Source organism: Schistocerca cancellata, chromosome 9, assembly GCF_023864275.1.
Source record: "Schistocerca cancellata isolate TAMUIC-IGC-003103 chromosome 9, iqSchCanc2.1, whole genome shotgun sequence".
NCBI lineage: Eukaryota > Metazoa > Arthropoda > Insecta > Orthoptera > Acrididae > Schistocerca > Schistocerca cancellata.
Window position 1 is genome coordinate 274,383,129 of NC_064634.1, and position 144,179 is coordinate 274,527,307.

Genomic DNA, 144,179 nt, shown 5'->3' on the forward strand with positions numbered 1-144,179 from the left:
CCAACAGAACTACTTCCCTGGTTTCAGCACTTCCTCCACGGACAATATTAAACACTGATAAGCAATACTGGCAGAAAAACCAAAAAGAGATTCAGTTCGTATGTAAAGTATGCTAGTGGCAAGACACAGTCAATGCCTTTTGTGTGCGATAGCAATGGAAATACTATCGACGAAAGTGCTGCCAAAGCAGAGTTATTAAAAACAGCCTTTCGAAATTTCTGCACCAAAGAAGAGGAAGTAAATATTCTAGAATTTGATTCAAGAACAGCTGCCAACTTGAATAACTTAGAAGTAGATATCCTCGGAGAAATGAAGAAACTTAAATTACTTAATTAAGGCAAGTCTTCTGGTATAGCCTATATACCGATTGGGTTCCTTTCAGAGTATGCCGATGCAATAGCTCCATATTTAACTATGATATACAACCGCTCGCTCAACGGAAGATACGTACCCAAAGACTGGAAAAGTTGGACAGGACGCACCAATATTCAAGAAAGGTAGTAGGAGTAATTCACTAAATTACAGGCCCCTATCATTAACGACGATATGCATCAGGGCTTTGGAACATATACTGTGTTCGAACATTACGAATTACTTCGAAGAAAACTGTCTGTTGACACACTGTCAACACGGTTTTAGAAAACATTTTTCTTGTGAAACAACTAGCTCTTTACACACACAAAGTGTTGAATGCTATTGACACTTGGTTTTAAACTGATTCCGTATTTCCAGATTTCCAAAAGGTTTTTCACACTGTACCACACAAGCGGCTTGTGGTGAAATTGCGTCCATATGCAATATCGTCTCAGTTATGTGACTGGATTCATGATTTTCTATCAGAGAGGTCCCAGTCCGTAGGAACTGATAAAAAGCTCAAATGGTTCAAATGGCTCTGAGCACAATGGGACTTAACTTCTGAGGTCATCATTCCCCTAGAACTTAGAACTGCTTAAACCTAACTAACCTAAGGACATCACACACATCCATGCCCGAGGCAGGATTCGAACCTGAGACCGTAGCGGTCGCGCGGTTCCAGACTGTAACGCCTAGAACAGCTCGGCCACTCCGGCCGGCTGATAAAATCTCATCGAGTAAAACAAGTGATTTCTGGTGTTCCCCAAGGTAGTGCTATAGGGCCTCTGCTGTTCGTTACATATATTAGCGATTTCGGAGACATCCTGAGTAGCTGTCTTAGGTTGTTTGCAGATGATGCGGTCGTTTATCGTCTAGCAAACTCATCAGAAGATCAAAACAAATTGCAGAATGATTTAGGTAAGATATCTGAATGGTGCGAAAGTTGGCTATTGACACTAAATGATGAAAAGTGTGAGGTCAGCCATGTAAGTGCTAAAAGGAATGTGTTTAACTTCGGTTACACGATAAATCAGTCTAGTCTAAAGGCCGTAAATTCAACTAAATACCTAGGAATTGCAATTACGAACAATTTAACCGGAAAGAACATATAAGAAATGTTGTGGGAAAGACAAACCAAACACTGCGTTTTATTGGCAGAACACTTATACTATGTAAGAGATCTACTGCAAAGACTGCCTACACTACATTGTCCGTCCTCTTTTGGAGTACTGCTGCGCGGTCTGGGATCCTTAACAGATACAATTAACGGAGTGCATCAAGAAAGTTCAAAGAAGAGAAGCATGTTTTCTATTATCGTGGAATAGGAGAGAGAGCGTCACGGACATGATACAGGATTTGGAAAGGACACCATTAAGACAAAGGCGTTTTTCGTTGCGGAGGAATCTTCTCAAGAAATTTCAGTCACCAACTTTCTTCTCCGAATGAGAAAATATTTTGTAGACGCCAACCTACATAGGGAGAAACGATCATCATAATGAAATAAGGGGAAACGTTTTTCCCGCACACTGTTCAAGTGTGGAATAATAGAGAATTATTGTGAAAGTGGTTCGATGAATGCTCTACCAGGCACTTAAATGTGATTTGCAGAGTATCTATGTAGGTATTGATGTAAACGTGTTGTTTATGAACACTGGTCTCATCCATATGATTTGCAGAATGTCTAGGCATTATTGGAGGAGGACTAACGTGTGTAGTTCGCGCAGTGGTATTTACAACAATGCATACTCCAGCCATAATTCCCAAGCTTGGTGTTATTCGCGGATTAATGCATGTTTGCTAGAGATGACATATTAAACCTGCACAAGAAGCATGTTTGGGCGGACGAAAATCTGCGTCTCCATATTATTTGGCCATATTTACTGCCAACAGGACCAACCTACCTTATATTTATTAGAGAAGTTTTTCCTACGCTATTGCATGTAGTGGCACTAAATATACGATCATCAAACAAGCTTTGCATCACCCCGGTTCCCAAAACTCTTGAAGATGTTGACTGTGGATATTGTGTCACAGACACAGTCCCTTTCACTGTTCAGACATGTCACTAAAACCAACGAAAGATGTAAATAACCATGCATGAGCAGCGCTTATTAGACGGAGGGGGTCCGACAGCCGTCCGGGCGTGTCGGACTGAACCAAAGCGATGTTGTACGAGCATGGAGGAAATACAGAGACACAGGAACTGTTGATAACATGCCTCGCTCAAGCCGCCTAAGGGCTACTTCTGCAGTGGATGACCGCTACCTATGGATTATGGCTCGGAGGAACCCTGGCAGCAACGCCAAAATGTTGAATCATGCTTTTCGTGCAGCCACAGGACGTCGTGTTACGACTCAAACTGTGCGCAATAGGCTGCATGATGCGCAAATTCACGTCCATGGCGAAGTCCATTTTTGCAACCACAACACCATGCGGTGCGGTACAAATAGGCCCAACAACATGCCGAGTGGACCACTCAGGAATGGCATGACGTTCTCTTCACCGGTGAGAGTCCCATATACCTTCAACCAGACAATCGTCAGAGACGTTGTAACGCCACTTAGAAAAATTATCAAATGACTGTGCTGGCAAACCTCTTACGTTATTTGATTTTCAAACAGCTGAGCAAAACTGAACGTACTCAATCATTTCTCTCTTTTCTTATTCAGATCATCACTAAAATGACACACAATATTATCTTTTTAGCGCAACGCAATCTGACTTTCAATAATCCCTACAAAAGAATGGCCCTGACTAACAATAACCTATACCTTTCATGATCACTTGCCTCACAAAAATCTTCGTTACGCGGACTACTGCAATACAACGAGAACCAATACTGCCAGATAAATAAAATATTCTAACTACTGAAGGCACTATCTATTGATAGGTATAGTTAGCAAATGAAAGATTTTGATAGAGAACAAACAGTGTATTTACCTTAATAATGTTCAAAAGTCATAATATATTTCCTGACATCCAGTCCTAAAGTCCTACAAATTCCCTTATCTGACGGACACACGTCCAGGTCGTCCGCTCTCAAAACTCTGCTATCCCTCTCCCCACATCCGCCACCGCTGGCGGCTCACCTAACACTGCGCAACGCTACGCGCTGTTCACATCCAACTACACAAGCGAATATTCCAACAATGAGTCCAACCAGCCACAGACTGAACACAGCAAAGTTAGTGTTTTTCAAACAGAGCGCTACGTGGCGTTACCAATATAAAAACCTAAATAGCCTATTTACAACGTGTTTGGAGGAAACCCGGCCAGGCTGAACGCATTAGACACACTGTTTAGCGAGTGCAGCAAGGTGGAGGTTCCCTGCTGTTTTGGGGTGCCATTATGTGATGCCGTCGTACGCCGCTGGTGGAAGGCGCCGTAAGGGCTGTACGATTAGTGAATGCCATTCTCCTACCGATAGTGCAACCATTTCGGCAGCATACTGGCGAGGCATTCGTTATCAGGGACGACAATTCGCACCCTCATCGTGCACATCTTGTGAATAACTTCCTTCAGGATAACGACATCGCTCGACTGTAGTGGCCAACATGTTATCCAGTCATGAACCCAATCGAAGATGCCTGGGATAGATTGAAAAGGGCTGTTTATGGACGACGTGACCCACCAACCACCCTGAGGGATCTACGTCGAATTGCCGTTGAGAAGAGGGACGATCTGGACAAACAGAGCCTTGCTAAGCTTGTCGATAGTATGCCATGACGAATACAGGCATGCATCAATGCAAGAGGACGTGCTGCTGGGTATTAGAGGTACCGGTGTGTACAGCAACCTGGACCACCACCTCCGAAGGTCTCGCTATGTGGTGGTACAACATGCAACGTGTGGTTTTCATGAGGAATAAAAAGGGTGGAAATAATGATTATGTTGATCTCTGTTTCAGTTTGCCGGCCGGAGTGGCCGAGCGGTTCTAGGCGCTGCAGTCTGGAACCGCGCGACCGCTACGGTCGCAGGTTCGAATCCTCCCTCGGGCATGGATGTCCTTAGGTTAGTTAGGTTTAAGTAGTTCTAAGTTCTAGGGGACTGATGACCTCAGAAGTTAAGTCCCATAGTGCTCAGAGCCATTTGAACCGTTTTGTTCCAGTTTTCTGTAGAGGTTACGGAACTCTCGGAACCGAGGTGACGCAAAACATTTTTTGATGTGTTTAAATAGATTTGTGGATGCAGCGCAATGGAGCACCATCTTGCTTTGATATCTATGCGCGAAATCAGGTCACATCACATATCCCAATCGACGGATTGGTATGGTTGAACCAGTTCGATGGCCAGCACAGTCGCCACGTCTGATATCTCTCGACTGTCTTCTGTGGAGTAGTGTGAAGAGTATGGTGTATAGCACACCTGTAACGTCAGCGGAGCGTCTGAAGACTGCCGCGCTTATTGGCTCATGTACTAGAGGCTCAGCACCGCCGATGTAGGATCTACACTGACGTGACAGGTATGCAATTCGAAGCCCGTATGTAGTGTAGACAGCGCAATGTGCTACTCATGTTGGGTTTATGGACGTAATGTGGAAGGCATACCCGTCTCAAACTTCAACGCTCTCCATAGCTCAAGCCGTGCTCTTGTGGATATGGGCTCCTCCTAGATATCCGATCACTGTGTCTTCCCGCACAACATACTAAGTGTTGTCTGTGTTTTTTTTTCTTTTTTTGGGATACCCTGTATAGCATAACACACAGCAAAGAAAAGAATGACTGCTAGTTCAAAACAGCATGCGACATTTAGTAACCACCGATCTGTTTCAAAGTAGGGATATCAGGAATTTGCTATCGGTTATGAACAAGTAATAGAGAACAGTATCTGGGCACACAGAAAACATGAAATGAAATCGACTTGCAACATCTTACGTCCCGTTGTTTTCAGTCGTTTGTTATGGATCAAGCTAAGGAGTACTTCGCTAATTTCCCTTCGACAGTTTCTTTTGCGCATGCAATACATCCATCTTTCAACTACAAGCATAGTGTATCAGTGCGATATTCATCATGCAGAAACAGACATTAAGAAAGTGAAGCAAACATACATGGTGTATCACAAGATTCCAATTTCGGACTTCTACTTTTTCGTATATAGAGGGTGTTAGGGGCGTAAGTGCATATACTTGGATCATTGGTACCTTAATACGTATCCACTTCAGTTGCGTTTGCTGTTTTTTCACTGTGTCTAACAGTCTTCCCACAAACACCTCACATAAATTAATACCTGATGTTTTTTGCACTATCGGGCTGCACCATAAGCGACTACGTCTTTCAATATAGACTGAACGTTTTGCTTGCACGCGTTCACACTTCAACACCTGACCTGCTGCCCTGGGTAAGAAACCATAAATCTTCGTTGATCCATTATGCTCTTTCTGCATGTACTTCTATTAGCTGCAGTTATTAGTCTCAAATGAAGTACATACTGATGAAACGTTCTGAGTCAGCAATAAAAAGAACTACACTTCGATCCGTTACACCCTGTATGTCAGTGATTTTCGGCTTTTGTTGGAAGACAATTCGAATCCAGTTTTTTTTTTTTTTTTTTTTTTTTTGTAAATGACACAAGTATAGCGATATAAAGTAGTACCATCCCTCTTTATGGAAAGGCAGCTAATGAAATATTTGGTGATATCGACAAGTGGTTCAAGATTATCATTAATTTTGACAAGATACAATATGGAGAACTCTCACATAGCGCCTCGAAGTATAAAAATAGTCTACTGCGACAATTAAATACGAAAAATAGGAAGAGTTAAGTTCTTGGGACCACGCATAGCTCGCAACTGCAGTTAGAAAACCAATACCCTAGAATTAATGAAGCGACTGAGCTATTTACGCAGTCATATTATTTCTGCTATAGGTGACTTAAAATTAATAATCTAAATCTGTCTGCGATTTTTGTATTCGCTAATGAGTTATGAAATCATTTCTTTTGGGACGCCCAGCTTACTAATATAGCATTTTCCGAATACACAACCATTATTCTAGAATTATACCTCTTTAGGTTTTAGTACAACCTGCAGAGATTCTTCAAAAAGCTGACTATTTTGGAAACTGTTTCACGAAAGTTGTAGTCAGCAGTACTTTTTTAAAATTCCAATTTTTTGTTTTGCAAAAAATGTGCAAATCATTAACATTTCTAGGGAAAGGAGATAGATACATGTGTACACATGTAGGCAACGACCTGTCAGAGCTTATTAAATGTTTGGAGGTCATGTGGCGTTTAAGACCGATTTAATGAATTTTCTACAGTGCAATTCCTTCTAATCAATTGAAGAGTATCTACATAGAAAATCTTTGGATTATGTTTTTGATTATTTTGCTCTACAATGTTTCATAGTGTTAAGTCATTTCATTGTATTAAATTTAAGTAAAATAGACATCCGTGACTTGTCTCCACATCTCAGAGACACCTCCGTGCGAGATCCATGTAATATGTCGAAGGCTCTCACAGCCGGATGTCGTAGGTACTGGTGAATCTTCCGGGTTGTATTGTGGGTGTTGTCCACGATACTCTTCCGTTCCTAACGTTTCGTCCAGCGGTGCTCTGGACATCTTCAGAGGCTCTCATGGTCCCGCAGTCGGCAAGACTCAGTGGATCAAGGAGCAGCTTTGAAGATGTCCAACGCAGCTCCGACGAAACGTTAGGAACTGAAAAGGTATCGTGGACAACGGCCAAACAAGCCCGAAAATTCACCATCAGCAAACACCACGTTCCATGTAACATAATTCTGCAATATAATCCTTAACTTTCATAATCATCCATAATGACTCAAACATTACGCTGCAGAAGCACTCATGTTTATCACCTACACTAAGATATACACAAGAGACATATTTGGTTGACGTGTCTCACACGACATTCCAGTGCCTGTGTTGTTGACAAAAACAATGCAGTGTACCTACGGACATGCATGCATGTCCAAAGGAGCATTCACTGATGCGACTACAGCCGTTATGAAATATATGAAATGTTTTAGCAGTTGCGAATACGAGCTACCATCAGCTGTGTAAGAGAATGACGACAACACATGCACTATAGTATCGTATTTCTTCGCCGACTCCCCTGTCATAATGTGTGTACGAGTACAGGTTGTGACACTGAAGCGAGGACATATGTAAGTCTGGATCTGGCCGTGGGTAATGCTCAGATACCCAAAGATCTTCACATCACTGCTACCGTAAAGAAGGAAATCCAGGTTCGAGTCCCGGTGCGGCACAAATCTTCATTCTCTTATACAGCTGATAGTTGTTCATTTTCGCAACTGCGAATACATTTCATGTACTTAAGGCGTCCCACTTGAATGAATACCACAAACGACCACTACATCAGATCATAATGTCCATCTCGAACGAATGAGATGGTTGGTACCTCACCCTCAAATATCTGTTCCAGTTTTTGTTGAAAAATAAAGGTTTTAAACAGCAACTCCAGTTGCACAAAAACGTTGATTTTGGGCTACCATTTAGCGATATTGATAACATCAGTTCCCGGATGCCCTGTATCTAAAATAAATGGAGTGCGTTACGAATTTTTCAAAATCCTATTCCATCAAGACATACTGCAAACGAGCGACATGCACTACTTGCCGCTGAGCGGTTGCAGCTGTGGGCACTGTCTTGGCGGCGAGCGCGTTTCTGGGCCGGGAGAGTTTCGGGGTGGGTGTGGTGACCGCTGGCAGGGGGCGGTAAATCTCAGCTTTTATAGGTTCCCGGTCAGCGGCGGGCGCCCAGAGAGCATATTTAACACGGCCGACACGGCGATACCTCAGCTCGGGCACCGGCCGCCGGCTGCCGTCTCCACCTACAGGCGGGTGGGCGACCGTCTGGCCCAGACAACAGCCGTACGTCTCGCACCAGTAAGAAGTCCGGCACGGACGCCCTTGCCGCGAGGTGGATGACTGCTCATTCACTGTGTGTAACACGAAGTAAATACAAAAGATGACATTAAATAACCACTTAAGTGTCCAACTAAAATTAAAATATAGATGACTAGCGACATGCCCCGGCTTTACAAATGTAGAACGAAGTATTTGTAACCTAACGACCTGCCTGATATGGCAGCAAAAAACTATACACACAAACATTCCTCAGGAATCAGTCTACCTATCAGAGTCAACCATATCAAAATCCCTATAGTAGTTCCTGAGGTTAGCCTTTACGTAAGACAGAAAACGTGGGGGAGGACTTTAATTGATAATATATACGAGCCACAGTGTTGCAGTCTTCCTTTGGAAAACTTTTATTTATCAATATCACTACGATTGCTAATTACTACAAGTTACACGGCCTTCTTCAGACCTCAAAACATAAAGAACACTGCAGGCTAACATTTATAATAGACGAGATTAATAGTTCCATAACATTTGTAAGGGTACATATCACGTAACAGAAAGCAGTATCTGCATCGTTTATTAAAGCGAGACGCTTTGTCACAGACAGTAAAATAAAATAGAGTAAAATGTACGGAAATAAGCCACAGTCGTCGTTAAAAAGTTACGTACAAGCACATTTTTAGAATTTAAGTACTTAGAAAACTGTAGTTACAATGCATGTTGAAATGTTCAAACGGGTGTGAATTATTAAGGAACCAAACTGTTGAGGTCATCGGTCCCTAGGTCCGCAGCTCGTAGTCGTGCGGTAGCGTTCTCGCTTCCCACGTCCGAGTTCCCGGGTTCGATTCCCGGCGGGGTCAGGGATTTTCCCTGCCTCGTGATGACTGGGTGTTGTGTGCTGTCCTTAGGTTAGTTAGGTTTAAGTAGTTCTAAGTTCTAGAGGACTGATGACCATAGATGTTAAGTCCCATAGTGCTCAGAGCCATTTGAACCATCAGTCCCTAGACCTACACACTACTTAAACTAAATTATGCTAAGAATAACACATACATTCATGCAAGAGGGAGGTCTCGAACCTCCGGGGAAGGGACCGCGAAATACGTGACACGGCGTCTCTAACCGCGCGGCCACTCCGCATGGGTGCAATATACCGGGTGATCAAAAAGTCAGTATAAATTCGAAAACTTAATAAACCATGGAATAATGTAGATAGAGGGGTAAAAATTGACACACATGCTTGGAATGACATGAGGTTTTATTAGAACCAAAAAAAGTTAACAAAATGTCCGGCAGACGGCGCTGGACAGCAAAACGTCAGTGACTGCGCATGACAATCGTGTATAAAAGGAACTGTAACGACAGGGAGAATCAGATGCGCAGCAGTCGCAGCATATTGATGTTACCTGAAAAGGCGTGTTAGTGAAGCTGTATTATCAGAATGGGGAATGTGCTAGTTCAGCGTTACGATCGTATCGCCATAGGAAGAGGATTCGAACGGGTGAAGGTCCGTTGACAAATGCAGCTGTGGCGAGAATGATTTCGAAGCTCGAAGCCACGGGTTGTTTAGACGATAGACCCCGTAGTGGCCGACCGAGCACAAGGCGTAATGCTGCTGAGACAATTCAGGAAGAAATGGAGACTGTAGCGGGTTCGTCTATGCACGGGGAAGTCAGCGCTCGTGCAGTCGCACGTCGCACCGGCATTCCATACACTACTGTTTGGTTGGCACTGAGGCGTACCCTCCGATGCTATCCGTACAAAATCCATCGACATCATGAACTGTTACCTGTCGATTTAGTGAAGCCGAGGGCATTTACGGTGTGGACGTTTCAAAAAATGGCAGAAGATGACGATTGGTTGAGTAACGTGTTGTGGACCGACGAAGCTCATTTCACGCTCCGAGGGTCTGTCAACGGCCACAACTGCAGAATTTGGGCTACCGAAAATCCTAGAACTGTCGTCGAAACTCCATCGCACGACGAGAAAGTCACGGTATGGGTTGGATTTACCACATCTACCGTTATCGGGCCTTTTTTCTTCGAGAATGCGTGATTCTGGTTTTGTAACTGCTACCGTGACGGGTGAGAGGTACGCTGATATGTTACAGAATCGCATCACCCCCAGCCTGGCTGATAAACACCTGCTGGAACGTACGATGTTTATGCAGGATGGCGCTCCACCCCATATTGCAAGACGCGTGAAAGATCTCTTGCGCGTGTCGTTTGGTGATTATTGTGTGCTCAGCCGCCACTTTCGTCATGCTTGGCCTCCCAGGTCCCCAGACCCCAGTCCATGCGATTATTGGCTTTGGGGCTACCTGAAGTCGCAAGTGTATCGTGATCGACCGACATCTCTAGGGATGCTGAAAGACGACATCCGACCCCAATGCCTCACCATAACTTCGGACATGCTTTACAGTGCTGTTCACAATATTATTCCTAAACTACAGCTATTGTTGAGGAATGATGGTGGACATATTGAGCATTTCCTGTAAAGAACTTCATCTTTGCTTTGTCTTACTTTGTTATGCTAATTATTGCTATTCTGATCAGATGAAGCGCCACCACCTGTCGGACATTTTTTGAACTTTTGTATTTTTTTGGTTCTAATAAAACCCCATGTCATTCCAATTGTGTGTGTCAATTTATACCTCTCTATCTACATTATTCCGTGATTTATTCAGTTTCCAAGTTTATACTGACTTTTTGATCGCCCGGTATACACGCTGTGCCCCATTGCGTTTTCCGGTCAACAGATAAAAGAAAACTATACGAGGAAACGTAAGGAGCCATATTGTCACTCTACAATGTCGGAAGAAGCTTTCCAGCTGACAGCAAAGAGTACTCTGACCTGTACTGACTGTACTTATGATTCATTGAAGTTGCCCCAGGGGGCAGCTCAGTAAACAGACACACTCGATCAGAGTGAGACAATAAAAACTAAATAAAACATGCAGTAGTTTATGAACAGATGTAGAATACACTGCAATGTTTTGACGCAAAAACATGGAAGGTGCACAGATAGAGTCAGCGAATGGCGTAAGTGATAAATATTTGACATATCGGTAGAGCAATATACACTGAAGAGCCAATGAAATTGATATACCTACCTAATATAACGTACGGTCCCCGCGAGCACGCAGAAGCGCCGCAACACGAAGTGGCATGGAATCTACTAATGTCTGAAGTAGTGCTGGAGGGAACTGACGCCATGAATCCTGCCAGGCTGTCCAAAAATCCGTAAGAGTACGAGGGAATGGAGATCTCTTCTGAACAGCACGTTGTTCATGTCTGGGGAGTTTGGTGGCCAGTGGAAGTTTTCCTAGAGCAACTCTGGAGCAATTCTAGACGCGTGGAGTCTCGTGTCGTCCTGCTGGAATTGCCCAAGTCCGTCGGAATGTACAATGGACATGAATGGATGGAGGTGATCAGACAGGATGCTTACGTAGGATCACCTGTCAGGGTCGTATCTACATGTTTCAGGTGTCCCATATCACTCCAACTGCACACGCCGCACACCATCACAGGGCCTCCACCAACTTGAAGAGTCCTCTGCTGACACGCAGGGTCCATGGATTCATGAGGTTGTCTCCATACCCGTACACGTCCATCGACTCGATACAATTTGAAACGAGTCTCGTCCGAGCAGGTAACATGTTTCCATTCATCAACAGTCCAATGTCTGTGTTGGTGGGCCCAGGCGAAACTCAAAGCTTTGTTTCGCGCAGTCATCAAGGTCGGCTCCGAAAGCCCATATTGATGATGTTTCGTTGAATGGTTCGCACGCCGACACTTGTTGATGATACACCTTTGAAATCTGCAGCAATTTGCGGAAAGGTTGCACTTCCGCCAAGTTGAACGATTCTCTTCAGTCTTCGTTGGTCCCGTTCTTGCAGGATCTTTTCCCGGCCGCAGTGATGTCGGATATTTGATGTTGTACCGGATTCCTGATATTCATGGCACACCCGTGAAATGGTCGTATGCGTAAATTCATTTCTTCGCTACCTCGGAGATGCTGAACCCCATCGCTCGTGCACCGACAATAACACCACGTTAAAACTCCCTTAAATCTTGATAGCCTGCCATTGTGGCAGCAGGAACAGATCTAACAACTGCGCCAGGCACTTGTCTTACATAAGCGTTTCCGACCGCAGCACCGTATTTTGCCTGTTTACGTATCTCTGTATTTGAATACGCATGCCTATACTAGTTTCTTTGGTAGTTCAATGTATGTTACTATATACAAACAGTTTAATCCTTAACAGCTGAATTCTGATTTGTGAGTGTTACACTGCTTTTCGGTAATATGTTATAGGGTTTATGGCTTACTTTTGGTATTCAAGAGATATGATGTAATTCTATTTACATTCGATGTGTCGTACTTCATATTTGATCTTTGGAAATTTTACAAATAGTTTTTATCCAGTAGCCGTATGTTAGTCCACAGAACTTATGAATACAAGCAATGTCGTCTTTGGTTGCTGGTACGAGTGCGTTCAATTAGCAATGCAACACATTTTTCTCGTTTAATTTAGATTTAAAATAAACCTGAGGAATTTGGTGTGTGTATCGTGGAATCTTCCCTCTTAAGGTTCTATAATTTAATGAATTTCCGACAGATGGCAGCGTTACAAGTAGCCTCCACAATGGTGTCTGAAATGGAGGTACGTCCCAAGCAGAGAGCTGTCCTTGAGTTTCTTTGGCGGAAACCCACAGCATCACAGATATTTATAGGCGCTTGCAGAATGTCTACGGAGACCTGTCAGTGAACAACAGCATGTTGAGTCGTAAGGCGAGGCGTCTGTCGTCATTGCAACAAGGTTGCGCAAACGTGTCCGATCTCCCGGCCTGCTGTGACCGCTGTGACCGCTGCAATCCTGGAATGTGCGGACGCTGTCATTGTCCCACCTTCCAATTTCCAACTATTTGCCCCAATGAAGGATGCACTCCGCGACAAGCAGTACGTAGATGATTGGGAGGTTATTGATGCAGTAGACGTTGGCTCCGACCTCAACCAGTAGAATGGTACCGTGCAGACATATAGGTCCTTACAGTGAGGTGGCGGAAGGCCGTCGCTTTGAACGGAGATTATGTGGAAAAATAAGATTTTGTAGCCAACAGAGTGTGCAATAATATGGTGTATTGGAATCCTGAAGAAAACCAGCCTCCTTTCAGAAACAAAACGTGGAGCATTACTTACTGAACGCCCCTCGCAGAATACGAGCGTTTATAAGCGCATTCAGAATCCGCCGTCGTTGTAGATACCTTCGCTGTCAGAATGACTCAACGATGAGAAGTGATTTCAACACATGCGACGGGATGTGTAGAGGGCCGTAAGGTTCAGACATTTCATCAGTCTACGCACGGACTTCGGAAGCTAAGCTACACATGGCGTCTCCCACTAAGATCATTGCGGAGGGAGTTCAGCGCGTTGTCAGATGAGAGCGTACTTTCTGGATTTCTTGAAGGCACTATTTGCCGCGGTACGGATAACAAGTGCGTGACAGCGTGGAATTGAAATGCTCTACAAACTAGAAGTAAGTGGGCCATGCGATTTTTGTGGGCAAGACGTAAAGAACAACAGGGGTGGAAAATTAAGCAATGGCATTGATCCCCTGCATGACAATGCAACACCCCACACGGCTCACAGCGAAGTCTTGCTTCCACGGTTTCGAAGCGAGGTTTCGAAGAATCTGCCAAAGATTCAATACTGTTTTTTTTTTCTTTTTCTGCATTTTTGGAGAAAAATATTTTTTTTTTTTGGGGGGGGGGGGAATTTTGGGGAAATGGAAACATTGGGGAAGTTTTGGGGAAAACAGTTCCGGTACGGAGAAATTTTGGGATCTAATTCATCTGCCTAGCCTTACTACCAATGTCATCTATGATATTTTATTTCGAACAACACACACTTAGTTCTCTAGGTATTCACTAGATGTCCATCTCTCTTCAAATAAATTAGAGAGCCTATATACAAAGAGGCTCTCTAAAATCAATCGATGTACCTTTCATTCAGTGGTAGGCGTTTGGCTCATCACGGTGATACCCCTCCGTGACGTCACTATGACCTGCATAAGCTCAGTTTCGTCGCTTTAGGATGTCGATCGACCGTAGTTGTATCGAGTTCTGAGAAGACGCCAACTAGACTTAATCGTTTTACTTGAAACTTGTATTTGACGGCTTTTATTTTATAACGTATGTCCTAAGTGTACATGCTGTTTCAAATACTGAGTGTATCTCGAAAACGTGTCGGTATGATCTCCAAAACGCGTCGGTATTGGTATAATTGGTTATAATTAAATTTAAGGCGGTGACAAACGGCGGTTTAAAGCCTTCAGAAAGTGTATGTGAAAAACACAGGCACGTATTACATGTAGGTGAACTACCGTAGTTGACGGGTCTACCGAATTATGAAGTGACAGAAGTCACGGGAGAACTAATAACGAACCGGACTTCCTTTTTCCCAAAATAGTGCAGCAACTGGACGTGGCATGGACTCAACAAGTCGATCGAAGTCCCCTGCAGAAATACTGAGCCATGCTGCATCTATAGCCGTCAATAATTGCGTGGTCGTGCGGTAGCGTTCTCGCTTCCCGCGCCCGGGTTCGATTCCCAGCAGGGTCAGGGATTTTCCCTGCCTCGTGATGACTGGGTGTTGTGTGATGTCCTTAGGTTAGTTAGGTTTATGTAGTTCTAAGTTCTAGAGGACTGATGACCATAGATGTTAAGTCCCATAGTGCTCACAGCCATTTGAACCATCAGTCCCTAGACCTACACACTACTTAAACTAAATTATGCTAAGAATAACACATACACTCATGCAAGAGGGAGGTCTCGAACCTCCGGGGAAGGGACGGCGAAATACGTGACACGGCGTCTCTAACCGCGCGGCCACTCCGCACAGCTGCAATATACCGGGTGATCAAAAAGTCAGTATAAATTTGAAAACTTAATAAACCATGGATTAATGTAGATAGAGGGTTAAAAATTGACACACATGTTTGGAATGACATGAGGTTTTATTAGAACCAAAAAAAGTTTACAAAATGTCCGACAGACGGCGCTGGACAGCAAAACGTCAGTGACTGCGCATGACAATCGTGTATAAAAGGAGATGTAATGAGAGAGAGAATCAGATGCGCAGCAGTCGCAGCATATTGATGTTACCTGAAAAAGTTAGTTAGGTTTAAGTAGTTCTAAGTTATAGGGGACTGATGACCATAGATGTTAAGTCCCATAGTGCACAGAGCCATTTGAACCATTTTTTTTTGTTGCCGGCGAAGGATTCTGTGCACGAACTGACCTCTCCCATGAATGATCAATGGGATTCTTGTCGGGCGATAATGGTGGTCAAACCATTCGCCCTGTCTAGAATATTGTCCAAACCAGTTGCGAACAATTAGGGCTCGGTGACATGTCGCATTACCTTTCATAAATATTCCATCGTGGTTTGGGGACATAAATTTCATGAATTCCAGAAAACGTCTCCACGTAGCCAGACATAACAATTTGCAATCAATGATCCATGTAAACACTGTTCTCACCATTATAGAACCACCACCAGCTTGCACAGTGCTTTGTTGCCATCTTGGGTCCTTGGGTTCGTGGATTCTACGCCACACTCGAACCTCTTACAAACTGAAATCGGGACTCATCTGACCAGGTCACCGTTTTTCCAATCGTGTAGGGTCCAATCGATTCGGTCACGAGCCCTGGAAAGTCGCTGCAGGCGATGTCGTGCTGTTATCAAAGGCACTGGCGTCGGCCGTCTGTTGCCATAGACCATTAACCCCAAATTTCGCCGCACTCTACTAACGGATACATTCGCCGTACGTGCCACATAGATTTCTGTGGTTATTTCACGCCGTGTTGATTGTCTGCCAGCTGTGTCAACCTGACACAAACGCCGCTGTTCTCCAACGTTAAGTGAGGACCGTCGGCCACTGCGTGGTCCGTGGTGAGACTTAATTTCTGACATTTTGTACTCTCAGCACACTCTTGACACTGTGGATCCCACAATATTCGATTCCTTGAAGATTTGTGGAACGTGCCATGTATCTACAACTGACATTCCGCGGTCAAAATCTATTAATTCCCGTCGTGCAGCCAAAGTCACGTCGGAAACCTTTTGACATGACTCACTTGAGTACAAATGACGGCTCCACCAATGCACTGCCCTTTTATACCTTGCATACGCGATACTACCGCCATCTGTATACATGCATATCGCTATCCCTTGACTTTGGTCATCTGAGTGGACTGGTGGTGTGCTAATGCTAAACCAAAAGAACAGTGGAAAACGCACGAAGAAAGCAAGTGTAGCGCCCCTAGAACAGGATTTTTATTTTTCTGGACAGGCAGGCAGGCTCTGAGCACTATGGGACTCAACATCTTAGGTCATAAGTCCCCTAGAACTTAGAACTACTTAAACCTAACTAACCTAAGGACATCACACACACCCATGCCCGAGGCAGGATTCGAACCTGCGACCGTAGCAGTCCCGCGGTTCCGGACTGCAGCGCCAGAACCGCTAGACCACCGCGGCCGGCTTCTGGACAGGCTCTTCTTTGAGTTTACAAATTAAAAATATTGTTTTCCACCTCTTCAGGTTTCTAACAGTCGTTACCTAATAGTTTAAATGAATAGATAGGTTTCAGATATTTAAGTTGGCGAAATGATATCGTTTTAGGGATTTTTTGTATGCTACCGGGCGAATTTCGAGAAGTCAGACTGAAAATGCATCTGCCATGCAGTCCACATCCAGCACTACGTGATTTTCCTGTTTTCGGGAAGCTGATAAAATATCTGGAGGAAAGAGGTTTTCTGACGATGAGGAAAGCAGTTCTCGAATGAGTCCATGACGGAGTGGATTTCTGTCATCAAGAAACTGAACGACTGGTACGACGTTACGGCTACTGCTTACAGAGACTTGGTGATTATGTGGGAAAATAGTGTCGTATATTTTTGTCACACTGAAGTGCGGAATATCGTTCCACAAAAGTTAATTTACCGTTAATGTGTAACTAATTTTTTGTAGTCCGCACGTATATGTCCATGTCTACTATTAACCACGTTATTTTGATGCGGAATCGTCAGGTGAGAACTAAATTCATTTATGTATGATGTTAATAGCTTGTGCATAATCCTCAGGCTTACTGAGCATTACAATAGTCGATCGTCATTGTCCGATACTTCATAACTCGTTAGCTGAATGCGACCATCCGATCATTTCTATTGTCATGTCGTCAACGATAAAAGAAAGGCTGTTCGAATGTGATGACATTCCGTCTACTTAAACAGAGCGTAGGAATCGTCTACAATGTTGCGGGGGTATGCCTGATATTCGTAGGCGTAGTCTCCGGTGGTCTTTGTTTAGAGCAGGAGAGTATCTGCTGCTTGACCAGTACTCTCCAGACCATATTCTACGAAGCGTGCATTTCACTGGCTTGTTCACAGGTGTTACTCAAATATTCTTCCACAAGATTAGAAGTAGTGAGAAATACTCTGCGATCAATTCTTTGTCGATAAGGTGGTCCAGCTGTCTGTGACTTTAATGTCTCAGATTCTCCTCAGTTTCTATCTACTTGTCATTAGAATGACGCTTCTTGCGATACTTTTCTCTGATCCTTCTTCGTTATGTGTGAAATAAAAGTCTGTTGATCCTTTCTAACGATTGATCTTTTGTTTTTGACAACCATTCTCAATCTATAACAGTGGGAAATTCGACCGTGGACACATGACTAAAGATTGGGTTTCGTAATTCAAGGTAGCACAAAAATCAACGCGGCAAGTAGGTTTCCAACAAGGAATTTACAAGCATTGCTAATTCAAGAAAGAGAATCCCACAGATCATGAAACATTCGTTTCAGGACATTGGTTTCGTATCACTTAACATTCAAGTTAAGGCCCCATATCGTCTGAATAATTCTGATCCTAAACTTTTAGGAAACTTTGTGTCATCTATATATGCCTTGTATAAATGAAGACCATGTGGACTAACCAAAGCTGTGCCTGTATCAGTATAATGCCACCTTCATTCATCTGCGTTGTCCTAATATACACGATCAGATCAAAAGTAATCGAACACATTTTAGTGAATATTAGTACCAAATGTATCCATTCATTTTTACTACAGATTGAGGTCTCCTGGGGACACATTCAGCGAGGTGTCTGAATGTCTGTGGAGGAATCCCAGCTCATTATTTCTCAACGGCCGAAACCAGAGAACGTTGTTCGCAGGTCACATAAATTAGTATATTCTGTAGAAATGATTAGCATTGGAACCATGTCGGCCTGCGGATTCAACCTCAACACCGATATCGCGACGGAACACTGTCTACCGATGAAATGTGCCTGAGGCTCTGGTTGTCACTATAAACCGAAGGTAAGGATCAGTGTGACTTGCGCAGACGTGCCGGGTGCCTCGTAGATGTATACACGAACCGTACAGTCAAAACAATGAGTTTGAAAAATGGCGAATTATTGGAACGCAAGAACGTGATACATCCATCCGGGAAACTGCACTCATGTGGGGCGTAGTGTTTCGGCAATGCAACGAGTGTATGCGGAATGGTTCACGTAAGGCTGTAGAACACGGTGGGAAGGGTCATGACGCATCGCCCAGATCACTTCCCAAGAAGATCAACACCTAATCCGAGTGGAATTACACGACAGATCTGCGTCTTTCTCGGCTATGTAGCAACAATGGAAGAGTGTAACATATCGTACAGTATCGGGGGTGACAGACCGTCGCCATTTGTTACGGCATGGGTTACGTGCGCGTCGTCCACTTCTCCGCCTACCTTTGAAGAATGTGCAGAAACATGTCAGAAGGCAATGGTGTGTAAACGACATTAGTTGGCACAGGAATGGCGTTACATAGTGTTTTCGGAAGAATCCAGGTTCTGTTTGTTCGAAAGTGATGGCTACGTTTGGTTCGCCACAGACTGGGAGAGCAGTATCCCAGTGACTCCATTCGCACAAGACATGCAGCGCATTACTAAGCCTCAAGTTACCTTTGTGGATCTCCAGTGCACTGTGACCAATGTGACCTAAATGAATGATATTCTGTAACTCATAGCCATACCCTTTCTGCACAACACCCCAGATACCACTTTTCAGCAAGACAATGGAAGACCACATATTGCTGCAGCAACACGTGCCTTCTTGGTGTCATAGGATGTCAGCCTTTCGCCCTGGCGCTCTATATCACCAGACTTGTCGCCAATCGAAAGTGTGTGGGGTACTGTCAAATGACTGGTGCAGCGCTGTGACCCAATGCCAACCACCACAGACGAACTTTAGAACCAGATAAATGCAGCATGGATAACTATACCGTAGAATGCCTTTCGTGCCTCATACGCGTCGATGTCATCAAGCATGGAGCAAGTTATCAGGGCCCACGGAGGATCCTGTGGCTACTAGGCAACAGGACACATGCTGAACCGAGGTGACTGAAATGCTAATCACTTCTGCAGAACACACTGATGTGTATGTCCTGTGAATGTGAAAGTTCTGTCCCTATCCATTCAAGGTCATCTGTTTTTTTCTGAACATTAGCGCATATCTCAGGGGTTCAAAACTGGTTTTAATTGCTCTAATCACTATGGGACTCAATATCTGAGGTCATCAGTCCTAGACTTCGAACTACTTGAACCTAACTAACCTAAGGGTATCACACACATCCATGCCCGAGGCAGGATTCGAACCTGCTACCGTAGCAGCAGCACGGTTCCGGACTGAATCGCCCAGAGGTGATCCACTGGGTAAGTCCATTTCAGGAATGTTATTGCCCACAAACCATTGACCCACAGATGTTGTATTTTGATGGGGTGCATTGTCATGTTGATACAATCATTGTCTCCAGTGTTCCTCTACTGTACGAAGCACACAGTGCTGTAATATGTGCTCAAATCTTTCCGCAAACACCGTTTTCCTAAACGCAATAATGCGACCATATGCTAACCCTGAAAAAAAAACCATGCGATAACGCGACCTCCTCCACAATTTTATCTTGGCACTGTAGATGATGGCAGATAACGTTTTCCAGGCATTCGCCGAAGCCAAACCCTTCCATCAGATTGCCACAGAGTATAGAGCGATTCATCGCACCAAATCAGTCGTTTACAGTCATCCGCTCTCCAGAAACGTCCCTCACACCTCACCTCAATCGTCCCTTGGCTTTGGCTTCAGAAATGTGTGGCTCACGAAGAGGTGCACGACCGTTGCACCTCATTCTTTTTAGTTCTCTACACACACAGTCGCTGGACAAACTGGCCTGTAGATAGCAATTTGGAACCCGTGAGTGATCTCTTCAGCTGATTTAATGCGAATTTTTAGAAGCGTTCTCCGCAGTGTTCGGCGGTCCCTGTCTATCAGTACATGGAATCAGCCTGGTCTTAGGTTAACTGTGGTTGTTCCCTCGCCGTTCCACTTCACAGTCACACCACCAACAGTCGACTATGGCAACGTTGGAAGCATTGAAATATCCCTGATAAAACTGTTACTCGAGTTATATCCCATGACTAGTCCAATTTCGAAGTCACTGAGGTCTCCTGCCCGATCCACTGTTCTACTGTTAAAGCATCTCTACTGATACTACTAAATTCCCCGTTACATTCTGTATTGGAGGATCCACCTATCGTCACATGCGGATAGTTTTGATCATTACAAGATGTTTCAGAACTGTGATAATTAATACAGAGTGCACAGCCAGGAATTGTCACATCGTGCGATGACTGTCAGTCTTCGGTACAATACATAACGGTAAAAAATTCTCTTTACAAGTGTGGGGTATGATGAATCTTAAGACGACTTGATAAAAATCGTGTGACGCAAAGTAAGTGTCCGACAAACATTATATTCACTAAGCAGCTTACGGTGATGAAGTGATGCTAAAAAAAAGGTACCCATTCAGCAGCGAACGCAAGAGAGGAAAACAATTTTCCGCAGAATAGCATTTCTACAATTACTGCATAGAGGGGTTTGTACTACTGTTCAGGAATTATTTTCGTTAGGTCTCAGCCTTCTTTAATCTAAGCACTTTCTGCATGAATAGCTCGTCAAGTTCAGAACCACTATAGCTGAGGTTTTCCTCTCATGGTATTAGGTCACCACGAGAACTTGAAAATAAAAAGAAGGAAAAGAAGAAGAAAAACTTAAGTTAATACCTACGTTCTACGATAACAGACAAGCATCCACGCATGAAATCACAGGTTTTGCAGTTTCTATCCTAGCGGTGGAGTGAAACGTTAAGAGTGTTAGAAGCTATTTCTATGTACTGAATTAAAAGTCTGCGTGATAGGAAAAAAGCATGCATGTCCTGTACTTTACGTAGACACAGTGTCTGCTTGTTCCAGTGTTTACATGCGCACCTATCTGCTGGTTTCATGTTCATTAGGGCTGCAGAAAGAACAGGGAGAAGAAAAAGCCTTGCGTTTTCGTACTCATTTAAAATGTACACAAGCTCACTTATCACTTCAAACTCACAGTTTACTTTGCGATAACACCGCGCCAACGAAAAGTTTACGAGAATAACAGATACGCACGCAAACTTTCACAGATGAAATACGTCTTAATATTCGACGAAAGATTGGTTAACGTTGTTTCAGATGCATTTTTCTCTATGGCAACTCAAGTTTCTTACCGTGACTTCATCCAAGACCTGGAGTGAAAACACAACACTTTATAATTGTGAACATATTACGTTGTAAGGGATGTTTTGGTTTCTCTCTTAGTTTGCTTATAGACTACTTAATACGAGAGAAAAAGTATGCTTTAAACTTATGACTGAGAGTTAATTCTGCTATGTAGTGTTACTTCATTCTTTTCATTTATTCTTGCGAGTGTAACACCAAAGTCATTCATGTTCATCAGAAACATAGCTTTGCTGATACCCCTTGACAGTTTATTTTATCTTCTAGTCTCTATATGTTCCTACTATCAGCGATGTTGTTTCATAAGACTCATTAACCACTTTCACATATTTCCCCTTGTTGGTGCAAATGGCTCTGAGCACTATGGCACTTAACTTCTGTGGTCATCAGTCCCCTAGAACTTAGAACTATTTAAACTTAACTAACCTAGGGACATCACACACATCCATGCCCGAGGCAGGATTCGAACCTGCGACCACAGCGGTCGCGCGATTCCAGACTGCAGCGCCTAGAACCCCTCGGCCACTCTGGCCGGCTTTTCCATTGTTCTTTGTACGTAATTGCCGGCCACTGTGGCCGAGTGGTTCTAGGCGCTTCAGTCCGCGACCGCGCTGCTGCTACGGTCGCAGGTTCGAATCCTGCCTCGGGCATGGATGTGTGTGATGTCCTTAGGTTTGTTAGGCTTAAGGAGTTCTAAGTCTAGGGGACTGATGACCTCAGCTGTTTAGTCCCATAGTGCTCAGAGCCATTTGAACCATTTGTACATAATTCATGCCATATCTGGCAGATTAGAAGCTGCTTTTTCGTATCCTACACACGTTAAGAGAACATGTAAGTGTCTGAACTGCACTCGGTACTGAGGTATGTGTACATTATTAGGCTGGTGCATAGGTTCGTAGCGTTTATGTTTGCTTGTTGGAATACTGGTTGCTTTGTGTTTATTTATCGATTGTCACCTTTTTTGTTTGTACTTCACTATTGGTATTTGAGTTTGCTCATTGTCATTTGGAGATAGTAAGTGAAGCTGTGGACGCTAGAAAATGGAGTGCCAAGTGGAAAGATCAGAACATTTCCGATGTATTCCTCTGTTTCAGTTTACTAGAAAGGTGACAGCGGCGGAGGCAGCCAGAAACATTTGCGCCGTGTATGGGGATAATCCCACTGGACAGAGCTAGGGAAGAAAATGGTTTTCTCGTTTTAAGGAGGATCGTTTTGGCATTAGTGACTCTCGACGTTCAGTAAGAACCTAGGTGTTTAATGAATACCGTCTAGACGCATTGATCCACAACGATCCACGTCAGTGCACCTGACAACTGGTAAATGTCATGAACTGTGATCCTTCCACCATCATGTGATATTGGCAATGGGGAACGTACAAATTCTGGTGTGTGGGTACTGCATACACGAAGCCAAAATCGAAAAAATCAGCAAGTGGCCACATGTGCGTCCCTGCTTGCTCATCATCAATTGGCTCGTAAACAGCACTGACCATTCCTGTCCAGTATTAATGGCGACGAGAAACGATGCTTTTATGCTAATAGAAGGAAGCACAAGCAAAGCAGCATTCACAGTACAAAAACCTACTTGTACCCACGAAAGACAATGTTATGCGTTATGCATCTGGTGGAACAGCGAGGGTGTTGTGTACTACGAATTACTTACCCGCGGCGTATCATTGCTGATGTTTCTTGTTAACAAGTGAGACGTCTTGCAGACGACGTCCAAGAGAAACGACAAAGAAGGCAGCGTGAAATGATCCTATTCCATAATAAAGCCCGCCCGCATTCTGTTAGGCTGACAAAGAAACGCTATACAGGTGTAGGGTTGGGAAGTCATTCAGCACCCACCTGGTTCACCTGATATTGCGCCCACAGATTTTCACTTTTTCCGGTCACCGACGAACAACCTTCATGGAACATCCTTCCCGGGATAAAATGCGCTCCGAACGTTGCTAGACGAGTTCTTTGCCTCAAAACCATGTGATTTCTACAGTTGTGGAATCGGAAAGTTAACCCAGCGTTGGCAGACTGCTATAAATCGTGACGCAGAATATATTATCAATGACTAAAGTCTCTGTTATGTGCATCTTTTGTGTTTAATAAACTTAGGTGAAAACTATAAGAACTTAAGCACCAACTCAGTATATGTTTTCCTGTCTACTTCTCTTGCTGAGTGACACTGTCAGACCAGCTAAGTATGCCGCTGCTAGAGATCAGAAACGGAACGAGTATGAAACTAACGTTGCGGGCTGCAAACTTCACAAATCAAGGCGCCGCTGTTACATCATTGTTAACGTACTGCCTTCGTCCCACGGTAACTCCACGAGAATGACTAGTCTGACAACTGTGGCGCTGTGGTCGTTTCGTACTAGGAGACTCGGTCTCCGTTACTGAAGCATGCAGGAATCTAAGGCTAGTCGTGACTTATCGTTAGTACGGAAGAAGAGCGCACGTTCTTGCTGCTGTAAAGTATCACTGACAAGGCGAAATGACCGATTATCAGGATCAGATTCTCTTTAACGAAGCTGCGTTTCGTGATACTGTGGAGGACGTAGAACGTAAACTAACTGATGCAAAGGACACAATTGAAAATCCGCTCCGTTAGAGAAGGAGTGATATCTGGAATAATTGTCTCGCTATAGTCCACGCTTCAGACTAAAAACATGCAATTTCGTCGATACAAACAAAGTGGTTATATTCCTCTTTATTCCACCTCCACAAAGAGAAAACTTACGTGCTGCGTCAAACGAAAACTGCGACTAAAAAAGTGCTATTTCTGTCTTCGTCTGGTCACACCAACTTGTGTTTATGGTGTAACAGCAATTTGCACAGCTTGTAAACCGAAGTTTATATTAATAATTGATCAGACTCAGTAACACTTCAAAATTGTATATATGCCAACGTAACTGTTAGATATTCTCTGAATATATACTAAATATTAATAAAAATATTCACTGCTAGCCGATCGTCACGCCTACTGGTTGCTACTATAACCTAGGCAGGTTGGACTTTTTGTGACATTTTAACTTGAGAGTTTCTATACTGTCGAAATAATGAGTGTGCGAAATAAATGTATAGTAATTTATAGTTTAATGGCGGAAATTTCTTTTCAAACGAATCCGTATGCAGCAGGAATACCCAGAGTGCGCGACTATGCTTGCGAACTCGAGTACTCGCTCTCCTTTCTGAGCAAGTCGAGTCCACTTCTACCCGACAACAGACTCATACGACGCGTGTGATGCGGCGGAGACTAAAGAGTCGAGTCTACGGGTACACGGAGAGGGCGAGTTCGGAGATGACGTCACAGGAGTCGCTGCCCAGCTTAAAGAGATTGTATGGAGATCATATTTCATCTCCCATTGACGCAGTACTTGAATGTGAGGGGCACTCGGTCGATTACTTTTACCCGCCTAAGTCGCTGGATTTTCGTTTTTGTGTTATAGCAGTTCATGTGCCTGATACCATGAGACTGCGTGGAGAGCTAGAGGGTGCTGAAACCGTGCTCGTATCTATGCCAATGTATTCCAAGAGCACCCAGGTAATTGTGAATATTCAGGTGTGAAGAATGATTTCGATATATCTTGTCTCGTAGTGCTAACTACATACACTCAAGCACCAAAGAAAATGGTATAGGCATGCGTATTCAAATACAGAGATATGTAAACGGGTAGAATACGGCGCTGCGGTCGGCAACGCCTATGTAAGACAATAAGTGTCTGGCGCATTTGTTAGATCGGTTACTGCTGCTACAATGGGAGGTTATCAAGATTTAAGGGAGTTTGAGCGTGGTGTTATAATCGGCGCAGGAGCGATGGGACACAGCGTCTCCGAGGTAGTGATGAAATGGGGATTTTCCTGTACGACCATTTCACGAGTGTACCGTGAACATCAGAAATCCTGTAGAACATCAGATATGCGACATAATTGCGGCTGGAAAAAGATCCTGTAAGGACTGGACCAACGACGACTGAAGAGAATCGTTCAACGTGACAGGAGTGCAGCCCTTCCGCAAATTGCTGCAGATTTTAATGCTGGGCCATCAACAAGTGTCAGCGTGCGAATCATTCAACGAAAAATCATCGATATGCGCTTTCGGAGCCGAAAGGCCACTCGTGTTCCCTTGATGTCTGCACGACACAAAGCTTTACACCTCACCCGGGCCCGTCAACACCGATATTGAATTGTTGATGACTGCAAACATGTTGCTTGTTCGGACGAGTCTCGTTTCAAATTGTATCGCGCGGATGGACGTGTACGGATATGGAGACCACCTCAAGTATCCATGGACCCTGAATGTCAGCAGGGGACTATCCAAGCTGTGTGGTGGCTCTGTAATGGCGTGTGGCGTGTACAGTTGGAGTGATATGGGATCCCTGATACGTCTAAATCGACTCTGACAGGTGACACGTACGTGTCTGATCACACGCATCATCCATGTCCATTCTGAATTCCGGCGGACGTGGGCAAATCCAACAGGACAATACGACACCCTACACATCCAGAATTGCTACAGAGTGTCTTCAGGAACACCCATCCGAGTTTAAACACTTCCGCTGGCCACCAAACTCCCCAGACATGTGTATTATTGAGCATATCACCGATGACTTGCTACGTGCTGTTCAGATTAGATCTCCACCCCCTCATACTCTTACGGATTTATGGAGAGCCCTGCAAGATTCACGGCGTCAGTTCCCTCAATCACTGCTGCGGCGCTTCTGCGTGCTCGAAGGGATCCTAATCGATATTAGGCAGGTGTACCAGTTTCTTTGTCCCTTCATTGTATATTTACATCTCTTATTTGTATACGTTACCTGATGTTCAATGAACGTAACCGGCATTAAATTCTCCAAGCTGATGTGGTCATTATTTTATATTCCATTATTTTTACTATCGACGTTAATTTCGAATTTTTCATGTCTCGGAATGTAAAGGAACGGCGAAGTTAAACCACTACCAGGGAAGTATGTTTACAGCCAGTAATAAGTTTCGAGCGCCTAAAATCATTCTACGAACATGTTTCAGGGGTCTGGGGAATATCTAAACAAATCTGAAGTGTCCTGCTGTTAGACAAAGCTCTGCCCCAATCTTTACGGCCATTGGAGGGAAATGTTAGAAGAGTTATGCGCTGTCAATTAACATTATCGTAATCCAGATAACATTATTGTGATCCAGACAGACTGCGACAAGAAAAATGAAAAAGAAAAGTGTAAATGGCTTATTCACATGGTGATACAATATATAACTATGGATATCTGAACTGTGTAATCAGATGTTCTTGGTAGCGCTATTGAATGGCATGCAGTGGAAGTTTCACTCAGAAAACGTAGCGACCGAGACGATCTCGTTGGTGTTAGGTTACTGCACGGAAAATATAGTGTCTAGTGAGGTATTCTGAATCGTTATCTTCTCGGTTATAAGAAGCATTACTTTGCTGATACGCCCTTTTCTCTAGGAAAAATGTTCATATTGTTGGTTAAACTTGCGGCAGACCGGCACGTGATCTCGGGTTCCGGCACACAGATTTCTTTTAATAAACTCAGGATATTCTCTGCATGTCATAGAAAAAGATTCCTCCCACGGTCATGGAGCCTTCCCTGGTCCCCTGGTACAAAAATCTTATATTTCTAGATAGGTACTCAAATCGTAGATATTCTGTGCTATTTAATTATTCTGTGCAAGTTTTGAGCTTACAGGATCAACGTCAGACAGTCAGACGCATTAGCGAGTTGGTGAGCACTTGTGGAAAAGATATTTCATATGGAAGCTGTTTGATAGTTCAGAGAGCAAAGAATGTATTTGACGCTGAAGTATTTACGTAGCAAGCTGTATTAAAAAGAAGCATAAATAAGTGTTAAAGTGTAGAGTGAGGTATTATAGACGGTGAATCTAATTAATAAAAGGTTCAAGTCATGTTACAATTAAATCGTATTTCGTAACATACCAATCATCTATATATTACAAGTAATACCAAAACTGTAGATTCTTATGAATATAAAAAATTGCACGTAACTGTAGTTAATAAGTACATATGGTGAAAACAGCAGAATCCTATGCAATTCAGAATGCGTTTAAATTAACACGATGGATAAAAATGGAATGGACAAACAGGGTGGGTCAGGAAGTGTAGCACGTATAGAGAAATAAGAATTAGATGAAATGCAAGTGAGGGGAAGCTGTATTGGACCGATTTAAACTGTGTAATATATGACAATCGTCAGCTTACCTCAACGGCTTTCAGCACAGTCAGCATTCATTCATTGAATTCATTGCGTACCAAGTGGAGAACATGGAACAGTCAGGTACATGAGACATTCAAGCAGAACATATTCATTGAAGCTAGCCCGACTTATGAGAGGTCCAACTGCACTCTTATTCAACTAATCTAATCGCTGTAGTTGTGCCTGATTAATCACTAGTGAACTTATGATTGTTAAAAGAGGCAAGTTTGGAGCAGAAAATTGCATGCCCTGCTACTGCTAAAACTATCTGCGACACTAATAGTGAGTATAGGAGATGACACCACTTTCTAAATTATTTTCAAAGAAAATACCGAATGGGAATGGTCAACCAGAACAGACTAATGCTTCAGACTACGAATTCTTTTTGAAAATCTCGCACAGTAGATCCATTACGTACGTCTCAGTGTCGATACCACGAAGCGAATTCCTTTCTGTCGATATTCCGTTGTTAGTATGGGTAAAGGCAGTACATCTGCTTCCGATTCTAACACTTAAAATCATTTGTAGAACCACTGAGGTAGCCATGATTATGATTGCCCGTTCGTTCCGTGCAGCACGTCGGTTGGCTTTCACGTATTGGTGTATCCATTAGCCTTGTGGAATGGTTTCCTTAGTCCATTCACGATACTTCATCGTATTAGGGGAAGAGGTTAAAAAACTAAGATGTTACAGAAACACTGTGCCCTGATGACCATCTCCTGAGAAATCAATTTCATAACCAATGATGGTAGAGTTAATCCGTCAAATCACGTTACATATTTGTATCTACTCAGGTTTTGACAGTACACTTAATGTAATGTATGTCTTTAATTACACGATGTGGACGCCAAACAGCTCGTCGTAATAACTGTCGAAGTAGTAACTCTGGTACATTAAGAAGAAAAGTTTTTCCCATGAGAATTTTCTGTACCACTGCCATTTTTCAAAATTCATTCATTGATTCATTGCTTACCAAGTGGAGAATATGGAACTGTCAGTTACATGAGACATTCAAGCAGAACATGTTCATTGAAGCTAGCCCGACTTACACAGCCTTTTTTCTTGTTTGAGTTCAACAGCTTGTTTCATGTCAGAAGCTTGTGCTAAATCATATGAAGTCCTAAATAATAAAAACTGCAATCGTAATATATGGTCGAAGAAACTAGAGCAGGAATGATTTCTTCCAATTTTTTTTTTCATTCCAGTTGCAGTGCGTTATACATAAGGGAATGGAAGAGGTGGTAGAAACTGGCGTGATTGCTGACTGCTAGTCCCAGAGACATTGGCGCGGTCACACCGTGATCGACTAACGATGCTTTTTTGGGCTCTGATGTATCACCACTAAAGAGCTTGTAAAGATGTTTTTTACTACATAAATGTTTGTACGGTCGTTCCATGCTTTTTGCTTTTCATGAGAAAACTACAATGTGTAACGTTACATTTGTTTTCCCGATAGCATGGAGAGCTTCTAAAAGAGTTCTTGATGTCTAATTCCAACTTGTAGAAGAGTTCTTGATGTATAATTCCATTGGCATATCCATTAGCCAAGATCAGTTGTTTCCTTAGTCCACACACAATACGTTAACATTTTAGAGAACAGAGGTTAACAAAGAAGGATGTTTCAGAAATACTGTGCCCTGATGACCATTCATTTTTATAGACCACTCTGCATCTATTTTACAGGAAGTTCTCATGGGTAAAACTTTTCCTCTTAACATACCAGAGTTACTACGTCAACAATTATTACGACCAGCTGTTTGGCGTCCAAATGGCTCTGAGCACTATGGGACTTAACATCTGAGGTCATCAGTCTCCTAGAACTTAGAACTACTTAAACCTAACTAACCTAAGGGCATCACACACATCCATGCCCGAGGCAAGATTCGAACCTGCAACAGTATCAGTCGCGCGGTTTCGGACTGAATCACCTAGAACGGCTCGGCCACCGCAGCCGGCGTTTGGCGTCCTCATGGTGTAATTTAAGACATACATTACATTAGGTGCACGGTCAAAACCTGAGCAGCGTGTTGTAGGCTTTGAAATGTTGAGGATACTATGATGCTTATTTTGCTATACCGAGTTTAGTTAGTTGGCTGTGTAAGATGCAAACTAAGAGTATGCTGGATCGACAACTGCTGAGGTCACAAGGTAGGTTCTTTTGTAATTCAAAATTATTGTATGTAGTGAAAGTGAAAATATCTATTGGGAGTGATCATAACGTCATCCTGGTGGAAAAAGTTGTGTTTTTATGATATGGGCCTACAAGGCTCGAACATTTTGGTATGTACGAGAATCTATATATTTGTATGTTTCCCTGTTTCTGTAGTTTTTGATGGTGGCTATAAACAGGGCCCCATTTGTGTTAATATCCACTTGTCTGATGGTTCTTATGTATTTTTAGCAATGAAGATGGTCACATAGTCACCGAAATCGATCTGTGGAATAAGAGATAGCGATTCTTTCAAGTATGATAAAATTAGGTTTATTTATATCCATTTTCGTATTTGTTGATTTATCTATCCTGGCAAAAGTGGGAACGTAACCAGCTATTCTTTACAATTTAACAGTACATTCCTTATAGCACATGTGGTACAGTGTCATATTAAATATAAAACGGCCTTGCTGTGCTGGTACTGCGAACGGCTGAAAGCAAGGGGAAACTACGGCCGTAATTTTTTCCCGAGGACATGCAGCTCTACTGTATGATTAAATGATGATGGCGTCCTCTTGGGTAAAATATTCCGGAGGTAAAATAGTCCCCCATTCGGATCTCCGGGCGGGGACTGCTCAGGAGGACGTCGTTTTCAGGAGAAAGAAAACTGGCGTTCTACGGATCGGAGCGTGGAATGTCAGATCCCTTAATCGGGCAGGTAGGTTAGAAAATTTAAAAAGGGAAATGGATAGGTTAAAGTTAGATATAGTGGGAATTAGTGAAGTTCGGTGGCAGAAGGAACAAGACTTTTGGTCAGGTGATTACAGGGTTATAAATACAAAATCAAATAGGGGTAATGCAGGAGTAGGTTTAATAATGAATAAAAAAATAGGAGTGCGGGTTAGCTACTACAAACAGCATAGTGAACGCATTATTGTGGCCAAGATAGACACAAAGCCCATGCCTACTACAGTAGTACAAGTTTATATGCCAACTACCTCTGCAGATGATGAAGAAATAGATGAAATGTATGACGAGATAAAAGAAATTATTCAGGTAGTGAAGGGAGACGAAAATTTAATAGTCATGGGTGACTGGAATTCGTCAGTAGGAAAAGGGAGAGAAGGAAACATAGTAGGTGAATATGGATTGGGGGGAAGGAATGAAAGAGGAAGCCGCCTTGTAGAATTTTGCACAGAGCATAACTTAATCATAGCCAACACTTGGTTCAAGAATCATAAAAGAAGGTTGTATACCTGGAAGAATCCTGGAGATACTAAAAGGTATCAGATAGATTATATAATGGTAAGACAGAGATTTAGGAACCAGGTTTTAAATTGTAAGACATTTCCTGGGGCAGATGTGGATTCTGACCACAATCTATTGGTTATGAACTGCAGATTGAAACTGAAGAAACTGCAAAAAGGTGGGAATTTAAGGAGATGGGACCTGGATAAACTGAAAGAACCAGAGGTTGTAGAGAGTTTCAGGGAGAGCATAAGGGAACAATTGACAGGAATGGGAGAAAGAAATACAGTAGAAGAAGAATGGGTAGCTCTGAGGGATGAAGTAGTGAAGGCAGCAGAGGATCAAGTAGGTAAAAAGACGAGGGCTAATAGAAATCCTTGGGTAACAGAAGAAATATTGAATTTAATTGATGAAAGGAGAAAATATAAAAATGCAGTAAATGAAGCAGGCAAAAAGGAATACAAACGTCTCAAAAATGAGATCGACAGGAAGTGCAAAATGGCTAAGCAGGGATGGCTAGAGGACAAATGTAAGGATGTAGAGGCTTGTCTCACTAGGGGTAACATAGATACTGCCTACAGGAAAATTAAAGAGACCTTTGGAGAGAAGCCACTTGTATGAATATCAAGAGCTCAGATGGCAACCCAGTTCTAAGCAAAGAAGGGAAGGCAGAAAGGTGGAAGGAGTATATAGAGGGTTTATACAAGGGCGATGTACTTGAGGACAATATTATGGAAATGGAAGAGGATGTAGACGAAGACGAAATGGGAGATAAGATACTGCGTGAAGAGTTTGATAGAGCACTGAAAGACCTGAGTCGAAACAAGGCCCCGGGAGTAGACAACATTCCATTTGAACTACTGATGGCCTCGGGAGAGCCAGTCATGAAAAAACTCTACCATCTGGTGAGCACGATGTATGAGACAGGCGAAATACCCTCAGACTTCAAGAAGAATATAATAATTCCAATCCCAAAGAAAGCTGGTGTTGACAGATGTGAAAATTACCGAACTATCAGTTTAATAAGTCACAGCTGCAAAATACTAACGCGAATTCTTTACAGACGAATGGAAAAACTGGTAGAAGCCGACCTCGGGGAAGATCAGTTTGGATTCCGTAGAAATGTTGGAACACGCGAGGCAATACTGACCTTACGACTTATCTTAGAAGAAAGATTAAGAAAAGGCAAACCTACGTTTCTAGCATTTGTAGACTTAGAGAAAGCTTTTGACAATGTTAACTGGAATACTCTCTTTCAAATTCTGAAGGTGGCAGGGGTAAAATACAGGGAGCGAAAGTCTATTTACAGTTTGTACAGAAACCAGATGGCAGTTATAAGAGTCGAGGGGCATGAAAGGGAAGCAGTGGTTGGGAAAGGAGTAAGACAGGGTTGTAGCCTCTCCCCGATGTTATTCAATCTGTATATTGAGCAAGCAGTAAAGGAAACAAAAGAAAAATTCGGAGTAGGTATTAAAATTCATGGAGAAGAAGTAAAAACTTTGAGGTTCGCCGATGACATTGTAATTCTGTCAGAGACAGCAAAGGACTTGGAAGAGCAGTTGAACGGAATGGACAGTGTCTTGAAAGGAGGATATACGATGAACATCAACAAAAGCAAAACGAGGATAATGGAATGTAGTCAAATTAAGTCGGGTGATGCTGAGGGAATTAGATTAGGAAATGAGACACTTAAAGTAGTAAAGGAGTTTTGCTATTTAGGGAGTAAAATAACCGATGATGGTCGAAGTAGAGAGGATATAAAATGTAGACTGGCAATGGCAAGGAAAGCGTTTCTCAAGAAGAGGAATTTGTTAACATCGAGTATAGATTTAAGTGTCAGAAAGTCGTTTCTGAAAGTATTTGTATGGAGTGTAGCCATGTATGGAAGTGAAACATGGACGATAACTAGTTTGGACAAGAAGAGAATAGAAGCTTTCGAAATGTGGTGCTACAGAAGAATGCTGAAGATAAGGTGGGTAGATCACGTAACTAATGAGGAGGTATTGAATAGGATTGGGGAGAAGAGAAGTTTGTGGCACAACTTGACTAGAAGAAGGGATCGGTTGGTAGGACATGTTTTGAGGCATCAAGGGATCACAAATTTAGCATTGGAGGGCAGTGTGGAGGGTAAAAATCGTAGAGGGAGACCAAGAGATGAATACACTAAGCAGATTCAGAATGATGTAGGTTGCAGTAGATACTGGGAGATGAAGAAGCTTGCACAGGATAGAGTAGCATGGAGAGCTGCATCAAACCAGTCTCAGGACTGAAGACCACAACATGTCTTACAAATACGTATCTGAGAAATAGTAAAAACGACAACAACAACATACAAACTGTATTAGCAACAAATTACTTGTGGAGCGTAGCATAAGAGCATGGCATGTAGACGGCTGTAGCAGTAATAGATATGAAGAAAGAGATAGGAAAAGAGAAGAAATGGTAAATAGAAGGTAAGAAGACTGTAGAAGACAGTTATACGATGTGATTGAAGGAAAAATGAAAAAATGCAACTGGAAGAAAAATTAATTTCGTTGTTTGGCAGAGAGAAATGATTAAACTAATAACATTTTGATCTAGAGATTGAGAGTAATGAAATGTCTTGCTTTTGACTATCTTTGAACTTTCTATTGAACTGTGTGTAGAATATAGGATAGTCTCAAAATCGCAGAACATTAGCAATGTAAAAGAAACATGAGGACGTTATGTTGTTGTGTACAGCTAGCATATTAGTTAGGCGGGATTGCAAGATGGTATTGAGATTATTGATGCTGGTCCTATGATGCGAGATACTGACGGTCGAGTACACTCAAAAGTCGATGAAGCGGACTAGCGCATGGAAGTCCCCTAACTTGTCTCATCGCAGTCATCGTAAGTGGGTGCATGAGGTATCAGCAAGCCAACAGGCAGATGTTGAAAACTTAATGCACAAAAAAGTTAATATTTATGTTTTCATCAGTTGTACAGTGTCGTATTAATTCGCAATACTTTTTGGGTTCGGCTGCACTAGTGACAGTTAAGGTTGCCGTTTCATATCCTGTGGAGATAAGTTACGCAATAACATTTTGTGCCTCATAAACACGCGGAGCACATCGTGAACAGTGTTTCTCCGGAATCAGTCATCGAAATTAATACCCAGATTCTTCCTTTTATCAGTTACGGTAGTGAGTACAGCTTAAAAGAAAACGGGCTAAGTATTTGGGAAATATAGAGATAATTAATTTATATGTTTGCAGCATCTTCGCTCTTAGTATCAAATTAATATTTTTGCTCTTTTCAACAATGGCGAGAGGTAATCATTCGTATCGACGATGACAATTTTGATACGTTCGGATTTGGCACCGAAGTTATGTTGGAGATCATCGGACTCTGAAATGGTGAGATATAAGGAGCACAGTAGCGGATTCAGATTTGACATTCCTCAGAGAACTTGCTTCCAAAACAGTTTTTCGTTCTCATAACTACAGTCCGTTTCTCAAGTAGCTTCATACGAATTCGGCGTACTATCTGAAAATTTTAGCTGCTAGATCATTCTGCGAATAAAGTTATTGAGTTCTATGGCAAGAATGTTGAGCTGGCGAATAACGCAATATTTTTAGGAGGGTATGCGTTACTGAAATGGTACTCACATACCTCGAAGCAGGAATTCATAAATTACAATGAGCCATAAAGAGAAATTTTGAGATAACTAGCAACTGATTTTTGGCTCGGAAAATAGATGCGATTTTAGAGGAACTCGGCGGAAAGTACGAGCTGTCTTCCCGTGGAAGACGAAATGTCACTAACTTGCTTCTATGTGAGGACCCCAGATATGTAACGACTAGTTTCCCAAATACGGCAGGAAAGCCATGGATTAAAATCTGTCTTCTTCCTTGTTTATTACGTCCAACTTATGTTTTATTCGTTATGACCTACGTATCTGTTATGAATACCCTCTTACTTCGAAAACTAAGTGTGGAAGCTAATCCTGCAGACTGTTCTCATCAACACTGCTGTGTCAGTGATACGTTTTTGTTCACGTGTGCATCGCAAGATGAACAAATGGTACACGTGAACTCTGACGTGTTTTGTGTTACCTTTGCCATGTACCCATGCCTCAGATTTTACTCTTTTCTGTTTGGCGTCACTGGATCTTCTACTTGCGTAAATAAGAAAGTGACATCTGTATATCCTAGGACTACGAGCGATTATTTAAGTGGGTAAATTACGAGGCCACGACGGTATTTTCTCTGTGAATCTAATTTCTGAGGAAACGTATCTTCTGGAAATGGTTGTGGAAATTACTTAGATGTAAAAATAAGTTTGTAGGCTTAATAAGCTGTAGGCTATATAAGCTGTATTATCAAAGACAACTTGTTGCAACACAAAAAGTTAAGTGGCGTAGAAATCTATGAATTAATGGATCTGCTAAAGTTGGTGCCATCATTTAGCTACTTTTTCTTTGACAACAAAATCTATAGTCAGAAGGATGGCCTAGCAATGGCAAGTAGCTTAGGTGGCCTTCTAGCTGACATCTACATTAATAATCTAGAAACCAAAATTCCAAAGCAAAAAAAAATCGAATGTAACACCATCATTTGTTATAAACGTTATGTTGATGACACCTTGATACTTACAAAGGGACAAGCACTGAAACAGAAAGCATAGCTGCGAAACTTAATAATATATATCCCAAATCAGAATTCACAATTGAATACAAGACGCAACAAGGAATTAATTTTCTTGACCTAAACATAAACTGTCATAACAACAAAAATAGTTTCCAAATTTACAGAAAACTAAGCACATCTGATGTCATAAATAACATATCATGCCATCCAAATCAACACAAATTAGAACTTTTTAGGTCAGTACTCAACTGTGTAAACAAAATTCAAGCAGGACCTGATGTAAAAACCGAAGAAGTAAGCATTTTAAAAATAACAGCCCACAACAATGCTTATGACCTATCCAAAGATGACAAATTAGATGGAAAGATAAAAATCAAACAAACAGCATAAAGAACACAGCCCTCAGGAGCAGATGAAACTAAATATACACTCCTGGAAATGGAAAAAAGAACACATTGACACCGGTGTGTCAGACCCACCATACTTGCTCCGGACACTGCGAGAGGGCTGTACAAGCAATGATCACACGCACGGCACAGCGGACACACCAGGAACCGCGGTGTTGGCCGTCGAATGGCGCTAGCTGCGCAGCATTTGTGCACCGCCGCCGCCAGTGTCAGCCAGTTTGCCGTGGCATACGGAGCTCCATCGCAGTCTTTAACACTGGTAGCATGCCGCGACAGCGTGGACGTGAACCGTATGTGCAGTTGACGGACTTTGAGCGAGGGCGTATAGTGGGCATGCGGGAGGCCGGGTGGACGTACCGCCGAATTGCTCAACATGTGGGGCGTGAGGTCTCCACAGTACATCGATGTTGTCGCCAGTGGTCGGCGGAAGGTGCACGTGCCCGTCGACCTGGGACCGGACCGCAGCGACGCACGGATGCACGCCAAGACCGTAGGATCCTACGCAGTGCCGTAGGGGACCGCACCGCCACTTCCCAGCAAATTAGGGACACTGTTGCTCCTGGGGTATCGGCGAGGACCATTCGCAACCGTCTCCATGAAGCTGGGCTACGGTCCCGCACACCGTTAGGCCGTCTTCCGCTCACGCCCCAACATCGTGCAGCCCGCCTCCAGTGGTGTCGCGACAGGCGTGAATGGAGGGACGAATGGAGACGTGTCGTCTTCAGCGATGAGAGTCGCTTCTGCCTTGGTGCCAATGATGATCGTATGCGTGTTTGGCGCCGTGCAGGTGAGCGCCACAATCAGGACTGCATACGACCGAGGCACACAGGGCCAACACCCGGCATCATGGTGTGGGGAGCGATCTCCTACACTGGCTGTACACCACTGGTGATCGTCGAGGGGACACTGAATAGTGCACGGTACATCCAAACCGTCATCGAACCCATCGTTCTACCATTCCTAGACCGGCAAGGGAACTTGCTTTTCCAACAGGACAATGCACGTCCGCATGTATCCCGTGCCACCCAACGTGCTCTAGAAGGTGTAAGTCAACTACCCTGGCCAGCAAGATCTCCGGATCTGTCCCCCATTGAGCATGTTTGGGACTGGATGAAGCGTCGTCTCACGCGGTCTGCACGTCCAGCACGAACGCTGGTCCAACTGAGGCGCCAGGTGGAAATGGCATGGCAAGCCGTTCCACAGGACTACGTCCAGCATCTCTACGATCGTCTCCATGGGAGAATAGCAGCCTGCATTGCTGCGAAAGGTGGATATACACTGTACTAGTGCCGACATTGTGCATGCTCTGTTGCCTGTGTCTATGTGCCTGTGGTTCTGTCAGTGTGATCATGTGATGTATCTGACCCCAGGAATGTGTTAATAAAGTTTCCCCTTCCTGGGGCAATGAATTCACGGTGTTCTTATTTCAATTTCCAGGAGTGTATCTCCATTCCATTCCTCGATAACATCTCACACCAACTTGCAAAACTGTTTACGCCACACAGAATCAAAATAAGTTACAATACAACCAAAAAAATGCAAAACAAAATAGTTCGTAACACAAAACAGTCAAACCACCTTATCAAAAATGTAGTATATACAAATTAAGCTGCGACAGCTTCCTCCCACTACAATTCGTTATAAGAACACACAGATGAAATACGTTTAAAAAATTTAAGTAAATCTAGTTTTACAGCCAACATAGCACAAAACAGTCATTCAGTAACAAACATCAAAACAAACCTCCACTTCCTACACGTTGCAGACGAAGGAATAAAAATGGATCTTCTGGAACAATTAGAAAATTTTGCTCATAAGAACAAGTCTTCCCGCACTATCTTAAACGAACAAACAGATTTAGCTAACAACTGATTCTCCCATAATTTCAAAGAATCATTACACTTGAAAAACTAAACAACTCACAAAGAAGTACGATGATGTATACTATTAATTTAATAAGTTTTTATCAATGTTAGTTAAACAAAAGACAAAATAAATGTCAATTGTAATTGTAGCGCAAAAATTGCTGTTGTATTGTTTTCCGGACTCATTGTTTAATAGATTTTGTAAGTAGCACATGTCCATTTTGCCATATTACTACATGTTATTTTACAGTAGAGAAATAGATGCATATTTACTGACACCAGTAAGTAATGCTAGATCTGAAGGAAGAGACTCTCTGTCCTATCACCAGCTGCTTGACTTAACTTTATCCGTACTCTTTGGTTTATTTATGTTTTTTGAAGCAGGTGGAACGTATTACCTGTAGCTAAGTGGGTAAAGTGCAGTACAATTAACGTCACAGGAAAACAATCATATTGTGCACACCATCATACAACCAACGGATGCTAATCGCTATAAGTAAGGCAACAAAATCTATCTCGTAACGTGAATCATTCTCGCCACACTCAGTGCTTACATGTTTCGTTTATACACTACTGGCCATTAAAATTGCTACACCACGAAGATGACGTGCTACAGAACGAGATTTAAGCGACACGAAGAAGATGCTGTGATACGCAATGATTGGCTTTTCAGAACATTCAAACAAGGGTGGCGCCGGTGGCAACACCTACAACATGCTGACATGAGGCAAGTTTCCAACCGATTTCTCATACACAAACAGCAGTTGACCGCCGCTGCCTGGTTAAACGTTGTGATGCCTCGTGTAAGGATGAGAAATGCGTACCATCACGTTTCCGACTTTGATAAAGGTCGGATTGTAGCCTATGGCAATTGCGGTTTATCGTATCGCGACATTGCTGCCCGCGTTGGTCGAGATCCAATGACTTTAGCAGAATATGGAATCGGTGGGTTCAGGAGGGTAATACGGAACGCAGTACTGGATCCCAACGGCCTCGTATCACTAACAGTCGAATAACAGGTATCTTATCCTCATGGCTGTAACGGATCGTGCAGCCATGTCTCGATCCCTGAGTCAACAGATGGGGACGTTTGCAAGACAACAACCATCTGCACGAACAGTTCGACGACGTTTGCAGCAGCATGGACTATCAGCTCGGAGACCATGGCTGCGGTTACCCTTGACACTGCATCACAGATAGGAGCGCCTGTAATGGTGTACTCAACGACGAACCTGGGTGCACAAATGGCAAAACGTCATTTTTTCTGACGAATCCAGGTTCTGTTTATAGCATCATGATGGTCGTATCCGTGTTTGGCGACGTCGCGGTGAACGCACATTGGAAGCGTGTATTCGTCATCGCCATACTGGCGTATAACCCGGCGTGATGGTATGGTATGCCATTGGTTACACGTCTCGGTCACCTCTTGTTCGCATTGACTGCACTTTGAACAGTCGACGTTACATTTCAGATGTGTTACGACCCGCGGCTCTACCCTTCATTCGATCCTTGCGAAACCCTACATTTCAGCAGGACAATGCACGACCGCATTTTGCAGATCTTGTACGCGCCTTTCTGGATACAGAAAATGTTCGACTGCTGCCCTGGCCAGCACATTCTCCAGATCTCTCACCAACTGAAAACGTCTGGTCAATGGTGGCCGAGCAACTGGCTCCTCACAATACGCCAGTCACTACTCTTGATGAACTGTGGTATCGTGTTGAAGCTGCATGGGCAGCTGTACGTGTACACGCCATCCCAGCTCTGTCTGACTCAATGCCCAGGCGTATCAAGGCTGTTATTACGGCCAGAAGTGGTTGTTCTGGGTACTGATTTCTCAGGATCTATGCACCCAAATTGCGTGAAAATGTAATCACATGTCAGTTCTCAAATAATATATTTGTCCAATGAATACCCATTTATCATCTGCATTTCTTCTTCATGTAGCAATTTTAATGGCCAGTAGTGTACATTTTGCCACAGCTACACGACTCCCACACTTCTGCAGACAAATTAGTAAATATGTACCATCTGCTGATGAATCGCTAGGTGGTTCAAAACTGGTTATGGGATAATAAAAAAATAGAAAAACTAAACCAAATGCGGCTGGTTGCTGTAATTTCAAGAAACCTTTATAGGCGATTCAGTTTTTCAGAACCATAGTCCTTCTTTCAACGGTTAAACCCGATACATATGTGTTATATATACGATTACATACACACACGCACAAACACAGAAAAGTGATAAATCAATATCCCAGCTTGGATTGCCTGCTTATTCTTTTCCGCCAATCAACATCACTGGTTCCAGTGTATCTTTGTCTTGAAAACGACGGAAATGTACTGTAGCTTCACTCTATCGGCTGAATTGGAAGATGGCAGGAAGGTATACAGTCGGAATATTAGAAGCAGTAGTAGTAGAAGTAGAGTAAGGAGAAGTTAATGTTGCGGCGTTTCTCAAATTTAACGGACCACAAACATCAAGATGAAAAACTGACAATGTGTCTTCAGTAACCAAAGGCTGCTACGTGAATATTCCGAATGCCTACCGTAATCGTCATGACTGCAGCTGTACATCTTTGTGTTGAATGTCTCGACACTTTCCCTTTTTTTTTTTTTTTTAGAAACTATTATGCGGTGTAATTTGATATGATCATTATCTAGATTCGTCATGCATCAGATTACTCCATAATTCAACTACTTCAACTTGCAGTCTTAACTGTTCACTATTAACATTTGCTGTAGTGTATTTAACATTTTTTAAATGTTCGGATAATAAGTTGCCGTCTCTTTAATCTAAGAATAGATTATCAATGCAGCTAGCCGCTATCTCTGTGTAATGTCTTGTCTGTATAGACGTGTATCTGTTGTCTTTAAGATCCCTTCACCTTCACACCTCTCTGTACAGTAAAGTAAGGCCCTCCCAGTTCTTGGCTGATCCGTGATAAGACAGGCGAAAAATTAGACTAATGGAGGATTATTAGTATTATCTCTATTTTCATTCGCTCTCTCTCTTTCTCTCCTTTATCTATGTACAGTTTTTAATATAATATTTCATTACGTGAAATGAGCCAAACTGAATCTTTGGTGGAGTCCTTCGTCTTGGTAATCAGCGGCTGGCTTGCTGTAAGAGATCTTTACATTTATTATTACTGTTAAACACTGCAGTCAGTCGGGAGAATAAATCGTTTGGACAATTCTTTCCTTTTACGAAAGATTGCGAATTCCAGATGTGTACTAAGCCATTTTGGACGATTTAACACAGACTCAGTGATTGCTGGCTCTCTTCGACACAACTGAAATTTCCCCACTAATTACAGGGCCAACGTGATCAACAAATGATTCAGAAAAAACTCGTTCGTTCATTCACTCCAGAGCAAAAAAGTCACAAACCTTATTTTTGGAGGAAATCGTGTATTAAATTCATTTCCATTACATGTCCAGATCTCCGGTGATTCCACGTCTTAATTACGTTCCTTTTACATTTTCTTTCTCTTCAAAACAAACCGCCAGCGGCTCAAATGTTAATTGGATCGCTTTTTCGAGAAGAAAAGCAGAATATGTATCTCTCAGAAACACGTCGATCGCTCAACAGATACTCCAGAAGCTGTCCTAGTTACCCTCTAAGAACCATGGAGAATGCATATATGCATCTCTGTTATTTCAAAGAATAAACGCACTAGAAAATACTTTGGCGTCGCCGAGCTGTCGCCGCATATATTACGAGAATATCAGATCAGATAACTTTTCCAGAGTGAATTAATGTGGATGTTTTGATGGAAAATGATTAGTTGGAGCATGGTAGAGGGTATTTGCTGTGGAGACATTACAATGCCCCTCGCAGCGAGTGAAGTTTTTGAGCCTAATTTTGATTTACCGAACACAAAAATGGTTCAAATGGCTCTGAGCAGTATGGGACTTAACATCTACGGTCATCAGTACCCTAGAACTTAGAACTACTTAAACCTAAGTAACCTAAGGACATCACACAACACCCAGTCATCAGGAAGCAGAGAGAATTTCTGACCCCGCCGGGAATCGAACCCGGGAACCCGGGCGTGGGAAGCGAGAACGCTACCGCACGACCACGAGATGCGTGCTATGTATTAGTGTGGGTAACCCGGAAGTGATGAGTGTCAGTCCTCCGACTGAAAAAAAAAATGTATAAGTCAGACGAAGAAAAGAAATATTGAAAACGGAAGAAATGAGGAGACAGGTACCGCGGCTGTATTGCTTTTACGTGCATCAAGGTGTTATGTCTGCTGTGCACAACCAAGGAAGATGATCTTTCATGAAACTATTATCAGGGTCTACCCATTCGGGAACTTTCTTAAGCAGGGAAACCTTGGAAAACCTCTTAAGCCTAGACCCCCAGCCTACGGTACACAGAAGATAGGAAAGCCTACAGAAGAGAAAAAATAATTTTGTAATTGATCTTTAAAGGAAAGATAGGGATAGATTTTAATAACGATTTGGAGAAGAGTGATTTGTGCCTCTAGCTAAAAATATTTTACAATCAATAACTTGAGTCTTTTTTTTTTTTTTTTTTTTTTTTTTTTTTTTTTTTTTTTTTTTTTTTTTTTTACTACATTCTTGTTCCCAGGACAATATCTTGCGGTGCTGAAACTTCCCCGGATCTTGCATGTCCCCGACGTCCACATTTGTAGTCGGTCTTCTACGCGGCACGCAAAGGGAAGAGTAGAAGGGACAGGGATACCAGATTTTACATGCAACATTCCTTCCAAATTCCAAAAGAATTAGCAATGACCGAAAGGGAAACTCTTCCTGTAAAAGAACCGGTTAGGTTGCACCGTCCAAGATTCTCCTTTATGAAAACAAAATCCCTATGGCTTCATGCATCCTTTTTCTTACGATGTCCTGCAAGGATTTTAGCCATTGACCTAAGGTTTCCATTTATCCATTGACTAATGCTGTTGTCGAAAACATCATTGATCTAGTTTGAATTTTCTTTTGGACTTCGCATCACCACTTGTGCTTATAAATCCAAAAATTCAGACACATTTTCTGTCAATGATTTATTCTTCGTAATTTAAAAGATTCATGCAACTTGGAGTAGATTTTGGATTCAAATCATCGAATAATGGAAAGTGTGGTTCATTTTATACAAGACATAATCTACCATTTCCTTGAAAAGTCATATCATTTATCTATACTCATAAAAATTTTATCCTAAATACATATATTTCTCCACTTGATTGCTGTAATCTAAAAGTTTTTAGTGGCGAGGAATGTGGATACACTTCTTTCATTTACTCTCTGATTCATCCGGCATTCATACATGTACATATATGGAAATGGATTTTCAAACAAAATTTCAAAGTGAACAAGACCCATTAAATAACTACTAATTCTATGAATATTAACTTCTTTTGACGTTCAACAATAAATCAAGAACACTTAACCTCTAATTATGACACTTTTTTGAAGTTAAACATCAATCAGTTTCCCCTCGCGTTTGATGCGAGTCTCTTCAAAGCATATCTGTGTCGTCTATATCGATTCTAACTCTCGCGCCGACGTCAATTGTTTTGCGCGGGAAATTATCTTTTCGGCGTTAACCGTCACTCATGATTCACTACTTAACCGCAAAACTTCACTTCACACGTTTATACATTTAAGCGTGCACTTGACATTCGATATGAACATTCACTGGGAAACTCTTTTGATTATGCAGCGTCATTTTCGGGAAATATTTCTTTCTTCTTGAAGGTCACTCAGATCCTTTATAATTCTTGATGACATTAGCAATGCTAAAGTTCTATGTTTACCCAAACACAGGTGAAGCCTATCTCCACTATCTTCTTTGCAGCACTCGATAGTTATAGTTAGTCACTATTTCTACAATCTGTGTCACTGATTAATTATTTCAGTTTAAAGTTTTCTAACACTAAACACACACAGTTTATTGTTATGTTTTTACGAGCGTTCATCTGTCACTCGCAACACCATTCATCCCTATCTTCTAACCTTCATTAATTTTTTTCCAGTCGTTATAGGAAAATAACCCTTTCGTCTATGTTTTCCGGATGTGTTCTCTCTGGAATTATGATTTTATTTATTTCTCTGGCGTCGAGTACCAGTCTAACAGTCCCATTTGCTTTTGGCACGACTAACAATGGGGGCAGTATGGGCTTGTAGAGGGTTCGATCAAACCCCATTTCAACATGCGATCTATTTCTTTTTGAACTTGAGCCTTTAACCTCCAGGGAACAGGATAGAAAGTTCTACAATACGTTTCGTGCGGCTTAACGTAGGGATGGCACATGTATCCCTTAATAACTCCTGGTCTTTCATCAAAAACGTTTTCATACGTTAATAATAATTCATTGAGCTGCTTCTTCTGATCTTCGATAATGCAGTCAGATTCATTTAACTTTTCAAACACTAATTGACCGAAATCGTCTTTGACTTGGAACTCATTAATTACGTCCTGTTTAGAATTTTGGGCCGTCCTGATTACTTGCACACTGATCCCACAATTATATTTTCTCGTAATGCCTTTTTTTTCAACAACTCCAACTCAATTTCTTAGTTATTAACATTCAACCAAATTTTTCCTGTTTTGAAATCTATTCTGCATCCGTATTGACGTAGGCTGTCGACTCCGATAATGCAATCTACCACCAAATTTTTCACAACAAGGAATGTGCTTAATATTGCTACATTTCCGAATTCCACACCAAGTAGTGACTGCACCTTTACATAAGCCGACCGAGCCCAACGGCGCCTATTATTCTGCAATTTTGAACTGGAAAAATTAGTACTCGTCTTATATTTCTGATCCTATTGAATAGTGCCTCCGAAATAACATTTGTGGTTGCAGCTGTGTCTAAAACCGCCACTATAGATACGGTCTCCATAATGACTTGCACTTCGGCTACCGCCACCTGTTCCTTATCCTCATCTTGTGGTTCTAAGTCCTCAGTCAGTTCATCTGCCAGTAATCGTCCATTATTATACGTCAGCATTGGTACACATATCCTGTTGCCCTTCAACCAATTGTTGACCGCTCCTCCGGGGCACGAGTGGGTCCTTATGAGTTTGTTGGATTTTGATTTGTCTGCTGGTTGACATCATCCATCACTTCGGTAATTACCGGTTGATTCGGAGATGTCCGTCCCCACTGATGTTGGCTATTTGAATTCATTCCTCCTGGTTGATTCCAATTTCTATTATTGTTGTTATTCCAGGCTTGGGGTCTGAAATTTCTTTCGTTCCCCCACACGGGGTTGTATCTTTTCCCGTTCCTGTCGTTCCTTGAACAGCCCCTCGCAAGACCATTGCCGGGATTACTATTGAGATTTTGAGGGGTTCCTCCATTATTTAACGATCTCTGTTCATTCCTTCTAAGTGTCGATTGATCGCCATTGGTATAACCCATACTTCCACCTTGCTGCCGTTTGGCGGAGGTTCTATGTCCCTATATTGAAATCTGTTATTACGGGCTTTCTGGTTGGCCTCTTCTATAATATCTATATGGTCTAACGTCGTGAGGAACGACTCCATGTCTTTGTCGTTGCCGTAAATCAATTGATTCCGGATGCTAGTTGGTAGTCTTGCCTTAAGTACATTTATTATGTCTGGCAAGGGCATAAGTCTGTCCCAGTATCTCGTTTTCTTTATATATTTTTCGAAATACCTTCTAAGGCTTTCTTTCGAAAAGGAGAAAGGCTCTGGGTAGAGCACCTCCTGCCTTAGGCGTTCCTGTACCCCTTCTGACCAGAACTTTGCAAAAACGCCTTCTCAAAATCGTCATATGTCGGGCAAACAGAAGTCATGTCCGAGGCCCAGATCGCCCCTGAACCTTGTATGTATCCTGTGACAAAACAGATCTTCTGCCACTCCGACCAATTTCTGGGTAGCACTCCTCTGAAACTTCGAATAAAAACAATTGATGGACCCCCCTTTTGTAAGGGTTAAAAATCTGGAATTGCCGATGCTTTATCATTTTTTCTTCGGCATGGCAAAGATTTTCGTAATCACCGGTAGATAGGAATTCACGCGAACAACCAGCTTGTGGCAATCTAATGTTTGCATTACTTGCACAAGTCGGTATTGTGTGCGAATTGGCAGTAACTGGCTTTATAGTCGTTGCCAACTTCTATTGGTGCCCTGTATTCATTTGTTCTGAGCTTTGTTGTGAAGCGCGCATCGACTGTTCTGTCGTTTGTTTCCAAAGCTCAAAATCTGCACCTAACTGCTGTCGCACCTCCTCAAGTCCTTTCGCAAACAAATTCTCTTCCTGTTTGCCAGATAAATTCTGGAATGCTGCCTTAAAATTTTGCTCGACGTTTTCACACATTAGCCTTTTGTTTTCTAATGTGATTCCGGATAATTTACCCGTTAATACGTAAATTTGGTGGTCTATAACGTCTTGACGCTCTGTCAGATGTTCAACGCTTTCCTTTAGGTTAGTCAGTGTACGTGCCAATTCAGGAAGTTGCGCAATTGCACATGCCAGGGCGTCTTGCTTTTGTACTAATTGCGGAACCATTTCCACTTGTTCCCGTACGGTATCTATCTTAATAGCCACATACTCCTTCATTTCGACACGTACGCGCAGAGTAGAATCCTCACATTGTGCTTTCACCAATTCTATTTGTGCAGTTAATTTTCGTTCCGTCTCTTCGGCCTCATCTTTGAGTTCCTTCGTCTTCGCTTCTATCCGCTGCTCTAATTCGGAAAAACTGTCTTGTAACTGCTGCTTAATCTCAGTCTGGACTAATTTCATCTCTTCTTGAGTTTGAGTGACTGTCACTAACTGTGCTTTAATATCGGTTTTCAGATTTTCCTGCCCTTCAGTAACTGAGGCTAATTTCGTATTCAAATCATTTTGCCCTACAGTAACTGAGGCTAATTTCGTATTCAAATCATTTTGCCCTTCAGTAACTGAGGCTAATTTCGTATTCAAATCAATTATGCCCTTCAGTAACTGAGGCAAATTTCGTATTCAAATCATTTTGCCCTTCAGTAACTGAGGCTAATTTCGCATTAATGTCGCTTTTCAAAGTATTCACGTTCTCGGTTATCATCTGCATCTGTCTCATGATAATTACCAATGGATCTAATCCCTGCTGCGTACTCGCTGTTACACCCGCAGCCGTGTCTACAGGGCGTTCTGTTGCGCTATCTGTAGCCATCGGTCCTACAACACTTCTTAATGCTTCGTTATTATCAGTGCTAACAGCTGAAGGCTGATGCGTGCTGTTTTGCTCTGTTTGATTCATTGCCCTAGTTAAAACCGTATAAATGTTCTACTGTCACTAAATGTAACTTCCTTCACACGAGAGTACTTCTGTGTCTAATTTCTTAATGTACGCATACAGATATATGCAACTGGGACAGGTCAATCAAAACACTTCCAAATCTAACACGAACACAAATAATCAATGTTCAAATATCAAATACCACTAAATAAAAAAAGCGTATACTTCAACTGTACTAAAGTGCGCGTCATTTATGTTGGCGGCCGAGTTTAGGTTCGTTCTGTGCATCTGACGTCACAAAACACAGTCAGCCAATGAACAGAGAACGACGTTGCCAGATCTTTACTGCAGTGCAGAGTGTGTGCAGTTTTAGAAACGTTCAGTCATAAATAAAGTAATAGAACAAAAGCAATGTCTTGATAGCAGACTTTCTTTTATAGAAAGTTTGGAAAAAGCATTCTTTATACCAATTGCTTCATATTCTATTAATTAATTAAACCAAATAAGCAATAAGACTCCTAATTCACGCGATAGCAAGGAAAGGTGTTTGTATCAATCTCACGAACCGCTTTTTCGCAATAAAGAACAGCGGAAATTGTTTAATTCCTATTGTACTTCTATGAAGTGTGAGTAATTCATAGTCATACTAACAGTGTTTATCAGTATTTTGCGTGACATGTTAGAGTCATCATGCAGTTGCATTATGTGAAGAGTTGCGTTGGCGTAACGGTGAAGGTAATGGGCTACTGAGCGAAAGGTCATGAGTTCAAACCTTGTGTAGTGGTATTTTTTTTTATTTAACCCTAGGTTGCATATACAGGGCCTCCGAGGCCCTTGTATGTCTTCATTTCTAAAAAAAATTCTGTAATTTTTTTTTTCCAAACTGCTTTCCAGTACTCTTTCACTAACACTGTGACCTTCCTCCTATCAAGTCTGAACGAGATACCTTTTTAAGTTCTTTTTATAATTCAATACATTTACCCATACACCGTGAATGCATAAGCGGGTCTTCAGAAGCCCACACACATTTATAAATGTTCTTTAGCCTATATTGTCTTCAACATTTGGTTGGGAGCAGTTATTAATTCAACAATACTGTAGTGGTATTTCCAGCAACAGGAGTGCCAACAGCAGCAGTAGCTGCAGTAGTAATAGTGTAACTAAAAAATAATACACACTACTTTCACATATTGGCGTTGTTGGTGTATTATTGATCTTTTTGCTGTCAACTGTTTTATTATTGCATAGTATTATTATCTTGTCCTGCTCCTGTCAGCCTCATTCTTACTGTAGTTTGTTTGTTACTGCAAGGCCGATATTGTTACGAGTTTGACTAGTTTAGTGCTGCACAAGCTGCTGTTCGAGAGACACGCCTTTTGCTATGGCTTCGACACGCAAAGCAAGAGAGTCAGTACGTGCAAATGCAGCTAATTCTGAAAGTGTTGCGGCTCAGTGGTTTGAAAAAGATTATTCCTGCGAGGAAGGAAATATTTTTGAAGATGCAAGTAGTGAAGAATCAGCCAATGAACCTGTAGATGTTAATATTGAGGGAGACGACAGTCCTTCCGATAATAACACTTCATCATAGTCTGAAAATGAAGAACCACCACAAGAAGGTATAGAAGACGACACATACATTAGTCGGAATGGGACGATTTGGAAATTAGATCCTCCTGCAACTTTTCGTACACCTGTTACACCATTATATCGTAAAGAAGGCACCTGGTCCAGCCTGTGGTTTGACAACCTGTAATCCTAAGGATGCCTGGGACTATTTCATCTCCAAGGAAATACTAGAGGAAATCATCAACTGCACAAATATTAAAGGCTGAAGAGTGGCTGCTTTACGTGATAAAACGTGGAACAACGTTTAGCTTGCTGAAATGGAGGGTTTTCTTGGTCTTTTACTGCCTTCTGGTGTTGAGAAGAGTTGGGATGTCCCTGTTAGAGAATTATTCTTGGATGAAAAGACAAATCCTACATATAAGACCACTATATCAGTAAATAGATTCGAGGATATAAGGAGAATGATTATATTTGATGACAGGCGTAGCCGTGAAGCTCGACCTGCAGATGACGAACTTGCAGCTGTTCGCTATGTATGGGAACTATTTCTTGACAAGTGTAGAAATAGAATGATTCCCAATGATTCGCTCACAGTTGACGAACAGCTAGGCCCATTCCGTGGAAGATGCAGCTTCACCCAGTATATGCCCCCTAAACCAGCAAGTATGGCATAAAAATATTTTGGTTCTGTGATGCTACATTTGCATATGCTTTAGACTGAATTGTTTACCCGGGAAGGAAGCCCCATGAACCTATTCGGAAAAATCTTGGATTGAATGGGGTGAAAGATTTTGGTAAAAGCATTGAAGGATCATCAAAAAATATTACTGTTGACATCTTTTTTACTAGTGTGCGGCTGGCAGAAGAGATGCTTCAGAAGCAAATTACAGTGGAGGGAACAATCAAACAAAATAAACCAGAAATTGCTAATGAGATGAAACCATCTGCATCAAGAGCGATTCATTCCTCTTTGTTTGCATTTTATGGATGAATATGATGGACGTCGCAGCAATGAACAGTGAAATTTTATTTTCCGCCCAACATCTGACATACCATAGTGGAAGAAATGATAAAAGGCGTTTGTTCCTAAGAGATTTAACAGAGGAAATGGTAAGACCTCTAATGAAACCTCGTATTCAGATCACTAATCTTCGAAAGGAAATAGTTGATGCCATGCAAAGATGTGGTGTTCAAAAAGATGTCATATTGCCGAACCAACTACATGTTTCACGAAATAGAAGAAGATGCCATTATTGTCCATATAATAAACACAGGAAAAGTGCTAGTACATGCATTAAGTGTAAAACCAACATTTGTAAGGAACATAGTGGCGCTCTTTGTGCTTCTTGTTTGTCACATGTTGAAAACTAAGAAAAATGCAATTTTATGTGAACAATGAATAATAACTTTTTGTCAAAATATTGCCTATATACATAATATTGTGAATAATGAGTGTGTTTTAATTGAAGAAATTGGTTGTAATAAATGTTATAAAATGTAAACTGCAACTTATAAGTGAATTAATAAAATTATTTGTATATGTTGTATGTAAACTGATGTAACTAATAAAAATTCACTCTTCGAGTTTTTTTAGAAAATTAATAAAATGCTAATCAGGCCCACCAGATCCAGTTACTGTATCTTAGGAATCTTTCAATATGACAATAAATTTGACAGAAGTAAATTTAACTCCAAAGAATGATTATATGAAAAGAGGAAATATTTAAATTAGGGATGGGCCTTGGAGGCCCTGCATATGCATTCATGTGTGTTTTCGGCACCATGCATCCTTGGGTTAAAAACAACATCGAAGTGTCTTACTTCACGAATATTATTCGTTTGAATGCAATTTTTTTGAAATTTCTAGTGCTTTGTCTCTTCATGAATCCTTTCGCTGCTGCAGACACGTGCTCCCCGCATTCCGCGCTGTGCGCGATTTTGTCATCACTGCACTGCTCGCCTGTGCAGACACATGGTGTTCCCACTGCTTTGATACACTTATCATTCGATTTCACAAAAACTATTTGGCCCAAAAATTTGATTTTTACACATCTTGACTGATACCTTCCCCCCATAAATGACTTAATTTTGTTTCGATGTTCAACGCAGTTATTGTGCAGCGTTAAATGTAGTAAACCATTGCACGAAATTTTGAAGAGTTTGCAGAGGTAAAAGTCCATAGCGTATACTTTCCGTGTGGTCGATTTTAGTTGCCACGACGTGGAGAATGAAATGTGGACAAGATACCTAAATTTCATATAAAATTTACTGCATAACAATATTGTTGACCATGTTCCTGATCTTTTGCTGAGGGACTCCAACGTTTGCATGGAAGATTATCTTTCTCAGTATAGCACTCCGCCATTACATATTCCACATATAGTCGACTATTAAACGGTCAGTTAAACTCACTGGCTTTCTCCTGTGTCCTGCTCGTTCCTGAATCCTTCGTATAGTCAGAATATTTTATGCGCCTTGGGAACTGGATTACGAGTCTTCCATGAGACGTCAAGGACGGTGGACGTAATCATGTCCTGATTTATCAAAGTACTATTTTTTTTGTCCATTTGCTGGTTCTTGTTGTTAAGTAGGACCAAAATATTTATACAACAGATAACCTCGCTATAGATAGTGAAGCTTTCATCGCAGTTTGAACTGTTAAAGCGATTCTTATACTCAAGAGTTTCAGACCTATAGTATCCCTTTGCCCATATCGTCCGACCTGTTATCTACTGACCATTTCTGATTTTAAATCAGCTCATTATCGGTTCTACTGGACCATTCATTTCAGAGAGATGAAATAAGCGACAGATTTAACTGCGCCAAAAGGCATTTCACAGCATATAACACGAGTGTAACTTCTCCTCTCGTCGTAAATAAAGGAAACGCGCTTGAGTGTTTATTTTATAGTTGTTACCACTTTTGGTCGTGACGAAAAGTGGTGTTTACCGAAGGCGAGGGCATGAAAATTACCTTCCTTTCTCAGTGCTGTCCACACCTCAAGGCAAATGTTATTCAATGTGGGAAAATTATGGGTCAGCTAGAGTGTGTATTACAGTTTTATGGGTGAAACTCGCAGCGTAGACTTAATGACACGGTAATTGAAATGTAGAATTTATTACTTGTTCGTTCTCATACATTATGAAAGCGTTTCTTCCTCTCTAGGCTTAACTACAGGCTTTAGTCATGACGAAAAGCATTAGGAACGCCCAGGCTCGTTCAGAAAACATTACGAAATGCAAATACAGGAACAAAGGCCCACGGCGGAGACGCACGTGCAGAGATGCAGTCGTAACAAGTCTGCCAGCGTAGATTTACTTTCTTCGGAAACATCACAAGGACACTTAATTTTAAAAGATGGATCATTATTAAAGCAGTAGATTTCGTGAAATGTCCGAGGTGAACTGTTCAGTCGAATGCTGGGAAACCTCACTGTTATACTCCGTCAAGAACTCGTTCTTATACTCTGTGATTAAACCTCGCCCACCTCCTCATGAAAATGCGTTCGAGAATCTCTTTCATTAGGTCTACAACTTTTCCTATGCCAGTTTTTTCTCGAAGTACGAGGCTTTTTACGTGAAAAACTTCCAAAAAATTTACGATTCACTGTACCAGCCATCACTGGCCACTACTGTCTGTCATCTTTCAGACAGCATACGGATTCCGCGGCAGAAGAACTGGGAATCTTTAGAGTAGATCCATGAACAGATCCAGTTTTACACTTGTTGGTATTACCGGAAGTTCCAGTCAGTCAGACGGCATGCCATTGATCGAAAAAGGTAGTACTCAGGGGGAGCAATATCTGGATAATTCGACGGTGGGGTAGGACTTCCGATTTCGACGTTTCCAGTATGTTTTGACGGATTGTGCGATGTGGGGTCGAGCGTTGTCATGCTGCAAAATCAGCTTTTCATGTCTGTCGCTGTATTGTGGTCATTTTTCTTTCACTGCGTGGCTCAGATATATCAGCTGCTTTCCATAACGATTCCCTGTGATTGTTTTGGCGCTTCAGCCTGGAACCGCGTGACCGCTACGGTCGCAGGTTCGAATCCTACCTCGGGCATGGATGTGTGTGTTGTCCTTAGGTTAGTTAGGTTTAAGTAGTTCTTACTTCTTGGGGACTGACGACTTCAGCTGTTGTCCCATAGTGCTCAGAGCCATTTGAACCATTTTTGTGATTGTTTCCGGCGGTTTCAGTAGCTACCAAAACCTCATCTCTTCCATCGCCATACCGGTTTTCGACTACAGAATCACCGTTCCTGACGCTTTGAAATCATTCTATGCACGCTATTTCACTAATAGCTGCCTCATAATAGATCTTACCCAGCATTTTATAAGCCTCGCCGATAGATTTCTTCATGGTGAAGCAGAAAATTAAAACTTCCCTCAGATGACAAGAAAGCTTGTAAGCTGACATATTCAATCGAGAATTGCATTTTGATGCAATCACTACTCAACTAATTATGTTTACAAATGCCTAAACTTGTTGTATGATACTTAACGACCTATCACTTTCACTATCACTTGCCGCTACTGTCACCTATTGCAAAACGGCGGAAACAAAGTTTCACTGATCGCAGTTAGCTAACGTCGAGTTGAACAGCAATCGTTTTTAAATTTTTCTACAAATCTTTCGAGGTTGGTTACTAGTGGAAACGTAAGTCCGCTCCCGGTAGTTGAGTGGTCAGCGCGACAGACTGTCAATCCTTTGAGCCCGGGTTCGATTCCTGGCTGGGTCGGAGATTTTCTCCGCTCAGGGACTGGGTGTTGTGTTGTCCTTATCGTCATCATTTCATCCCCATCGACGCGCAAGTCGCCGAAGTGGCGTCAAATCGAAAGACTTGCACCAGGCGAGCGGTCTACCCGACGGGAGGCCCTCGTCCACACCATTATTACTATAGGGGAAACATACAACATTAGGCATTTAAATAATTCTTACATTAATTTGCACTAGCCGGTGAGGAAAGAGGAAAAAACGTGGGCAGTAACGAATTGAAGTGCCCACACTCACACATTGAACAATGGATGGTGGAGTTGGAACGCAGATATAGATATAGACTTGAAGTCCTACTTCGCCACTGAAATCTCTCTAGCGCTCTTACTTCAGAGTGGCAATCCACCTGAGGTAAAGATGTGCTGAGTGTAATTTGAAATAGCCCAATGCGTTAAGAAATTATTTGTTATCTGCTTAAGTCAATGGTGACAATAAACTAATAACAGTTTATGAAAATTCTTCCACTATGCGAGAAACTGCATCAGATACCATTATGTGGTACTATAGTGTAATAAATTGTTTCCATTCTCAAAATCGGTGTTCTCAGATTTGTGTTTGTCACTTTATGTTACACATCTGACATTGCCTGGTGTACAGGGGAAGTGGGAGTCTCCATGTTGAGGTACTTCACCGTGTACCTGCTGTGTTTGAGGGTCAAGCCTAATAGAGTACTGTTATGAGTCGATAGTTGTTTCACTTTTACCACAAACTAATTATGGATGTCTCTGCATAGAAAAATAATCTTGCAATCTTTATAAAAGAAGGTTTCTTTGTTTTATTTAGGTAACGAAAGAAAAACTAAAATGGCTAACATATTTTTGTTGGAAGTGGAGTTCAAGCAACCGATCTTATTATACTATCCAGTTTCTTACTGCAGACTGTAAATATTAGATACATAATATCCCAACTACGCTGCGAAAACTGATAGATCGTTATACTAAGAAAATTTTTACTATCTGCGTACATCTTCATGTTTCGATTAAGATGGAGTGTTCTTAAATCCTTCCTCAATTATGTAATAAACAGTCAATCTGATGAGACAGTCTACATTTGTCTCAAAAATGGAGAACTTCCTGAGCTTCAAGTGTTGTAGGATATCAAAAGTGATAATTTAGAACAGAGAAAACAACAACCACCCTTCATAATTTTTAACCTTTACTTGGGTAAAGCATATACAATATATGTAGGATAAATCGAATTCTAAGGAAATTGTGATTAGATATGCAGGTCGTCGTAGACCCTTATATCTTTAAGCTAAATTTAAACATTTGATACTACTAAATCAATAAGCCGTAATTCAGTTACTGAAAAATATTTCTAGTCTACCGTCCGCAGAAAGACCGCCAGCATTAGCACATATTTCGAATATCGGAAATTTATGTTGCATGTAACCTGCAGTGAAAAAGAAAGACTGTATGATTTGAGTGCCTCTTCAAGGATAGTATTGCAATGTCTTGCGTAAGTCCAAAGACCTTCTTTATTGGTTTCTGAACCAGTCTGACGATCGAGTAAGTATTCGGCCAACAAATTCATGTATTTGTTCAGTGAGCAACATGTTAGTCGAATGGGCGGGCAAAAGAAGATAGTCTTAATCATTGCTTAAATTTACTTATTCATTAACTGTTCGAGATATGATTGAAAAGAAAGTGTCTATTACAATTGCTAATACTTCCCTGCTCTAATAACCGTAGTTGAGAGTGCCAGCAGATTGAATCACCTGGGAATCGGAATCTTTCATGATAACCGGGGGAACAGCAGATCTCGGAAAAGCCGTTTATTCAGAATGGTATTGCGCAATGCAATATGAGAGGTAGCAGTAGCGTCAAGAATTTCTCTTAAACACTTTGCCATAATTGTAGTCCGATCTCGAAATTCTTTAGAAATAACATTTCTTGTTGCTTACTCTCACAGATAAGACCACTGAAGCTGACGACAACTTTGATCCTGACTCATACGACGTGAACTGCTAGAGGCAGCAGACGCCGACGATCGGTGGAAGTAGGTCAATGGGCACACTCCTACAACATTTAGACGAGGCGTCAGGCCATACTTTACAGTGTGTGAATTTCACAGAGGAAAGCTCTCGAGTTTGAGATAGAGATGTAAAGTTTCTACGTCCAGTGTTGAGAATAGAGTGTGCCTGCTTCTTTTAGCCTATAACTTCGACAAATATCACTCCAGCAGCATTATTCTCTAATGAAACAGGTTAATTGATCGACAAAATACTTAGTGAAAGACAATCATTTCATCCATGCAACCGTCACAAATAGCTCTTTCTATAGCGCCTGCAGCGGCAATAACGGTGTGGCGACGGGTCATGAATCGTGCACAAGTACCTCAGTCGGTAAGAGCAGTGCTCATAAAATTAACGATAAAGGCTTCCAATCACACATTGACAAGTCGTTTTAATCTATCAGAAAGCTTCAAGAGAGCGCACACTCTGTAACAGTGTCAGGTCTATTCTAGTCAAACATTCGCCACTCGGATTCAATGATCGGAACTACACTACAACTAGAGGTTCTGTAGTGCCTGCCTATCGTGCGGCCTCTCTGCATCAAGGTATAAGTAAATCCCTCCCCATACAGCCTCCAGCATGACGTCCACCAGGGATGAAGATTCATCCCCTTGAAATTCATCCACTCCCGCTTTAATGTGAACAGGGCTTCAAACCATGGGAGAGGACAAAGGGTGGTTTAATTACTATGGCAAATATCTATGATATAGTGAAAATCTTTGTTGTAACTTTATGGTTGGTAAGCTTAATTATTCCAAGGATCGTATAAAGAATTTCAGCAAGGTAGTTCGTCGTTGACAGCTGTCTGAATTGGTTAGGGAGCCGATTGCAACAAAAAATGGATGAAACCGAGTTTCGTAAAGTTGTTCGGGATTTTCATTTGAAGGGTTTGGACAGCCGCACAAAGCAAAGAAGAAGTGAATGAAGTTTACCTTTGACTGTACCATCGTGAAGAACATTTACTTTTGAGTTAATGAATTCAAACGTGGTCGTGCAGGCACTGAAGACGAAGAGTGTTTAGATCGCCCAAATGAGGTCACTACATAGGAAACTATTCACAAAATACATGACATGGTTTTGCAAGACTGCTGAATAAAAATTAGTGAGATTGCTAAGACTGCAGGTATTTCATCCGGGCGAGTGTGCAATATCGTGCACGGGGAATTGGCTATGAAGAATCTGTATGCGCGATGGGTGTCGCAATTGCTCGCAGTCGACCAAGAGCGCATCCGGTACAACATTTCAAAACAATGTCTGGTGATATTTAATCCAACCCGCTGTGTTTTTTGACTGTTGATTAAATCTGGATACGTCCTTACACACCAGAGTCAAAACGGGGGTCAGAACAACGGGAAAAGGCTGGTGAAAGTGCACTGAAGGAGGCAAAGGCCATTCTTTCAGTTGGTGAGGTGATGACCACAGTGTTTTGGGATTCCAAAGGAATAATCCTAATAGTTCACTCGGAAAAAGAACTCTAACGAGATTCTGTCATGTTGCATGGGTGGATCGCTTGAAACTTGCGTTGGCTGAAAAAAGGAACAAGGTGTTCATGCAGAAAGCGCTCTTTCACCAGGATAATACACGATCGCACACATCAACGATAACAATGGCAAAAGTGCATGAAATGGGCTTTTAATTGATTCCTCACCCGTCCTGTTCACCAGAATTAGAGCCAAGTGACTTCTTCCTGGTTCCTAACTTGAAACTTTAGCTTGCTGGGAAAAAATTTTCATAAGCTGAGGAAGCGGTAATTGCAGTTAACGAGTATTTTGCATAGTTTGACAATACCTATTTTTCCAGTAGCATGTAAAAGCTGGAGGATCGTTGGACTAAATGCATATCCCTCAAAGGAGACTAAGGCGAGAAGTAAGATGATTTGTTCACATAGCAATCATTTTTTCTTGCTTCCTTTTTTTTTTTTACTAGCTCTTACAAAACGGCGTAAAAGGTCGTATAGCTACTTCGTAAGCTGTATGCCCTCTGCAATGTTGAGATGTCAGAAGCCATACTGGACACAGTTCATGTTCCTTGTTTGACAGCATATGTCTCCTAGAAATCAACGAAACATAAGCTCGAATCCACAACAGTGTGGTGCCGAAGAAACGTCCAAATTCGGATGGACACTGCTGTTCATAGAGGTGCAATTGAGAGCAGACCAAACAGTTCAAAAAGAATTGCCAATCTGCTGGGTCATCCATCACACAGTCTGTGATCACTGTGTGCGCCATTACTCACCGAGTCATCCACCGGCTGACATGCTACCATGCACCAGACATGCACCACATAGAAATGCCTAGCTATGCAGATCAGCTGTTAACACTTTTATGACATCCCATTTGCTCCTAGTGACGCACAAAATGAATGGTGTTTGCTTGCAACACGAGATACGGAGGGTCTCTCGCGTTTTACTTAGATAGGGAAGCAAAGATCTGACGCTGTTTATCAAGCGTCTGCAGAAGAATTAAACGATTTCTTCTCAACAGCTGTAAACTGCCACGCAGCGACAAATTACCTGCCCCAAGATATCAATCTCTCGATTTTTCCTAAGACATGTCACTACCGGCACAGTACACAAGGCAATTATGAGAATCTCTTCTGAGGCAGTAGGAAACGATGGAGTGAGCATTGGCATGATTAAGAACGTCGTAGACACTATTATTCCAGTTATCACAGACATCTTCAATCTGTCTCTTGTCAGTAGTACATATCCTACTGAGTGGAAGCAATGTTTAATTCAACCTATACCCAAGACTGACAACCCTAAGTCGCCAGGTGACTACAGGCCGATCAGCATACTACCTGCAATATCTAAAGCCCTAGAATACATCGCCCATGAACAGCTGACGGATTACCTCAAAACTCATAACATCCATGGCAAATATCAGTCAGGCTTTCGAAAGCACCGTAGTACAGCAACTGCATTAATCAAAGTAACTGATGACATTAAACATGCTATGGACAGACGTGAAGCTACCATCCTAACATTGCTTGACTTTAGCAAGGCTTTTGATACAGTTGACTTTGATATAGTACTAATTAAAATGAAACAGCTGAATTTCTCAAACAGCGCAATGTAGTGGTTCGACAGTTACCTCAAAAACAGTAGTCAACAAGTCATTTGTGGGTCGGAAAAGTCATCATGGAAAAACGTGCGCTCTGGAGTTCCCCAAGGATCCATCCTTGGTCCATTACTCTTCTCACTGTACATTAATGATATTTCTTCACTGATCCACTCCTGCAACTACCATCTATATGCCGACGACATCCAACTGTACATAAGTGCAAACCCCAAGAACATTGCTGATGCAGTAGCGAGTATGAACGCAGATCTTAGCTCTGTTTCTCGATGGGCACAGAACCTAGGTCTGAAACTAAACCCCAAGAAATCCCAGGTCATACTTATATCTCATCCAAAGTTAACCAGCCGGTACTTGCGCGAAACAGTCCCTCAAATACTCCTCAATGGTACCCAACTACCATACCGTAAAACAGTAAAAGACCTTGGAATAATCTTGGATGAACACCTAAACTGGAAGAACAAACAGTCACAGTTTGCCGGAAATCGCTCTCCTCCCTGCATGCAATTCAAAAATTTAGAAAAAATATTTCCAACGCATGTTAAACAAAAATTAGTCCAAACACTAGTCTTGCCTAATCTTTACTACTGTGATGTAGTTCAACACGGCACAAACAGTGAAAATTCGAGATGCCTCGAGCTAGTGATGAATGCTTGCGTTAGATACGTGTGCAATATACGGTTGTATGGTCATATCAGTCCTTCATACTCCTAGCTAGGTTGGATACGCCCACATAAGGCACGCGATCTCCACACGATGTGCTTACTTCATCGATTTCTTAGCCACTGGTGACCCCAATACTTATCTTCTCACATTAAACACCTATCATCATTCCACAACCGCAATGCCAGATCGGACACGTCTAGCATCTTGGCTGTTCCTTAACATAACACAAAATCTTTCTCCGTGTCATTCTCCATCTCAGCCATACGGCTATGGAACTCGCTCCCCTGTGATCTGCGTCTTATTCAGAACCACTCAACATTCAAGAGGGAACTCAAAACTTACATATTAGGGACGGTATATCCACCACTGTTGTGCCTCTCTCATCTCTTTCTTTCTCCTCTCCATCACAGCTTCGAATTTTACCATTCTATTTCTCTTCCTGTAACCTTTCTACCTCTTCTATATCTCTTTCACCCCATTCTATCGTCTCATGTCTCTGCTCGATGAGAATAACTCACAAGCTGCAAGAACATAACGAGAAAATTCCCAACTATCAATAGGACTGACATTAATAAAAGAAAAATATGTTTACTTTCATATACATAGTCATTACTATTATTATTATTATTATTATTATTCTTGATTGTTATAATTATTTTTTGATTGTTATAATTATCATTGTACTGCTGTTATAATCTCTATTTTTTTTCTTTAACAATAATGCTGTATAACACGTTGTATGTTCTGTAGAAACTGAAATTCGTTCAATCTGAGTATGCCTGGTTAGGTGTAAGAGAGGGCCTGAAGGACCTAATCTTGCTAGGTAAAATAAATGCATAAATAAATAAATTACCTCACTCAGCTATGTGAGGAAAATTGTCAAGTGCGTATGCGCGCAGTTTTTCTTGTACCCAAATGAAATAATTGACACCCAGTTAATCCTATACCCAAATAATCTGTGTTGTACTGGGAACTATTTATTTCTTGCTTTGAAAATTCATATTATTAATGCATGTAACCATTGCTCGCTCCGCAACAGCCTTAGAAACTGCCTACCAGGTTAAACCTCTATGCCCTACTGGGACTTGAATCCATAATTTTGCATTCTGCAAAAAGTGTGTAACAGTTTTGCTCCCGTATGTTCTTATTTTAGTAAATTTTACCCATGATGGTTTACTTATGCAATCGCACTCAGTCATCTTCAGAACACTCTAAAATCAGTATACAAATCAGTGCGAACGTCAAAACGTGTTTGTTAGGTCACTCAAAGTAGCTGCAACTAGTTTCTGCAAGGTAATAGGACGGTGGCAAGTGAAAATCTGACATATTTATCCGTAAACAAAGCAACTGGAAACTTAAACTCAAAATTTCAGTAATGAAATTAAATGTTATTTTATCCATGTTCAATCTTGAGAATGACTGTTGGTAAATGGCGCAACCAGTCACACTCTGTAGCTCGTTGCGTCATTCACCAATTAAATTAAATGCGTTCGGCAACAGTTAGACGAGAAAATTGTTTCATGGTAACACTCATTCACTACAGTATTAATTTTTCTCCTTCATACGTGATGCTAATTAACAAGACACTCACTTCTTCACATTAACGATCACATGGATTAATAAACTCTTGTCACACTTAATACAGTGGAACACTAAACCAAATTTAATCATTTATTTTAAATTTATTGAATACAGTAGTACTGCCAGATTAGGCAGTTTCAATTAATGAGTGTTTCAAAAGAACATCGTTTACTTCAATATTAACCAGTAACTCACTGAAAACTTTTTTTTTGCTTTGTTGAATCTGCAACTTCCTTCTGGTGTAACTGACAGTCTTTGTGTCAAAAAATTACATCTTTTCATTGTGGTTATGACGTAGAATATTTTAAAATCTGGAACAGTAAATAACTGAAGATGGCCTTGTAAGCCGAAAACCGGTTATCACAATAAAAGTAATACTGTGGAACAAAAACAAACTGGTGCTTTTCATTCATTATAATGTTGTTCTACCAAGAACCGACGGAAGTTTCTGTGAACAGGGAACAGGATCCCTTAACTTACCACATGACTCGCATCAATGACAGCCTCGATACACACGTAAGTTAAATTCAGTCAGCCTCGATATACACGTAAGTTAAATTCTGTCAATACACTCACAGGAACACGCGATAAATACTGGTTCATACACTTCTGATGAAAACGGTACTTCATCTGCTGCGACGATGCGAGGCGCTACGGACTCCTCCAAGTTACCAACTGTCATGGAGCGTAATATCAACATCTCGCGTACTTAAATGCAGCACTATCACTAGGTTCTAATTCCAAGGAAACTGAAATATCGGGTGCTTATAAACAAAGTGCAGTTACACATGGAGGTCCAGTATGAGCTATAATTATTGTACGGCATCGAAGCATGATAGATATCCTAATTTGTTAATAAAGAACCGACATTCACTGGAAAATAAACTATTCCGTATTGCGGCCACCAGGTGTAAGTCTGGCGCTATATACTGTTTGACGGTATGAGGTCCAAGCTGTCATTTCACAAACCACAACCTGCGTGAAACAGTACGGCTATCGAGAAGGGAGACCGACTGCTGTTATTGTCTGCAGCCTCAGAGGACTTAAAGCGTACCTCTTCATTATATAATATTTTCGTATCCCTCTTCATTGAGCATTGATTTTTTCTTGCTAGTCTCTTACACTTCAGCCTTCTCTTCTTCAAATTGTGATCCGAGTCAATGTCTGCCCCTACGTACGCCTTACAATCTAGTATCTGATTTCAGAATGTCTGTCTGATCATGATATAATCTAACAGAAATCTTCGCATATTTCCCAGCCTTTTCCAAATACACCTCCTCATTTTGTGATTCTTGCACAATGCACTCGCTATTACTAGATAAAATGTATTGCAGAACTCTGTTCATCTTTCTCCTCTCTCATTCATAGTATCCCTGTTCTCCCTTAACCTTTTCTTCTACTCCATCCCCTACAAGCACATTCCAATTCGGCACTCAGGCTATAGAAAAGTAAGATAACCTTCCGTAAAACCAAAAGGAAAGGCGATAACGTTAAGAGTGCAATGGGAATCCCACTGTTAAATTCAGAAGAGTGAGCGGACAGCTGGAAAGTGTACACTGAGGTCTTCTGTGAGAGGAGGACTTGTGTGGTATGACAGACTAAGAAACAGATGTCCACAGGGAAGAGACAGAGGGTCGAGGTTTAGAACTTGAATTTAAAACAACTTTGGAAGATTTAAGCTCGAATAAGGCAGACGGGATGGGTAACATTCTACCGGAATCTCTAAATTCACTGAGAGAAGTGGCAAAAAATAACGACTATTAACGTTGGTGTGTAGAAAGTCTGAGACTGGCGATATACCCTCAAACTTTTTGAAATACACCATCCGCACCGAATATTGCAAGAGCCGACAACTGCGGACATTATCGCACAATCAGTAGAAAAGATTATGAACCCAAGACTAATATAAAGAGGAATAGAAAAGAAAAGTGAGGGACTGTCAGATGACTATCAGTTTGGATTTAGGAAAGGTGAAGGCACTAGAGAGGCATTTACGACGTTGTGGCTGATAATAGAAGCAAGACTGAAGAAACTTCAAGACAGGTTCATAGGATTTGTCGACATGGAAAAGTGTTTGAAAATGTAACACGGTGCAAGATGTTTGAAATCCTGAGGTAAATAGGAGTAAGCTATAGCGGAACTTGTGTGACATAAACTGTGCACAAGAATCAAGAGCGAACAATAAGAATGAATGACTTAGTGCTCGGATTAAAAAGGGTTTAACAGGGAGATGTAGTCTTTCGTTCCTATTGTTCAATCTATACACCGAATAAGCAATGACGGAAATAAAGGAAAGTTTCAAGATTGGCATTGGAATTCATGATGGAAGGACATCAGTGATATGATTTGCTGATGACATCAGCTATCCTCGGTGGAAGTGACGAAAAATTACAGGATATGTTGAATGTAATTAACAATCTAATGAGAAAGGGATATCAATTGAGAGCATGTATAAAAAAGACGGAAGTAATGAGAAATAGCAGAAATAAGAATGTTTACATAACAAAACTGTTGCATCCTTGAGCCTCCGGTTCTAGATGTACCCTTGTCCGGTTAGTGGCTGACGCTACAGATCTTTATTTATGGAAATATACAGTACAATCAGCTACAAATTTTTCATATTCACATACACCTTTACCTTTAACCCAAATAAATACAGGCTCATTTTGATTAATTTTTCTTTTGCTAAATTCCTAGGTATTACAATTATGAACAACTTAAATTGGAAAGAACACATAGAAAATGTTGTGGGGAAGGCTAAGCAAAGGGTGCGTTTTATTGGCAGGACACTTTATAAAATGTAACAGACCTACTAAGGAGACTGCCTATAGTACGCTTGTTCGTCCTCTTTTAGAATACTGCTGCGCGGTGTGGGATCCCTACCAGGTAGGACTGACGAAGTACATCAAAAAAGTTCAAAGAAAGGCAGTACGTTTTGTATTATCGCGAAATATGGGAGGGAGCGTCACAGAAATGATACAGGATTTGGGCTGGACCTCATTAAAAGAAAGGCGTTTTTCGTTGTGACGGAATCTTCTGACGAAATTCCAATCACCAACTTTCTCCTCCGAGTGCGGAAAATATTTTGTTGACACCGACCTACATTGGGAGAAATGATCACCACGAGAAAATAAGGAAAATCAGAGCTCATACGGCAAGATATAGGTGTTCATTCTTTCCGCTCTCTATACGAGATTGGAATAATAGAGAATTGTGAAGGTGGTTCGATGAACCCTCTGCCAGGCACTTAAATGTGATTTGCAGAGCATTCATGTAGATGTAGATGTAGATTTTCGTACTACGGCGTATGTCTACTACTTTATGCTTACGTGCTTTGTTTTGCCTCTTATATGAGACGATGGCAGCATAAGACTGTTGAAACCGGTCATGTTGGAGCAAAAGAAGTGTGTACAGTGCGATCGCGGCATATGAAGTGTGCTGATTTTCAACCATACTGATCCCACCAAACAGAACATTTTTACCTTACATTTTCGTAGTCTTCTGATGTAATACTAACACTGACAAGGGAACCTCCCCATCGCACCCCCCTCAGATTTAGTTATAAGTTGGCGCAGTGGATAGGTCTTGAAAAACTGAACAGATCAATCGAGAAAACAGGAAGAAGTTGTGTGGAACTATGAAAAAAATAAGCAAAATATACACACTGAGTAGTCCATCCGCAAGACAGGCAACATCAAGGAGGGTGTGAGCTTGGGAGCGCTGTGGTCCCATGGTTAACGTGAGCAGCTGCGGAGCGAGAGGTCCTTGGTTGAAGTCTTCCCTCGAGTGAAAAGTTAAATTTTTTATTTTCAGACAATTATTACCTGTCCGTCCGTCCGTCCGATGCGAGGTAACTGCGCAGTAGTATGGGGACGCTACACCTAAACAAACACCGAAACACACGACGTCAGTCGACTACAGCGCACGGAAGAGAGAGTATTCCTGCTAACGGGGCTCCCTGGCTGGCAGTTGACTTTGGACGAGTGTGCATTAAATACGTGAGATGTATTCCGTGGGCAATATGAATCCAGCGAATATATCTCGCGACTTCAATAAGGTCAATGAATATTTTCCGAAATGTAAGGAATCGCACGGTTTTCCGGTGCGGTCGCAAAACACAGACACTGAACTTTTTGCAGTGAACATACACGTCAATGAACGAACGGACAGATCATAAGTTTGCGAAAAAAAGAAAGTAAACATTACACTCGAGACAAGACTTGAACCAAGGACCTCTTCTTCCGCAGCTGTTCACGCTAACCACGGGGCCACGGCGCTCCGAAGCTCACACTTTCCTTGAAGTTGCCTATCTTGCGCATCGACTACCCAGTTTGTATATTTTGCTTATTTTTTTCATAGTTCTACACAACTTCTTCCAGTTTTCTCTATTGATCTGTGTTGAGTTTTTCAAGGCCTATCCACTGTGCCAACTTATAACTAAATCTGATGGGGGTGCGATGGGGAGGTTCCCTTGTGAGTGCTAAAAGAGCTCTATCAAGGATCCGACTTAACCTGTGGTGAGCACACGCTGGTAGAAACGGCGACCGTATTCTGCTTTACTGCGGTCCGCCGGTTACGAGCTGGGACGTACCCCAGGCCGCGGTCCGCGGGCTGTGTCAGCCGTGGGCGCCGACCAGCAGTCTGGCCCCCGACCTCTGGGTGAGTGGGTGGGCAGCGCCGAGCCGCGCCGCGCCGCGCCGAGCCGCACTCTGCTGCTAATTTACGGGGCTGGCAGCGGGCGGTCCTAACGAGGCGTCTCCAGGGCGTCGCTGGGCCGCGTCTGCGAGCGCACGTGTGGTCCTCCTCCAGGCGGTCAGCTGTCACAGGGTCCCAGTACCGGGGTCCTCTCTTCTCCGCCAATTAAGTTTCTTATTGGAATGAAAAGCATTGTACGGAAAAATACATCTGCACCTTACAGCCTCAGGACACTATACAGCTTAAAGACCTCCTACATACCTATTACCAGCCCTTTCTGCTCAAGAGTCAAGAACCTTACGGTGCCTGGCGTCGTGTTCACGTTTTCGCCAAAGAGCCTTTTCCCGCACTTTATGGATTAGGCACTGAGCCTGTCACGTTCCCATAAATTGTCTCTACCTTGTGAGGAATTTCGTGAGTCTCATTGATCCACAGAGCTACACTGGTGAGATCGTGATCCATGCTACTTCCTACCAGTAGGGCAGAAATCAGACCAAGTGCAATCGTCCTAGGAGGTTCAGTTCTTGGAAGTATGTGGCGGCAACAACATGCGCCCTCTGCTAACGCTGTCATTGCCCCCACTCGTGTCAGACATGTTTTCTGTTCATAGCCACTTATTTATGACCGTAGATCTACATAATCCTGCGTTGTTGTTGTTGCTGTGGTATTCAGTAGGAAGACTTTTTTGATGCAGATCTTCTGCCATCTGCCCCCTTCTCCACCGAATAACTACTGCAACATACAATCATTTGAATCTGCTTTCTATATTCGTCTCTTGGTCTCCCTATTCAAATTTTATGCGAAAAACTTCCATCCAGCACTAAACTGGTGATCCCCTTGTGTCTGACAACGTATCAGATACCCAATCGCTCCCTTCCTTTATTCAGTTTGTGCCACAAACGTCTGTTCTCTGTTGTTCTATTCAGTACCGTCTCATTAGTTACATGAACTGCTTGTAAATAATTATAATGTGTGTGTGTGTGTGTGTGTGTGATTATTTATATTATTTTGGTTTTTTTATAATTTTTGTTGAACTGAATTGAGATGGATGGAAATATTTAAAAATCAATGAATATATTTAAACCATGATAAGGTGGCATCGGACATATGCTTTGAGAATTTCGTCGCCGTAAGAAGGAGGTTCGTGGGCCACGTTATTTCCGAGCTAAAATGAGATAAATACTGAAAATACAGTTTACATATAATGTTGAAATTTTAGGATCATGGATTAAACAAATAATTAAATCACAATAGCGCCAATCATAACTATAATTACTGAAGTGCACTATGCTACTTACATTGGGAATACAATATTAATCACTAGTGATATGTTGATTATCCGCACGTCGATATCTCGTCCGTGCGCAGTGGAAAGTTCCTTATATAATTACTAGTATGCGCGGGTATGCGCCCTGCAGTAAGCAGTGACCTTTTATAAAATTAGAGAGTTTAAATTAGAGCGGCCAGTCTAACGCGCGAGGCTCTCCCTCGACTCTGTTCCAGAACAGATACCAGAAGAAGTAATTAACAAAAGACTAGACATCCTTGCTGTGTCTCACCAGCGATCACATGCGGCCGCGCACAAGATAACTTGCATTGCCTTTCATCCTTTACTAAACAGGGTTCTCTGATTTAAAAAAAAATAGATTTACATGCTATGGCTAAAAATGTGCCTTTAAATACTCATAAAATCTTCAGCACTTTTCTGTAGCACCACATTTCAAAATCTTGTATTCTCGTCTTGTCTGAACCATAAATCGTCAAAGTTTTATTTGCACACAATGATACAGCCCAGTTTCTGTACAAGTTGAGTGTAACCTTCAGAGTTGACTTCGTAACACTTAAATGTAGACTCTTCTTCAGAGGGACTTTCCTTGCTATTTCTAATCTACATTTTATATCCTCTCTACTCAGCCATCAATTATTTTACAGCGAATACAGCAAAACTCATCTCCTACTTCTAGTGTCTCATATCCTAACCTTGTCTCATTCCGTTCTCGGCCACTGATCCCCTTTCATATTCTCCGCGCCTTGCAGCTGACGTTTGGTTTCTGTACAACCTTTCGCTCTCTATGTTTTATCCCTGCTACCGTCAGAATTTCAGAGTGTATTCCATTGTCATAAGCTCACTCTAAATTTACAACTGTCTTAAACATATTTTTGCCTTTCCTCAACTTAAGAGACGTCATGGAGCCAATGTTGCCCCACATCTTCCTACATTTTTCTGGAACCCAGACTAGACTTCCCCTAGGTCGGCTTCAGACAGTTTTCCAGTCATCTGTAAATAATTCGTGTAAGTACATTGCAACCATCACTTCTTAAACTGATGGTTCGCTTATGTTCACGCCTGTCACTGTCAACACCTGCTGTCTTTGAAATTGTAATTATTACATTCTTCTTGAGCTTTGATAGTATTTCGCCTGTCTCATACATTTGGAAGAGTTCTGTCACGGCAGGCTCTCCCAAATACATATATAGTGACGGAAGGTCGTCTATTCGCAAGGGCCTCTTTCGTATTAGGTCTTTCTAATTCTTCTCCCAGTATCACGTCTACCATCTCACATTCACCTTCGTTCCCTTCCCTTTCTATAATGTCTCCATTATGTTCATTTTCGTTGTACTGCCCTGCTATATACCCTTTTCAACTTCCAGCTTTCCCATTTTTGGGTAGTACCTTTTTCCATCCAAGCTGTTGATATTCATACAGCTGTTTTACTCCAAAGGCCAATTTTACTCTGTATCTTTCCCCTAGTTATATACCTTCTGTAGTGTTATGTTTTTCCGGTAGACATTCCTACTTACCCATTTTGCACTTCCTGTAAGTCACATTTTTATACGTCCACGTTCTCTTTTGCCTGCGTCATTTGCTGTAGTTTTTTTTTTCTCCTTTTATCAACTTAATGCAACATCTTCTCCGATATCCTAAGATTTCTGCTAGGCTTTGTCTTCTTACCTATTTGATCCTCTGCTGCCTTCCCTATTTCATCTCTCAGAATTACCCATTCGTCTTCTCAATATTCATTTACCCCGTTTCAGTTAGTCAGTGCCTAATGTCCCGTCTGAAACTTTCAACAACCTATGGCTATTTCAATTTACATAGGTCCCAACTTCCATGGTGCTATAGAGAGCTGTAGAGGTTAAAAATTATAGAGGGAAACAGAGATTGGGATACAACCAGCAAATAACTGAGGACGTAGGATGCAAGTCCTACTCTGAGGTGAAAAGGTTGGTACAGGAGAGGAATTCCTAGCAGGCCGTACCAAACCAGTCAGAAGACTGAGGAAAAAAACTGCTGTTCATAGCAGCTCATCCACATTCCTAATTTCTTTCTCATTATTGAACCAACTACTGCATCGCCGCTGTTTGTTTTTGAATTTATAAGCGTGTACCTACCTGATCAGAAGTCCTGTTATACGTGCCACCAAAGTACACTAATCCCATTATTCGTACTTCATCCAATCCATTTTTCTTTATAAATTTTCTAACCTACCTGCCTGATTAAGGGATCTAACGTTCCACACACCGATCCGTAGAACGCTAGTTTCGTTTTTTCTGATGGAGACATCTTCCAGAGTAGTTGCCGCCCGAAGATCCGAATGAGGAACTACTTTACCACCCGAATATTTTACACAAGAGGACACTACTATCGTTTAACCAAACGTTAGAGTTCCATATCCTGGGGAATAATAACGGCTGTAGTTTCACCTTCATTTCAGCAGCTCGCAATCACAGCACAAGAAGCCCTTGTTGTTGGTTAATACAAGACTAGATCAGTCAGTCAGGCAGATTGTTGCCCTGCTCCTAGTGGAAAGGCTACGCTCAACAGATACCAACTCCCCCCCCCCCCCCCCACCATCACCACCACCCCACCAACCGTTGTGGTTAAGTTAACCATACCGCGGCTAGGTCCACGATTCACGGGGGAGGACGCACGAAGTTCCTGTGATAGTGATGATACAAATCCTGTACCATGTTTTTGGGAATTCGAATTGAAGCTCTTATCTAGTGGTAGCATCTTTACTAGTTACCAAAACGTTCTCGGTCCCGGGTTGAAACCCGCCACCGCTTAAATTTCGATTAACAAACAGCATTGGCGGCTGAAGACTTCCGGCTTAAGAAGTCATCCTCATTGTGTCAACGGCCTTGTCAAAGAGGGCGGAGGAGCGGACAGAGATTCAGGACACTCTCTTGTCCTTGGCGTAGGAAAATGTCCCTTAGGGTGGAAGAATCAGCAATGATCAATGGCATGAGGATGCAGAAGGCTATGGAAAACACTGCATTAAGGACACAAAACGTGTATCCAAAGGAAACGCGGCCTGTAATTGAAAAAAGTGTCATGATGATCTCTCCATTGGCAAAAGATTCCGGAATAGTCCCCTAGTCGGATCTCCGGGAGCGGACTGGCAAGGGGGATGACCATAAGGAAAAAATTTAATAACCAACTAAAGGATAACGTTCTATTAGTCGAGGTGAGGAATATCAGAAGCTTGAACGTGATAGGAAAGACAGAAAATCTGAAAAAGGAAATGCAAAATCCCAGTCAAGATATACCATAGTAGGGGTCAACGAAATGAAATGGAAAGAACACGAGCATTTCTTGTCAGATGAGTATATGGTAATATCAACAGCAGCAGAAAAGAATAGAAGAAGAAGAATAGGATTTGTTATGAATAGGAAGCTGGGGCAGAGAGTGTGTTACAAACCAACACTGACAACCATAGTGCAGGTATGCATGGCGACGTCGCAAGCTGAAAATGAAGAAGTAAAGTATATGAGAAGACTGAAAGGGTAATACAACACGTAAAGGGAGATGAAAGTCTAATGGTCATGGGAGACTAGAATGCAGTTGTAGGGGAAGGAGTAGAAGAAAAGATTACCAAAGAATTTGGGCTTGGGACAAGGAATAAGAGAGGACAAAGACTAATTGAGTTCTGCAATAAATTTCAGCAAGCAAGAGCAAATACTCTGTTGAAGAATCACAGCAGGATGCGGTATACTTGGAAAAGACCTGGTGATACGGGGAGATTTCAGTTTGATTACATCATGGTCAGACAGTGATTCCTAAACCAGATACTGGACTATAAGGCGTAGCCAAGAGCAGCTTTAGACCCAGATCACAGTTCAGTGGCGATGAGGAGTAGGCTGAAGTTTAAGACATTGGTCAGGAAGAATGAATACCCCAAGACGTGGGATACGGATCTACTAAGGATTAAAGAGGTAAGCTTGATATTCTCTAAGGCTATAGATACAGCAATAAGGAATAGCTCATTAGGCAGTACAGTTGAAGAGAAATGGACATATCTAGAAAGGACAATCACGGACGTTGGAAAGAAAAATACAAGTGCTGAGAAGGAAACTGCAAAGGTACAATAAGTAACAAGAAATGAAGTACAAATATGTTCAGGGAAATTCAGGTTTACAGAAACACTAGTCGCTGAGGAATGAAATAAATAGGAAGTGCAGGGAGGCTAAGACGAAATGGCTGGATGGAAAATGTAAAGAAATCGAAATAGAAGTAATTGTCGGAAGGACTTACTCAGCATATACGAAAGACGAATCAACCTTCGGTGAAATTTAAAAAAAGGGTGGTAACATTAAGAGTGCAACGGGAATTCCAGCGTTAAATGCAGAGGAGAGAGCGGATAAGTGGAAAGAGTACATTGAAGGTCTCTATGACGGGGAAGATTTGTCTCATGTGATAGAAGAAGAAACAGGAGTCGATTAAGAAGAGACACGTTATCCAGGATTCGAATCAGCATTTAATAGAGTTTTGGAGGGTTTAAGTTCAAGTAAGGCAGAAGGGATAAATAACATTCCATCAGAATTTCTAAAATCTTTGGAGGAAGTTGCACAAACCGAATATTCACTTTGGTGTGTAGAATTATGCGTCTGACGACATACCATCTAACTTTCAGAAAAATATCATACACACAATTCCGAAGACTGCAAGAGTTGACAATTGTGAAAATCATCGCACAATCAGCTTAACAGTTAATACATCAAAGTTGCTGACAAAAATAGTATACATAAGAACGAAAAAGAAAATTGAGGATGTGTTAGTTGACGACCAGTTTGGCTTTCGGAAACGTAAAGCCACCAGAGTGTCAATTCAGACGTTACTGTTGATAATGGAAGGAAGAATAAAGGAAAAACAAGGCACGTTCATAAGAATTGTCGGTTTGGAAAATGCGTTTGACAGAACTGCTCGTATTAAAATGGTGTAAGACAGGTTAGTAGTCTTTCGCCCCTACTGTTCAGTCTGTACATCGAAGATGCAATGATAGAAATAAAAGAAAGCTTCAGGAGTGGAATTAATATTCAAGGTGAAAGAATATCAATGACACGATTCGCTGATGACATTGCTATCCTGAGTGAAAGTGAAGAAGAATTACATGATCTGTTGAACGGAATGAGTAGTCTAACGAGTACAGTGTATGGATTGAGAGTACATCGAAGAAAGACGAAAGTAATGAGAAGTAGCAGAAATGAGAATAGCGAGAAACTTAACAGCAGGTTGATGGTCACGATATAGATGAAGTTCAGGAATTCTGCTTCCTAGCAGCAAAATAACCATGTCGGACGGAGCCAGGAGGACATAAAAAGCAGACTAGCACTGGAAAAAAAGGCATTGCTCGCCATGTGAAGTCTACCAGTACCAAAAATAAGCCTTAGTTTGTGGGAGAAATTTCTGAGAATGTACATTTTGAGCACAGCATTTTACTTAAGTGAAATTCGGATAGTGATAAAACCGGAACAGAAGAAAATCGAAGCATTTAAGATGTGGTGCTACAGACGAATGCTGAAAGTTAAGTGGACTGATAAGGTAAGGAACGGGAAAGTTCTGTGCACAATCGGAGGGAAAAGGAATATGTGGGAAAATACTGCCAAGGAGAAGGGACAGGATGATAGAACATCCGTTAAGACATCAGAGAATGACTTCCATGGTACTAGAAGGAGCTGTATAGGGCCAAAATGGTAGAGAAAGACAGAGATTGGAATACTTCCAGCAAATAGCTGAAGAAGTAGGCTGCAAGTGCTACTCTGAGACGAAGATGTTGGCACAGACGAAGTCGTTGTTTCGTAAGTGTGCCTGTTTTTTATCTCTACACTTTGCAATGCTGCAATGTGTATTACTGCATTTCATTTGTCCGGCAATGCTATGAACGAAGTTGGTTTTTAGTAGATATGTATATATATCGCTTCTACAATCGGGAATAATAAAATTCAACTGTTGTATTTTCTTATGTAAATTGTTAGTTTTCATGTCATTTACTGCTGTACAGGCGTGATTTAGACTTGTCACTACAATTATTTTTGTGATTAAATCCGAACTGAGAGAAACCGCTGGTTTCTCCAGTTATTTTGGTTTGTCAACTTCAAATTTACACCCTGTATACCGACATCATACACGTCGTATCTTCCCCTGATTTTTTGATCACTTATCTTATCACATCTTAGCGACCAGGAATCCCGTAGAACATAGATAGGGGCATACGGCAATAGATGTGTGGGACAATGGAAGTAGTGTAGAATCAGCTAGACTGCTTTCAGTATCTAAGGACAGGGTAGAAAGTAAAATGTAACTTGTATCATTGAGGGTAAACAAGCTAGAACAATTTCTTAGAGAGTATAAGATTCTTTTTCTAGTGATTTATTGCTGTAACTTTACACATGATAAAATCAAACAATCATTAACGTCTGTAGGAGCTAAACACGCATATGGAAATTTGAATGTAGTACCCACAGCATGATCCAATTAATATGCCCTTTTACTTGTCCCATTTCAGTTAACAGAAAACAATTGAACCTTCTTCACTTATTATTCACAAAAATGTATGGTAAGAGCACAGCAACGTGTACAATGGAGACGTTGGCTATCGTAAAACTGTAATAGGAAGAGAATTAGCGTCCTGCTGTAAGTGAAAAATGTTGAAAGTTTAGTGAACAGATAACGTATGGAATAAGACTACTAGATTCAATAAGCAAGGGAATAATTCTATTGAGCATCATTACACAAGAAATTTAAGATGAGTAGGATTCTGCTAAGATATCCAGGTGTACGTAAATTGCCGATAGAAGGAGTAAAGAGCAAAACGTCACGGAACCAGACTACAAATACAAAAAAAGTAGAGGGGAAGCGGCATCTAACCAGCTGGAAGACTTATTACGAATAACCTACCTTGGTCAGTGGTCAGTGTTTAACGTCCCGTCGACAACCAGGTCATTATAGACGGAGCGCAAGCTCGGGTTAGGGAAGGATTGGGAAGGAAATCGGCCGTGCCCTTTCAAAGGAACCATCCCGGCATTTGCCTGAAACGATTTAGGGAAATCACGGAAAACCTAAATCAGGATGGCTGGAGACGCGATCGAACCGTCGTCCTCCCGAATGCGAGTCCAATGTGCTAACCACTGCGCCACCTCGCTCGGGAATAACCTACCTTGAAAAGTTCTACAGTCGACAAGAGGCGTTCCTGATGGACAACATGTTATAATTCAGATATCATGTCCCGTTTATTATTACAAGCTTTGTTAAAACTTCGGAGCACGTCAGTATTTTTAACAGAGCTAGAATTTTCTTACAACTGCAAAATAGCTAGTGTAGAACATTCTGAATTCGAATAATGAATGCTGAGTTGTACTGAACGCGTAAAACAATTACACAATGTAAATGACTGAATTAATGGTTGCTGTTAACAGTGCAGGAAATCGATGAGTCGTAAAACGAAGCCTCTAATGAATTCCGCCCTCGTGAAAGTGCTCTATACGAATTACCGCGTAAACCACGATTACGAATACATACACACTGGAAAGGCCGTAACACCACGTAGGAATGCACACTAAACGTTGATATCATTTTAAACGAAACAGAATGGCAAAATAAGTGGAATGCAACGGATGCAACATGAAACCGCATGTGACGTATTCCGTCTGTAAGTTACAACAATAACGCAGAATTTGAGGAATGTTATTGTTTTCAGAATTGCTAAAATTTCGTGGCTAGCGCTTATAAACAAGCCTTTGGCGGTACCGTTTTCAGGCATATGAGCAGTCTGCTCTCCCAGCATGCAAAGGTACACAGTTTTGTGTGGCCACAAACAGGTGTTTTTACTGCTGTATACCCGTAGGAGTTGGAATGGTGTTTGTGAATGAGATACAATCCCTGTCGCTGTGCTTGGTGTAACAGGTGTCCTCACAGGATTCGGAGCCTAATTGAGCAATGTTTTATAATGGGCGATACAGTCTATTTTATGTTGACTTTTCTCACTAGTAACTAAGGAATGCAAAATACGCCGTTGTGTTCTGTGATGTGGCTACACTATACTAGCAGACAGGTGTTCCGTAGGGAACACCAATTACAGCAGCAACGATACGTTTGCCTGCAAGCTGGTTCTGACTTCAATCAACTACTCCATACTTTTTCTTCTGCTATGTTAAATTTTGATTGGTCATAATTGCAATACATGGAGGATTCACACAGTACTGAAATCTCACCATTAGTCGTGTAAAACTAGTCTTTTACATATGTCACAATAATTGGCACTGGCACGATACTGAATGACAAACTTTGAGAATTCACCTCTAACACTCATCTGACGTATGTCTGAATGTGGCCATGAGGAGTATTACTTGTACTGTCATAACTACTACCTCTCAGTGGTTGCCTGTTCTATCCAGTATTGCCCTTCCGCATCTCACAAGATAAGCTGACAACATGCAAATTATTAAGAAGATGGAATCATATGAGTATTCTTTTCCAAATAGTGTTTTCCAGAATCGATCAGCTATAGCCCGAAGCCATACAAGCTGTCTTGGATCCATCTTCGGGTGACAGATGTTTTCGATGCCGCCGAGAAGTGGAAAGAACGCTAGAATGTACAGGCATTCCACAACGTCCGCCTAATTCTAAACCATTCGACGAAGGTTGTATGGTTTGACCGTCACGTTGCTAATAGCAGAGACTATACGCATCTGAACAGGACAAAGAAGATGGGGTCGCTTCTCGAAGAACTGGGGTTATTGTGGAAGTCCTGCGTGGGACTGCAGTGCAGGGGAACGGAGAAAACATTTTTTTTCGAAACTTATCCGCTCCGCGACTTTAAATGTGGTCTGAGAGTTTTACATGAAGTGTCACCGAGTGCTGCGATGTTGTTGTTGTTGTTGTTGTGGTCTTCAGTCCAGAGACTGGTTTGATGCAGCTCTCCATGCTACTCTATCCTGTGCAAGCTGCTTCATCTCCCAGTACGTACTGCAGCCTACATCCTTCTGAATCTGCTTAGTGTATTCATATCTTGGTCTACCCCTACTATTTTTCCCCTCCACGATACCCTCCAATACTAAAATGGTGATCTCTTGATGTCTCAGAGCGTGTCCTACCAACCGGACCCATCTTTTAGTCAGATTGTGCCACAGTTTCCTCTTCTTCCCAATTCTGTTCAGTACGTCCTCATTAGTTACGTAATCTACCCATCCAATCTTCAGCATTCTTCTGCAGCATCACATTTTGAAAGTTTCCATTCTCATCTTATCTAAACTATATATCGTCCATGTTTCACTTCCACACATCGCTACACTCCATACAAATGCTTTCAGAAAAGACCTCCTGACACTTAAATCTATACATCTACATCTACATCTACATTTATACACAGCAAGCCACCCAACGGTGTGTGGCGGAGGGCACTTTACGTGCCATTGTCATTACCTCCCTTTTCTGTTCCAGTCGCGTATGGTTCGCGGGAAGAACGACTGTCTGAAAGCCTCCGTGCGCTCTCGAATCTCTCTAATTTTACATTCGTGATAAGTAGGAGGAAGCAATATATTCGATACCTCATCCAGAAATGCACCCTCTGGAAACCTGGCGAGAGAGCTACACCGCGATGCAGAGCGCCTCTCTTGCAGAGTCTGCCACGTGAGGCTGCTAAACATCTCCGTAACGCTATCATGGTTACCAAATAACCATATGACGAAACGCGCCGCTTTTCTTTGGATCTTCTCTATCTCCTCCGTCAACCCGATCTGATAAGGATCCCACACTGATGAGCAATACTCAAGTATAGGTCGAATGAGTGTTTTGTAAGCCACCTCCTTTGTTGACAAATTTCTGTTCTTCACAAACGTTTTCCTTGCCATAGCCAGTCTACATTTTATATCCTCTCTACTTCGACCATCATCAGTTATTTTTGCTCCTCAAATAGCAAAACTCATCTACTACTTTATGTGTCTCATTTCCTAATCTAACCCCTCAGTATCACCTGACTTCATTCAACAACATTCCGCTATCCTTGTTTTGCTTTTGTTGGTGGTCATCGTATATCTTCCTTTCAAGACACTGTCCAGTCCGTTCAACTGCCCTTCCAGGTCCTTTGTTGTCTCAGACAGAATTACAATGTCATCGGCAAAGCTTTTATTTCTTCTCCGTGAATTTTAATTCCTACTCCAAATTTTTCTTATGTTTCCTTTATTGCTTGCTCAACACACAGACTGAGTAATATCTGGGATAGGCTACAACCCTGTCTCACTCCCTCCTCAACCACTGCTCCCCTTTTGTGGCCCTCGACTCTTATAACTGCCATCTGGTCTCTGTATAAATTGTAAATAGCCCTTCACTACATGTATTTTACTCGTGCCACCTTCAGAATTTTAAAAGACTATTTCAGTCAACATTGTCAAAAGCTTTCCCCAAGTCTACAAATACTAGAAACGTAAGTTTGCCTTTCTTTAACCAGTCTTCTACGATATGTCGTAGGATCAGTATTGCCTCGCATGTTCCAACATTTCTCCGGAAACAAACTGATCTTCCCCGAGTCAGGCTTCTACCAGTTTTTCCATTCGTCTGTAAAGAATTTCTATTAGTATTTTACAGCCATGACTTATTTAACTGATAATTCGGTAATTTTCACACTTGCCAACACCTGCTTTCTTTGAGATTGGAATTACTATATTCCTCTTGAAGTCTGAGGGCATTTCGTCTGTCTCATACACCTTGCTCACCAAATATTAGAGTTTTGTCGTGGCTGGCTCTCCCAAGACTATCAGTTGCTCTAATGGAATGTTGTCAATTCCCGGGGCCTTAGAACCTCGCGACCGCTACGGTCGCAGGTTCGAATTCTGCCTCAGGCATGGGTGTGTGTGATGCCCTTAGGTTAGTTAGGTTTAAGTAGTCCTAAGCTCTAGGGGACTGATGACCTCAGAAGTTAAGTCTCATAATGCTCAGAGCCATTCTGAACCGGGGCCTTATTTTGACATATGTCTTTCAGTGCTCTGTCAAATTCTTCAAGCAGTATCATATCTCCCATCTCTTCTTCATCTACATCCTCTTCCACTTCCATAATATTTCCCTGAAGTGCATCGCCCTCGTATAGCCCCCTCTATGTACTCCTTCCATCTTCCTGCTTTCCCGTCTTTGTTTAGGACTGGTTTTCCCTCTGATCTCTTAATATTCATACAGGTGGTTCTCTTTTATCCAAAGGTCTCTTTAACTTTCCTGTAGGTAGTATCTATCTTACCCCTAGTGATATATGCTTCTACCTCCTTACACTCGTTCTTTACCCGTCCATGTTTAGTCAGTTGGCACTTCCTGTTGATCTCATCTTTAAGACGTTTGTATTCCTTTTTGCCTGCTTCATTTACTGCATTTTCTTTATTTTCTCCTTTCATCTATTAAATCCAATATTTCTTCTGTTACCCAAGGATTTCTACTAGCCCTCGTCCTTTTACGTACTTGATTCACTACGACCTTCACTGTTTCATCTCTCGAAGTTACCCGTTCATCTTCTACTGTATTTCTTTGCCATAATGGTCTCCCTGAAACTCTCTACAACCTCAGGTTCTTTCAGTCAATCCAGGTCCCATCTCTTTAAACTCCTACATTTTTGCAGTTTTTTCAGTTTTAATCTACAGTTCATAACCAATAAATTTTGGTCTGAGTCCACATCTGCCCCTGGCAATGTTTTACAATTTAAAACCTGGTTCCTAAATCTCAGTCTTACCATTACGTAATGTATCTGAAATCTTCCAGTGTCTCCAGGCCTCTTCCATGCATACAAACTTCTTTCATGATTTTTAAATCAAGTGTTAGCTGTGATTAAGTTATGCTCTGCGTAAAATTCGACCAGGTGGCTTCCCCTTTCATTCCCAACCCCCCAGTCCATGTTCACCTACTACTTCCTTTCTCTTACTTTCCCTACTATCGAATTCCAGTCCCCCATGTCTATTAAATTTTCATCTCTCTTAACTATCTGATTAATTTATTCAATCGCATTATACATTTCTTCAATCTCTTCATCATCTGCGGAGCTAGTTGGCATATAAACTTTTACTACTGTGGTAGGCGTGAACTTCGTGTCTGTCATGGCCAACTTAATGCGTTCACTATACCGTTTGTAGTAGCTTACCCGCACTCATATTTTTTATTCATTATTATACCTACTCTTGCATTACCCCTCTTTGATTTTGTATTTATAACCCCGTATTCACCTGACAAGAGGTCTTGTTGCTCCTGCCACCGAACTACGCTAATTCCCACAATATCTAGCTCTAACGTACCTGACTGATTAAGGGATATGACATTCCACGCTCCGATCCGTACAACGCCTGTTTACTTTCTCCTGATAACGACGTCCTCCTGAGTAGTCCCTGCCCGGAGATCCGAATGGGGGACTATTTTACCGCCGGAATATTTTATCCAAGAGAACGCCATTATCATTTAACCATACAGTAAAGCTGCATGCCCTCGGGAAAAATTACGGCTGTAGGTTCCCCTTGCTTTCAGCCGTTCGCAGTACCAGCGCAGCAAGGCCTTTTTGGTTAGTGTTACAAGGCCAGATCAGTCAATAATCCAGACTGTTGCCCCTGCAACTAACGAAAAGGCCGCTGCCCCTCTTCGGGAACCACACGTTGGTGGTGCGATACGGTGGGCAAATTTAAACAATGACCTGTTAATCTATTGTGTAGGTACATGTGTATGTTCTGTTACGCCAGATATAACAATACTACCACATACTCGTACGATTTCAAATTCTTAGGAGTGCCGATGAGTTTACGTGATCATTATTTTCAGATAGTGTCTTTTACGACATGGTCTAAGATTCTAAAATATATGCAGTGCTTCTCTTTTATGATTAGAGCTCACAGGGAAGGGGCCAAATATCTATAGCCTTTGTCAAGCTGTCATCATCATCATCATCAACAACAACAGTCACGTTAAATATACTGCAGGATAAGTCTCCATACGTTTCAGTCTTCAGGTACATGTATCTACGTTGCTCCTTCATGTTCTCATATATCATTGTCCCAGTTGTCATTAAATTGTCTATTCTGTGTTTTTATCTCTCTTGGAATCTTGAACCATCCATTCATGTGACAGCATGACCTGTGTTGATTGAATATTATGTTAAACTTTTTATAATTTAGCTTCTGACCAACTCTCCAACTTGATTTAAAATACTTCGATTACTTTTTAAGCTTTATTCTTTCAAGAGAGTTAATATTTTAACATCACCAGCAAATCGAAGGTGGTACAGGTATGCTCCATCAATACAGAGCCCTTTCTCTGACTTTAGGAATTAGGCAATTGATTCTAGGACTTTCCCAGTATCGGGTGGATGCCTGACACAAATTGTATCCGGCGGGACGCTTGAATGTGTGCCTGCAACGGCCTGATTGGTTAATTTCAGTGCTAAATTACTTGGAAACGGCCCTATGAATTGAATTTTTTTACTTTACAATTATATCTCAGAGCAACTTATCATGCAACACCCTAACAAGCTTTTCAGACTGTCTCTAACCAACCTGTACATACCACATCTAGGCACTAGGAAAAAAATTTTCTTTTTCTATGTTTGACAAAATACGTTATACTGTGCAGGAGTATGTAAATATGCCGGTGACATTGCTATAGATCCATACAATCGACGAAATTAGAATGTCTTGATGGAGTAAAGTACACTGCCTGGCAAATGTAGTGAGACACCTCGAAAACACTCCTTGATGTCGACATAGCTTGATACACGTACAATATCAGCGGACTTGTATATGATTAAAGTTGAAATTTTCTGCAACAAGTACAAGTTTTCTTTATTCGTGTTTAGTGTTGTTACCAGGCTTGGTGGGGTACATACTGAGCGCGAACAGCGTCAGGTGTCGAACGGTCAGTGTGAAGGACGCGGAGATGCCGCGTACTCGTGCGACACAAAATTATCAAAATCCGACACCGATAGCTTAAGGAGAGCCTCACTGGTAGGCATGCAGGAGGACGGTGTAGGTTGTCTTCAATCAGAAAGATTCCCAACAATTAGTGATAAAATGATATTTATTAAATATAGAGAAATATTCAACTTGTCCAGCACAATTAGACATTAGAAATTATTACAACATCTCCATAATTTTAAAGTCCTGTCACTGTGCCTAAGAGTGATGCCTTAGTAGAGTTGAGAACTCACCCACAATGCCTACGGAGCCTGAGACTCGGAAACAACTGACGAACACTGCGGCTTGTAGACTCGGCGCTTACTGGAGACTCTACGCGTTTCGGCGTAATGAAGAGAACTGTCGGACGTAGCTCAGTCCTCCAGTATTTAACGAGGCATCGATCAATCGCTGTCCTCACACGTGATGCCGATGGGCTGGCAGCTGCGGCCGCTGGCGGACCTCGGTGTAGTTTATGCTGTCAACCCATACAGCTACTGCGCTACGAGTGTTTCGGGGGCGGCTTATCGACTGTGATGCGGTACTCTCAGGAGTCGGGAGTACCGTCACCATACTAATTGTGAGTCTCCCTTTGGCCAGTTGCAGTCACAAAGTACTCGCTTCTTGGAAGTGTGTCTTATGTCAAGAAATTATTCAAATATTGCGATGATGGTTCTGCATCAGCTGTAGAACATTTCAGAACGAATGAACATTTGTCCCGGACAGGGACCCGAACCCAGATTTTCCGCTCGCCGTGAGCAGTCGCCATAACGATTTCTGTTATCCGTGCACTATTCCACAAGTGGGACTAGTTTTCATTTATCCTGTTGTATCCATTCCCCAGTGGTCGCTCTATATGGTCGTGACTCCCACACAGCTTGAGACACTATTTATCGATCGTCTCATTACCCTACTACGGTGTGAAATACCGCGCTGTAGTACAGTGTCCGTCTTTTATTATACGGTCCGAAGCTCCACAAAAGAATGAGTCTCCGAAGGAATATTGCTTAGCACACTGTATGGAACAATTCAGAAACTGCATTACAGTATTGCAAAAAATGGCTCAAATGGCTCTGAGCACTATGGGACTTAACATCTGTGGTCATCAGTCCCCCAGAACTTAGAACTACTTAAACCTAACTAACCTAAGGACTTAACAAACATCCATGCCCGAGGCAGGATTCGAACCTCGCGACAGTAGCGGTCACGCGGTTCCAGACTGAAGTGCCTAGAACAGCACAGCCACACTGGCCGGCCACAGTATTGCATCTCCCGTGTCTGCTTCCGTAGTGTGGGATCACATGTCACAGATTTATGTAAATGAAGTGAAGCTACGTCCATCCTGTAGATTGTTTTTCGCATAACACTTGATTCTTTGCACAAAAATAGAAACCGCTGCGTTTTGATTAGCTTGTTTTCTATGCTGTGCACTTTGTGTCATGCAATTTTAAAGAAACTGTCTCGTAAAAAAATGGTTCTTTCTACTATGGTATTCTTACATTGCCACTTGATAACGAAATGGTTATTTTTTTGTACAAATAGCTAAAATAGCCAGATTTTTTAATTACTCTAGTAGTAACCACACGCTGCGCAGCGAGGCTGCAATTGCAAAACTTCTCGGGCTGGAATGTGTATCAGATTCCTTTTGGAACTCGAGCACAGACTCGTCTAACCTTGTAGTTATCGATTCGGCCCATGACAACTTCAGTCCATACAATGTCCAGCGGACAAAAACGTAATATCCCGAACATCCTACTGGCCATAAAAATTGCTACAAGAAGAAATGCAGATGATAAACGAGTATTCATTAGACAAATATATTATACTAGAACTCAATTACATTTTCACGCAATTTGGGTGCATAGATCCTGAGAAATCAGTGCCCAGAACAACCACCTCTGGACGTAATAACGGCCTTGACATGCCTGGGTATTGAGTCAGACGGAGCTTGGATGCTGTGTACAGGTACAGCTGCACATGCAGCTTCAACACGATACCACAGTTCATCAAGAGTAGTGACTGGCGTATTGTGACGAGCCAGTTGCTCGGCCACCATTGACCAGACGTTTTCAATTGGTGAGCGATCTGGAGAATGTACTGGCCAGGGCAGCAGTCGAACTTTTTTCTGTATCCAGGAAGGCCCGTACAGGACCTGCAACATGCTTTCGTGCATTATCCTGCTGAAATGTAGCGTTTCGCAGGCATCGAATGAAGGATGGAGCCACGGGTTGTAACACATCTGAAATGTAACGTCCACTGTTCAAAGTGCCGTCAGTGCGAAGAAGAGATGACCGAGACGTGTAACCAATGGCACCCCATACCATCACGCCGGGTGAAACGCCAGTATGGCGCTGACGAATACACGCTTCCAATGTAGTTCACGGTGAAGTCGCCAAACACGGATGCGACCATCATGATGCTGTAAACAGAACCTGGATTCATCCGAAAAAATGACGCTTTGCCATTCGTGCAACCACGTTCGTCGTTGAGTACGCCATAGCAGGTGCTCTTGTCTGTGATGCAGCGTCAAGGGTAGCCGCAGCCACGGTCTCCGAGCTGATAGTCCATGCTGCTGCAAACGTCGTCGAACTGTTCGTGCAGATGGTTGTTGTCTTGCAAAAGTCCCCATCTGTTGACTCAGCGATCGAGACGTGGCTGCACGATCCGTTACAGCCATGCGGATAAGATGTCTGTCATCGCGACTGCTGGTGATACGAGGCCGTTGGGATCCAGCACGGCATTCCGTATTACCCTCCTGAACCCACAGATTCCATATTCTGCTGTCAGTCATTGGATCTCGACCAACGCGAGCAGCAAAGTCACGATACGATAACCCGTAATCGCGATAGGCTACAACCCGACCTTTATCAAAGTCGAAAACGTGATGGTACGCATTTCGCCTCATTAAACGAGGCATCACAACAGAGTTTCACCAGGCAACGCCGGTCAACTGCTGTTTGTGTATGAGAAATCGATTGGAAACTTTCCTCATGTCAGCACGCTGTATGTATCGCCTCAGGTGCCAACCTTGTGTGAATGCTCTGAAAAACTAATCATTTGCATATCACAGCATCTTCTTCCTGTCGGTTAAATTTCGTGTTTGTAGCTCGTCATCTTCGTGGTGTAGCTACTTTAAAGGCCAGTAGCGTACTTGTAGTGACTGGGCACGTAGGCGATAGTTCTGCTGCATACACGGGCAGAAATGAATTCACGGGAATGAGTTAGCAGATATTGCAGACGGGAAACATATGCTGAAAACTTTGCGGTTCACTGCACCTACTCTTATATCACACTGCGATGCTGTTGAGGTACGGAGTTATACAAAGACAGGATGGGAAAGTTAAGTTTTTATCGTTTATGAACCCCACGATTGTTCGGAAAGAATAAGGAAATAAAAGAATATTACTGTGTAAAGACAATACTTCATAAAATCAGTCGTTCCTCACAATAATTCTGAATTTCAAATTGCCTAATAAATGCTTTATGTGCGTGACAAATATTATGGAATATACCTGCATAGCACGACCTGAAACTGAAACCAATCATGTCAGAAACCAGTAACGAAAAATTAAATTATATATTGGATGAAACTGTTACAGGAGTAGTTTGTTGTTATTATTTCTCCCTCTTCAACATATTAAGTAGTTTGGCCACAAACATCAAATGTCCTTGAAACCAATGTATTCTCGCTACATACTTTTCTACAGTATATTTCCAGAAAGTATTCCGCAATTTGCTATTTTTGTCATAGTTCACAACTTTAATATATTTATATTATTAAGTAACATTTTTCCAGAAGGGCATTCCATTGAGGCCATTCTTGTCATTATTGCTACTATGTCCAAGGCCTCTAGATACCAAACCCAGTTCCCAAACACCACATTTTTTGTTTCCCATGTCGCTTCTGCGTTTGCCTATTTTTGCATCCGTGGAAATTCTACTCATTTGCATTCATACTTCGCGAAAGCAGATATTTTCATGCGAAACGTAAATTATAAAAAGAAAAGCTGCAGTCCTTCACAACTGAGTTTAGATTCAAAACACGTCAAAAAATAGAAACAATAAACAATTCGCCTAGAGACGTTTTAATATGTTACACTACTGGCCATTAAAATTGCTACACCACGAAGATGACTTGCTACAGACGCGAAATTTAACCGACAGGAAGAAGATGCTGTGATATGCAAATGATTAAATTTTCAGAGCATTCACACAAGGCTGGCGCCGGTGGCGACACCTACAACGTACTGACATGAGGAAAGTTTCCAACCGATTTCTCATACACAAACAGCAGTTGACCGGCGTTGCCTGGTGAAACGTTGTTGTGATGCCTCGTGTAAGGAGGAGAAATGCGTACCATCACGTTTCCGACTTCGATAAACGTCGGATTGTAACCTATCGCGATTACGGGTTGTCGTATCGCGTTTGTCGAGATCCAATGACTGTTAGCAGAATAGGCCGGCCGGTGTAGCCGAGCGGTTCTAGGCTCTTCAGTCTGGAACCGCGCGACCGCTACGGTCGCAGGTTCGAATCCTGCCTCGGGCCTGGATGTGTGTGATGTCCTTAGATTGGTTAGGTTTAAGTAGTTCTAAGTTCTAGGGGACTGATGACCTCAGATGTTAAGTCCCATAGTGCTCAGAGCCATTTGAACCATTTTTTTAGCAGAATATGGGACCGGTAGGTTCAGGAGGGTAATACGGAACGCCGTGCTGGATCCCAACGGCCTCGTATCACTAGCAGTCGAGATGACAGGCATCTTGTTCGCATGGCTATAACGGATCGTGCAGCCACGTCTCGATCCCTGACTCAACAGATGAGGACGTTTGCAAGACAACATCCAACTGCACGAACAGTTCGACGACGTTTGCAGCAGCATTGGCTATCAGCTCGGAGACCATGGCTGCGGTTACCCTTGACGCTGCATCACAGACAGGAGCGCCTGCAATGGTGTACTCAACGACGTACCTGGTTGCATAAATGACAAAACGTAATTTTTTTCGGATTAATCCAGGTTCCGTCTACAGCATCATAATGGTCGCATCCGTGTTTGGCGACACCGCGGTGAACGCACATTGGAAGCGTGTATTCGTCATCGCCATACTGGTATCGCGTTGAAGCTGCATGTGCAGCTGTACCTGTACACGCTATCCAAGCTCTGTTTGACTCAATGCCCAGGCGTACCAAGGCCGTTATTACTGCCAGATGTGGTTGTTCTTGGTACTGACTTCTCAGGATCTATGCACCCAAATTGCGTGAAAATGTTATCACATGTCAGTTCTAGTATAATATATCTGTCCAATGAATACCCGTTTATTATCTGCATTTTTTCTTGGTGTAGCAGTTTTAATGGCCAGTAGTGTAATTAACCAAACTTCATCAGTTTAGGGCACTGCTAGGACACCCATAATAGATTTTTCTCTCGTTATTTTATGAATTTCGAATAAAAGGATGTTTAAATAGTTTTATTGGTATATACTACGAGCTGAGATTTATTAGTCGAATTAGCATATCTATTTACTCAGCAGTTAAAAGATATGTCTTGTTGCAACATCAGATGTGAACAGTTCCGTTTTTCTGAAAAACTATACCACATCGATGGAAATATTTTATTTTCTCCAGTACATTTCTATGCCACTGGATTAACTGGGAATAACGGTTGTAACTGTCGTTGTTATTTGCCACAATTACGTTCTCATGTTCAACTAGACGTGCGAAATAAGTAAACGAGGTTAGGCTCGTGACGGTTGAGTTTTTTTGCATACTCCTAAGATACTGTAAGTCCAACCACCAGTGACCTACATGGAACTAAAGCTCCCCATAAGATCAAGCACGTTTAAGAAAAATAATGTCTTGCAACGGAAACGTCTTTTTGAAACAAAAGTACTAGGGATGGTCCACTGAAGTGTGAAAGTATGGTTACTACATCAGAGATGGGTATTATAATGAAGGGCTTATCTGACTATAAAAGAAATTAGGAGTCACTATAGCAAATTGGTTCATTACCATAAAAATCAAACGAATGAATTGCTTACTGAATTAAGTACAAATATTAAATGGATAAAAGGGTTGTGATTGTCAATTGTAGCCTTGGTACACTTAGTGGAAATATCAAAGCTTAACGTGAAACTATTACACAGTTACAGCCAATTCCTGCAGAAACGGTTAGTGGTTTAAGGAAAGAAAACTGGAAAAACAAGTACGAATACCAGCAGAATCGCCAAAGGGCATGATGAAAGCAAGTACCTGGCTGTCGACATTAAAGCTGTGCTGTTAAACTCTGATGTAATATAGATAGCCTCGCGTTCCTTTTAAATATGTGGTTGCATTGCCGGCACATTCTTATCACCACTAAACCTGTGAGCGTTTGAGTGCGGAAGACAGTGGCAGTATCGGCTGGAAATTCTGAGTCCATCTTGACCTTTGTACTCAATTCTAATACAGAGACAGTCCCCGATGTGGTGCCTTTTCAGCAACCATATACTCATCGATAACAAGCTGAAAGTCTTCTCCTCCATCTGTACGCAGGAAATATCCTCTGACGTAACTCCTCGAAACTAGGTTGTTTCTGCCAACGTAGGAATTCTACTGGCCAACTGCAGCTGCCCTTGCTAGTTCTGGCTAATAAATTCTTTTTAATAAGTCTAACGATCTCCACCTCTCGTGGATTTTCTCACGGTTTACCAGTTGTGGTCTGGCACGGCGAGGAAGGCCGAAAGTTTGTACCACTCCAAGGCAAATTTCTAACCCTGGCCGATTGAAAGGTTTTCATGTAGACATGTGTAGGAAACCACACATTATATAGAAGTAATTATTGTGAGCAATCATATTCTCTGTGTGATTCGATATTGTAACACCATAGCTTGACATTACATACCTTTTTGTTGATTTATTTAGCTTTCTATTTTGTTCAACATCCCATCGTTGAACTTCTGTAATCAGTGTACGATTAATTCGATGCTGTAATGAAGTATAATCTCTGTAATGATATGTTTTGTCTTTCTTACATAATCTCTTTGGTTATCTTTGAGAATGAACAATTTTGTTTAAATAATATTTTTGTAGAAATGTCAGTATGTGCAAATGTTCTGTTTTATTTAATGTGTTTGGTTGCTCTTATGTAAACTGCTGATCCTCACTTAGGGTTGTTATTTCTTTAGTATATAAAAGGTGTAGTGGTTCCCCTTGGGAAAGGAACTGTGTAGCGCGCGCAAGTTGTGGTTGGCCTAGGTAGAAAAGGTGGAACAAGAGTCAGTCGGGGACGAACTACCATACTGTGGACTGCCCACGTAAAAGTTGTATATTGTGTTGGTTCTGAGAGAGGCTTTTCCTGGCGCTTTCCAATGCCTCGGATGGGTGAATAAAGAGCCGGAGCTATTCTGGAATTGATGTCTATCATCGCCACCAGTAAGTGACAGAGTCCGGCAATTCTACCTGCAAATCCACCTACCAACATGCAATCGCCACCACATTGCGCAACCACTGTAACGGAATACTATAATAATGTACAGTGAAGGATCAGCTTATTGTACGTGTTAGTGTGCTCAAATATAAGGTAACTTATAATTAAATTCATGTACCTACCTTGATTCTTTCCCTATCACAACACCTCTCAGGTTCCTCTCCATTTGAACTATGATTACCGAGCGTCCTAGTTTGTGGAGAAAATGAAAGCCTCCCAGTGATGGAAACAGTCCAATTTAAAGTTTTTTTTTGAAGTGTCAAAGTCACCTATTTAATCATTTATTTGATAGTAGAAGACTGTGGTAATAAACACAATTTGCTGTTTCTTGTAAAAATTAAAAGTTCTTAAAACTGAGGCTTATAAAGTTTTGCTTAGTTAATGATCATAGTGCTGCCTGTAGTAAATTTTAAAAGGTGAGTCAGTTTCTTGTAAATTTGTCAACATTGTGTCTCACTGCAGCAAAAGTCGTGAATTGGAGTTGTGGAAAGTTATATTTGCTTGCTAAGCACTTGTTTCTTTCGGGTATTGAAAGTGGACGTTAATAGTGTAATAAGATCCACAGGTTATCCTTTACCACTATTTATGAAAACAATAATTTCTTTATTCAAAAGACAGTGAGAAGTAACCTGTTGGTGAACTCCAATTAACTTTCATTTTAAATAGTAAAGTATTTAACTGAGAGAGACTTAACCTGTGACTAGCTCATAATTTTGCAGTGAACTACATTTATAATTTTATGTCAGCTAGGAAAATGTTTGAACAATAATACTGAACCTATGTCCAATTAATGATTCTGCAGTGAATATTAATAGTAACGTTATAAAGACCATTCAGTTTGAATAAGCCCTGAAAGTAATAGTGTGTTTCGTTATCTGTTATGTTTTTGCAAACAGTTTGTGCTGCTCTAGCGGTTAGTTACAACCTTAACGTTAACATATGCAGTTATCAGGGTTCATTGCACTCGCGTGTGGTAAAGTATAGGTTGTGTTTATTCGTTACTCATACCTGCTTTCTTAAACAAGAACGTTAATCTTTCTCTTGCCTAATTAGGCTGGCGACCATTTTCCTTATTCTTTAAACAGTGTAGCTAGGCAAAACATTATTTGTTTCTGTTTGAATATTTACGTAATTCTGACTTTCACTTCCGATAAGCCACCTCCGTTAGGTACAACACGGTCAACATAACAAAATTCCTCTCAGAGGGTAACACTGTTCTGTTGCTTTATACCATAATTGCTTTAATAAGATTTATTTAATAAGTTTTATTTCACAACCTGTCTCCAGCTTTAGCGTTATGGCACATCAGTAGCAGACGGTAGTGTTATAATATGAACATTCTTTTGTGATATGATCACAGAGAAATGGTCATTTTCACCTTCTGAGAGGAGCGTCTGGCTTAGACTTTATCTTTCCAAAAAGTGTCTCATACAAAGCAGTTTTATGGCTGACATACCACCCACGAGTCGCCACCTGTGCTCAAATGGATGTAGAGGAACCTTCTACCTGCTCAGTGGAGATGCTTTCAGCTATGAACATGTTTATGACTCTGGTTCTTTTGATTAAACTAGAAATAGCTTCCATGGCTGTGGAAAATAACAGTTCTCTCTCCATCTAATAAAGAGAAACTAGAAGATTATTAACTATCGCTTCAGTCATTGAATGTAGTGAATACTTCCTGCAGTTTTGATGCAGTGTTAAAGGTTCAAATGGCTCTGAGCACTATGCGACTTAACTTCTGAGGTCATCAGTCGCCTAGAACTTAGAACTAATTAAACCTAACTAACCTATGGACATCACACACATCCATGCCCGAGGCAGGATTCGAACCTGCGACCGTAGCGGTCACGCGGTTCCAGACTGAAGCGCCTAGAACCGCACGGCCACACCGGCCAGCTGCAGTGTTAAAGGATTCCCTATTTTGACTATTGATTTGTGCATATTACACTATATGTTGCTTCACAGTTTTGGGATAAACTGCCAAGTTACATAGTGAGAGCAGGAACTTCCTGCAGGGGAAACAGCAACAGTTGAAGTTAATTTCTCAGGGCAGCCACAACTTGCACTCAGTACGTTTTATTGACTGTTTTCACTCTTAAATTTAACAAGTGCGTCATGGGAAACGCTGGAATATACTGTTTATAAGTACAACAGTTGGTTCATTACATTTCTACATCTACGAATAATGCTGTCATTTACCGTCTTGTAAAGTCATCAGATGACCAAAACGGAATGCAAAATGATTTAGATAAGATATCTGTATGGTACGAAAAGCGACAATTGACCCTGAATAAAGAAAAGTGTGAAGTTATTCACATGAGAAGGTGGTTCATTGCACCCTCTGGCAGGCACTTTATTGTGTTTAGCAGAGTAATCACGGATCCTGCACCAGCAGTACTCTGGAATAGGGCGGACAAGCGTGGTGTAAGCAGTCTCTGCCAGTGAATCGCAATCTTTGGATGGCTCTACCCACAACATTATCTATGTGATCGTTCCAATTTAGGGTATTTGTAATTGTAATCCCTAAGTATTTAGTAGAATTTGGAGCATTCAGATTTGTGTGACTTACCGCGTAATCGAAATTTAGCGGATTTCTTTTAGTACTCATGTCAATAAATTCACACTTTTCTTTATTCAGGGTCAATTGCCACTGGGAAGACCTCCTCTACAGAGGGCTGGGTCAACAACACACCTACTTTGGCCGAAGCGACCGCCCAGAGAGAAGACAGCGTTTGCCAGAGCGAAGGGATAACGACCCCCGTGGTCGACTTTAAAGTAGATTCTGCTGCATTCTGTGGGAGCGCCCAGAAGACGCTTTTTTTTACGGACCGACTGCGTAGTTACGGAGTTCTCACAGGAGGACAGTATACGCCTAATGGAGATGCTACAGATTTCCGCATTGGTCGACTTAAACGAAACATCATTCTTCCATTTAAAAGAGCAACGCTCATTGGCGGAATATTTCTGACGCAAAGAGTCAGAGGAGTGAGGGAAGACAGCAAATGATATACCCTTGCAACTTTTCCAGAAAAAGGGGCCATTCCATTGTTGCCCTTGGAGCGGGAACACGTAACAACGCGTGCGCTCGTACGTGTATGCGAAGAGTGAGGAACAAAGTCTCTCCTCAGTACTTCACTGGGAGAGCACCTCTGTCGTAAGTGAATCGGAGTGACGCTCTATATTGAGTCACTCGCGATTTAGCGTTGTTCACTGTGTTGGCCGCCACACTTATTGTGCAGTGTGAACACGGACACAGTACTAGTTAAACGCCTGCGAGCGAGTATTGAGTGGTGTCACAGTGGATTGGTTATCTGAACTGTGTAATACACCATTAGTTAGACTAGGGACGGATAGGAGTCCTTGAATTCATCAAGACATAGGGAGAGTTTGATTGGTGAAGGTCAATCCAGATAGAAAGATATAGTTGTATTATTTGTCAGCAGCGAGCGATGCAGGCAGCACTCGTCGAGCTCACAGTATTGTGCGCTACTGCATATGCGAGCCCCATCTGTCCTGCACAACAGTACACTCCATTACATTTCTCACAATACAGCCTTGACCATGCCTAGGAAAGTTATTCAAGTTGTGTAGGCACAGCTCTCACCCATTCTGCCGAGTAAATAACATTCTTAAAGAAAAGGGAGAAAAGAACCTTTCCTTACTTTGTAAAATAATAGCATTCCTATCCATAAGAGGCAATCTATTGTTCCAAAAAGAACCCGGAAATTTATTAATTTATAAGAAAAAGTTTCACTAAATTTCTCAGAATTTTTTTGCAATAAATAATATTTTCGCTACTTCAATGTTTTTCTTACACTAACTTGCAATACTCCAGTACCCAAGCATTCCATTAGTTATGTAAGAATATAGAACATTTTTGTGTCTTTTCCTTACAGTGGTTGACCCCAGAAGATATTTGTTGCTGAATGTTTTGCAAGCAATTCTTGTTGGTACATTAGCAGCGTCTGTCTGACTTCTGTAGTAGTGTGAGGTGGAAATTGTTTCTTGCAGGGGCCAACGGGTACTTATTAGATCAATCCATTGCGCAACTTGACAAAATCCACACACTCACAGAAAATTGTGACCCTGCCACGATAGGTAATACTGCCAGGATAGGTAAAACTCCCAGGATAGGTAAAACTGCCAGGCTAGGTAAAACTGCCAGGGTAGGTAAAATAGGTATGTTACCAAGAAAAAAAGTGTCAGAATAGGTGATACACTCCTGGAAATGGAAAAAAGAACACATTGACACCGGTGTGTCAGACCCACCATACTTGCTCCGGACACTGCGAGAGGGCTGTACAAGCAATGATCACACGCACGGCACAGCGGACACACCAGGAACCGCGGTGTTGGCCGTCGAATGGCGCTAGCTGCGCAGCATTTGTGCACCGCCGCCGTCAGTGTCAGCCAGTTTGCCGTGGCATACGGAGCTCCATCGCAGTCTTTAACACTGGTAGCATGCCGCGACAGCGTGGACGTGAACCGTATGTGCAGTTGACGGACTTTGAGCGAGGGCGTATAGTGGGCATGCGGGAGGCCGGGTGGACGTACCGCCGAATTGCTCAACACGTGGGGCGTGAGGTCTCCACAATACATCGATGTTGTCGCCAGTGGTCGGCGGAAGGTGCACGTGCCCGTCGACCTGGGACCGGACCGCAGCGACGCACGGATGCACGCCAAGACCGTAGGATCCTACGCAGTGTCGTAGGGGACCGCACCGCCACTTCCCAGCAAATTAGGGACACTGTTGCTCCTGGGGTATTGGCGAGGACCATTCGCAACCGTCTCCATGAAGCTGGGCTACGGTCCCGCACACCGTTAGGCCGTCTTCCGCTCACGCCCCAACATCGTGCAGCCCGCCTTCAGTGGTGTCGCGACAGGCGTGAATGGAGGGACGAATGGAGACGTGTCGTATTCAGCGATGAGAGTCGCTTCTGCCTTGGTGCCAATGATGGTCGTATGCGTGTTTGGCGCCGTGCAGGTGAGCGCCACAATCAGGACTGCATACGACCGAGGCACACAGGGCCAACACCCGGCATCATGGTGTGGGGAGCGATCTCCTACACTGGCCGTACACCACTGGTGATCGTCGAGGGGACACTGAATAGTGCACGGTACATCCAAACCGTCATAGAACCCATCGTTCTACCATTCCTAGACCGGCAACGGAACTTGCTGTTCTAACAGGACAATGCACGTCCGCATCTATCCCGTGCCACCCAACGTGCTCTAGAAGGTGTAAGTCAACTACCCTGGCCAGCAAGATCTCCGTATCTGTCCCCCATTGAGCATGTTTGGGACTGGATGAAGCGTCGTCTCACGCGGTCTGCACGTCCAGCACGAACGCTGGTCCAACTGAGGCGCCAAGTGGAAATGGCATGGCAAGCCGTTCCACAGGACTACATCCAGCATCTCTACGATCGTCTCCATGGGAGAATAGCAGCCTGCATTGCTGCGAAAGCTGGATATACACTGTACTAGTGCCGACATTGTGCATGCTCTGTTGCCTGTGTCTATGTGCCTGTGGTTCTGTCAGTGTGATCATGTGATGTATCTGACCCCAGGAATGTGTCAATAAAGTTGCCCCTTCCTGGGACAATGAATTCACGGTGTTCTTATTTCAATTTCCAGGAGTGTATATGATAGGTACGGCAGGTAGCAGCATTGTCACTTTGAAAAAAATTCTTTCATGTATTAAAGAGTTATTTGCAAGGATTATGGATTATAATAGATACAAGTAGTGAGGAAAGTACAATTGTAGGGACAAGGTCTTTTGTTATTGTGTTGGAAAATTTTGGATTTTTACGATTTTTGAGTAGCTGTTAGTGCATAGGCGTATCAGGTGATAGATACAGATACTGAGTGATGCAGAGACGCAGAGTGGCGCAGTATCAAATAAGTTAGAATTAAGAAATAACATTTGTCTCCCTTTGCAAGCGCATAGGTAGAGAATGGAGACTGTTGCAGAGCTGACAGAAAAGCTGAGAAGTCACGACGTTGTTGTTGTAGGTTTAACCAACTGGTAAGTGGTCGTACAGTTTTGTAGATAGGGTTGTGGTGTGTTGAATGAACTTCTATGTTAACTAGAGCAAAAGCCGGAAGTTTGCGTGATAGACAGCAGGTAGACAAGATGGGGAAAAATCAATCAGAGAAACAGCAAATAAACGAGCTTGTTTAGAATAGGACAGACGGTGAACCTGAGAATAGGACACACGGTGAATCGGAGAATAGGACAGTCGGAGAGCTGCAGAATCAGCAGGCTCAGTTATATTGGGATAGAATTGAGACAGATCAGACAGATGGGAATCGAAGGGACGAGAACATCGAATTTCCAGAATACGAAATTCCGTGTAGGGCACATTCTGAGTCAGAAATAGGCAGCCCACGCAGGAAATGGCAAAGATTAACAGCGAAACGAGCTAAAGAAACACGTTTGCTTGGCGCATGTGCAGAGACAGAATACTGGTCAATACAGTTAATGAATCAGCAGTTAGCGGACGTCCAAAGAGAAGTAGACAGTGAAGAGGAGAGGGAACACTTAGAATACGTCGAACCTCTTGTACACATTCTCAGTATGCGTTAGCGACAGGCACAGAATTTTGTGGAGTTGTTAGCGCCGCGAAAGGGCACCGTAACAGACACAACTGTACCTGCAAACACAAGTCATACACAACAGGGAGGGCCATGGGCGGAGTTGTTTGCGCCACGTAATGGTTCAATGACATACGCAAGCAGTCCTCAGCACAAAGAACAACACAGGGAGAAGGGAAGACAGCACGGGTTGTTGTAGTTATCACACTTAGAAATGCCACAGCATAGCCCAGTAAACGACGTAACTGACAGAGCAGAAAACAATAGAACGAGAATACACAGTTCAGCAGAAGGCAGTGTTACAGGAGAGGACGCGATCATGGAGATGTTACAAAAAATGAACGATAGTATAACGAAACAGAATGCACAGATGACGGATAGTTAATACACAGATAACGAAATAGCATCAGCAACTGAAACAGGATAATCAAAACTTGAGACAAGAGATAAAGACACGGATTCAACAGGTTAAAAGCCAGATGGAAGAAGGTATCGCAAGAATTGATAGTCAGATCGCACAGATAAACAAAGACGCGAAAGAATCATGAGAAAGAATTCAGGTACTAACACAAAGTCAGCGGCAATTAATGCACTGACGTGGATAAGGCCCAACTGGACATCGTAAACGTTGACAAAAAGGTGGAACGTTTTACGAAAAAAGCCACTCGAACAGCAATACAAATTTCGGAAGAACAAGCAATTCAAAGCAAGGTCGCAAAAGTTGCACTGAAAAAATAAGATCAGCGGATCAATAAGATAGAACTTAAAAACAAAGATCAGTTTGAAAAGTTTCGAACAGAGTTGATATGAACTATCGAAGAAAAGATCGAGATCGATTACACCTGTAGCGAAACAACTGATACGTCAAGCATTAATTCAGTACACGAACAAGCACCGTCTAAGAAATTTCGAGTTTGACTAGAACATCCCTCTGTTTTACGTTACACATCAAAGATTTTCGAATAAAATTTGAGTTAAACATCGACAATTTTAACATTGCTATCACTGCTGTTTATTTTTATGTAACAGACAGGAAGATAACTATGTTCAACAAAAATGGTCCATAGGTTGCCCGGCCCTTTATATATCCTCACTCAGGTTGTAGATGGTTCACTGCTTCGTGTTTTTAGGTGAATCAAGTTAAGACACTGAGTGCCCACGCGAAGCAAGCAGTCGTAATGAGGTAACGCCTAATAAATATGCACTACACCTAACATACAGGTAACATGAGTACGACCTTAAATGACGAAAACTAGTAGAAAAATTACTGTAGCCTATGCTTATTTCGATAGTCTACTGTAGCCTGCGGTAGTTTTACAGCTCTGCTTAAGAGAGTAGTTAAGGTGACAAGACCACCTGGCACAAGTTCTGCACCATCTAACGCGTTACAAAGAAATTTTCAATGGGGTGCCTGGTGAGCTTACAGAAAGGGGCTTATTTGTACTCGTATCATCAAAAGACCGAAGTAAATTTAGTATTTTTTCACTTTATTTAAAATGTCTACCCACTCTTTTCCGATCCGGAAATCCGTATTCAGGTGTATACATTGGTCCTTTCCTATCTCCCCTGAAGCAGTTAATGAGCATTAAGGTATCACCTTGTACTCCACGTGTGAATCTAACCCTGACACGTGTCTACAGACGTATGCGGCCTTCTGACATGCCTAAACAAACACGAGAAACAAAGAGCAGTGGCTCGCGGCTTGTGGTGCGGCCAGCTTCCGGCGGGATCCGTCCCGCGCGGACACGTGGGCTACAAACAAACAGGGGTGTCGGCCGCGGGGACAGGGCGCGCGCAGCCCTAATGAGTGACAAGGGAAAGCACTCGGCGTGGGCTGCGGGGGCGGCGGGGGCGGCCGAGGCAGCTGCAGGAGGCGGCCGAGCCGCGGCACACACGTGGCCGCGATTTGTCTCCGGCCATCACTACACGTGTGTCGCGACCGTTAAGTGGAGCATCCGTCACGCCAAAGCGGCAGCGACCAGCGCGGAACATCGCCTCCTCCACTATAAGACACCGCATTACTGGAAGGGCCCTCTGTGTGGTATCTCGGGAGCGTTGGTAGAGTTGTGGACGCAGCGTTTTCGCTGTTACTGGAGAGAAATGTGCAGATGGAAAGCTGTACACAAGCCGCCCATAGATTCTAAATCACGAGTTCCCAAAAGTTAACCGTTCTGTATCAGCAGCCGTGGTCTAGGGGTAGCGTCTTTGATTCATAATCAAAACGTCTTCGGTCCCGGGTTCGATCCCCGCCACTGCCTGAATTTTGATAAATAATCAGCATTGGCGGCCGAAGACTTCCGGCATAGGAAGTCAGCCTCATTCTGCCAACGGCCTTGTCAAAGAGGGCGGAGGAGCGGATAGAGGTTCAGGGCACTGTCTTGTCCTAGGGGTAGGAAATTGCCCCTAAAGGCGGAAGAATCAGCAATGATCAACGACATGAGGATGCAGAAGTCAATGGAAACCACTGCATTAAAGACACGTAACGTGTATCCACAGGACATGTGGCCTGTAATTGAAGAAGTGTCATGATGATCTCTCCATTGGCAAAAGATTCCGGAATAGTCCCCCATTCGGATCTCCGGGAGGGAACTGCCAAGGGCGAGGTTACCATGAGAAAAAGATTGAATAATCTACGAAAGGATAACGTTCTGCTAGTCGGGGCGTGGTAGGAAAACTAGAAAATCTGAAAAGGGAAATGCAAAGGCTCAATCTAGATATAGTAGGGGTCAGTGAAGTGAAGTGTTAGGAAGATAAGGATTTCTGGTCAGATGAGTATCGGGTAATATCAACAGCAGCAGAAAATGGTATAACTGGTGTAGGATTCGTTATGAATAGGAAGGTAGGGCAGAGGGTGTGTTACTGTGAACAGTTCAGTGACCAGGTTGTTCTAATCAGAATCGACAGCAGACCAACACCGACAACGATAGTTCAGGTATACATGCCGACGTCACAAGCTGAATATGAACAGATGGACAAAGTGTATGAGGATACTGAAAGGGTAATGCAGTATGTAAAGGGGGACGAAAATCTAATAGTCATGGGCAACTGGAATGCAGTTGTAGGGGAAGGAGTAGAAGAAAAGGTTACAGGAGAATATGGGCTTGGGACAAGGAATGAAAGAGGAGAAAGACTAATTGAGTTCTGTAACAAGTTTCAGCTAGTAATAGCGAATACCCTGTTCAAGAATCAAAAGACGAGGAGGTATACTTGGAAAAGGCCGGGAGATACGGGAAGATTTCAATTAGATTACATCATGGTCAGACAGAGATTCCGAAATCAGATACTGGATTGTAAGGCGTACCCAGGAGCAGATATAGACTCAGATCACAATATAGTAGTGATGAAGAGTAGGCTGAAGTTCAAGACATTGATCAGGAAGCATCAATACGCAGAGAAGTGGGATACGGAAGTACTAAGGAATGACAAGATACGTTTGAAGTTCTCTAACGCTATAGATACAGCAATAAGGAATAGCGCAGTAGGCAGTACAGTTGAAGTGGAATGGACATCGCTAAAAAGGGCCATTACAGAAGTTGGGAAGGAAAACATAGGTACAAAGAAGGTAGCTGCGAAGAAACCATGGGTAACAGAAGAAATACTTCAGTTGACTGATGAAAGGAGGAAGTGCAAACATGTTCCGGGAAAATCAGGAATATAGAAATACAAGTCGCTGAGGAATGAAATAAAGGAAGTGCAGGGAAGCTAAGACGAAATGGCTGCAGGAAAAATGTGAAGACATCGAAAAAGGTATGATTATCAGAAAGGACAGACTCAGCATACAGGAAAGTCAAAACAACCTTGTGTGACATTATAAGCAACGGTGGTAACATTAACAGTGCAACGGGAATTCCACTGTTAAATGCAGAGGAGAGAGCAGATAGGTGGAAAGAATACATTGAAAGCCTCTATGAGTGTGAAGATTTGTCTGATGTGATAGAAGAAGAAACAGGAGTCGATTTAGAAGAGATAGGGGATCCAGTATTAGAATCGGAATTTAAAAGAGCTTTGGAGGACTTACGGTCAAATAAGGCAGAAGGGATTGGTAACATTCCATCAGAATTTCTAAAATCTTTGGGGGAAGTGGCAACAAAACGACTATTCACGTTGGTATGTAGAATATATGAGTCTGGCGATATACCATCTGACTTTCGGAAAAGCATCATCCACACAATTCCGAAGACGGCAACAGCTGACAAGTGCGAGAATTATCGCACACTCAGCTTAACAGCTCATGCATCGAAGCTGCTTACAAGAATAATATATAGAAGAATGGAAAAGAAAATTGAGAATGCGCTAGGTGACGACCAGTTTGGCTTTAGGAAAAGTAAAGGGACGAGAGAGGCAATTCTGACGTTACGGCTAATAATGGAAGCAAGGCTAAAGAGAAATCAAGACACTTTCATAGGATTTGTCGACCTGGAAAAAGCGTTCGACAATATAAAATGGTGCAAGCTGTTCGAGATTCTGAAAAAAGTGGGGGTAAGCTATAGGGAGAGACGGGTCATATACAATATGTACAACAACCAAGAGGGATTAATAAGAGTGGACGATCAAGAACGAAGTGCTCGTATTAAGAAGGGTGTAAGACAAGGCTATAGCCTTTCGCCCCTACTCTTCAATCTGTACATCGAGGAAGCAATGGTGGAAATAAAAGAAAGGTTCAGGAGTGGAATTAAAATACAAGGTGAAAGGATATCAATGATACGATTCGCTGAGTGAAAGTGAAGAAGAATTAAATGATCTGCTGAACGGAATGAACAGTCTAATGAGTACACAGTATGGTTTGAGAGTAAATCGGAGAAAGACGAAGGTAATGAGAAGTAGTAGAAATGAGAACAGCGAGAAACTTAACATCAGGATTAATGGTCACGAAGTCAATAAAGTTAAGAAATTCTGTTACCTAGGCAGTAAAATAACCAATGACGGACGGAGCAAGGAGGACATCAAAAGCAGGCTCGCTATGGCAAAAAAGGCATTTCTGGCAAATAGAAGTCTACTAATATCAAATACCGGCCTTAATTTGAGGAAGAAATTTCTGAGGATGTACGTCTGGAGTACAGCATTGTATGGTAGTGAAACATGGACTGTGGGAAATCCAGCGGAACAGAAGAGAATCGAAGCATTTGAGATGTGGTGCTATAGACGAATGTTGAAAATTAGGTGGACTGATAAGGTAAGGAATGAGGAGGTTCTACACAGAATCGGAGAGGAAAGGAATATGTGGAAAACACTGATAAGGAGAAGGGACAGGATGATAGGACATCTCCTAAGACATGAGTGAACGACTTCCATGGCACTAGAGGGAGATGTAGAGGGCAAAAACTGTAGAGGAAGACAGAGATTGGAATACGTCAAGCTAATAATTGAGGACGTAGGTTGCAAGTGCTACTCCGAGATGAAGAGGTTAGCACAGGAAAGGAAATCGTGGCGGGCAGCAGCAAACCAGTCAGTAGACTGATGACCAAAAAAAAAAAAAAAAAAAGCCAGATCAATATCCATATGCCATGACGGACGTTACACACGGTAGTCGTTCACAAATGATGTCCCTCTTCTATAGTTGATATACTGAAGGGACAAGAAACAATCGACCTGTAACGGAAGCATCTCCGTAACACTTAACATGTTGTTCTAACCTACCGGTAAGAAATCTAACAGCCCGCTTCTGAATTGTTTCAATGTCTTCCTCTAATCCAATCCGGTGCGATTCCCAAACACTCGACCAGTACTCAAGAATAGGTCGTACCAGCGTCCTGTATTCGGTCCTCTTTACAGGTGAAACACTCTTTCTTAAAATTCTCCCAACAAGCCAAAGTCGTCCATCCGCCTTCCCTACCACATTTCTCACGTGCTCGTTCCATCTCATATCGCTTTGCAACGTTTATGTCCAGATATTTAAACGACTTGACTGTGCGAAGCACGACACTAGTAATACTACATCCGAACTTAACAGGTTTCTTCTTCCTGCTCATCCGCATTAGCTGTGGTTAATAGCTGTGGTTCCATAAAAGCGCTGAATTTACGCTGACAACTAATATTTATTACTTATAAAATACAATTTATATTCTGTAAGGATATAAAATACACATTGGAGTAACACACGTGCAATAAAATAAAATAAAAATGAAATAAAAATTAAAAAATATACAGCAGAAATTATCGGCCCCTAGCTTCTCTCTTACACATTCATTTAAGTTTCTCTCCCTACCAATACTATCGACACTAGCTGTAAACCTACCACTTATTACGTCATTTACGTATTATACCAAAACTAACGAACTGTTAATTTTGGTAGATCGCAACTCTTGTCTCAGGTGAAGACATTTAAGTGGTACATGTGTGCCAATGTGTTTTACGTAATCACCCCGCAAAGGATGCTTCGACGTGGAGACACGACAGAGCGGCAGAAATGAGTTGTCGGGTTTGGATGTGCCCGTGGTCACACCGTGAATATATTGAGGCATCAATACGCACTGTCCAACGTCTCTGCAAGAAATGCTGTACCACATGGCTGCTTGTGCCACGCAAGATCGTGTAAAGTGGAACGGTGAAATCTATGGTAACACGGTACTGCCCGACAGGGCGTGGATATATTTCACGCCTTGTCAATGACAACTAGCTTGAAAAAACTGAATAAGTGTATGGAATTTTCGGCTGGGAAACCCATTCTGGGGCGTTCGAACGCCTGTTGCCGTTTCGCAACTTGAGCGTCGACGATGATAATGAAAAGATGATGATGACCACACACATACACACACACACACACACACACACACACACACACACACACACACGCACACATACACAATCCCTAGCGGAGACAACCCCGACCCGGTCGGATATCGAGCTGCTGACAATTTGTTTTAAACCTGACAGATATTGCTGCTGCCAATGAATGCACGTTCATAAACTTACGAAGGAAGATCTATGCAATGAAGTGGCGTAACTCACAAATGGCCTGTTCTCACAACGCCACATTAAACTGCACGTCTTCAACGATCCAAAGGACACGGAAACCAGAAAATAGCTGACTGGAGGTGTGTTTTGTCCGACGGAACTTTATATTCTCTTTTGCCAAGTACCGCAAAGCGCCGAGTGTACTGGCGGCCTGTTGAGGAGTTTAGGCCTCAGTGAGTGGGAGTGTATTCAAGGCCTCACGAGGTTTTGTGTTATTTTGCGGATGTTTCTCGTAGCGCGGTCTGGGTTTACTCATTCATGTTGCCGTGAACGTGAACCGGAATCTCTATTTCAGCATTCTCGGGGATCAGTCGCTGGCCTTCCCTACACATCTTTATTATGTCGTGGGCTCTTCCGTCTTCAACATTCACTGGGATGTACGAGTATGTTTGACGAAAACTCATTCATCTTACCGGACCTCGACTGACTTGCCAAATCACCCAATTTGAGTCCCTTGGAAATTATGTGGGGTTATTTGGAGCATGGAGTGGAACTTAGGAATCAGTATCCCCGTAATTTGATAGCTCTACAGTCTATGGCATCTAACCATTGGGTGCACTCACTTCCCCGCGAAGGGAGGTCGTTGTTAACGTTAGAGACTCTATTAATCGCTATTACAGTGATGTCTCCTAGATATGACTAATTTTTTATCTGCACAAGTTGTACGAGGTTCACCTTCACAACATTTCTTCAAAGTAACATGTCACCAGTACAATAAATAAAATAATTAGTGAAGAAATAAATAAAACCCTGAATAAAATGGCTGTAAGCACTATGGGACTTAACATCTGAGGTCATCAGTCCCCTAGACTTTAGAACTACTTAAACATAACTAACCTAAAGGCATCACACACATCGATACCCGAGGCAGGATTCAAGCCTGCGACCGTAGCAACCGCGTGGTTCCGGACTGAATCGCCTAGAACCGCTCGGCCACAGGGTCCAGAAAACCCTGAATACCGTCGCATAAAATCGCCTGTGTGCTCGCAAGTGTTTCATCAACATGCCATATAGACAACACCGGACCATTATTTTCCCTCCGTCCTTCGACTTCCTGGTTTTTGTTAGGACGCGAGCTCGTTATTTTTAAAGTATTTAACTACTGGGACTACCATAGCTTGTTTCTAGTACAGTTTTTCACTTTTATCGTGACTTCGTGTATCCTATTTTGTGGTTCCCTTGGTGCAGTGAATTACATTGGGCAAAGCTGCAATTATGTTTTTTGTGAAACTCCCTGGCAGATTAAAACTGTGTGCCGGGCCGATACTCGAACTCGGGACCTTTGCCTTTTTTGTGATTCATTTCTTCTATAAGATAAATCATTTAGCAGTGAGACGTGGGACAGTAAGAGGCTACTGATCAGCAAGTAGAACAAATGGAGAATGAACAAAAGAGGCTGGGAGAAAGACAGGGAGAGGAGAGAGAAAGAATGACAGAAGGGAAATAAGAAAGTGGGATAATAGATTGGGGTTGGATTGATTTGGGGCAGGAGACCAAACTGCTAGGTCATCGGTCTCATAGGATTAGGGAAGGATGGAGAAGGAAGTGGGCTGTGCCCTTTCGAAGGAACCATCCCGGCGTTTGCTGAAGCGATTTAGGGAAATCACGGAAAACCCAAATCAGGATTCCCGGACGCGGAATTGAACCGTCGTCCTCCCGAATGCGAGGGTGATAGATATTCAGCGTTATTTTGTATGATATGGTAACAAGTCACTCCCTTTATGAGAGCTACATATAACGTTATTGCCAAATGATATATCCAGAACGCATCTTTCTTGTAACACAATGTGTACACAAATGAATTCTGCTGATGGGTACATATTCATTAGCTGTCATAATCTGCAACAGTGACGAAAAGTGTGCTTATTGAGGCCGGTGCCTAAGGATGGACGGAAATAACAGTTCGATTAGGTGAAAGCTAATCTGTAAACCATTCATCAAAACTAACACGTGATGACTGGGTGTTGTGTGCTGTCCTTAGGTTAGTTAGGTTTAAGTAGTTCTAAGTTCTAGGGGACTGATGACCATACATGTTAAGTCCCATAGTGCTCAGAGCCAAAACTAATAATGAGTCTTGCAAACGTGTGAGACGGTGCTACCAGCGCCTCCTGGAATGAAATGGGACTACACACAAAATGATCATGGAGCCAAATCAAACCGTTTTCAGTCCCTTGGGGTGTCAAATGCTTCAAATGGCTCTAAGCACTATGGGACTCAACATTTGAGGTCCCTAGACTTAGAACTACTTAAACCTAACTAACCTAAGGACATCACACGTATCCATGCCCGAGGTAAGATTCGAACCTGTGACAGTAGCAGCAGCGTGGTTCCGGTTTGAAGCGCCTAGAAACGGTCGGCCATAGCGGACGGCCCTTGGGATGTCCCAAAACTCATTCCTACATGTGGTAGGCATGACAGAAGTCCGACACGAAACGGCTAAATGATTTATCACACCAGAGATGTATCGATTTAAGAAAATTACGAGGTTCTTTGATACTGAATATCTGGAAGGAATTTCTACTCCACTCCAGTCTGGGTCTAGCTGTTACAACACACTGTGACTTCTGCAGGTACTAAAGCCCGTATAGGACTTTTTTACTTTCTGTAGAAATCCGCCCTCCCGAGGAACGACAACGTTCAGCCAATAGGTATGCTCAGAACTCTGTTTTGTCCGTGTTGTCTTTTACGGACGCAGCGTGCTGCGAAAAGAACGACACGTAACTCGCTGTTCACAGATCATTTCGATATATTTTCTTGCTGATAAACAGGGAACTACTCTACATTTCTTCTCGCAACTAATCAGTTTCAAATCTGCGCTTCCACTTTTTGGGATATTGTTTGGGAAATCGTAGAAAAGTTCTCAGCAGAGACTGTAACACCGGAGATGCTGTCGAAATTTAGCCTTGCAGATTAATGGAGGAGCGCAGTGGCCCTCGAAGTTGATGAACTCGCAGACATGCAGGGCCAGTCCTGAGGTGGTACGATGGACTTGGACGCGTTTGGCGGAAAATTCTGCGAGAGGCTCATTCCACGGACTCTGCGCCCCCTAAATAATCCAGGCGTCAATTTCTGCGGGGGGCTGTTCTGTCTGATTGCCAATCACACGCTGTCGCGCCCGAGGCCAAACGCTATTGACCGGCGAGACCCAGGGAGCTGTCCACGGTTCACTGGGACCTCAGCCGCGATCACCTGTCAAACGACCTCAACATTGTCTTTAAACGCATAAAGGAAAGGAGCTGGAAAACGAAAATAGCTGTCATTAATTGCACTAAGAGTCCAGTGCATGCTATCAGTAATATTAGCAAGTAATGTGGATTCTGAAATCAGCAGTAGTAATATATCTTGGTAAGTTGTGATTCAGCTATCACGGCCTGCCCCTGAGCATGTAAGCGAACGTACCTTCGGTTGGAGTGAGGGCATATATGTACAGGACGAGGTTTAACGACCGTATGGCTACTAAATTCCCTCTCACCTTGCACCGCTGAGACCACGTTCGCTTCTTCCATCGTGGTATTGTACTGCAACGATGCTGGAACGCCCCTGCAATGTTCAAACAAGTACCGGGTTGGGGGGTGGGGGGTGAGGGGGAGGGGGGGAGGGGCAGGTGGAGGGTGCTTCAGTACCGGGTGGCATCACTTGAGTGGCTCTGAGCACTATGGGACTTAACATCTATGGTCATCAGTCCCCTAGAACTTAGAACTACTTAAACCTAACTAACCTAAGGCCATCACACAACACCCAGCCATCACGAGGCAGATAAAATCCCTGACCCCTCCGGGAATCGAACCCGGGAACCCTGGCGCGAGAAGCGAGAACGCTACCGCACGACCACGAGCTGCGGGCTATTCATCACTTGAGTCTGGTAGAACTTTGGTTATGGTTCAAATGGCTCTGAGCACCATGGGACTTAACATCTGAGGTCATCAGTCCCCTTGAACTTACATAAACCTAACTAACCTATGGACACCACACACAGCCATGCCCGAGGCAGGATTCGAACCTGCGACAGCAGCGGTCGCGCGGTTCTAGACTGAAGCGCCTAGAACCGCTCGGCCACTTCGGCCGGCAGAACTTTGTTTATTATTAATATTTGTATACTATACAGGGCTGCACTGCTCATACTCTAAGCATGTTATTCTTGAGGTCACGTTCACGTCCATTTACTGCAATCCACCAAGGTGACATTCGTGGCAATGTAGATAATCCAGTTCTGACGAGGCGCGATGGGGGAGATGTGTGGGAACGTCGAATCGCATTCTCGAGTTTTGACTCAATGCATTCATTTCGCCAACTACAGCTGCCTCGGAGTGACGCGCACGAATGATTTCACATCCATGATTATAATTTTGTCACAATTTTTACAACATTTTTGCGCCCCCAGATTTCCGCGTTTCCGTTAGCCAGCCAAACACACACAAATGATCATTTGGCGCAATCTTTAACAAAACGCGTTAACCAAAGGCGAAATCATTAGCGCCGCCGCCGCACTGTCGATAGCAGCAATGCTAGTAGAGCAGTTCAGGACAATGAATGTTTTTTTGATTTATTTATTTTTTTATTATTTATCGCTCTTCTGACTTGTTTGATGCCATCTGCCACGTATTCCTGTCCTGTGATACGATATTAACCTCGGAGTAGCACTTGCCGCCTACGTCTTCAGTTATTTGTTGGATGTTTTCCAATATCTGCCTTTGTCTTTAGATTTTGTCTTTAGTTTTTAACCTGTACGGCTCCGTCTGTCTCCATGGACGTTATTCCCTCATGTCTTCACACCTGTCCCATCATCCTGTCCGTTCTTCTTGTCAAAGTTTTCCGTATGTTCTTCTCCTCACCAATTCGACTGAGAACCTCCTCATCCCTTATCTTATCAGTCCACTTAATTTTCAACATTCTTCTGTAGCACCACATCTCAAATACTTCGATTTTCTTCTGTGCCAGGTTTCCCAAAGAAACCATACAGTGATATGCTCCAAACGGGCATTTTCAGAAATTTCTCCTTCGTACTAACGTCTAGAAACCATACAATGCTGTGCTCCAAACGGACTTTTAAGAAATTTCTCCTTCCCTTGATCAGGAATGCTATTTATGCCAGTGCTGGTCTGCTTTTCATGTCCTACTTGCTCCATCGGTCATCGGCTATTTTGCCGCCTAGATAGCAGGATTCGTTAACTTCACTGCTTCATGATTACCAATTTTGATGTTACGTTTTCCCTTATCTTATTTCTGATACTTCTCATTAATTTCATCTTTCTTCTATTTACTCTCAATCCACGTTTTGTACTCATTTGACATTCCGCTCAGCAGACCAGTTTCACTACCAGCAATGAAAATCATGCATGTCAAATTTCTGTGTTTCTGTAATATTACTATATTTCGCGCTGTCTTACGCTAGGGCCAAGAAGAATATTATCTAGGAAACAGTCAATTCTGGAACGTCCGGTAGTCCTTTACTTTCACTGATTTGTAACTAAGATCTTTCTGTACAAACTCTCAAGGCTTCCTTAGCTACTGTAAATGAAATGGAAAACTCCTCTCTGGGTTCTAACAGGAATGGAAATTATAAGCAATACTTCTCAGACGGTCAAATCTCAAATGAAAATGTTTCCTGGGGACATATTTCAACTTTCTGCGAAACAGTTCTCTACATTACAATCTTTCGTTAAAAAGTAAGTATACGCTGTCACTTGTGTAATGTCCTTGTACTTTTATGGGTATATGTCTGTACTAACCCTGGGACCAGCTTTAGTACGCACTGAAAAGTGTAGAATTGCACCCACTCTAGGTTACACACAAATACTGATTTCATTCTGTGCTCATTTGACATTCCGTTCAGCAGATGAATTTCACTACCTGCACTGAAAATCAAGCATGTCAAATTTCAGTGTTTCTGTAATATCACAGTGTAAAACAAATCTTCGATCAAATGCTTTTGTTCGCATGGTGAAACTGAGACGGAAAAAAGGTCACTAATATTATTTTTACCTTTGTCCCTTTATCGTTGTCAGCTGTCAATTACGCTAAGGGGAAGCATATGTACTGTGAAAAAATATTTTCTGCACGAGTTACGCCCAAGTTTGCTCGCGCGTATTAAGCCTCAGATACTCCAAACCAACACGGGTAGCAGTTCTCGGAGGAACATCTGCCACGATTTCCGACGTTCGAGGCCTTCCCGAAGTGGGACGTGAAGCTGGCCTGAAAATAAGCTTCCTGAGATACAGCGAGGAGGCGGCAGGGCATTTCTGACACAACGCCGCCATTGAGAAGGGAGCCCAGACAGCCGGAGGGCGAGAGGCACCCTCGCTATCTGGCGGCTATCCCCCGGCCCTCGCCCTAACGCTCGTCACATTTAGCCCGACGCCAGCCAACCACCCACCCCCCGAGGCAGTCACTGCTAACCGTATTACTAGTGCCACCATGCTGGCGCCCGCTATCTGTCCACAGTATCTTCCCGCTTCCCTGGAGTGCAGGGGTCCCGCGTTTCCTTATTTGCCACTTGCTACTTAAAAAGGGGAAGGAGCTCGCTTCCACTTACTGGAAGGTCGTCGTGGGAGGGTAAAAGCTTCCGGTAACTCGTCTGAAGGCTACGGTTCCGGTTACCAGAACTGTCGTGGTCTGGAGGAACCAAATTTTCTGTGAAGTTGGGCTAGATTGATATGCCCAGCTTTTTCGACAGGATAAGGACTCCAGAGTACACCAGTCAGCGTAGTACCGGCGTATGACTATTCTATAAACACACCAATGAAAAAATTGCCACCTCCAGGAGACATCAAACTAATACCATGTAACATCCCCTCTAGGCATGATAGTGGCCTCAGTTTAGCGATTAAGAGTGTTCACAAATTTGTTTAGGTACGGCATATCCAGGTGAAGCCATCCACTGGTGTTTCGTTCCCGTAGAGCAACCAAGTTGTGGGCGTTATTGGTTTCTACGTTTGACGTAGACTTCCTTAACGCCCCAGGAATTATTTGCGTGAATAAGATCGGGACCAGTTGAGGTGTGACAGCGTGGCTAAATGTTTATCAAATGAGGAACATAATAGGATAGTGAGCCAGTTAGGTGCTGGCTCGATCCTGAGTGCGACAGCTCCGTTTGATTTTACGTGTACTATTATTCGCCTTAGTTTGGCAGCTGCGTGAGTTCTGGCCAGGCTTTTTCAAGCGGCGAGCCGAGGCGCTCACGAGGAGTTGGCCCTGAACCGAAACAGTGAAGTTCTGCTCTATGGCTATGACTTATTGTCGGCATCAGTCAGTGTTTGAGTTGCGCGCAGAGTCTCAAAATTATTTGCTCCGACTCTCTCGTTCGTTCGTTCAAGCGCATAAATATGTTTGCGTGCCTTTTACTCAAAGGTGAATTTACTGTCTTCTGTTATAAAAAGGATGAACTGAAATTACTATTGCGAACAGCGTGTCTCAATGCACATATTTACACAAAGACAATAGTAACAGGCGTTCGCAGTGTAGGAAATAAAATGAAAACTCTTCCTCAAAAATCGCTATCTAAATCAATGTGCGCACTGCCCCAAAACATTGAAACACTCAGAATACGTAGCAACACTATCAACGCACACAGCTCACCAACCCTTCAAATAACGTAACTTTAATAAAATGCTTAGTGTTTGCACAATGGACACGTGAGATGACAAAAAAAAAGAACTTACGGAATATAAACACCTATAAAATTGCAGCAAGGTCAACAATGACAGCACACCAACCCTTCAAATAACGTAACTTTAATAAAATACTTAGTGCTTGCACAATGGACACGTGAGATGACAAAAAAAAAAAAATTACGGAAAATGATCATCTATAAAGATACAGCACGATCAACAGCACACCACGTAGAAATTGCGCCAGCTAAAATATGCTAAATTAAAACTGAACGACTGCGAGAAAGACTGGAAGGATTTTCTCATACTAAAAAAACTTCTTGCTAGAATTGAAAATACTAGTCTGTTCATTATAATGACAATGCTGTATTTTAAACTCTTCTTTCACAAGAACACAAAAACACAGAAAACCAAAAACCTTACTTTCTTTACAAAAGTAAATGATTTTACGATTATGTAAACTGAAATGAATTAAACGGAAATGACTTAAACTGTGGTGGAAAGGTGGACTGTTCTTCTGCAAGGATCGCTAACATTCCTTTATCATTTAGTCTTAAAAGCCAATGCTTTTACGATTATGTAAACTGACATGAATTAAACGGAAATGACTTAAACTGTGGTGGAAAGGTGGACTGTTCTTCTACAAGGATCGCTAACATTCCTTTAGTTATAATATAGCAGGTCAGCAACTGGAAGCAGTTAATTCAATAAATTATCTGGAAGTAAGCGTTAGGAGTGATTTAAAATGGAATGACCATATCAAATTATTCGTCGATAAAGCAGATGCCAGACTGAGATTCATTGGAAGAATCCTAAGGAAATGTAGTCCGAAAACAAAGGAAGTAGGTTACAGTACACTTGTTCGCCCACTGCTTGAATACTGCTCACCGGTGTGGGATGCGTACCAGATAGGGTTGATAGAAGAGATATAGAAGATCCAACGGAGAGCAGCGAGCGTCGTTACAGGATCATTTAGTAATCGCGAAAGCGTTACGGAGATGACAGATTAACTCCAGTGGAAGACTCTGCAAGAGAAACGCTCAGTAGCTCGGTACGAGCTTTTGTTGAGGTTTCGAGAACATACATTCACCGAGGAGTCAAGAAGTATATTGCTCTCGCCTACGTATATCTCGCGAGGAGACCATGAGGATAAAATCAGAGATTTTTGGACAACATGGTTGTGGAGAGAAATAGCGATTAATATGATTAATCAATAATTCAGAAACAGTCTTAACCGCAATTATTATTATTATTATACCGCCAGCCGGTTTCAACCCGGCGTAGGGGTCATCTTCTGGGCGTTTACACCATTGGTCGACTGCTGGTGGTGTCACTCCTGTCTACATAACAGCAGGAAACTAGGAGTGACACCATCAGCAGTCGACCAGATGACCCCCACGCCGGGTTGAAACCGGTTGGCGGTGTAGTAATAATAATAAATGCGATTAAGACTGTTTTTGAATTATTGTAAAATCAGAGAGATTAGAGTCCACACAGAGACATACCGACAATCTTTCTTTCCACGAACAGTACGAGACTGTAACAGAAGGGAGAACCGATAGAGGTACTCAAGGTACCCTCCACTACACACCGTCAGATGGCTTGCGGAGTATGGATGTAGATGTACATGTAGATTATAAGTACGTGACAGCAAGAATTATTACAGTAGAAACATATCCATAATGCAAATCCATTGTCTTTGTTCCATAAATGCTGCATCTGTAAGTCCTCCCATTAGACTAATAATTCTCAAGAATTTCCTTCAGCAAAATACGGACTACGCTAAAAGTTCGGTCAGCTTACTCCATGTCCAACACTGGACTACTCTCCACTCTACAACTGAGCCAAGGATATTCAAGTTCAGAGGTACTACTGAAGTTCCGCCTCGCTGCCGTAAGTCAATTGTTCCACATATGTCACAAGCGACTGTTTCGCTCTCGTAACACGAAATTTCCACTCATTCTGAAACTATCCACAAATAAATGTCCAGTCCAGCCATATATGTCCACCTTTAAAGTCTGTAAGGAGTATATGCGCCGCCGTGATAACACTGATGTCCGTGTCTGCTAGATGCAAGGAGCAAGCCTGATTTTCACTCATCTATGGGCAACCTATGTACCTCAGTGCTCGGCCTCACTTGTGATTTACGTGGCGCGATGGTCTCTTGGCAGAGTTGTCATTTGTTGGTCATTTTGCGACGAGGTGTGGCCTGGTACACTCTGCAGTATGTCGCTCGTAGATGAGAGGGTCGTTTGTGGAAACTGTTGACCTAAACCGCCGGACTCATTGTTTGGCAGGGTGCTGTATGCAAAAGGTGAGCATTGCGTATAACCGATGCATGAGATGTTCCCTTGATAACGAGCTGTTTGCCTGGGCCACTTTCTCCGCGTGTTATTGTTTAAGGATTCGCCTTGAATACCATTTGTATATTTTATTGTGGTTTTAATTAACAGTTTATGGTGACCATTTTGCTCTTTACTCAACTTGTAAGTTGTGAAACACTAATCTTACCGCTAACTGTAAGTTGTGGAACTCAGTTAACAAAGTGGTGGAAGGGGGGGAGGGGGTTGGTTGTTTACCCCAATGTGAACAGTTGTGCACTATCGCAGCTCCATGATTGTTGGTCATTCGCACGTAAGCCTTTTGCTATAAATCATTTGTGTGCTGTGATGTAACAACAGAATTATTGAGTTTGCTGTAAAGCTTAGCTTACTTAAATTCATGAAGATAAAGTTTTACAGTGGTTCAGTGTCAGTTAAATGTTCTTATAGTGTTGATTACCCACAGCTTCTATGTCCGCAACTGCTGCACAAACATTGTCTTCACATATGCGTACACCATAATTATTCTCTTAGTATCCCGCCTGGGAGGCGGCGCGTGGCTAAGGAACAGGAACAGGAAAAGGTACTAATCTCTCGGTACTGCAGATACAGTTAAGGCACCTTTACTAGCAGATATCATATGCATACATATCACATAACTTGCAAGGTGGTGCGAAGTTGAAGCGAATTGTCCTGGGTGGCTGCACCGGATGAAATGGGGTGAAGCAGTCGCGGAGCTCGTAGACCTCGATAGCACCGACTAGAGGGCGCTGTCGTCGGTGTCTCTCGTAGTGCCAATCTAGCAGAGCGGACCTACGTTGTGGCACCGTAGCTATCGATACCACAGTTCTACAACGCAAACATTTGGGGTTACTCTCGTCTGCTATGAGACATTCCCGGTGAGAGGTTGGGGGAGGGGGGGTCACTGGGGGCCGAATCGCACAATAATCCAGGGTTCGGTATGGGGTGTCGGTGGGGTAGGTGGACTGCTGTGGCCTGTTGTGGGGTTGTGAATCACTGAGGGCTACTGTGGGACGAAGCCTCCCCGTCGTTTCTTGGTCCCCGGTTTAATACACAATACACACCCACAGCTTTAGCCTTAAGATTCTGTGTTGTGCGTCTTTTACAATGTACCTTCTCTCTGTTTTAATTGTGTATTAAACAGCAAAGCTCATGCGGCATTCGACGGACGATTTAGGGCTTAGAACGCCTTGAGTGTTCAAGAAACCAAGAAACCACGTCAGAGTGGTTGCTACTACGTTGGCCAAACAGTATGCACTGTGGGGCAACGGCGGACGGGACAGGAGAGGTGCTTACCACTATGCTTTCACGAAAAATCAGGCGTGGCACTACGCGATTTTAAAAATTACTCCGGATTCTATTAGATGAAATATCTGCCATTTTGAGGACGAAGGGATTTTGGGATAGCGTAAAAAAAGAAGCAAATAAGGACAGAAGTTTTGAGCTAAGCACAGCCTCGGACCCACCCATCGCGAGGTTGAAGCGGGCGCGGCGGACGCGGGACAGAACGTCACCACATTTGGCGAGGAAGAGAGCACCAGTGACGTCACAGCCAGGGGCGCTGCTTTGTAACGCCGAGGACGCGGCGACACGGGAGTCATTTACTATTTGATATTCGTCGGGGAGAGCTCGGTCGGGGGCTCGTGAGATCGTGAAATTTTAACCATCTGACGCAGCTGGAAGCCCGAACAGATTTTATTAGACACAGATGTTTTCATGTTTGCTGACACTGATATTCAAATTGAATAAAATCAGACTTTCTGAATTTATCGCTTAAAAATGAAAATAAAATTAAGAAAAAAATGGTCGTTGCTGGCTGGCGGTGCACTTGGTGTCGAATAACATGTACGCTGTTAATAGTCATACAAAAGAAACTACTTCTTGAAAAGTCTGTCGGACTGAATGAAGATGCAGGCTCGATTTTATAAAGGTAAAAGAACCAACAATAATGCACTTATGGCGCTCGATCGTTGCGTCGTCAAGCAAAGTAGCTTTCAACTTAAAATAAACCGCCGGAATATACTTGCTCTTTGTGATTAATAAAGGGAAACAGATGATATCACAAAATGAGAATGCATTTTGAAACTAAATACTACGATTGTTATTGGCAACATGTTGCATCAAAGACACGTTTGTATCGCCCCGCTGCCAAAAGGGGAAGTAGAAACGAGCTAATGTCACTTTTTAGATAGATAACATGATTCTACATTCATAAAAGGAAGATTAGTACACTAAAAGGAGCTAAGAGATATGAATTTTCGGAAATATCTTGCCTTTTTATAAGCTCAGTTTTTTACTGTCTGATTATTGTAATTGCGCAATGCCACAAACACTTTAGTCAGCAAGAAAAGCCCATCTTCTCGGTTTCATTAAAAGATGAGTTGGAGTGTCCACAGCATACTCAACATGAAGATGTTGAGGAAGGGGCACTATATGGCCACCGAATTTGTTGAAATTAACACAAAGTCTTATGTTCAGTTTAACCCAGCTGAGTGAATTCCATACTGTGATACGGTAATTCCCAAGTTCACTGAGCAACTGGTCTGAGCTTCGGCCTCTACGCTTTGCGGGTTGAGCACCCAGGTGCACCCAACGCTCTGCATCTTTTGAAAAGAGACAAAATAGCCACTTTTAGAATCTCACCATACGCCTCCAGTTAGCTATGTTACGGTTCTGCGTTTTTTGACATAATGTAAGTAAGCGTCGTGTGACTAGGGCCTCCCGTCGGGTAGACCGTTCGCCGGATGCAAGTCTTTCGATTTGACGCCACTTCGGCGACTTGGACGTCGATGATGATGAAATGATGATGATTTGGACAACACCCAGTCCCTGAACAGAGTAAATCTCCGACCCCGCCGGGAATCGAACCCGGGCCCTTAGGATTGACATTCTGTCGCGCTGACCACCTTTTTTGTGTGTGTGTGTGTGTGTGGTAGTTGCGGACGTCACATGGCATCCGTTCAAGTTCGTTTGTTGATCCTTCAACTCAGTTTTTTTTATTACAGAGGCCAACCAACTCTCTGGGCGAACACGCTGAGCTACGGTGCCGGCATCACTCAGCTACAGGGGGTGGACGTTTGACGCAATGAAGTCGTGTTCCTTAGGTGCCGCTGTGACAGTCGGCTGTTTTGCGATGTACCTGACTCCAAATGTCAGTGTCACGCAATTCTTTTCGCAATGTTCTCTCGTATACTTGAGACGGACAGCAGCACCTTGTCGGGATTGAAACTTAGTCTCTGGTTCCTGTCCGTATTACATGGCTGTGAGACGTTCTAGATGTTGTGGGCAGTCCGCGTTGATACATCAACAACTGGGGTAACTTTCCGCACCTTTTTATCAAACGCATGTCCAAATGCTATGGCCCCTTTCCGCCATTCTGTCTTGTATTCTCGTCGACCTCTCTAACTGTGATGATCCCATACAACCGACTGGGATACACACTCACACACACACACACACACATAAACAATCACACCGCTTGACTACTATGACTTATGACAACTTTGGAGGGTCGTAAGATCGCGTGGTAACAGTTATACACTATCCACAGCGCTCCAAAGCGACTAGCGAGCCTTTACATTGAGTAACTAATACAGGATGGGGCAAATAAAAGTGGCCGGAGAACAGAGTGCCAGGTTACAAAGAAACGCAGCACAGGAAATGAAATAGAGTACTAACCTAACTATAGCAGATGAACTATAGCAGGGTACAAAGAAACGCAGCACAGGAAAGGAAATAGAGTACTAACGTAACTATAGCAGATGTGAATAGTGACCACCATTCATATCTTGGTACTCTTGGACCCTGGTCAGCAAGTTGCTGAAGGCGAATTGAAGCTGGACTGCTGGTATTGCTGCAGTCTCATCCGAAATGTGGGCTGTTGCGATACACCTTAGACATGAGGGCTCTCCACACAAAGTAACGGCACACTGAAAGATCAAGTGAACTGGGCTGCAGCCAGACTGACCTCTGCTAACAACTCTGTCAGGGGTGAAAACGGTGTAAATGTGCTCCAAGGTTCGCTAGGCTGTATTGGCAGTTGGTCCATCCTGTTTCAAATGACTGTAGGTCTTTTCCTCCTCCGTTAATGCTGCCACAAATTTGAAAGTATCCACTCAACAGGGCTACTTTCATTTGCCCAAACCTGCACTTTTGCAAAGGACATTAGCATCAACTTGAGATCACACAAAATAGTTGACCGCAGAGATTGACTCTGGTAGATATTCCAGAAACGAAAGTAACAAAATAGAAGTCAACTAAAATGTTCTACTCGTACGAATATCAGAAATGTCAACTCTATGGGATGTTCATCCTTGGTGAATGACCGAGCGACGTGGCGCAGTGGTTACCACACTAAACGACGGTTCAGATCCGCTTCCGGCCATCCTTATTTAGGTTTTCCGTGATTTCCCTAAATCGTTTCGGGAAAATGCCGGGATGGTTCCTTTGAAAGGGCACGACCAATTTCAATCCCCGTCCTTCTCCAATCCGAGCTTCTGCTCCATCTCTAATGACTTCGTTGTCGACGGGACGTTAAACACTAAACTCCTTCTCCTCCTCCTCCTCTTCCTCTTTGAATGAGCCATACAGCCAAGATGTAAAGACGCAGCGACCTGCAGGTAGGAAGGAATTGCGACGAGGAAGGCCTCAAGACGCTGGAACAACTAATAGTCGCCGTTACCTTTAGTGTTTGCTGAAGAACCCTAATACCGTTGAAGGTGGAAGTACGCACGAACAGGACGGAAATTGTGAATTTATCAAGTGAGCGAAGGAGGATTGTGGAGGAAAGAGTACAAGTGAGGAACATACTGTTGTTACTGCTTATCAAAGGAAGAAACGCTGTGACCCTGTACAACGGACACAACTTACTACAAAGCACATTTTCAACAAAGATAAATTAAACTCCACAAAACAGATATATTCACTGTTGATAATACTGTGAGACCAATCCAGCCCTCTAGTTCCCGTAACTGGCAATTCCCATCGATTGTTAAACATCGACTGTGGTTAATGAACGACACTGGAAAGCTGAAATATCATACGCACACCAAATAAAATGATATAGATCCATTTGTATTGAGAGATTATGATCGAGGCTAAAATGTACGTCGGGCTTTTACTAAGTAACGCAACACATTTCTTTTCTGAAAGTAACCTGTTTTATTCAGAATTGCAGTACGCCACATCATTCCCCTATTTTTCCTAAATAGTCCCCGTTCAATTCGACGGCCTTACTGGGAGGGTCTGTATGCCTGCCCTGTACAACTCTACTGGTCGACGTCGGAGCCAAATTGATGGAAGTCGGAAGGTACGAGATCCTGACTGCAGGGTGGATGAGAGAAAACAGCGCATTGGTGTATTGTGAGCTCCTGTCGGGTGAGCAGACGTGTGTGAGGCCTTGAGTTGTCATGGAGACGCAGAAGTTCGTATGTATTTTTGAGGTGACGAACACGCTAAAGTTGTTTCTTCAATTTCCTCAGGGTAGCAGAATAAACTTAAGAGATGAACATTGCACCTTGAGGGAGGACACAGAAACGAACTAATCCCTTCAGAATTCCAAAAGAACATCGCCATGACTTTCCCGACTGAGATTGTGGCTTTGAACTTGTTCTTCGGAGAAGAGGTTTTTTGCCACCACTCCACGGATTGCGGTTTTGTTTCCGATTCCAAGTGATAAAATCATTATTTATAGCTTTTGATGATGTTCGAGGAAAAACTGTCATTACCCGTCCCGTAGCACGCAAGCAATTCCGCACAAAATATCTTCCTTTGCTCTTTGTGGCTTTCTGTTAGACGGTGAGGAACACTACGGGCACACACCTCTGAGTACCTTAGCTGGTGGATGAGTGTGTCATTACTATCAACAAAAACGTCTAGTAATGTGGATGTTTCATTGTGATTCGTCGATCACCTCGAATGAGAGTGTCCGCACGTTCCAACATTGCAGGAGTCACAGTTGTGCTGGCTGGCAGCCGGGAGATAGGACAATTTTTGCGCGACCCTGTGATGATGACAGACGTCTCGCCCTACGACTCACTGTGCTGTTGTTCACCATCAGGTCTCCACTGCCTACGAGTACCTGCAGTGCTCTGATTTTCCGCCAAAATAGACTCAATGACAACTCTCTGCTTTGAACACACATTAGTTACAGACACCATTTTGAAAGCGACATATAGCGCCGCCACCTATCGGAACTTCGTGAAATAATAGGCGTTGAAGCGGGGATATTCCGCAATGTCCCACAACAAATTCCGCCTTTTTACATCCGAAACTGGTCCAGAAAATAAGTGTTGCACTACTTACTGAATGCCCTTTGTATTATTACAAGTTCATATTTTTCCTTCCGGGCCTATAAAGGAAGTAGCGTGTACACGAGGAGTGTCAACGGGTACCTAAGGGACCAATACTATGAGCTTAAACATTCCTCAAATGACAATTTTTAGGATTTGCCGAGTGCCGCCCTGGAAACGTTGTTCAACGACACCAATAGAGAATTAGATAGACGATACTGGGTATCCGTGAAACACAACCTTTTCGATTGTACTGAACTTTTCTGGGAGATAGGACATAACTCTTCGTCCTGGACAGAAGGTAATCTACAGACACAGGAATAATACCTGTCTTGCCCGCCCGGTAAGCAGTGCGGTCTAACGCACGGCTTTCCGGATTGGGAAGGAGCCCCAGGTCCCCGGCACGAATCCGCCCGGCGGACTTGTGTCGAGGTCCGGTGAGCCGGCCAGTCTGTGGATGGTTTTTAGGCGGTTTTCATGTGCCTCGGCGAATGCGAGCTGATTCCCCTTATTCCGCCTCAGCTACACTACGTCGGCGATTGCTGCGCAAACAAGTTCTCCGCGTACGCGTACACCACCAATACTCTACCACCCAAACATAGGGGTTACACTCGCCTGGTGTGAGACGTTCCCTGGGGGTGTCCACCCGGGGCCGAACCGCACAATAACCCTGAAAGAGAGGTTCGGTGTGGGGCCGCGGAGGGTTGAAGTGGTCTGCGGTAGTCGTCGTGGAGTTGTGGACCACTGCGGCTGCGTCGGGAACGGAGCCTCTCCGTCGTTTCTAGGCCCCCGGTTAGCATACAATACAATACCTGTCATACAGTGGAAAAATTGTATTTGTGGCAATCTCAGACTTTGAGCAGCTGTTCAGTAAGTTGATGATTACAGAATCTTAGATGATAAGCGTACTGCAGTTCGTAAAACATTGCGAGGCAGCGGGCCTATATATGCTGGTATTTTGGTTAGCATTACTGAACCTAAAACGGACCTCACCGAGTGTACCAAATAATATTTGTTCTAACAGCGACTTTTTTTGACATTTTGTAAGAGGAAAGGGGGAGGATTTGCCTGATGCTATGAGAGAAGAAGAAACAAGAGTCTACAGCGAAGAAATAGGGGACGCAGATTTACAATTAGAATTTAAAACAATTTTGGACGACTTAAGATGAAATAAGGTAGAAGGGAAACATAACATTCCATCGGAATATCTAAAATCATTGCGGGAAGTGGCAAAAAACGACTATGAAATTTAGTGTGTAGAATGTATGAGACCGCCGATATACCGTCACACTTTCGGCAAGACATCATCCACACAGTTCCGAAGATAGCAAGGGCTGACAAATGCGTGAATTGTCGCACAGTCAGCTGAACAACTCTCGCATCCAAGATGCTGACAAGAATATTATACAGAAGAATGGAGAAGAAAATTGAGGATCTGGTTTATAACGATCAGTTTGGCTTTAGGAAAGGCAAAGAAAGGCAGGTCTGACGCTGTGGAAGCAAGACTGAAGGAAATTCAAGACTCGTTCATAGGATTTCTCGACCTGGCAAAAGCGTTCAACAGTGTAAAATGGTGCAATATAGTCGAAATTCTAAGACAAAAGTGAGGTAAATAGATAGACGAGTGGTACGCAGTATGTACAAAAACAGAGAGGGAACAATAAGAGTGGAAGACCAAGCACGAAGTACACTGATTAGAAAGGATGTCAGACAGTCTGTCGTCTTTACTGTTCAGTCTACCCGTCGAAGATGAAATGACGGAAATAAAAGAAAGTTTCAGGAGTGGAATTAAAATTCAAGATTGAAAGGACATCGATGGTAAGAATTGCAGATGACGTAGCTACCCTCAGTTAAAGTGAAGAAGAATTACAGGAAGTGCGGAATGGAATGAAGAGTCTAATGAGCACAGAATATATACATCTATATTGTCACATAGAGGAAGGTGTAATTAGGTGAATGACGAACACTAACCTCATTTAAGGAAGTTCAGCACTTGCACATACAAGAGCACGGAGCGAACTGCCTCCGACTGGAACACATACAGTATATATACATTTACAGAACATTCCAGTATAATAATTTTTAATATTTTTGGATACTTCTAGAATGTACTCGAACCGAATACAGAAATTAAAATTTTACGGTTTAGTGGAGTTTTGAACTCACAACTCACCATGCAGTAGTCTAGTACCAAAAACCACTTGACAGCAGTTAACGTACTACTCAGCTTCTTCTGCGACAATATCTATAGCTACACACATACTACGCAATCTACCGCACAGTGCGTGGTGGACGATACGCTGTACCACGACTAGTCATTTCCTTTCCTGTTCCATTCCCAGACAGAGTGAGGGAAAGATCAGTATCTGTATGCCACGGTATGAGCCATAATTTCTCGTGTCTTACCTTCGTGGGCCCTGCGCGAAATGTATGCTGGCGGCATTAGGATCGTTTTGCAGTCAGTTTCAAATGCCAGCTCTCAAAACTTTCTCAGCATAGTGTTCTTCGAAATGATTGTGTTCTTCCCTAAAGTTCCCGAAGCATATCTGTAACACTTGCATACTGATCGAACCTACCAGTAACAAATCTAGCAACTCGTCTCCGAAATTCTTCGATGTCCTCTTGCAATCCGACCTGACACGTATCCCACACACTCGAACAGTACACAAAAGGTAGGTCGCACTAGCGTCCTACATGCGGTCTCATTCACAGATGAACCACACTTTCCTAAAATTCTCCCAATAAACCGAAGTCAACGATTCTCCTACCCTACCACAGTTCTCACATGCTCGTTCCATGTCATATTACTTTGCAACCTCACACCAGATATTTAAAGGACTTGGCTCTGCCAAGCAAGACACTATAGTGCGCGTCATTTACGACGGCAGCCGAGTTTAGCTTCGTTCTGCGTATCTGACGTCACAGAACACAGTCAGCCAATGAACAGAGAACGACGTTGCCAGAGCTCGACTGCAGTGCAGAGCACAGACAAGTGTCTTCAGTTTTACAAACGTCCAGTCATAAATAAAGTAATTGAACAAAAGCTATGTCTTGATAGCAGACTTTCTTTTATAGAAAGTTTGGAAAAAGCATTCTTTATACCAATTGCTTCATATTCTATTAATTAATTAAACCAAACAAGCAATAAGCCTCCTATATCAGGCGATAGCAAGGAAAGGTGTTTGTATCATTCTCACAAACCGCTTTTTCGAAATGAAGAACAGCAGTAATTGTTTATTTCCTATTATACTTCGACGAAACGTGAGTAATTCATGGCCATACCAACAGTGTTTGTTGGTATTTTGCATGATATTTTAGACTCCTCCACGACAGTGGAAGAATGATGAGCAGCATTAGTGTATTGGCTAAGGTGCTTGACTGTGAAGCAATAGGTTCTGAGTTCAAACCTTATATGGAGCTTGATATTTTCTTTATTTAAAAACAATATCGAAGTTCAGCATTTGCACATACAAGAGCACGGAGCGAACTGCCTCCAACCAGAACACATACAGTATATATACATTTACAGAACATGAATTTTATTCGTTTGAATGTAATTTTTGGAAATTTCTAGTGCTTTGTCTCTTCATTATAATCATAATAAGTTTTCAGCTTTTCTAATTTTGTCCTCCAATATTTCTTTTCACAGCAATTAAAAACAATGAAAAGGCACACATACAATATTCATGTTATCTGTTTTGTTTGTATATCTTCTCTTCCGCAGTCGCTGTTTTACTGTTCACATTGAGAAATATTTTTTTGCGACAGTATTAAAAGTATTATTTAGAGCAGAATTTCGGCTCGTACATTGCCGAGCTACTTGATTATCTAACGCAATTCTTTGTTTCGCTGCTTTGGCAACATCATCATATTCAATGTTTTCGTCGACTGATCTATGTTTTGGCAAGTATTTGCTGTCAGTTGTGACAAACACAAATTGTTCGCGCACTGACAATATATTTTAGTTTCTATGTTTTATTGCGTCTACAATTCACTTTTGTGTACGTCGCCAACTTTGTTTTAATCAGAACTTTTTAGAAAAAAGCGAAATGACTCTGGTATAAATAAAACTTTTATTACAGTCGTGAAAGACGGAATATTTCTCAATATTACATACGACACCTATCTGATACTTAAATGAGATATCGTTATACAGTAAATTTTATATGAAATTTAGGTATCTTGTCCACATTTCATTCTCAACATTGTGGCAACTAAAATCGACCATACGGATGTATACGCTGTGGACGTTTACCTCTGCAAACTCTTCAAAATTTCGTGCAACGGTTTACAACATTTAATGCTGCACAATAACTGCGTTGAACATCGAAACAAAATTAAGTCATTTATGGGGGGAAGGTATCAGTCAAGAAGATGTGAAAAATCAAATTTTAGGGCCAAAATCTAATTTGTGAAATCGAATGATAAGCGTGTCAAAGCAGTCGGAATACCATGTGCCTGCACAGGCGAGCATTGCAGTGATGACAAAATCGCGCACAGCGCGGAATGCGGGGAGCACGTCTCTGTAGCAGCGAAACGTTTAATGCAGCCGTGGTGGCTTTACTTCATAAACTGCGCGCTCCCCCCTAAACGGTAGTTTGCGAACTATACTATACTATGGCGCTACTTCTCTTGGCGCGTGCGTCGTTTGCATGTGGCACCGCAGCAATCTCCCGCGTCTGGACGGGCATGCGCGAGCCGCCAAGATAAAAGAATTTTACTATAGTAATACGGCATCCGAACGATAGGGGTTTATTCTTCTTGTTCATCCACTTTACCTGTGGTTAATAGCTGTTGTTTCATAAAAGCGCAGAATTTACACCATGGAACTCTGATTATGCTCTAGAATTCTGCAGTAAACTGATGTTAAGGACATTGGTCTGTAATTTTGCCTGCCCGTTCTTTTCCCCTTCTTATATACAGGAGTCGCCTTCGCTTTTTCCCTGTCGCTTGACACTTTACGCTGGTGGAGAGATTCGCGGTAAATGCAGCCTAAGTAAGGGACTAAAACGTAGAGTACTCTGATTAAACCCGAACTCGGATTCCATTCGGAACTGACGACTTGTTTATTTTCAATTTTTCAGTTGTTTCTCTACGCCACGGATGTTTATTACTATGTCATACATACGGGACTCGGTGTGATGGTCAAACGACGGCACGTTTGTACGATTCCCCTGTGTGAACGATTTCTTAAATGTGGAATTTAAAACTTCGGCCTTCCTTTTGCTGTCTAGACCAGACTAATCAACTAATTACTGGATGAAGCATTAGAACCGCTTAGAAATTTTACATAGGACCAAAATTTGTTCGGGTTCTCTGCCAGACTTCAGCCAAGGTATGACGGTGGTAGCTGTAGTGTGCTTCGCGCACAGATCATTTCGCAGACGCGTGAATCCCTACTAATCATTTATGGAATGAGAGTAAATCGAAGAAAGCCGAAAGACAAAAGTAATGACAAACAGTGGAAATGGGAATAGCGAGAAAATATCAGAACTGGGTACCACGAAGTAGATGAAGTTAAGGAATTCTGTTACTTAGGCGGCAAAATAACCCATGACGGACGGAGCAAGGAAGACAGAAAAACCAGACTAGCACTGGCGGAAAGGGCATTTCTCCAAAGAGAAGGCCTCTAGTATCAAATTAAGGACTTAATTTGAGGAAGAAAATTCGGAGAGTGTACGTTTGGAGCACCGCATTGTGTGGTAGTAGAATATGGACAGAGGGAAAACCGGAACAGATGAGAATCGAGGCATTTGAGATGTGGTGCTACAGAAGAATATAGAAAATTACGTGGACTGCTAGGGTAAGGAACGAGGAGGTTCTCCGCGGAAACGGCGACGAAAGTAAAGTATGGAAAATTCTGTAAAGAAGAGGGAACAGGATAATAGAACGTCTATTAAGAAATCGATAATAACTTCCATTGTGCTAGAAGGAGTTGTAGAGGGTAAAACCATAAAAGAAGATATTATTTTTGATTTAGTCACTTTTTCTGAGATAATCAAAGCCAGTTTCGACCTTCAATGCAATGGGCGACATTTGACGATCAGATGTTCATGAATTGTCAATGCATGAACACTTGTTCGTCAAAATCATCCTATAGCATCTGAAGATGGCCTTGAAAGGCCGAAACCGGCTATGATGGTATGATAAAACGTGACTGAGCCAAAAATAAGCAAAATAATATTTTACAATTATTCAGTCCATGTCTCTGCACACGGCATGTGTTTCTTCCAGCCAATACTTGAGGACATAGGTTGCAAGTGCTACTCTAAGATGCAATGGCTGGCACAGGAGAGGATTTCATAGCAGCCCACACCAAACCAGTATGAAGACAAATGACAAAGAAAAAAGGAAAAGAAAGGCACAAGGGAGGTTGAATGTAGAATGGTAAAATATTTGTTTAGTGTGAATGACGGCCTTGTATTGTTCCGTTTTGGACTTATCGTGTCCACCTGTATGGGAAATATGGATCTCATGTTCTACTGAAACAGAATAAATGCAAGTGCTGCTAAACTGGTGTTGTCCTCTTATGATTCGATGAATCTAACACAGCGTGACGTTTTCAGATTTCTTTGTAAAAGTTTCTAATGGCATAAAATAAGATACAGGTACTACACAGTTCAAGGAAGGGTAAATTTTTGTTTTTGTAATATGATGAACTCTCAACAACAAAAATTGTAGTAACAGCTTGACAGAGTATTAGTGTGTTGTAAATGAGCAGTTATTTCTTAGTGAAGACAAATGTAATGTTAAACACTCAATGAAACTTGAAACTATTGTAACTTCTTTCTGCACGATTAATGAATCGCAAATACAAACAATGTAAGGACAAAAAAAATTCTCTCTCTCTCATGCACACTCTTCCTCTCTCTCTCTCTCTCTCTCTTTCTCTCTCTCTCTTTCTCTCTCTCTCTCTCTTTCTCTCTCTCCTTCTCTCACTCTCTCCCTTCACCCACCCTCATCTCAGTCTCGCTCTAACAGTCTCTCTTCCTCTTCCTTCTCATTCCCCACACCCCACCCCTTTTACCATTCCCTACCAAATTCCTACATTACTTATTAATTTAAAAATAACCATTAACCTGTTTATCTCAAATGTCGTATGCCCAGTTCAGCCAATTTACCAATGAAGAAAATAGCCTTTAAAAAATACCCCCAACACCAGTAATCTTAATTTTAACAGAAATGTCATCTAAAAATCTACTTTCATAGGCCATGTATATTGCACATATTAATCTACAGCTTAATTTTCACTAATTTAACTTAATTTAGCATTTATATTTCCTGTAAGAATTTGAGAGTTAACCGACAACGTCTTTGGTTCAAAAATGGTTCAAATGGCTCTGAGCACTATGGGACTTAACTTCTGAGGTCATCAGTCCCCTAGAACGTAGAACTACTTAAACCTAACTAACCTAAGGACATCATACACATCCATGCCCGAGGCAGGATTCGAACTTTCGACCGTAGCGGTTGCGCGGTTCCAGACTGAAGCGCCTAGAACCCCTCGGCCACTCCGGCCGGCCTTTGGTTGAACACTAAATGTTTGAGCGTGTGGTTTAATCACAATCTTCGGTTTTCTTACAATATATAAAACGTAGAAGTTGGTATCTGTGGCAAAGTATGTTAATGCAGCGTGTGAAACCAATCGAAAGCGCGAATAATGTCTTCCAAAGTGTTACACTTAACAAATATGTATGCAGAGCCTATTGACTGTAAGTAACACCTTTAAGGAGAACTTAGATTGGGAACATTTCGTAAAACTGTACCACTTGTAGCGCTAATTTGCTGTCATTTTCTGTCTTGCCCCAGTTACACAACAAGCCTCACAAAGATACAACAAATAAGCACTGAATGTATATATGTACCATCTGATGATCAGCTGATAGGCAGCTCGAAACCGGTCAAAGTTTACTGAAATACATCTGTTTAAAATGGCGACTGGTTGTGGTAATTCCTGAAAACGTAAAAGAAAAAAGAAGATGCACCATGACGAAATCATCCGAATGAAACGGACAAACAAATTATTGCAGTTTCAGAATAATTGAACGATTTATTCGAGAGAAACAGATTCAGAATTGAACAAGTCAATAATACGTTGCCTTAGCTCTGGCCCTTACACAAGTTGTTATTCGTCTCCCCATTGGTTGCGAGATTTGTTGGAGTTTTCCTGAGGGATGTCGTTCCAAATTCTGTCCAATTAGGGTGTTTGCTAAAATTGCCAACTAGTTGGAAGGCCCTGTCCATAATGATCAAAACGTTCTCAACTGGGGAGAAATCCGGCGACCTCGATGGCCAAGGTAGAGCTTGTGAAGCGTGAAGACAGGCAATAGAAACTCATGTCGTGTGCGGGCGGGCATTATCTTGCTGAAATGTAAGTCCAGAATGGCCTTTCATGAAAGGAAACAAAACGAGGCATAGAATATCGTCGACGTTTCGCTGTGCCGTAAGGGTGCCACGAATGACAACGAAAAGGATCCTGCTATGAAACGAAGTGCCATCCCAGACCGACAGTCCTTGTTTTTGGGACGATTGGTGAGCGACAGTCAAGGTAGTATCCCACCGCTGAGTGCGGTGTGTCAGGATTGTATCCCACCACTAAATAAGGCGTCTCCACAAACGTCTTCACTGGTCATCGAGGTTCATTTCTATTCGAGACTCATCGCTGAAGAAAATTCCACCCCAGTGAATGAGATTCCAGCCTGAATGTGCCAGATACCATTTCAAAATGGCTTACGGTGTACAGAGGTCGATGGTATTCGGTGAAATTGGCTCCGTGAGCTTAACCGCCATTCTCGAGTCCCCTGTTAGTGGTCCTTGAGATCACTGAAGCACCAGTTGCACGTTAAATCGATGTCAATGATGAAATCCGGGCGTCTAAGTGCCCCTGTGAAGATTTCTCAATCCTCAAGTTTTGTCATCTCTTTAGGTCAACCCCTTCTTCTTGATGCTGTGTTCGACCATGGTCACCAATTCCTGCCAACATCGCCCCTGTATAAATACGGAAAGATTCGCACGTTAGTCCAATCGGCTACTTTGGGCCCGGCTACAAGTCCTCTTTTAAATGTTGACATCTGAGCATATTGTTCAAGGGCCTGTCTGCGAGGTATAGTTGCTGTCCAACTGAGTACATGGAGTGAAATTCTTAAACACCTTATGCCCTGCTATCGACGTGTCTCCTGTTTGCTATACTTGCCAGCTGAGCAGGTGCCGGAAAAGTCTACAGCTTCGCTTTTTCCGTCGATACCTGTATGGTTACCAATTTGTGACAAATTTGCATCATTCCTTGTTGTTTTTTTTCTTGCTTGAGTGTATTTGGGGGTAGCAATGTGTTTACACATGGGCTCAGCTGTAGATTAAATACTATTTTTGTGACCGACATAGGAATATTGTTAAAGTGTGTTGGTTCCTATTCAGGTCGAACTTACTGTGTAGATCGAGCGTACGGAAATTAGGGCGGGGCCATTGAATGGCCACGGTGTGTAACAGAATTACTGAAAACTAGTAACTGGGAGATACGAAGGAGGCGTCAGATTCTCCAGAAAACCCGCATGAAAAATTACGAGAGGCAGCTTTCAGGGTAGAAACTGCGCAAAGTCTTCATTGCACTATTAATGTGCCCCGTAGAAATTACGAAGAAAAAATTAGACTAGGCCTAATAACAACTTTCCAGAGACGTACTAACTATCTCCCTCCATATTCTTCATCAGTTAACGGTAGGAAAATAGTGGATGTGATTATTTTTTAATTTTGTGTCATTTAATTTAGATAGTACAATAGTTATCCAGTCATTCGATCGGTGCGCTAAGTTTCATCCAGAGACAGATTTTCAATCCGTTGAGAGAACATAAGCTTCTATCGAATTTCGGACTCCGGTCAATGTAGCCCTACGCCAACGGTGCTAAAAGCTACATCACGGGATCGAATCGATATTGGTCAAAGCTCCAAAGACCGGAAAAGACAACATGTACTTGCAGTCGGAGTTCACAGATCATCAACAGTGAATTTGAGCAATTCTGCAAGTACTGTGTAATACCACAGGAAGGAGCGCTGCAGCATGATCATGTCTATGGTGGAATGAATGCAGTTTCCTACCGGCCAACAACGCCGCTTCTGGACGGTTTAACGAGTGCCTTTAATAATTCAGCTACTTTGTGCACGCGATAATCTGGTGCTAATTATGCTGTTACGACATCAGCGCTTTTATACGCACTTAGTCGTCTGCGAAGCGTTTAAGACCGCACTCTTGAGCGGACCACCCAGCACTTCGGCGCAGCCTGTGTGTAGTCGATAAAGCGGCACAGCAAGTTCCACGGCTCCAGACAGCTCAGCAGCAAACTCCCGCAAAGGCTTCGAGTAAGTCCAGGGACCTGGGAAACAGCTGGCTTGGAACGGCACAAGATACGCCAGGGAGGTAACGCTACGGCCCTGCAGTCTCGTTGTACAACACGGGTACTTGACGCTCCTGACTCAGTGAATACCATGGAAACAATATAAAACGTCGCACACTGTGAACCTCATCGATGCAAAAGCACCAAGCACTCAAAAAGCTAACATTTCTTCTTTACTTAGCTTCTATCGTAGTAAATAAAATCAGATTAAATACGCCGCACTGACCACAAAAATGTAGTTAAAATTATAAACTCAAATAAGGCGTAACCATAATTACATTTATTCATTTGCAAATAGATTTAAAAAAGTAATATCTAATGGCCTTTTTGATTGGGCATTGACGTCATAGTAATTTGACATGGATTAACTACACTACACCGAAAAATATAACAAAGAGATAAATTAAAAATGGTTCAAATGGCTCTGAGCACTATGGGACTTAACTGCTATGGTCATCAGTCCCATAGAACTTAGAACTACAGGGCTATTACAAATGATTGAAGCGATTTCATAAATTCACTGTAGCTCTATTCATTGACATATGGTCACGACACACTACAGATACGTAGAAAAACTCATAAAGTTTTGTTCGGCTGAAGCCGCACTTCAGGTTTCTGCCGCCAGAGCGCTCGAGAGCGCAGTGAGACAAAATGGCGACAGGAGCCGAGAAAGCGTATGTCGTGCTTGAAATGCACTCACATCAGTCAGTCATAACAGTGCAACGACACTTCAGGACGAAGTTCAACAAAGATCCACCAACTGCTAACTCCATTCGGCGATGGTATGCGCAGTTTAAAGCTTCTGGATGCCTCTGTAAGGGTAAATCAACGGGTCGGCCTACAGTGAGCGAAGAAACGGTTGAACGCGTGCGGGCAAGTTTCACGCGTAGCCCGCGGAAGTCGACGAATAAAGCAAGCAGGGAGCTAAACGTACCACAGCCGACGGTTTGGAAAATCTTACGGAAAAGGCTAAAGCAGAAGCCTTACCGTTTACAATTGCTACAAGTCCTGACACCCGATGACAAAGTCAAACGCTTTGAATTTTCGGCGCGGTTGCAACAGCTCATGGAAGAGGATGCGTTCAGTGCGAAACTTGTTTTCCGTGATAAAGCAACATTTTTTCTTAATGGTGAAGTGAACAGACACAATGTGCGAATCTGGGCGGTAGAGAATCCTCGCGCATTCGTGCAGCAAATTCGCAATTCACCAAAAGTTAACGTGTTTTGTGCAATATCACGGTTTAAGTTTACGGCTCCTTTTTCTTCTGCGAAAAAAACGTTACAGGACACGTGTATCTGGACATGCTGGAAAATTGGCTCATGCCACAACTGGAGACCGACAGCGCCGACTTCATCTTTCAACAGGATGGTGCTCCACTGCACTTCCATCATGATGTTCGGCATTTCTTAAACAGGAGATCGGAAAACCGATGGATCGGTCGTGGTGTAGATCATGATCAGCAATTCATGTCATGGCCTCCACGCTCTCCCGACTGAACCCCATGCGATTTCTTTCTGTGGGTTACGTGAAAGATTCAGTGTTTAAACCTCCTCTACCAAGAAACGTGCCAGAACTGCGAGCTCGCATCAACGATGCTTTCGAACTCATTGATGGGGAGATGCTGCGCCGAGTGTGGGAGGAACTTGATTATCGGCTTGATGTCTGCCGAATCGCTAAAGGGGCACATATCGAACATTTGTGAATGCCTAAAAAAACTTTTTGAGTTTTTGTATGTGTGTGCAAAGCATTGTGAAAATATCTCAAATAATAAAGTTATTGTAGAGCTGTGAAATCGCTTCAATCATTTGTAATAACCCTGTACTTAAACCTAACTAACCTAAGGACATCACACACATCCATGCCCGAGGCAGAATTCGAACCTGCGACCGTAGCGGTCACGCGGCTCCGGACTGTAGCGCCTAGAACCGCTCGGCCACTCCGGCCGGCCGAGATAAATAAAGTAACATGGCATACACTAAGGCGACAAAACTCATAAGATATCGCCTATTATCGTGTCGGACCTCCTTTTGACCGGCATAGTGCAGCAACTCGGTATGGCATGAACTCAATAAATCATAGGGAGTCCCCTGCAGAAATCCGAGTGCTGAGCCGTGCAGCATCTGTACCTGTCTACAGTTGTGGAGGTGTTGCCGGTGCAGGATGTTGTACAGGTACTGACCTATCGATTACGCCCCACAAATGTTCGGTGCGATTCACGTCGGGCGAACTGGGTGGCCAAACCATCCGCTCGAATTTTGCAGAATGTTCTTCAAAACAAAAGCGAACAATTATAGCCAGGTGGCTTGGCGCATTGTCATCGATTAAATTTCCATCGTTGCTTCAGAACATGAGGTGCATGAATGCCTTCAAATGGACTCCAATTAGCCGAATATAGCCAGGACGTAGTCCATTCCACGTAAACACTTCCCTCATCAAAGGGCACTTCACAGCAAACATAGCCAAAGCCTTGCGGACAAACAAACATTACGCGAAGCGAAATGTAGTGTGAGGAGGGCTATGCGAGAGGCGTTCAATGAATTCGAAAGTAAAGTTCTATGTACTGACTTGGCAGAAAAACCTAAGAAATTTTGGTCTTATGTCAAAGCGGTAGGTGGATCAAAACAAAATGTCCAGACACTGTGACCAAAATGGTACTGAAACAGAGATTGGCAGACTAAAGGCCGAAATACTAAATGTCTTTTTCAAAAGCAGTTTCACAGAGGAAGACTGCACTGTAGTTCCTTCTCTAGATTGTCGCACAGATGACAAATTGGTAGATATCGAAATAGACGACAGAGGGATAGAGAAACAATTAAAATCGCTCAAAAGAGGAAAGGCCGCTGGACCTGATGGGATACCAGTTCTATTTTACACAGATACGCGAAGGAATTTGCCCCCCCCCCCCTTCTTGCAGCGGTGTACCGTAGGCCTCTAGAAGAGCGTAGCGTTCCAAAGGATTGGAAAAGGGCACAGGTCATCCCCGTTTTCAAGAAGGGACGTCGAACAGATGTGCAGAACTATAGACCTATATCTCTAATGTCGATCAGTTGTAGAATTTTGGAACGCGTATTATGTTCGAGTATAATGACTTTTCTGGAGACTAGAAATCTACTCTGTAGGAATCAGCATGGGTTTCGAAAAAGACGATCGTGTGAAACCCAGCTGGCGCTATTCGTCCACGAGACTCAGAGGGCCACAGACACGGGTTCCCAGCTAGATGCGGTGTTTCTTGACTTACGCGAGGCGTTCGATACAGTTCCCCACAGTCGTTTAATGAACAAAGTAAGAGCATGTGGACTATCAGACCAATTGTGTGATTGGATTGAAGAGTTCCTAGATAACAGAAAGCAGCATGTCATTCTCAATGGAGAGAAGTCTTCCGAAGTAAGAGTGATTTCAGGTGTGCCACAGGGGAGTGTCGTAGGACCGTTGCTATTCACAATATACATTAATGACCTTGTGGATAACATCGGAAGTTCACTGAGGCTTTTTGTGGATGAGGCTGTGGTATATCGAGAGGTTGTAACAATGTAAAATTGTATTGAAAAGCAGGAGGATCTGCAGCGAATTGACTCATGGTGCAGGGAATGACAATTGAATCTCAATGTACACAAGTGTAATGTGCTGCGAATACAAAGAAAGAAAGATCCCTTATCATTTAGCTACAATATAGCGTGTCAGCAACTGGAAGTAGTTAATTCCATAAATTATCTGGGATTACGCATTAGGAATGATTTAAAATGGAATGATCATATAAAGTTGATCGTCGGTAAAGCAGATGCCAGACTGAGATTCATTGGAAGAATCCTAAGGAAATGCAATCCGCAAACAAATGGAGTAGGTTACAGTACGCTCGTTCGCCCACTGCTTGAATACTGCTCAGCAGTGTGGGACCCGTACCAGATAGGGTTGATAGAAGAGACAGAGAAGATCCAACGAAGAGCAGCGCGCTTCGTTACAGGATCATTTAGTAATCGCGAAAGCGTTACGGAGATGATAGATAAACTCCAGTGGAAGACTCTGCAGGAGAGACGCCCGGTAGCTCGGTACGGGCTTTTGTTGAAGTTTCGAGAACATACGTTCTCCGAGGAGTCAAGCAGTATATTGCTCCCCCCTATGTATATCTCGCGAAGAGACCATGAGGATAAAATCAGAGAGATTAGAGCCTACACAGAGGCATACCGACAATCCTTCTTTCCACTAACAATAAGAGACTGGAATAGAAGGGAGAACCGATAGAGGTACTCAAGGTACCCTCCGCCACACACCGTCAGGTGGCTTGCGGAGTATGGATGTAGATGTAGATCATTATGGAGCCACCATCAGCTTCCACAGTGCCTTGTTGGCAACTTGAGTCCATGGCTTCGTGGGGTCTGCACAAACGCTGGAACCCTACCATCACCTCTTAACAATTGAAATCGGGACTCATCTGACCAGGTCACAGTTTTCCAGTCGTCTAGGGTCTAACCGATATGGTCAGGAGCCCACGACAGTCGCTGCAGGCGATGTCGTGCTGTTAGCAAAGACACTCGCGTCGGTCGTGTGCTGCCATAGCTCACTGACGTCAAATTTCACCTAACTGTGCTAACGGGTACGTTCGTTGTACGTCCCACATTGGTTTCTGCCGTCATTTCAAGCAGTACTCTTCGTCTGTTGGCAAGCGACGCTGCTGTCGTTCGTTACGTGAAAGTCTTCAGCAACTGGGTTGTCCGTTGTGTGAGGTAATGCATGAAATCTGGTATTCTCGGCACACTCCTGCCACTGTGGATCTCGGAATATTGGATTCTCTAACGAATTCCGAAACTGAATGACCCATACTTGTAGCTTCAGCTACCGTTCCGCGTTTAAAATCTGTTGATTCCCGTCATGCGGCCATAATGACGTCAGAAATGTTTTCACGTGAATCACCTGAGTACAAATGACAGTTCCGCCAACGCACTGTCGTCATCTGCATACGTATGTAGGCTCTGTCGTTATCCCATGACTTTTGTCATCTCACTGTTTTACCCACTCCGTAAAAATGAATGACAGCATGTTGTTAGAGGTCTCCCAGTGGCGCACAGAAAGTTGTACGTCACTTGACGTGATTTCAGCTTGACTATAGCTCCAAATGTGGCTGGCACCAAAACATGCGGCAGTTTAAGCGACGGGAAAAGACGTAGTGTCCCATTCAGCGAGCATTTTCAGAGTTTTGTAGTGGTGATCTTCATTACAACATGGCCCGCAGAAAACAGTTCGATGTCTCCACACAGAGAACAATCATCGTGTAACTGGAAGAAGGACGAAGTGGGGTGAATGTTGCCCAGTACGAGGCGCATTCAAGTTCTAAGGCCTCCGATTTTTTTCCTCCGGACTGGAAAGAGATAGAAACATGCGCATTGTTTTAAAATAAGGCCGCGTTCATTGTCAATACGTCCCAGAGATGGCAGCACCGTACGGCAGATGGAATTTTACTGCCAGTGGCGAGAATGAGAACTGTTTTGAATACTTAAAATGGCGACGTTTTCCTTACTTGAACAGCGTGCAATCATTCGTTTTCTGAGTTTGCGTTGTGTGATACCAATTGAAATTCATCGACAGTTGAAGGAGGCATGTGGTGATGGAGTTATGGATGTGTTGAAAGTGCATTCGTGGGTGCGACAGTTTAATGAAGGCAGAACATCATGTGACAACAAACCGAAACAACCTCGGGCTCGCACAAGCCAGTCTGACGACATGATCGAGAAAGTGGAGAGAATTGTTTTGGGGGATCGCCGAATGATTGTTGAACAGATCGCCTCCAGAGTTGGCATTTCTGTGGGTTCTGTGCACACAATCCTGCATGACGACCTGAAAATGCGAAAAGAGTCATCCAGGTGGGTGCCACGAATGCTGACAGACGACCACATGGCTGCCCGTGTGGCATGTTGCCAAGCAATGTTGACGCGCAACGACAGCATGAATGGGACTTTCTTTTCGTCGGATGTGACGATGGATGAGAAGTGGATGCCATTTTTAAATCCAGAAACAAAGCGCCGGTCAGCTCAATGGAAGCACACAGATTCACCGCCACCTAAAAAATTTCGGGTAACCGCCAGTGCTGAAAAAATGATGGTGTCCATGTTCTGGGACAGCGAGGGCGTAATCCTTACTCATTGCGTTTCAAAGGGCACTACGGTAACAGGTGCATGCTACGAAAATTTTTTGAAGAACAAAATCCTTCCTGCACTGCAACAAAAACGTCCGGGAAGGGCTGCGCGTGTGCTGTTTCACCAAGACAATGCACATCGAGCCAACGTTACGCAACAGTTTCTCCGTGATAACAACTTTGAAGTGATTCCTCATGCTCCCTACTCACCTGACCTGGCTCCTAGTGACTTTTGGCTTTTTCCAACAATGAAAGACACTCTCCGTGGCCGCACATTCACCAGCCATGCTGCTATTGCCTCAGCGACTTTCCAGTGGTCAAAACAGACTCCTAAAAAAGCCTTCGCCGCTGCCATGGAATCATGGCGTCAGCGTTGTGAAAAATGTGTACGCCTGCAGGGCGATTACGTCGAGAAGTAACGCCAGTTTCATCGATTTCGGGTGAGTAGTTAATTAGAAAAAAAATCGGAGGCCTTACCACTTGAATGCACCTCGTAGTTTGGTATTACTCACTGCTGCCCGAAAGAGTGGTGTTGGTCGACCACGGTCAATTGCAGCTCCAGACGACTACTGCGTCGCGAAACACGCGAGAAGAGATCTATATTAAGTACTGGACACGATTGAAGCTACAGTTAACAGGAATGCAAGTGACACAATCTCACGGACCACAGAGGCACAGTGAGTGCATGGGGGTGCTCCCAGTGTCCAAAAACCAGTACATTGAGTTCCTCTAACATCTCCATATCGCCGGCCGGAGTGGCCGAGCGGTTCTATGTGCTACAGCCTGGAACCGCGCAACCGCCACGGTAGCAGGTTCTAATCCAGCCTCGGGCATGGATGTGTGTGATGTCCTTAGGTTAGTTAGGTTAAAGTAGTTCTACGTTCTAGGGACTGATGACCACAGCAGTCCCATAGTGCTCAGAGCCATTTTGAACCATCTACATATCAACGGCACCGTATCCGACGGTATCAAGTGCTTAGAGACTGGACCAACGTGGAGTGGGGCCGTGTATTGTTCCCTTATCAGAGCAGATTCAGCCTGAGTAGTGTTTCTGGCCGTACCCTCATATGAAGAGAGGTGCGGAAGAGTAATGCAAAATGGCTCTGAGAACTATGGGACTTAACTGCTGAGGTCATTAGTCCCGCAGAACTTAGAACTGCCTAAACCTAACTAACCTAAGGACATCACACACATCCATGCCCGAGGCAGGAGTCGAACCTGCGACCGTAGCGGTCGCGCGGTTCCAGACTGTAGCGCCTAGAACCGCTCGGCCACTCCGGCCGGCGAAGAGTAATGCACCCAGGAACATGGCCGAACATGATACATTTTGGTGATCCATGTGGTACGGTGTGGGAGGCATATGTTGCATGTACGTATCGATCTCCAGATCTGTGACTATATTCCTTCCTCATGCGCATACTTTCCGGAGTCCATTCGGACTTGACTACACTTTTAAGGATGACAATACGCGACCGCATCGAACAGCATGGATGGAGTAGGTCTCGTAACGTCACGTTAAGTGAATGTGCTGTAAGTGGTGATCACATCCTACTAAGGATGATATCCCGCCTTTTGTTATATCCAAGGGACCACCATATACCGCAGTGAACTTAGTGTAATTACTTTCTTTGAATAGAACTGTCATATCTGTTCAACTCGTTGGGTATCTCTTTCAAGTATCTTCTGTACTATATCGTGACTGTTATCTTCTGTACTGTATTGTAACAGTTCTGCCCATATATACGCATCAAAAAAAGTTTTGCATCACCTCGGTCCCGAGAGTTCCCGAACCTGTACAGAAAATTAGAATAGAGATTAACATAAACATCATTTCAGCCCTTTTTATTGCTCATGAAAACTAAGCATTGCATGTTGTACCACCATACTGCGAGACCTTCAGAGGTGGTGGTCCAAATTGCTGTACACACCGGAACCTGTAATACCCAGCAGTACATCCTCTTTCATTGACGCATGCCCGTATTTGTCGTGGCATACTATCCAGAAGTTCATCAAGACACTGTTACTCCAGATTGTCCCACTCCTCGACGGCGATTCGGCGTAGATCCCTCAAGTCGTCCATAAACAGCCCTTTTCAATCTATCCCAGGCATGTTCGACAGTGTTCATGTCTGGAGAACATGCTGGCACTCTAGTCGAGCAATGTCGTTATCCTGAAGGAAGTCATTGGCAAGATGTGCACGATGGGGACGTGAATTGTCGTCCATGAGGACGAATGCCTCGCCAATATGCTGCCGATATGGTTTCACTATCGGTCGGAGGTTGGCATTCACGTATCGTACAGCCGATCCTGCGCCTACCATTACCACCAGCGGCGTACGTCGGCCCCACATAATGCCACCCCAAAACAGCAGGGAACCTCCACCTTGCTACACTCGCTCGACAGTGTGTGTAAGGCATTCAGCCTGACTAGGTTGCCTCCCAACACGTCTCCGACGATAGTCTGTTTGAAGAGAACGTGATGCCAATCCTGAGCGGTCCATTCGGCATGTTGTTGGGACCATCTGTAGCTCGCTGAATGGTGTCGTGGTTGCAAAGATGGACCTCGCCATGGAAGTCGGGAGTGAAGTTGCGCGTCATGCAGCATGATGCGCACAGTTTGAGTCGTAACACGACGTCCTCTGGCTGCACGAAAAGCATATTTGAACATGGGAGCGTTGTTGTCAGGGTTCTTCTGAGGCGTAATCCGTAGGCAGCGGTATTCCACTGCGTAGTATCCCTTGGGCGGCCTGAGCGAAGCATGTCATCGACAGTTCTTGTCTCTCTGTATCTCTTCCATGTCCGAACAACACCGCTGTGGTTCACTCCGAGACAGCAGAACAGTTCCATTGTTGAGAGCCCTTCCTGGCACAAAGTAACAATGCGGACGCGATCGAACCGCGGTATTGACCGTTTAACCATGGTTGAACTACAGACAACACGAGCCGTGTACCTCCTTCCTGGTGGAACGGCTGGATCTGATCGGCTGTTGGACCCCCTCCGTCTAATAGTCGCTGCTCGCGGATGGTTGTTTACGTCTTTGGGCGGGTTTAGTGACATCTCTGAACAATCAAAGGGACTATGTCTGTGATACATTACCCACAGCCAACGTCTATCTTCAGGAGTTCTGGGAAGTGGGGTGATGCAAAACTTTTTTTGATGTGTTTATGTTCCAAGGTTCATCGAACTACATTACTTGCCAGTGGCATATTTTATGAAGGCTACCATCGACCTGTCTCTGTATCTGTATATCTGTATATTGAGCAAGCAGTAAAGGAAACAAAAGAAAAATTTGGAGTAGGTATTAAAATCCATGGAGAAGAAATAAAAACTTTGAGGTTCGCCGATGACATTGTAATTCTGTCAGAGACAGCAAAGGACTTGGAAGAGCAGTTGAACGGAATGGATGGTGTCTTGAAGGGAGGATATAAGATGAACATCAACAAAAGCAAAACGAGGTTAATGGAATGTAGTCGAATTAAGTCGGGTGAGGTTGAGGGTATTACATTAGGAAATGAGACACTTAAAGTAGTAAAGGAGTTTTGCTATTTGGGGAGCAAAATAACTGATGATGGTCGAAGTAGAGAGGATATAAAATGTAGACTGGCAATGGCAAGGAAAGCGTTTCTGAAGAAGAGAAATTTGTTAACATCGAGTATAGATTTAAGTGTCAGGAAGTCATTTCTGAAAGTATTTGTATGGAGTGTAGCCATGTATGGAAGTGAAACTTGGACGGTAAATAGTTTGGACAAGAAGAGAATAGAAGCTTTCGAAATGTGGTGCTACAGAAGAATGCTGAAGAGTAGATGGGTAGATCACATAACTAATGAGGAAGTATTGAATAGAATTGGGGAGAAGAGAAGTTTGTGGCACAACTTGACCAGAAGAAGGGATCGGTTGGTAGGACATGTTCTGAGGCATCAAGGGATCACCAATTTAGTATTGGAGGGCAGCGTGGAGGGTAAGAATCGTAGGGGGAGACCAAGAGATGAATACACTAAGCAGATTCAGAAGGATGTAGGTTGCAGTAGGTACTGGGAGATGAAGAAGCTAGCACAGGATAGAGTAGCATGGAGAGCTGCATCAAACCAGTCTCAGGACTGAAGACCACAACACAACAACCATCGACCTTAAGTTTCACATACCAGTGCATTTTATTTCACCACGTGATGGAATCAGCAGTGCATGAGGATATAGGCAGGCGATTTGGACATGAAGTGTTGATCCCCCAGCAGGCAGTTAGCGGCTATTATCCTTGCATCTCCATCCACCCGCAGTTTTACAGATGATGCGCAGAGTAGCTTAAACGGCGCTGTCGTCGATTGTCGAGGGTGGCGCAAGAAATATTGACCACTGCAGAGATTCTGCACGGCAAAGCGGAATCACGAGGTACCAATGAGATGCTAGAAGAAGCCGTGCCTCCCGTAGTTCCGAGGCGCCACCACCGCGCGTCTGCCCTGAAATAGCGTTGTCAGAGGCCAGGAAGGCAGTTCTGGTCGAGGTCGGATCCGGCCCACTTCCAGGATGTTCCTGTCGGGGTAACGTCGTTGTGGAGCCTGCTCGCCGCGACACAGCCTGTGTCAACAGCAGGGGAGTGAACGGACCCCCGTCTCCTGTGAACCGTGCCTAAGCGTCCACGCTATCGAATCTGTGCCAACAACTGTCTACGGACTGTTTTCTAGTGACGTACTGAAACCACAGTACGGCCACTCTGAACTTGCGTCAATTTGCCGCTCAGTGATCGTGGCTTTCTTAGTGTGGTCTGAATCGTAAGTCTACGTGTGCAGTTTCATAGCTACACTCCAGCCTGGCGAGCAAACGTAAGTTTCATTGTAATTAATAAAGTATTACTTTTTTCAGAGTGTTCTAATTACTGCTTGCCACCTCAATGTCCAGAAAGTCGAGCACAACATTTCGCATTCTCTACCCACTGCTCCGTTCTCAGTCGCTATCCAGCTAAAAAGTCCACGCATTGGACAGTGACCGGGGCGACCGTCCTCTCTGCTGATGCACGTGCAGCTTCTCCCGCCTGCACTAATTCGACTGCAAAGGCGTGTAACGCCGGAAATGCATATCCTCCTATTTCCATCTATTGTACTATAATTTTTTCCTATTTTTTTACCTGAATATATGACATTTCTGTGTCTTTACATATTGTAATTGTTTTACTATTTGTATATATATATTTATGCATTTATGTCGATGTATAATTGGTTTGTTTCGTAAATATTATTTGTATTTTTACGCTGGGTCTTGCCTAGGGAAAACTGCTATCGAACGATTACATCGGTAGGTCGTGTGAAGAATCAAATTGTGTAGGATCTTTGGTAGTGTTAACTCTGCCGCGTGGAGCGCGGGCAGGGGGAGTCTGGCTGGAGTAGCGAGTGGAGCAGGTGTGTTGTATGAAGCTCCCGCGAGTTGCCACGCTTTCGGGGTTTGGCAGCATGTAATTGCGCTCGACTTGCGATGATAGTTTCTGACATGGTGTCGCGGACGGGAAGCATTAGCTGGCGCACATCAAGAGCCCGTTTCGTCTGGTGACCGTGTCGAGAAGAAGGCGCGCCAACATCCAGCTTCTGCAACAGCGACGGCCGACAATGAGTGACTGTCGCCACCTCCTCGATCGACGGCTTCAAACCTTCAATCAACCAACAGGGAAGACTGGAAGCACGTAAAGTTTTAGAACTGTACGGCAGACCTCAGCTTTTCAAACTTTTAAAATTGTTGCATGACAAAATTACAGCAACTTAGCATGAACCTTTGTTGCTCATTGTCCCAATTGCATTACCAAGCAGGGTCCCTTCCTTTTCCGGAATGAACCCGAGTGTCGTTGAAATTCAAACGCCAGCATCATTCTATTTCACTGCTTTAATTTCAAAGGTCAGTTAAGGTATTCATAGCTGGCTACAATATTTAGATTACATAAGCACAAATTAAGAGTGCGAGTTTTGTTACCGTATTTTAGCTTACCTGTGACTGCAGCTCAGCTTGGTACGTACTAAATTTTACTATTGTTAATTGTTCAGAATCATTTAATTCATCTTTGTAAGTTAAATCTCTTATTTCTAAATTGCATTGATTCAAGTAGCTTTTGAGATGATTGTTGAGGTAGTCCAAGACTAACCATATTTTACTGAATTTCGATGTGCTTCAGAAGGAAAGCTCACTATTAACTTCAGTCACTAAATTAACTTTCGATTTTTCGGTTTTGTTAATTCTTTTGCTAAATTAAGTCAGAGTGTAGCGAAATTTATTACTTCTGACAATCTTTCAGTTTTCACACTGCACGTGTCAACCTTCAGTTGCCACGCTTCTAGTGCTAATTATATGTGTAATAACCTTTCTTTTTCAGTTACTATAGTAATTGTCCTTAGGACTGGCGACCGTAATTTCCCCCAAATCTCAAATATCTAATTAGCGCTAATTAATTGTTATCGTGACGACCGCACATTTACTTTCTTTATTAACTTTACCCCTTTTTAAAATTAATTTCCACCAGTTTCATTTGCACTTTTCCTTTCATTTAGATGTAACCCTTTCCTCCCTCTTTACCGACAGATTAACTTCGGTGACGATTGCTTTTCCCAAATTTCCATTAGGTACACGCGGTTTAATTATTCACTGTCATTAAGGTCGATAAGTGAGGGGGAGGTTACAGGCGGCGTCCGAGTTACATTTTGAGACGAGTTCAGGTAACAGCAGCAAAGTGCAGTGTCCATGCAGCCCAAGACTGGATCAGAAGAATAGCTCTCAGAAACAGAATGTAAGTGGTGTACATCACAAAATGACAGTGTTCAGTGTGATAAATACGGTAATCAGGAAAATTCTGAACACCTAGTCGAAAACCCGCAGACATGCTCCCAGAATCACAATCCAAAACAGAATCCCCATGGAACTGGAATAGAAAGATCCACTGCGAAAAAGAATGACCGAATGACTACCTGAATGCTCCACTTCAGAAGTTTCCCTCTCCATCCGACATTCTTATGTTTCAGGGCACTTAATTACCCAATTTCCAATGATACCCAATGAACAACCGACACTGGGTAACTCCACATTGCCTGTGTTGGTTACAGGGACCAGCTTTCGATCGCGCTTCGATAAATCCCTCGGTTTTCTGCCGCAAGGTGCCAGACTCCTCGCCAACGGTTGCCAGCGCGGAGCATGTGAACTCAAAGCCATCACATAGCAGATCTGTAGAAATGCCATTGATTGCATCCAGCTCTCCAATTTCTACATTCCTGTGGTGCCAATAAGTCTGCTGTTTAACAGAAAATCCATTAGTTTGTAACGGTAAGATCTTTCATCTACACATACTAGTTTCTCAGGTCTTCAGGGGCAGCTGTGGCGTCCAACAGCAATCAGTCTTAAAAAGAAATTCCTCTCTCAGAGTGAACATCAACATTTGGAATCGACACAGTTCCATTTCTTGCGGCTTATGGAGAGTCTTGATATCAAGGAGCGGCTTAACTGGAACCTTTGTGTTCCATATCGTCAGGCTGCAAAGTATGATAGTATGTACGGTATTTCAGTTGTGATCATACAGGGATGGTTGAAAAGAGAAATTTTATCAATCTGAGACAGCCTTGATACAAAAAGTAACCGTTCAAAGCAGAATTCTGAAAATTTCAAATTTTCCATAGTTCTGTGGACAATGAAAAAGAAACATGTAGACTTGTTTTGGTAACGATGCAAATTATTACACTGTGAACTCCTGGACAAAACAGTATCAAACTGGCACTCCAGTACTTCCATGCCTGTGGAAAATTTTAATGAAAATTTCGTCGTGTTTTCATAGTTGTTATTTTTTAACAACTACAGTATACATTTCAGAATAAAATTCAGTCTCATTTCTATTTCCGGTTTTGACCAATTTATTTGTCATTTTCAGAAGCTTAGTACTGGTTTAGCAGAAGCATAATGCCAAGATATGTCCTAAAATGTACGCATTATATATGAATATTTGAACATAGGGCGTATATTAGTGATTTACTAACTGGACCACATCAGTGTATATGTCATGATGTTAAGCCAGCAGGAAAGAACATCTCCTAGACCAATTCCAAGCTTCTGAAGACGACAGATCAACCTGTAAAAATCGACAAAGCGAAATTAAACTATATCTGCAACTGACTATTGAATTTTATTAAGAAATAAACGAATTTTATTCTAAAATCTTGCAGAGAACCCGAGAAAATTCTGTTTCTAAGTATAATCGCTAATTGGGTCTAAGGCCTCTATGAAGCTTGGCGTGGAAGTAGAAGGCAGCATAGGTAAAACCTACGTTTTAAAGTTCGTATTTAAGAGATTGTTTACACAAGAGATTAGTATAAAATGTATCGTCATTTGACCATTACACAGACTCCCGCATGGAGTACTAGCATTGGGGCCAAGCGGTTTCTACGCCACTCTGCATTGTTGCCAGATGTATAGAAGATGGCAGCGATCACGTCATCCATGATTATGTGGCGTAGACTTGGCAACAGCGCATGAGTCATCCAAGATGACGCAAGAACCCTCATTCAAGATGGCGGATTTTGGCGGGAAGTTTGAATTGTCACGGAAAAGTGCCACCCCCCCTGCCCAAAAAACATGGCGGGAAGTTCAAATTCCAACAGGATAATGCATCACACCCCGGTTATCTCTACTAAGTAAAGAAAATCGTGGAAGGTAGGTCACTTGGCCTACCTCCACTAACCTAAGTCACCTGACCACCACCTCCTCCTAGGAACTGGCTCCAAGTCTGAATTTTGGCAGTAAATAAAGGTCACTTGCGTTCTCGCTACCAACCTGATGTAAAGAAAACACAGTTGGACTAACCTTAGTCACCCGACCGCCACCTCTTCCTAGGGATTCTTGACAAATGGAATCAGCCTTCACTGGGCTGCTGGAGAGAGGAAGGAGTGACTTTATTTATTTTCGAAAAAATTATTTACGGATGAAGTACATTTATCACAGTGGGACAGAACACATGCTCTCACATGCCACACAGCATACAGACCTGCAAATTACTCCTAAATAACTCATGCATAATGTTCTACACACGCACCTGCTAATTGTAAACTGTCAAAATATCGCATTTCACAGCCTACAGACATGCAAACCACTCGTAAATAATGCAATACATTTACATCCAGAGAGACAAACAACTCCTAAATTGTCAAAATATCAATCCATCTAAACACTCTGCGAACATGCTTTCTAATCTACAACTATCGACATCAGGCACCAGTCTTTATTTAAACAATTATAGACAGCACCTCCATCCAGTGTGTTTGCCAAGACGTCTGAAC